The 144,179-nt window shown below is 39.6% G+C and overlaps 4 protein-coding genes across 9 annotated transcripts in view; 1 reads left to right on the top strand and 3 right to left on the bottom strand.

Moving 5' to 3' along the window:
- Nucleotides 1-14,183: 14,183 nt before the first annotated feature.
- igsf9a (immunoglobulin superfamily, member 9a) lies at nucleotides 14,184-71,679 on the bottom strand. Of its 5 annotated transcripts, XM_079658748.1 has the most exons (21): nucleotides 71,414-71,679; nucleotides 62,013-62,107; nucleotides 61,674-61,883; nucleotides 50,614-50,760; nucleotides 47,831-47,979; nucleotides 46,898-47,009; nucleotides 42,929-43,070; nucleotides 34,010-34,155; nucleotides 33,243-33,385; nucleotides 30,175-30,315; nucleotides 29,645-29,761; nucleotides 27,872-28,022; nucleotides 27,072-27,183; nucleotides 24,692-24,885; nucleotides 22,155-22,363; nucleotides 21,478-21,562; nucleotides 20,208-20,378; nucleotides 19,784-19,820; nucleotides 17,274-19,475; nucleotides 16,730-16,803; nucleotides 14,184-15,872 (listed from the first exon to the last, which is right to left on the bottom strand). In XM_079658748.1, the coding sequence occupies exons 2-21, from the start codon at nucleotides 62,071-62,073 to the stop codon at nucleotides 15,736-15,738; spliced, it is 4,740 nt and encodes a 1,579-aa protein (XP_079514874.1). In that variant the 5' UTR covers nucleotides 62,074-62,107; nucleotides 71,414-71,679; the 3' UTR covers nucleotides 14,184-15,735. The 5 variants fall into 5 exon arrangements, with proteins under 5 accessions (XP_079514874.1, XP_079514875.1, XP_079514877.1 ...); XM_079658749.1 differs by lacking the exons at nucleotides 42,929-43,070; nucleotides 46,898-47,009; nucleotides 47,831-47,979; ... (2 more) ...; nucleotides 62,013-62,107; nucleotides 71,414-71,679 and adding exons at nucleotides 35,413-35,475; nucleotides 35,666-35,684; XM_079658751.1 differs by lacking the exons at nucleotides 42,929-43,070; nucleotides 46,898-47,009; nucleotides 47,831-47,979; ... (2 more) ...; nucleotides 62,013-62,107; nucleotides 71,414-71,679 and adding an exon at nucleotides 36,307-36,383.
- Nucleotides 71,680-72,493: 814 nt separating this feature from the next.
- On the bottom strand, nucleotides 72,494-81,602 carry tmem230a (transmembrane protein 230a). The gene is made up of 4 exons (XM_079658962.1): nucleotides 81,456-81,602; nucleotides 76,995-77,091; nucleotides 76,504-76,626; nucleotides 72,494-73,288 (listed from the first exon to the last, which is right to left on the bottom strand). Exons 2-4 carry the CDS (start codon nucleotides 77,073-77,075, stop codon nucleotides 73,148-73,150), a joined length of 345 nt encoding a protein of 114 aa, XP_079515088.1. The 5' UTR covers nucleotides 77,076-77,091; nucleotides 81,456-81,602; the 3' UTR covers nucleotides 72,494-73,147.
- Nucleotides 81,603-92,597: 10,995 nt separating this feature from the next.
- adra1ab (adrenoceptor alpha 1Ab) lies at nucleotides 92,598-106,796 on the top strand. The gene is made up of 3 exons (XM_079657325.1): nucleotides 92,598-92,748; nucleotides 98,153-99,441; nucleotides 104,436-106,796. Exons 2-3 carry the CDS (start codon nucleotides 98,526-98,528, stop codon nucleotides 104,903-104,905), a joined length of 1,386 nt encoding a protein of 461 aa, XP_079513451.1. The 5' UTR covers nucleotides 92,598-92,748; nucleotides 98,153-98,525; the 3' UTR covers nucleotides 104,906-106,796.
- An 8,428-nt stretch (nucleotides 106,797-115,224) lies between these two features.
- dpysl2b (dihydropyrimidinase like 2b) overlaps nucleotides 115,225-144,179 on the bottom strand; it is a 31,815-nt gene continuing 2,860 nt past the window's right edge. Inside the window, exons 1-14 of one of the 2 annotated variants that reach the window (XM_079658003.1) lie at nucleotides 143,977-144,179; nucleotides 135,280-135,368; nucleotides 134,462-134,646; nucleotides 129,456-129,620; nucleotides 129,320-129,381; nucleotides 127,700-127,780; nucleotides 127,005-127,073; nucleotides 125,411-125,531; nucleotides 124,722-124,878; nucleotides 124,502-124,643; nucleotides 123,331-123,501; nucleotides 121,188-121,367; nucleotides 120,848-121,013; nucleotides 115,225-119,004 (exon numbers count right to left, since the gene is read on the bottom strand). The exon at nucleotides 143,977-144,179 is cut by the window's right edge and continues 119 nt beyond it. In XM_079658003.1, the coding sequence (XP_079514129.1) occupies nucleotides 118,913-119,004; nucleotides 120,848-121,013; nucleotides 121,188-121,367; nucleotides 123,331-123,501; nucleotides 124,502-124,643; nucleotides 124,722-124,878; nucleotides 125,411-125,531; nucleotides 127,005-127,073; nucleotides 127,700-127,780; nucleotides 129,320-129,381; nucleotides 129,456-129,620; nucleotides 134,462-134,646; nucleotides 135,280-135,368; nucleotides 143,977-144,018 (1,722 nt within the window). In that variant the 5' untranslated portion in view covers nucleotides 144,019-144,179 and the 3' untranslated portion in view covers nucleotides 115,225-118,912. The remainder of the gene's footprint in view (nucleotides 119,005-120,847; nucleotides 121,014-121,187; nucleotides 121,368-123,330; nucleotides 123,502-124,501; nucleotides 124,644-124,721; nucleotides 124,879-125,410; nucleotides 125,532-127,004; nucleotides 127,074-127,699; nucleotides 127,781-129,319; nucleotides 129,382-129,455; nucleotides 129,621-134,461; nucleotides 134,647-135,279; nucleotides 135,369-143,976) is intronic. The other variant, XM_079658002.1, reaches the window with a different exon arrangement.

Genomic DNA, 144,179 nt, shown 5'->3' on the forward strand with positions numbered 1-144,179 from the left:
TATTCTATGTACTTGAAATATTAAAACTAACTTGTTGAATGTTTGTGTAACAAAACTGTTAATGGGATGGGTTGGGGGTTGTAATATCCTTTGTAAAAGTATGTAATACCTCTATATGCATCACAAATGACCATAACAAGCGTCCATGGACTTCTTAGCTTCTGAAGTGTGAGTTTAATAGTGTGTCGCATCTCCCGCTGAGATGCTTGCTGTTTCTGCGTTGCCTCGCTGACACACTTCTGGAGATGCTAACTAACAGAACATGGCGTTGAGAACAATTGACAACCTCATGACGCAGTGTACCAATTACAGTCAATGTAGCGCCCTCGGTACCGTGGACTGACTCGGCCACTGCTGAGGCACATGGTGTCTGAACATCTCTGTGATGCCTTGAAATAATTTGTTCCACTTTGTAGCCTACTCGCGCAGTGGGTGTTCTTTAACGAGGTCTCTTTTTATGTTTATTACACAATGAAACACACACTGCCTGAAATATCTTCACAAACCACATAGTTCGGTTGTTGTTTAATGACGTGTTGAACCATACAAGGCCACGACAATACGACATTGTTGAAAGCATTGGTTAAAGAGGACATATTGTGTTCATTTTCAGGTTCATATTTGAATTTATGCTTTACTTTGACATGTTTATGCTTTAATATTCAAAAAAAAATCTAGAATATTTTTCTCATACTGCTTGTGATGCAGTAGCTCTTTTCACCCTCTGTCTGAAACCATAGCCCAGTCTGCTCTGATTGGTCAAAAAGTATACGCCCCTTAGCCTATCAGTACAATGTATTGGAGAGCTAGCCAATAGAAGCACAAGTGTAACATAGTGATGTCATTTACGGAAATAAATAAAAGAATCCAATGCAGGTGTTTTAGGTGGGAGGGGTGGGGGAGTATGTGGGACATAAAACTATATAACACACTACAGGAAAGGTAAAACCCAAAAAGCATAATAGCGCCTCTTTAAGCATCAACCTGGTTAAAAAAAATCCTGGAATGTAATGGCGAGATGTGAAAGTAGACGTTTATGATTATTTTTGTATTCGACTCCCAAAGGTGGCATAATGTGCTTTCCTTCTCACTAATCTAATTCTCCTTTTGTTTGGGCATGTTTAGACTTTGGCGTCCTGTGATTGGTGTTAAGTTTAGCCTCCCCTTTCACTTTTGAATTTCTATTGCCTTTTTCCCCCCCAACTGCAACATTACATAAAGGCGCACAATGATCATTTCCAGTCCAGTGCAGATTCTCTGGCATGTTTTCACTGCACAGATGATGTAACTGTGCATTGTTTTAGAGTGTAGAAGTATGAGTGGAATTTCTAAGCAATACACCGAGTCTCAATATTGGGGTCAGCATTTTACAATATGACATGACGGTTTTACCATCAGTTAAATAAAAAATCTAGTTCATGAATATTTGAAGCTTTTAAGGAATGTATGCACTTACAGTCAGCTCATACTCGATCCAGTCAGAATCAAATTTGCCACAGAGGTTATGTTTTTGGTTCGGTTTGTTTTCTTGCAGGGTAAAATAAAAATGGCTGGACCAATGAATCACGCACGGATACACACATTTTATTCACTTATAGAAGTGATGGTCTGCTTTTCCGAGTGCTCTGATAGTTGTGACTGTGATTACTCAAGGACTTTCTGGAAAAAAGCATTGAAAAAGTCTTATTCCCTTATTTTATTAGAGGTTTTTGGTTTCATCTTGTTTCACCAAACCAAATGAGTTATCTATCCTGTGGTGCCAAATAGATTTTGTCCCTGTTTCAACAACAAGATCAGTGCCAGTCACGGTGCAGATGAGGAAATACTTCGCCTAATTGGGTTTGTACGAACTGTTACATGGACTTGTTTCACTACTCAAATTACCTCTTTATTTACAAAAACAAAAGATGATGTAATCCGAGGTAAGCTTTTACAGCATTCGAAAGCTGGGCTTTGCATCTGCCCGATGTCTTTAACTGTAATGTATTGTGCACTGGCATCTGTTGTCTTTTCCGTCTGGCAGAAGTTATAGACAAGCACAAACGCCCCGGGCATTGTCCAATCCCAGATACTGAGAGTTAGCGGTGATGGACCAACACGAAAGACAGAACGGAAGTACTCAGAAGGGCGAGCAGCTGGAGACGACAGAACATAGCAGACGCTTGCAGAAATCAGAAGAAAAACATCCAGATGTGACCACCGGTGAAGGGTTACACAGTACACTCGATTGCAACCGAGCAAGAAATTAGCTAACAGACAGAAAGGAGGATACTGTACAGTACACCACTGTCCTGGCATGAATAACTCAATAGACTGCAGCACAACAAACTGATTGCAATAACGTTTTTCTTAATCTAATTTGTAGTTTGGCTGACCGCTCGACTCCACTAACCCATTTGTAATCAATGTGACTAATGGAGTAATCTATCTGCCGGAAATAAACACATTCATTGTGTAAAATAGTCTATTGACGGCTGTATTTGGAGGTGAAAACATACTAATCATATTGTAATCAATGCATTTCAGGCTTTAGGCTATGCATCTATGCAAGAAAGTTTCATGGCATTCTGCGATGGGTTTTCATCCCAAAACTGGCATTTACAGTATGAAGGATGACGCAACAGACACGCTGTGCCTTTGTGCGCCACTGCAGGACATTTTGCTTGTTTGGTGAAAGCTCACACTGACAGCACCGCACTGCCACCACTTCTCTGTCACATGTGCTCACGTCGCTTATTTCTGGCATTCTTGTCTTTTAAGTGATTTGTCCAGGAAGAATATGTTGCCGTTCTGCCCATGCCCCGGGCCTTATACAAATGCCATTTCACAACACATTATGGATATCGCACGCAAAGTAAGATTACATGTCAGGGACAATCTCTTCACTCGTGGTTCTCCTCTGCTGTCTGAAGACGTTTTTTTTCGTTTTTTTTTAAGAGAGGAGGGAATCAATCAACAGGTGGTTTATGGAGATTGCTTGAACGTGTGCCGCTGTGCAGCTGCTCTGACTGTAATGGACAGCTGCAGGCAGATTCTCCTGATTGAGGCCAAACTGTCATGAGAGTGACATTCAAACCTGTGACTAAACACTCCAAACTTAAATGAATATTTTCCCTCTGGTAAGTCTTGACACTCAGATAGCAGCACATACTTACACCGTGTACAGATAAGGACATTCAAGACCTACGTTCTTTTTATTTTTACGGCCAGCCTCCCAGAAGACCTGAAGGCAGCAAAAAGCATTCATACTTTAAAGAGCCAACTCTAGACACCATTTTGTAATCTGGTTTATTATATACATGTAATTATTATAATTGTATTATACAAAAAACACCTTAAATTAAATATCAGTCTCAGAGTGTACAGACGTCAAAGGGAGGAGGTTGGTGAATGCTTTCTAGAGACTAAGAGGTGTGTGTGTGTGTGTGCGTGCGCGTGTGCGTGTGTGTGTGTGTGTGTGTGTGTGTGTGTGTGTGTTGATACAAAACACTTGCAGTGATTCGTACCCTTTTGACATCTTAAAGTAATGTTCACGGGTTAATCTTTAATGTGGGTTCAACCAAAGAGTGTTTTCTTTTTCCTCCTGAGACTTTGAAGGCCACAGAAAGGTGAAAGAATCCAGGAAAAAGGAAAAAAAAAAGGCAACATTAAATTTAAGCATGATTTGGTGTGACAGAATGTTTTTGTTCTTTCGGGTTCAAAGCCAAAAGAGCAGAAAAACAGCATCAAGGAATAAACAAGATGGCATAAGAAAATTGTACTTACATCACCAAGTGGACAGAAACACAACTCCCAATGACAGCTGCTAGATGTGTACATAAGTAAACAACAATATCATATCACACAATTAATTATAATTGATGATGTTAGAGTCATTAGATTTGCAGGTGTTTGATCAGCCATGTTGGACACATCAATACTCATTTCCCTAATTTCCCCTCCTCGACTCTACGGTAGTGGCCCGGAAATGGATTTCAGCGCGCCATGTTGAACGACCTCACATTTCTCTAAATGCACTTCGAGGATCGAGCATCGAGGAGGCTCTCTGGAGGAGCTATAATCGAGGATACACTGATGGGTCCTCCTCGGATGTATTTCCGGCAACAATGATGTTTAAAAGAGTTGTGACGCACGGCCGGACTTATCTCAGCCAATGACAGCTCTGCATGCATCCCCTGGATATTATTTTATTTTAACTGCTTTCATCGCGACGCAATGTTTACAGTGAGAACAGCTGTGAGGTCCGTGCAGAAAGCAGGTGTGTATAATATATATCACTCAGTATAAAAGAGGCCTCTCTTTATTTGTATGCTTTAGTTTAGTAGATATCTACAAACAAAGTGTTGATATTTTACTTGGTGTCCTCTGTTTACTTTTACTTGTAAATAAAACGTTTGGCCCTTAAGTTCATTTCCTCATTGAAGCGACCAGAGAGAGGGGGGGATATATCCAGTCTCTGATAGTGTTACGTTATGAGAGTGCTCTCATACTTATTTTAATCTGAAATTGTATATATTTATATAAATATAGGCCTATATATATATAAATATATATGTGTGTGTGTATGTCCGCATCTGTAGCCTGTTATTGTCTCATTATACTTCACTGTCAATGAATTAAAAGTAAATATATATAAGTGGTCATGAACACATCTGTCCATCAGAGTGCTGCTGTGCCTCCTGTCATCATTAATGGACGTCTCTTTAAAATGACTGCTCTGAGGAGAGGATTTCTCATTTCTCTAACTGCCTCCTGCTTCCCCTCCTCTCTCCTCGGTTCCCTTCCTCATCTCCTCTGCTCGCATCTCCTGTGGGCGGGACTAAGACACGAGGATAGGAGTCGAGGAGGGGAACAGAGGAGGGGAATTAGTGAAATGAGAAAGGGCTGTTGGTGCCCTGCATGAGACCAAAAGTCAACGTTGACATATTTATGTAGCAGCTGCTGTCAATCAAGCCTAATCAGCTGATGGATCCCTTCTTTGCATCCAATTGGCCAATTTCATACACTGCACCTTTTCTAGGCTGATTTTGCCTGCCTTGCCTAACGTCCTGAAGCCCTTCCTTTTCAATATGTATTTAATCAAAAATAAATACTTCTGTTTGTTTCACTTTGTCAGTCCTTGCTGCTGTATGCACAAAGAAGGGCTGGCATGTTTGCCCCAAAACAAAGTCATACAAGCCAAACTCTACACTGCAACTACAAATCAAACATTCATTTGGTCCTAGATTCACTTTAACTGCAGTGGCATTTGACAGCTTGCAGCAAAATCCATGCAAAAATAACGCCAAGCAGCCCTTACCAAGCGTCCATATGGGACAAGTAGAGAATAAAAAAAGTTGCGGCTACACCTGTAATGATGTTGGCCTCATTTCCAAATGTAAAAATAAAGAATTTCTTAAACATTTTCCTAACTAGAATGACACATGATCCTTAAACAACAGACAGTGCAAGACACTATTTCCTGAAGGTGGTTAAATGAATAATTATTCACTAATTACTTTTAATTAAACTGACAATTGCAGGCTTATTTTTCTGTAACCATAATGAAATCACAAAAAAACTGTTTCTGTGTGTTATGGGAAATATTTTGATCGACTTTTATTAGTATTAACTACCTTTTTTGTGTAGAGGAGAAACGGCAGCCAATCCTCCTCACTGTTCTTTTGTGTTGTCTGACAGTGCTATAATTAAAAAAGACACTTTGCCAGGTTTCCTCCTGTAATTACTGAGGAAGCGTAGAAATGCCCACTCAACCCCCCTGGTAGTGTCGCTATTCATGAGCAGTTCAATTTCCTAACTTTTTTTTCTCTTTGTCAGAGGGGGGTCCAATGCTTCAAACTCCTAATTTCAAATTGGTGATGTGAAAACAATAGGCTAAATGATCCTTCATAATGTGCTTTTTTTGAAACTTGAGGTACTTGCTGGACCGCGAGCTTCACAGTGATTTCAAAGAGGATTTGTCAGGCACCACGCAAACTGCTCAACACTGCCTGGAGAGTCTTATTGGGTATCACTGTGAGGAAGAAAAAGTCAGTCAACATTTTTAAATGTAGTAATGATGATGGGTATATTTGTAATTCTCCCGAAAGCCATTTTAGTTTCCGAACCATAGAGTCATGTAACATTTAATTATGTAAATGGGTATTGAATGTTATTGCTATGTTTAGGAGCATTATACTTAGTTTTTAATTGGCCTTTTTATTCGTCGTCCAATAAGAAAGCTCCATCTTTAATTTATATGCCAGTTAAAAGGGCTTACCTGCTGACATTAAGCTACTGTGAATTCAGTCGGTTTTCAGTAGTGATCTCTGGTAATCGCACCCTGCCATGATCACAATCCAAATTAGATTGAAGAGATGAAAAAGAAACCGTCTTCAGAGGCGGATAAAAACGAAAATCATAAATCTTTAAAACCTTTCCTGTCAAAGAAATTCACTAAATGAATGGGTAACTTTTTTTTTTATAAATAGTTTGAAAATGAACTTTGCCCAGTCCTCTTCATGCCAATGGGCGCCCACATTTCCCCCAAATAGTTACATTTTCAAAGGGGTTCTGATCAACGAGGTTTATTGATTTTGAAAGCGTTTGTGTATGCAAAACACTGAAAATGGACAAAGGGGAATATCAATCGATTTAGGAAGTTCAAAAAGCAGAGGCTTTGAAAGGTAAAAATGCTTCATGTTTATTCATTAAAACAAAATCCATTGCATAAATTGCTATCCTTCAAAATATGATTGACATAGGAAAAAAAAAAATCATTTTTAAGAGGCAGAGATTTACGTATACATGCAAAACACGCTAATTGCACTGTACATGAAGTCTTTAAATGTTACTCTTACAATGTTGCATTTATATTTGAAATGATGAAAACCCTGATTCAGGGATTGAATATCAGAAGTATACTGTATATATCCAACATATGTTTCAATGGTATGGTTTTACAAGACAAACAATTACACAAAACACTTAAACTCAAAATGTGCTGACACAATCAAAATGTACAAATAAACCAAATTATGACATGGAAAAATGTTTTTTAAAACGTAAGCCAATATTTAAAAACTCACTATCCTTATTCAAACGTAAACAAAAGTACTTCATAATAAGACATCTTGACATACAGTATTTCCCAATCTTAATGAGTTTAGTTTCAGTATATTGCTGTAAACAGTTCTGCAATCTCCATAAATACATTATACAACTTAATGCTTGATTTGATAGAAATCTCATATATATATATTCCAATATTCCTCATAATATAAAATGTACATATATTCCTTCCCTTTTAGTTATTCATCAAAGTCCACACTTCAAATATTTCCATTTCAAGTACATGTAAGTTAATTAAAATGAGTAATTGTTATCAGACATATTAAAAAAATTCAGACACCTTAAAAGTGCTTTGTGATATCATCGTCGTGCACTTTGAGATATTTCAGCTGAAGTACGGGTGCGTTGTCAAGGACATATTATAACAAGTACATCAATTTGGGTGAACACACTTTGTAATCAATGACAGAATAAGAAACACAAGGTTATCACCCTCGGGATAACAAGAACATAGATGTGTCTCAAAGAAAATAAGTCTCTTGGGCAAATGCCTGATTAAATTGGAATAGAGGTTAAGAAAGATTCAGCTGTACTGGTGAACCAATACAAAAGAAAAAAAGTCATTCTTTCCCCTGATGCTATTATTCCACACTCAGCTGGGAGGCTTTCGCTGCAGTAATTAACTTTGCTGACATGTTGTGAATTCTCGTTTCTCAGTGCTGGATGTGCAGATAGACTGATTGAAAAACTCTCATTAAGGTTCCCATCTTTAAATTATCCAACTCCCGCCATATTTCTACGGAAATATAGCTGATAATCACACTAATTTTACACTTGGCAGGAGATAATAGTGGCGGCTTATCGTGGGCAACAAGCGCTAATTACCATGCCCGGAAAAAAGTAAGAAAGAAAATACCTGTTGGAGTACTCAGAAATAATTATGTCGGCAACTTAAATGTAATATAAACACCTCAATGACAGCGGAAAGCAATATGGAAATGTTATATTTGAGCGGTGAATAACTAATTACTGTAGGTGTGAATTTGTTGTTTTGACCCCTCAAGATGTTAAGTTCAATGTACCGTACAATGTTGTTATTTTGTACGGTGGCCGACAGATGCAAAAACAAAAACACAAATGTGCCAAAACACACAAGAAACGTTTTTACCAACATGAAAACCTCATTTACAAAACATTCACCAACTTGACGGAACATGCGCAGCGTTTATGGCTTCTTGCAGGGTTTTTTATTTGCAGTGTTCCATTAATGCGCATGTTCAGTCAAGTTGGTAAATGTTTTCTAAATGCCACACATGGGTTGTCCGGTTGGTAAACATGTTTTCTTATTTGAATGTGATTTGGCACATTGGTGTTCTTATAGTTGCATTTTTTTGAAGCGTTCCTTCCAATAGATATGTTTTGGGCCGTTGTCCTGGTATGCACCTGTCGTCCGCCATATTTTTGCTTGATAAAAATCAAACAAACACATCATTTCTAATATATTAAAATTGTATGTTGGTACCATAAATGGTCCAAAAACACATTTGATATTATATGAAACTGTGAAAATCAGCAAATCCTAATAAATGATATGGCTTTGCTGCTTTTCAATAAATTAACCGAGTAATCGTTACAATTTCTATCACTATTTTGCTTTCTCGCTTTCTGTCGATGAACTTTTGGACTGGTTGAACTTGTGGATTTCTGTGTTTCAACTTAATAATGCACATAATCAGGGAACTCTCTCTCTGTGAATGACATGTCAAAGCAAAGCTTCCACTGAAGAGGAAAAAACATTGTGAACTTTTAATTGCGTTTGCCTTCAGGTATCACGACTGAATGACTTCACCATAATGGAAGTAATTTAAATACAGGGAAAGCTTGACTTGGAAATTTACCTTGAAATCAACATTTTGAATGATATATGTTTTTTGTTGGTCAACAAATGCCATATGGTAAAGAAAGAAAAAAAAAAATTCAAAGTTTAATTTAGTAGTTTTAATTTGGAAAACTATAAAAACTATTATTTTTTCCAAACAGGTGTGTACACTAATTTTGCATCCACTTAATTACTTTTACCAATTAGTATTCAAATTCTTCATCAATTTGCTCCCCGTCTCATTCTTTGATAAATTCCAGGAGTAAAAAGCTAATTAATCTACTGGCTATAGTAAAGGCCAATCAATATCTACACTAAGTCCCTCCTTAGCCTATTGTTTTTTACAGGCAATATGTAAATAAGCAAAATCCAACCACACTCTGCAAGCTTTTTCTTGGGAACTTTTTTCAAAGTCACCGTCTTGATATTTTCATTAAATCAAACCCCTTTTTTCATTTCAATAATAGTCGGATTTTTAAGTGGAAGCTATTTTCCCATTACCTCTCTGATTAACTGGTTCTCATTGTTAGAGGCAAGGCCATTGGAAAAGTCTTCACATCCATTATAATTCAAAAGAAACTATTCATATGCAAGTCACTGTTTTTAATTGTATCGCATTGACAACACGGGGCTATATGGAGATACTGCTAATGCAAACCAAACATTTCATACAATAGCATGATGCTTCAAATTGAAAGCTTTTAATTGGAAAAACCAGGGTTGGCATTTATTGTAAAGCAGCCATAGTTAGAGCAAAGTAATTTAGGTGTTGAAAATAAATCTACAAAAGAAGGCGATAGGTATTTTCAGCCAGCAGCTAATAAGCAGATCTCTTTGCTACAAGGACATGTATTGCACATTTTCAGTTCAACTTGTTCTATTTTTATATGGTGTAACTGCAGAAAATGTCATTTCCACCTGGGATTAAGACATTTTGATTTATTAAGGGACGCCATGAAGTTTATTGTCTGCCTTAGGGTTAGGGTTAGCCCTGTTAACCCTTGTTGGTAACCTCGTTATCATAAAAAACCAGGACTGAAATCTCATAATCCATAGTTTGTCTAATGCATACATTACTCTAATATAGTACTCCATGAGGTAACTGGGAATAAAGGTTTAAAGAAAACAAATTGTCACTTCAAACCATCAGCGCCTGAAACATCTGTGTCAAAGATCAACACAACAAACATCAAAAGCGATATATAGCATCATACCTCCAGACTTATTCGCTTTCTCTATACAAAGCTGAATCGAGCTGTCATTGTGTCACGAAAACCATTCGAAAAGGAATCGAGGGATGAAATGAACGAATAATATCACTTCAAAAACCACCTCTCACTTGCTTGATGGCAGGATTGAGCCAAGAAGAAAGCCTGAATGTCAATTAACACGCCGCTGAAAAATTCACACAATGCACACGTTGCGTTAAAAACAGAAACTGTCAAAGGCAAACTGATTTGTCGTCTGAATGCCACGAGTCTTTGCCTTTGAAATGAGCAGGGCGGCACTCACACAGTCATTACCGCTCTCAGCAAAACTGTACTCTGCCAACACAGAAAGAAGTGTGTGTGTGGGGGGGTGTGTGTGTGTGTGTGTGTGTGTGTGTGTGTGTGTGTGTGTGTGTGTGTGTGTGTGCCGACCCCTCATCTCTGATGCCCAAGTGACATACAAGTCTAAACAAATGGAATGGCAGAGGGTTACCTCCATTACTTCCGATCATGTTCTGTAATCTAGTTTAATTGGAAGCTGATTCAACTATTCCTTGAGCTCTGAAAGGCACAGAGTGTGCTTCAAACTACACATGAATACAAATAAAATGATCATTAATATCTGATAATTACCAATTTCGATACTGCTTACATCAGATATTGTCAAAAGTTGGTGTTTCAGGTAGTTCAGTCTGGCTTGGGAACCGAAGAGTCACCGGTACAAGTCCCAGGACAGACCAAATGTGAAGAATGGGCTGCATGGTACAAATATTTATAAGGGTATAAATGTAGCTGTGTACGGTGCGGTCATCATGAACATGTGTGTGACGAATGAAGAGGAATTCATTAGAATCATCCCCTATCGAATCAGGTCTGGTTTTTGACTAGTGAGAAGAAGACTGTCTATTTTTTTTTTTAGTTACTTCAATAATGTTCACCTGCCACCTCCCAAAGAGTCACCCAGGAACCGACTGAGAGAGTTTCTTTGAGTTCAGAGTCAACCTGACTGAGTGAGAAATAAATTGACGGGAGAGTGTGTCTCTGTGTATTTACGGCGCATTGAGGCTTGGTGCTTGTGAACGACTCAGTGGGTGTGCTTTATGTTCCTGGGTTACTTCACTGAACAAGAGTCTGTTGCTGAGCAGGGGCTCTCACTTTTTCCTCTCTTCAGGGGGGCTTCGCTCAACGAGAGTCAGATTGAACAAGAGAGTAGATGAATGCTGACAGATTTGTCCAAATGCAGGTCACGGTAAAAAAAGAGATCACAACAAGACTCCTACTAAGGATAACGGCCCGTCCACACAGCGGCTTTGGAAAAAGCTTGCCGGCGGGCGTGTCTGAAGCTCGACCAACAACCAATCACATGAATCTCCCTCCCCTGACACATAAGCAGCGGTTTGATTGGCTAGAGCTTGTACTGGCATATTTTTTTGATTGGCTGACGCTTCCACCGAAAGCTTCAGAAGCTTCAAAAGTTGAACATTGCTCAACTTTTGCAGCCTGGAAGAAGCTTCCAACGCCGCTGTGTGAAGACGGGCCGTAAGTGTCAACAACGGTCTTAACAACAATTGCATTCAACAAGTCTGAAAAGGGATTTGCACTGAACGTTTCTCAACAAGAGTCACACTGAAAAAGAGTTTAAGTGAGAATGAGGCTGGCGGGGAAGTCCTCATGAGTTAAACTGGAGTCCAAACAAGATTTGTGCTTCAGAAGAGTCTCGACCAGGGTCTGAACAACGATCACAGATAACTACTTTGAAGGAGTCGCGATGACCGTTTCTCAATAAGAGTTGCGCTGAACAAGAGTATAGTCAAGAGTTTTGCTTTTGAAAGAGTTGTTCTGATCGAATGAGACTAAACAAGGCTTTTGCTCAATGAGTCCTAACAAGAGTCGCATTTCAAGTTTCAATGTGCGCCGCTTAACAGTCTGAACGCTGACAGATGAGTCTAAATAAGAGTTGCACTAACGAAGACTTTTGCTTCACCTCAAATAAGACCTTAGCTGAGCGGTTCCCACGAGGGTCACAGTAAAGACGAGTCTCAAACAACTTACATTTGAATCAGAAAGTTCACATTTCTATCTTTGGTGTTTTTTTTTTATCATTATCATTATTTAATTTTCAACTAATTCGAAGGACACTGCCACCAACTCACTACTTGAAGAAGAAAGGAACACTTTTGAATGTGTAGGAATATTAAAAGTACAATCTGAATAGAGTTCAAAGTTCAAATAAATATTGGTATTTTTCTGTTAAAAAATTGAGGAAATAACCAAATAGTTGTTGAATTTTTAAGAAAAACATGCACTTGCAATCTGATGATTTTAAATTTTTTAAATAACATCGTTGATTTGAATTATTAGTCTCCAGTCTGCAGAATTGCACAGCACATTGACATTAACAGTTACTCAGTCATTATGGTAAGTTGCCAAGGATGAGCAACATATATTTAGACTTTAACATTTATTTTTCTTCAGATAATCATTTGTTTCAAGTTTGAACAGTGGCATCCTGGCATTTACAAATAATTGATTTGCTGCTTGATAATCGTGATAAAAGCATTCTTTATTTAAAGCTAATTCCACTAAATAAGAGAAAAAGCTGGCAGAATAACATTCAGGTTCTTCCCTGATTGATTCCACTATTAAGGTTATCAAACGCAGGCAGAAATATTTATTAAAATAGATATTATATCGAGTTTATGTCAAAATAAAAAAAATTCACACAGTATTTGATGTACTGCAAGCACAATATTTAGATTTGTAGGCAAAAAAGTAGTGCTGACTACAAATCCCCAGAGCATCACATGGTGGTTTGATGATTTACCGAGTACAATATGTGTACAACTGAAAATGAAAATGTCCTAAAGAAGTGAAACATTGATGTGCAGTAAATGTAGCCTCTATGAGTGAATTTCAATTATAGGATGGATACCCCACCATGCATTGGTACGCTGTGGAGCTCTGAGTTAATTATTTGGTTGACTAATGTGAAGGCCTTAAGCTAGAGCAGCAAGCAAAACCCAATTTTCATTTTTCTTTCATTGTTGAACAAGAAAAGGGAGCATGAGCGTGATCCTCTCAGCAGGTTTTGGGCAGTGGTGGCAGGTTTTACACCAGGATAGTTGCTAGTTTCATCCACAGAACTAACAAGAACAGACTGAATCGACATTGGAAAGTAGAGCTTGGTCAGATAAATGGTTTTAAATGCGTTAAATCTTCTGATATCAATATATAATTACATAGCACATATACAGTGTATACCCAATCACACCAGAAATTCATTTGTGCTTCTTACTCTTGAAGAAAGTCTAAGCAGCCTGTTCAGTCAACAATAATCAAACCTGACTCATGGATGTACAAAGATAACTGTTTTCAGTATTGGAGGCTGTCCCTGTTTATTCTGTCAGAGTTGCTCGATGTCGCACAAAGAAAGAAACTGCTTTGTTTAGCCAGATTAGTAACTTCTATTGAGCGATAGAACAAGGGCTCCAGTGTTTCTTAACCTCGCATCCGAATAAAGGGATCTATGCAGTAAATGACTGTGCTGTATAAAGAGAACTGGATACAGGTTTCGAGGCACTATTCATTTCTGCCGAAGTTACTGAGTACGACTCAATGTAAGCCAACAGCAAAAAACATTTTTAGGCCCAATTGGGTGACTGACACAGAAGTTGTATTACAACCATTTGGCCACTATAAAAATGTGTCTTGACAGGAAGTTGATTATGCCGAAGAAAACACAATGATTTAAATATAGGGCTATTTAAATCGTCATTCTGGGAGGTTGATGCACCTTAAATAAAATAGTCTGCTGTTTTACAGACGACAAAGGTTGGTTTACAACTGAACCAATGCTATATGTACAATTGGTTTCAAAGCCTGTCATTAACCATGAATCCAGTTCTCTTTATACTCGTATAAAGAGAACTGGATTCACGAGTATGAGTTGCAATGTGGGTACCCAAAGACCAGTGGCGAACCGTGTCTATTACAACTGGACCTTCTGTAGACACAACCCCCCCCCCCCCCCCAGTTATAATGTCCGTCTTTTCACTGAATTGTCGTCTTTCTACCCAGAGACCCAGAACAAGATCTGACTGGTTGCTTTATTTTCGAACACAAAACCACTGAAATGCGTAGTGCATGGTCCGAGAAGGACAAACAAATCAACGTAACACTGTAATATTACAGATCAACAAAACAGATTCTCATTTTATATACATTTGATTACATTTTATTTATATAATTAAATCGATTTTTTGTTTTATGTGAGTGTTCCAGGGTATTCTCTGAATACCTTGAAGGCCCTGACGGTTCGCCACTGCCAAAGACCAATCATTGTACCCCATTGTTTGCCTGGGGAACTTAATGAAATAATAGAAACTTTAAAATGAATATTAGCCAACTATAATTATCGTTTTTTTTGGGCACTTCCATAATATTTGAAAGAAAGTCAGATATGTTGGAGTAAATCCATTTAACATAATGGTTTCCGCTGAAATTAATTCATTTGGGACTTTTGTTGTTATACAGTAAATAGTGACGTGACTGAGCACTCAAATGTTACTTTCACAATCTGCTTGTAACTCTTAATTCAGCTTTTTGTAATATTACAAGGCAATTTCATTGGAAGTCGATGAAAAAAAAAAAAGTATGTTGAAAAGTCTGGGACGTGTTCACTACCTGGTTCCACTTAGCAGCACCTCAGTTTTCTCCCATGTGTCAATGATAACATTTAGGTGTGTGTGAAACAGGCTGGGGCTCATCGAGTGGATGAATTGGCCTTTTGTAAATGTAAGTCGAAAGAAAAAAAAGCTAATTTCCCTTTCTGTCCATAAAAGAATCAACAAGGACCCTCAAAGTTTACCTCACCTTCTTCAATTACCAAACATAATTAAAGGTCTTGCATCGCTGAACGAAGAGATGCCTGGAGAGAAAAGTAAGGCTTTGATACACACGGTGAAGATTCCAAAATGCAGTTTCTTAAAAAGGCAAAAGTAAGCAGATAATGATCTCTGATGGGAATCCGTATTATCATGAAAGTACCAGTGTAGCAGGATTTCTTATTCTATTTATCTTACTTATTTATTGGCATTTCACGAGCAGCTAATGTTGATCTCAAATGTGATTGATGTCATCAAGAAACGTAATCATCCCCAGCCTGAGTCACTTGATGATAACTGAGACGGTTTGTGTCCCTTGTGTGGCCACTGACTCATCCCTGGATGATGAATGCATATCAAACCACACGAAGAAAAATCGGCACGGCAAGAAGCTTTCACATTGGCAGATTGGCAGACTGTCTCAAAAGAAAATGCCAAGAGCGTGATGGTGGACGGTCACAAAGAAAACTAACTTTTTTTTTTTTGTGTCTCCAATTATTTTTCCTGAGCCGTGTTTTGTTGAAAACCCTTATATTCTGAGTGTGTAACAAAGAAACCAAGCAGAGTAGCCCTCTAAACTGCTTTTGTTGTCCTTTTTTTATGTGAATTCAATTGATTAGACAAAACTTCACTTTCTGCCACAGTTTTTTTCATCATCTCTTGATGGAAAAAGTGAAAGGACACACCAGGTGAGAGGAGCCGTAGGCGGGCGATGTCAGAACAGCACGGTGTCTGGTTCAGATTCAGCGGAGCGACTGCTTTGATGCCCCAGGAGTGCCTTAGTGGAGCAGTGCATTCTGGGAAGGCTACAGAACGTTGCAGGCTTCAGTATCTTCAACGGAGGGAGCAGGTCTGCGGGTAAAGAGAAATGATCTTTGAGTTCTCCTGATGCATCTTGTTAAAGATTTATTTGCTCATGCCTGAACTCCCACAGATTAATACTCTCAGAGGTTAAGGGTTGAATATTCAATACTTGCTTCTGAAATGTTGGTTATCTTGCAAGGTTAATTCAAAAGAGTGAAAACATGTCCGACCTTTGTGGTAATGTATTCTTTAAGCCCAGTTACAAATGTCACATGGATCCGATAAAACATTGCTAAGTGTTTCAGTAATGGCCTGATAAATGTTCTCTCGTATAAGCATGCCACACTACGACTAAAAGCCACATAATTAAAGTCCACTGGTCTTGTATACAAAAATTCAACAAAATCATGGCATTTCGATGGTTAATGGTTGAAGGGATACTTTCGACATACTTTTTGTTCTTGTTAATCAGACACTTTTATGCCTCACGGTACTTTGCCATGGCGTATTTTTAAACTGACACACCTGTACCCGCCGTATTTCCCCCCAAATAAGCTATTTAATTGGATATCTTTCTATTTTTAGATGAGGGACTTGTGCGATGGTATTTACGATGTATCTGTTTAGGCTATCTGGAAAGCAAAGTGCCTTTCTAGCACATTTCATTTCTTAAATCTTCTTCATCCACTAAGAAACATGTCATCCTCTAAGATTAAACGCTAAGGATTTGCCACTAAACTGGAGACACCGTTTAGATGAATAGAGATTAAATCCATATCCATCACCCAGCATATCATTTAGTTTCACTTACAGCATTGATTTATGAAGTAGGTATTTCTCCACCAGCGTTCATACAAAAACATAACCTGCATATTATCGACGAGAAAAAAATCAAAATTCCTCACCCTCGTGGTCTCCAGGCTGAGAGCAGAAATCAGAAGCATCCCACTCATAATTCTCATCAACTGAGGCTTTTCTCCTGGAGAGGTCACAAAACAACACTTAGCATACAAACACAGCTGGGGTGTTTACTGCAGGCATGGATGAACCCTTTAAAACACAGCTTATGAATGGCTCAATAGAACTATAACAGTGTTTACATGCATATCACTTAGTCTGTTCGTTAATTAATAACGTTTGAAATTGTTGTGAAATTCCTTTCATCTTTATTTCTAACATAAATTGACACTTGTTCAACCATAACTTTTATAATTAAATTTGACACTAACAATTCCAACAAAAACGATTAAGTCCATTTCTTTGTAAATCTGTTGAAAATGACCTTGTGTTTGTGAATTGAAACATGAACGCAACAAAGCGCTGTCTTTGTTTCCTTTAAAAAAGAGACTCAACTTGAAAGCTTCATAATAACCACAAGGGACAAATGCAGCGCTACAAGCATTAACCCCCGCATTTACTTCTACGAAACATTCTCATTGTTCTGGATACCTTTTGTTCAGCTCCAGTATGTGACTGTCCTCTGCGTGCCCCCGGCCCTCCTGTATAGTCTCAGGTGAGCTGGGGAGGGTTGGTGAAAGCTGACAGAGGGAAAGACGTCTGTTAGCCGGCTCCATGCTGCCTCGTCCGCTGCTTGCGTAACTGCAGTAGCTTCCTCCTGAGTCTGGCCCACCTTCATAGCCGCCAGCCTCCACTTCCAGTGCCTCTTGATAATTATCAACGGGCGGTAAACATCTGGACGCCTCCTTCCTCGCCTCCAAGGAACCCTCTGTGTCCTTAATGGCCTCCCGGTAGTCCATAGGCCATTTGGCAGGAAATATGGACGCCTCTCTTCTTGGCTCGTAGTGGTGAGGCACGCCTGCTCTGCTCCTTGGAGATAAAGCGTCCTCAGTAGGAGATGACTGGCGGGCAGCTTGGGTAGCAGAAGGAGAATTCGCAGGAGATACGGAGATATTCCTGATCGTAGAGCTCTGGGGTTTCGAGACCAGAGTGTCTGGCCGACAGGAACAGTTCTCTTGGCTGAGAGAGTCTACCCACGCGTCGGGAGTCAGGAACCTGCTCTCTTTATGTCTCCGTGAGTCGAGGCTCTGACTTCGCCTCTTAGAGTCCAAGAGTTTGGAGCGTTGGGCCGCATCTCTCCTTGGTTCTGGGGTTCGCGGAGAAGCCCTGATTGTACCGTCCACAAAAGAAGGACTGCGGCAGGTGGAGCTCTTACTCGCATCTTCGTGCCTACTTCTATGAGTCAGGGAGTGGCCTCTCTGCACGTGAGATGCGATTCTTTCGTGCAGCATGGGCTTTGCAGGCCGCGTCACACACAGTTCCAACTCTGGCTCATCCACACTCATCTCCACACACACTTCTTCACGATCGGGCTCGGGGAATTCTACCTCCGCTTCTGAAGGGTCTGGCACCCCGTCGAGAACCAAATGACATTTTTCTGTATATTTGCTGCGATGGAAAGATGGTGTTGAAAAGCTCCCATGGCTGAGATTGTTCCGTCTCCCTGCCTCAGAGCATGAATCATTCGTTTGCATTTCTAAGACTGTGGATTGTGGTGAATATTCACAGCCCTCGGGTGCTGCCTCAACACTTTCATGTCTCTTGTGCTTTGAGGAGAGAAGGGGGAGAGTTAATCTGCCTGCCTCCTCAGACCAAAGGGGGGCCTGTTTGGTGAAGGGTGGAGCAGCGCGACGGTTTCCGGATTGAAAACAAGAGGGATTCCCGGGGGAAGACGTTCTGAAACAAGTCTGGGTCAGATGAGGAGGAGGAGAGACACGTTGACGGGGGTCCAAATGTACAGAGGATGAAGAGAAAGGGCTCTGTGGCAGAGAAAACCTGTCTTTGCCGCCCTGGGGGTATCTGTGGGGCAAGGTGCTGCTCTTATACTCCCACAGAAGTTCATTACCATCCGCCTCTCTCCCTTCCACATCCGAACACTCCCTCTTCATCTCTCTCATGGAGCCTCTTTCCAGCGTGTACCTCTGGAGCTCCATCTCCAGCTCCTCTCTCTCCTGAGCCAGCTTCAAGCAGCGACTCAAGTTCCCTCTATCGCGCTCGTGCTCCATTTGGAGAACCAGAGAACTGGCGGTGGTCGTTGGCTGACCGAAGCCTTTTCGGATATGCGGGAGAACTGGAAACGTGGGAGTTATTCGTCTTTCTTGATGAGAAATGGTGGCCAAACTACTGCTTGAGCACAAGCTGCTTAAGTCGGGATCGGGGGTATAACGGTGAGGACTAGGAAGGCTCTTGGACATTTCGTACATTTGGTTTGCACGATTGGCTTGTGCTGGTGCAAAAGGCGGGAGGTCAACAGAGAGCACAAACGCTGGCCGCCTCCTGTCTTCCCTCTCCGAGTGCAGCGACAAAGACCGTCGGACTTTAGCTTGGTCGTAACTTCTTCTTTTCTGGTCGTGAAAGTTCCCTGCGTCATTGTCGTACGATAGGAGTGCGAAACGGCCATCTGGACCGCGAGAGATCATCTCGATTGGCGGAGAAACGGGAAAAGAATGTGTCCGAGTCAGGCGGCCTCGGGTGCAGTTGGACTGGAATGGCTTCTGCTGATGATGATTCTCAGAGCTAAAGGAGGAACTGTCAGTCTGCGAGAAGGACGAGGAGGTGGTGGGATACAGGATGTTGGCCGGGAGTAGGCTTTTCTTCAACACACTGTCTGGACTGCCAGTGCCTGAAGTCTTTCTGTGGGAGAGAGAAAGAGGTGGAGGAGGGGTGAAAAGAAATGTTTTTTTGGGAAAAAACGGAGGAGTAAGAGGGAGAGAAATAGCGAGCGAGAAAAATAAGACTGAGAGTGAAAGAGGGGGCGGGAGGGATGTAGACAGAGCGAGACCAAAACAGCAGCAGAAGCAATAGATGACGATGAAGAAGAAAAATATCTGAAAAAGAAAATCACTTAAAGTGGTGGCATTTTCAACATTTTGTTTCTAGGGGAAGCAGAGGGAAAGGTCGATGGGAGACGTTATATAATGAAATGATAAAGGGGTACTTACATTGATGGGGGGCATTTATAAATGGCAGAAGGGGGCTCTGAAAGGGAGGGAGAGGGGTGAGATGACTCATTAAGATGCAACCACACTGACCATGAAGTAAAAACACAATCATTCCTTATAAGAGCACATTAAAGAGGACCGGAGGCCCCGAGGCTTGACCAAAAAGTTAATTACACTCACATTTATCAGCATCTAATGAGAAATTACCCTAATAAGCAAGTAATGTAAATGACATCGATAACTTTTATAACTGGATGGACGAGCCAAAATTCATGCGCTGGGGTTTGATTTATATAATGGATTGAAAGTGCCTTCAATATTTTATTGAATAAATGATGATATTCATGATGCAGTTCATCAAAGTGAGTGTCTGCTGAGTCTCTGGGGCGGGAGGGGGGGGGGGGGGGGGGGGGGGGCGTTTTACCATCCTTCTTCTTTCTGCGCCGGGCGTCCCTCTTGTGGCTGATGAAGCAGGCGGACCCCAGCAGCAAGACGAGTGCCAAACACATGAAGCCCACCCCCCCCAGCACGCCGGCCAGAAGAGGCTCCGGGACGTACTCTAGGAGTTGGGATGTGGCGGGGTAGATCTCCATCCCTGTGGACATTTCATCAAGGATAGTGTTCAAGAAAAAGTCAAAGCAAGCCAAGTGTTACCGTAGTGTCAGCAAATAATGTGAACGAAATACAAACTCATTCAATTAAAGAGCTGTTGATGGCTGTAGTAGTAGTGGATAATAAGACGATACAACTTTGTAAGATGCCAAGATATCATTATTCCCTTTCATCAAATATATTATCTCTTATTTAATAACATTCTATAAAATGTTAATGAAAGCAATAAAGATAAGTTAAAAGTGCAGATATATTTATTGCCATTATAAAATATATATATATATTTAAAAATACATGTATTTAATTTATATTTTTTAATGTTATTAAATTCAATTAATTAAAGAATAAATATGTCAGTATACATGTTTAGGCATCTTAGGTTTTGCTCAAATAAAAAAGAATAAAGTAAATTATCTAACATTGTTAACATAACAAAACTTTACATTGATCCAAATATCATTAATTGATAATCTAGACATTATTTAAATTATTTTTAAGAACATAAATATATTTATATAGTCTTTTTTATCAAATCCTCAACATCAAAAACAAAGAGAAAGAAATTAAACATTGCATTTAGTTTGGCATTTCTAGTTTTAAATTAATCTAATTGCCAATCTACATACATGATAACCATTATCAGCTGATCCTAAATCGACTTGACTGTTATGAATTTTCTCAGTGAGAGTTATGTTAAACAGTAATCAAACCATGTCTCTGATAGCTGAGTTCTCCTCCTGCAGAACCAGTGGGAATTGTAAATGCCTCAGTTTGATATCTCAGTAGCGTATCTAATGAAACATTCATTTCCCATTCACATAAGAAACAGAAAAGACCAGTATATCCCCTCCCTAACTCTATTTAGAAGTTATTAGTGGAGTTATTTCTATCATTCAGGCCTCTAATGGGCAGCGTTCCCCCGGAGGCTTGCTCTAATTTCGGTCCAACGCTGGTAACAAAGGGGGGGAAAATAAAGAAAAAGAGCGACAAGAATTGGAAAAGTAGACAGAGAGGATGATGGGATTGAAACTGAGGGGTGGGGTGAGAATGCGAAGGGGGCAAGGTTTCTTTCGAACACCTACCCATGGTGGAGACATTGACTGATGGACTGGGCTCGCTCAGCAACTCCCCGCGACGAGATAGCAGCCGCAGCTCGTACACGCAGTCCTGACACACACACACACACACACACACACACACACACACACACACACACACACACACACACACACACACACACACACACACACACACACACACACACACACACACACACACACACACACACACACACACACACACACACACACACACACACACACACACACACACACACACACACACACACACACACACACACACACACACACACACACACACACACACACACACACACACACACACACACACACACACACACACACACACACACACACACACACACACACACACACACACACAGTGGGGAGGACAGAGGATGAAACCACACTTTGTCAACACGGGGACTGTGCCTGCAATGCTAATGAAGTTCATTTGAATTTGTGTAGGCCTATATACGAGAGGGGAGAAGAAACGGCAGCGGAGGCATATTGAAAGATGACAGAGAAGTGATGGCTGCCATGTAGTCTGCATAATTGAGTCTACAAAAATAAAAAAGGCATAGATGTACTCTACAGCCTATAAAAACAAATCTCCAAGGCATTCAAAAAGTGGCGTGGACTGATTAGTCTCAGAGGGAGCGGTGCGACCGGCTTGTTACCTTGAGCAGACCCGGAACGACTACCTCGCTAACGTTGGCGTCGATGTCCTCGTCCAAGTAGAACCACTCGCGTTGTTCGATGCGTGATTGGAGGAGGAATCCTGTGATCGGAGGTTGAGGAAGGGACCATCTCAGCACGACACCTGCTGAGCTCTGATTAGCTGTCAGCGACGCGGGGGGCTTCAGTTTGCTTCTCCTCAGCGGAGGATCTGATGCAGGAGAAGAAAAAAAACCTTCAGTTGATCAGCCAGGTATATATATATACACTCGAGCGGGAAAATGTCATTACTGTGGAGGAAATTGCTTCTGCCACAGATGTTCCACCTTGAGAGTGTGAGAGGAGTAGGGTTGGGGCTGATGTTAGTTATTTAGAGTCTGTTATGTGATGTTTGGGCCACAATAACCTCAACATGAATATTTGATAGTAGCCTTTGGTTGAGTATGGCACAGACATGCAAAAAGCCATGTCTCGAACATCGGAACAAAACACTGGTATTTAGCCTCTTTCTGGCTGTTGTAATTGTGGGTCTCAATCATTTAATTTAGTCTCTTCTGTAGTCCCTTTAAAGTGGTGTTGTGTCTCTTGGAAGCCATGTTGTGTCTTTTCGAAGTCGTCTTTTGTCTCTGTTGTGATGTAGTTGTCTTTGTAGTTGTTTTGTGTATTTTTCTAGTTGCTTTGTGTCTCTTTGAAGTGGTTTTGTGTCTCTTTGAAGGCGGGTTCTTTTTTCTGTCTTTTCATATTTTTCATTGGTTTTTGTAGCCGTTTCCATCTCTGTAGTTTTGGTGTGGGCAGTTCTTAGTGGTCTTTTTACGTTTCTTGGGTTGTCATTTTGAGTCTCTTATCTGTCAGAATGTGTCTCTGAGTAATATTTAATTGAATGTCAGAGGGGAGGCGTGACACTTTTGTCTCCTTAGCCTGTGCCAGATAGGCCTGTCATACCATGATACAATCACAAAGGTTGATAAGCTCTAAATAAAGATTACTTATTGTGTTTTATTTTGGGGGTTCCAACAACTATACTTGACAAGATCAGCTCGATTATTTCCAAACTGGCCCTATTCCTTTCTGGAAAAAAATGTTTTTTTTGAGTGGGTTGCATCTTCAAAGTTTTTTCCATGAACTCCCAGGATATAATCTCTCGGTCGGGAAGCACACTTTGTTCCCAGCGGCAAAATTCTTCAAACTTTGGCATCCACTGCCCTGGCAGACTCTGCACAAACATTTCAAACAGCGCAAACATTTGATCACCCCTGGAAGTCTGTCGACATCTGTAAGATCAGAAATAAACCTTTGAAGATACGATCCACTTCAGGATGGCGAATAAAACAGCTACACCAGACATATGAGAGGTTGTATTTGGTCACAGCCCTGGCTTAAAGGCAGTTGCAAACATGGCGTGACAGTGTCAACATGCAAATATATGGCGTGAAAAATGTTGTACCGTGTTCACCATCTTACTTGTTAAGTTAAGCATGTTAGCATGTCTTTACCCCCAGACCTATATGTTCCATGGGTAAGTTACTATTTTCCCTAAGCTCATGGCCTTTTTAAAAATAACTTATATTCTCAGCCATGTTTTCTCCTAAGGCAACATTTTTAATGTACGTTTCAATGGATCACTATTTTGATTTCCCACACCCTCAGCTTTGAGTCTAGTGATGTTATACCCACATTTGTTGCCAAGACCATTTGCTTGACTTTAAGCCTTGATATGTCCACACTTGAGTCAATGCTGTTTGACACTATCCATTTGAATCAACCATCTCTATTCGTCCATTTGTAATTTAAAATGGGAAGACAAACCTAACACATCTCTTACACTAAGGAATATAGGAATGACCCCAGTGCTAGCATATGCTAATGGTCAGGAAACAAAAAGGGACAGCTGAGAGAATTTTGGAAAATTATTTAGTTTTGCAGATGTTTGGTCTTCAGATATTTGAAATGGCCATGATGATGTTGCTGTAAATCATCAACTGTATGTAAATTCGTCCTTAGAGGGATAGGAGTGTCTATACCAAAATGTCATGGCAATCAATTCAATAGCTGTTGGGACATTTCAGTTTGGACCAACAATGCAACATCCCAAAAAATATGTTTAGGTTTTTGTTCGTAATGCTATTTGACCAAATTATGTTAAGATGTCAAGATAACTTAAATTAACCAAAAAGTTGTAATTGCAGAGTGGTAATAATGATCTTTATCTGGGTACAGACACCAGGTTTTATCTTAAATTACAGCACAGGATATTAACCAAGCTTCCTGTTGGCCTTTGGGCAAGTTACTCAGGTATTCAACTTTAATTAGCTACAGTTGATATAATCTGCTGGCAGCGTTTGGCTTTACAACCGGCAAAACTGATGGTCAGCACTGGGTAAAAATGAACAGCCTGAATATTCTGTGGGTTGTTACTAATAACAAGGATAAATATAAGACCTGATAAGAGATGTGTAAACTCAGTGAGCATTTTGCAAATCTGCAACTGTGACCGGCATATAATCCTCGGATTTAGAGGAAACCGCAGAATGATACTGACCCAAGGTCCGCATGGTGGTTATCTCGCTGAACGGTCCTGTTCCCATCTTATTCTGGGAAAGGAGGCTGAACTGGTATTCTGTGGCAGGAGACAGGCCCGTCACTTGCAGACTACTGCCAGAAGACGGGGGCACAGGCACAGAGAACCAGACCTTCTTCCCATCATTAACACTCCTCGCTGAAGTCTGTTTCACCCTGCAAAAAGAGAGAAAAAGTGAGAACAAAAGAGCGGCGGGGAATTCTGGCGGTCTGGTTTTATGAAACATGACAGAAAGTAGGTTTCATTAATCATTCATACTCATCATCAGCTTCAGATTTCAGGGTGAAGACAGCACTGATGTGTCCCTGCTGTTCCACAAAGTGCTGGCAACTCAAATGATGGGGATTTTTATGTTCCTGAGGATTCGGATGTCTCTTTTATACGGAGAAAATGACTTGACCCAGAGGCTAAAATCAAATCTATTCACCTATTTAAACCAGAGGAACTTTAGAAAATTATTAATATCAGTCTGAAAGCTAAAGCTTTTGAAGATGAAGGCTTCTATAGAAGTTCGGTTCTTTTATGAGAAAAAAATAGAAAAGGCTAGAGTGAAACTCAGGTTAACCTGTGGATGATTGACTGGTCATTATTTCATAGGCAATTGATGTTACTGCAGGTTATAGTCATAAAGCAAAGAACGAGGACAAGGATTTGTTCTCACGTGAAATGTGTTGGTGCTTTTTCTCTTCTAGATTAAAAGGTGGGGTAGGTAATTCACTTCAGAAACACTTTTTGTTATATTCCATGGAATGCTCTTCACATCCCGATAGCAATGAATATATTAAATGCTTTGGTAATAAATGCATACAATTTTTTATCAGTGGAAGCCATGTAAAAAGCTAGACAAATTATTTTCACCGGCCCGGCTAAAATAACTGGATGGCCTACCTGCCTGTCAGCCTTCCATCTGTGCACTAACTTATCTCGTGCCCTCATTGGTCATGTGCGCGTTCGTGTGTGTTGGACGAGGGGCTCTGTAAGGAAGTGGCAGATTTCTTCAAATTCTAGCGCACTCGAGCTGGTTTCTCCAAAATTACCGATAATGATGATTAGTCGATATAAGTACATGGTGTATATACTTTCAAAAAACCTCTCCGTTACCATTTTTAGCCTCAATGAGGAAAACTGCCATTGAAATGTCAAAGGGAAAATGCCCACAATATATCTTCTTCACGTTATTACAGTACAGAAAAAGCTCAAGTGTTGTTTTTTTCCATAAAAGGGATTTTTTTTCTTTGCACTTTGACTTTTCTTTCATAATATATGGTATTAACATGTCAGGCTGGCAGAGCGAGAGGAGACTTGAGAGGGATGTTTATACTGATTGGTTGAAATTATATTTATTTCAATACTGAGGCGATGACCCAGTTCTGTCTCAGGGATTAAGATAGCTCATCTTCATCTTCATCTGATGTAGTGCTCCAAGGTTACAATGTGATTAAGATGGGCATTAGGTGAAATGTTGTTTCATCTTCAAATCTACAGTTCAGTGAATCCTCTTCAAAGGAGGCCCTATCATGCTTTTCATGGGTTTTTTTCATTTCCTGTAGTGTTTTATACAGGATGTTATGCATGTAAATGGTCTACAAAGTTTAAAATCCCAAAGTTGTTTCAAGAGTGCGTTTCCCTCCCTCCCTGAAACGCCTCCATTGGACTCCTTCATTGATTTAAATAAACATAGCGACATCACTATGTTACACTCGCAATTCTATTGGCTACCACTACAACATATTATACATGATAGGCTTAGGGGCGGGACATCTCTAAGCAGTTGACCAATCACAACAGTGCCATCCAGCTAACCAATCAGAGCAGACTGGACTCTGTTTTCAGACAGAGGGTGAAAAGAGGTGAATGAAGACCTTTTTGAACATTAAAGTATGTAAACATGTCACAGTAGAGGAACAATATACATATATCAACCTAAAAATGATCATAATAGGACCCTTTTATGGAATTTAAAGACATTATAACTCGACTAAGGACATTTCATTGGTGCATTGGCTGCAGTTTTACATTTATTTCCTGTACATACCATGACCTTGACTCACTTTTCATACAACACTGTCATATCAAAATGTAACCTTCAGAGCTAATAGAATAAGCACGGATTCACATATGTCTTCCGCTTTCTTTTTGTCCCTCAGTCACCTCCTATTGTAGCTAGCATGGCCACTGCATTATGAAACTATGCTCTGCAGCAGCGTTTTTTATTGTAGCTGCCAAGAGGTGATAACGGATAAATGAATTTCTCATCCTCGAGATCAATAGAGTAATAACGGTGCAACCGATGGCTGCCATGGTTACAGCGAGGGAAGAAAGTGGGAGGCTTTACACCCACCAAACTGAAAATGTCTGTGCTGATCCTCCATCAAAGCCTGCCTCCCAGGAAACGTTGGCCTGCCTCACCCCTGGAGAGACGGACAGAGAGGCAGCCGCATGGGGACTGGTGCCTGTAATGGAGGGAACAGTTGAACGTGCCAGCACTTGAAAGCGCTTAAGTTTAGAGCAGGGGTGTCCAAACTAGGGCCCGAGGGCCAAAAGCGGCCTGCGGGACAATATGAATCGGCCCTCAGCAAATGAAAAAAGTATAATGGAATACGGCCCACAAATGAAACTTGAGCTTTTCTTGTATTGTACTTATTAAATATATCTGTAAACATATATTACACAGTAGTGTTCATGTGTTAATAATAAGCCCAATTACATTTGAAAATATGTTCTAACGTATCTAAGTCGATAAGAAAAAAGCCCAATAACTTACATAACAAACTTGAAATATACCCTTCATATTTCCTCATATGATAATCAATCTGGGGCTCCCGTTGTAAGGGATGAGCTGCTAACAAATGAAATGAAACTCTCCGGAGAGCTGGGATGTAGGCGGGTTATTGTTCTTAAATCAGATTCAAGTATCGAGCATAATTTACCTACTTTTGATTGATTTTGCTAACTTATAACTGAACTTATGAGGCAATATACCTCACCTCTAGTGAGTGGCCCGGCCCTTCGAATATGTTTCTGTATGTGGTAAAAAAAAGTTTGGACACCCCTGGTTAGAGGCCGTCTCTAGATAGAGGTTTAAACAGTAATAAAGAAAACAATTTGAAAAAATAACAAAAATGTCCAGTGACCACTAACCGAGGACAAAGACTTGTGTGACAGCTTTCACCGAGGCCACACGGTTTGTGGCGCTGCACTCCCACGCCCCCTGGTGGTCTTTAGTGACGGGCTGCAGCAGCAGAGAACCGTTGCGTTCAATGGCGTAAGATGTGCGACGAACCAAGTCCATCTACAAGAACAGAAAGCATATTTACACATGTAAGAAACTCTATGTCTCACTAAATTCAGTATATAGTATCAAATCAAGCCGATCTCCAAATAAATATGTTTAAGATTAACTGAGTTGCCCATTATGTTTCAAGGGAGACTTATTTCCTCAGAGGAAACGGTTGTAGTTTTAAATACGTCAATAATTAAATAATGATTAAATAAACTCCTTGGTTAAGTTTAGTAAAAGATCATGGTTTGGCTTAACAAGTAGTTTATTTCGTAAGTTAAGTCAATAAGCAAGTCAATGTTGATTTTTTTGTTTCACGCGCGACACGAAACGCAGTCCATGCTCGTGCAAGTGTTCATGGGGATGCTAATAAAGAATAAGAATGTCTTAAGCATGAAAGTCACACAAAATAAAAACAAATGCAACTGAAAAAAACACAATTCATAAAACAGATAGAAGGTTGTTAAAATTCGACATTGTATAGAATAGATGATGCTTTATCCTTATCAAGGTAAATCGAACTTGTTTAATAATGTCGATTCTTCGTCATAATATCCAACTCTAATATATACTGCTATCAGAAAGTATTAACATCTTAAGTAATAAGCGTTTCTCCTTTTTTGTGTTTTTAATAAAACAATAAGTACCTTATCACTAATTTCATTAAGTAAATTACACAGCATGAACAGCCACTTTGTTATACTGTTAATTGATTCTGATCCCATTGTCTGTGAGTCATGAAGTTCAGCTCACTATGTCTGTATTGAGGAAAAGCACTGATTCATTGCCTTGTGAGGCTGCACTAACACAGTGGACAGATGATATTGCAACCACTAGATGGCAGCATTGACAGAATGCTTTGCGTTGGCGTCCGAAGCGTTACAGTGGAATGACAAATTGGCGCAAAATGGCAGTAAAACTGAATATGTAGGCAGGGTATAATAACAAGTGGGATTTAATCAAATCCTAGAGCAGCAGAGGACGGTTGGCGTCCATCCACTCCTCCCTCTAAACATCCTACGTCAAACACGCTCTTTTAACAATTCAACACAGTTTTTGCCATTTGACAAACACTTCCTACTTTATATTGTGTGAGCTACGACGAGCCACTAGCTAACAGTGAAGTTAAGTTTCCCAACTGAGCTCATTGCCCAAACTAACATGTAGAAGGGTCATTCACAGAAATATATTAACATTTTACAAAAAGGAAAGAGACAAGGATTTAGAAAAATACTTAAGACGAATATGAAAATGTTAAACATATATTTGGTATAAACCAAATCAGAACTGAAACAGAAAATTATTCATAAAGATCATAAGATAAGATAAGATAGAACTTTATTGATCCCAATTTGGGAATTGTTGGTGTTGCAGCAACATAAAAAGACAATAAATAAACAAGAAAGTAGAAAATATACATGTTGAATTTAAAAATGAACAACAACAAGATATAAAGCAAGGTATTATATTTACATAAGTATGCGACATACATCAGGAACATTTTTTACTAAGTGCACAATTCTGTAATATTTCAGCCTTACACACTGCATAGAGGATGTCCTTGTCAACATGTGCAGGGCCATAAATAAAGCAGGACTGCTTAATTATTGAATAAACTGCACAGGGTAATTTACCTTGCTCCAGGTCACTTTAATTGTGGGGTCCTGGTTTCCTTGACAGGAGATAAGCAGAGTCCGGCCCACCTCCTCTCTGTACTCCTTCTCTGGGGTGACGCTGAATGATGGGGGGTCCTTTGAATTTCCAGAAAAACATAGAGAATCAAGGAGATTGCAGCAAAAGCAACAATGGGATTTTAAAAGACTGGATTATCGCCTCTTTGGACGAGATTATCTTAATAACAAAAGGATTAGCAGCACAATTAACTCCCCTAATAGTGGGAAACATTGTAGTGAGTGAGTTGACTTCTATTAATGCCAGGGGGGCTCACGTGTCCAAGTAAAAAGGTCAATAAAATGTCGTCAGAGTTAAGTTTTTAATTCTGTGTGACGGGTTCATTTGTGGCTAATTAACATGTGCATACACTGGAGTAAATGGACAGTTTAGCAGAACTAAAAGGACATATTTGGTTGCAGTTTCTGAGCTTGATGCATCACATTAAGAATTTTAAATGTAGTTATTATCCATTGAGTTCGAGCACACTTACTTGTAGTATTACATCCACTGGCTCAGATGCACCCATAGTGCCATAGCTGTTGTATGGGGTGCAGGTGTACACACCTGCTGTGTCGTCATTGACTGTGGTCATGAGCAAAGAGCCCAGTGGTGTCAAGGTCCATCCTGGATACTGAGAGAAATGTAAAAGGCTCACAGCACATAAAAAAGACGAGCTAGCACACACAAACAGACACTTGAATGATACAGTAGTAGCATGAGCAGAGAGCTTAAAGAGCCAAAAGGCAGGAAATCTCGTACGCATGAGCTCCTCAGCTGCGCCTGAAGGATTTACAGAAGAATTCTTGAAATCTGCCGTCCTGAAGTGGTTAAGTACTTAATGCGAAACGGGCAGATTATTTCCAAACTTCTCTTAAATGTTGGATTATATAAAATTAATGAAAACAGCTTTTGATATCTAAAAAACATTAAGGAGATAAAACCGTCTTCTGTTTCTGTAAACAAACACTTTTTTTGGCAAGGGGCATCCATGATTTATTTGAAGTGTTATATAAAAGTGGCATGCTTGTTTTGGCAAGCAACGAACAGGCTTGTATATTGTACTTGCCAGTGTCTTTTTTTACAACTAAAGCATACTCTGCTTTATTTATTTGTTCACTCTACTGGAACTACACTTTAAGAAATCAACATCATGCTGTATCAGAAAAAATCATTAATTTACAAGAAACATTTAGTCAAAAGTAGTGCATTTTTCTCATAGACTTCGATAGAAAAATATGTTTCGTAACCAGCGAAGTTGCCCCCTGCTGGCAATTACAAAGAATGCAGGTTTAAGGCAATCTTGCAATGCCTTCACATACTGAAGTGCTCAAGTACTTAATGCCAAACTGGCCGATTATTTCCAAACTTCGGATTGAAAACTGTACATCATTTATTAATGTTGACACAGCCTTTGCGCAAATGTAACTGAAGTAAATGTAAAAGACTGTTCTAATAAAAAAGAAACCTGTGACATCACACTGTACCATAAACTCACTAAATATATTTTTACTGAGATATCAATTTGAGTGAGAAATAGTGTAATTTTTTCATAGACTTTTGTACAATAACACTTATTTTTGCAACCATTGGAGTCGCCCCCTGCTGGTTATTAGAAATAATGAAGGCTTAAAGCATTACCACAAAAGGCGCTTTCACAGCGGAGTGCTTTTCCCAGGAATAGTTCCGATGGTTCCTGGGATTTTGCATTCACACCAAAAATATCTGGAACTAGAACTTTTTTTCGGGAACTTTTTCCTCCCTTTTCAGTCCCTGCTAGAGAGGTGGTACTTTCCTGAGGAGGTAAAGGTTCCAATTTCTGATTGGCTGAGCGAATTGCAAACCACGCCCCGTAAAACTACGAAAAGTGTTGTGAAGCCGCCATTTTATTTGCTCGCATTAGCACCATTAGCATTAGCCCAGTGCACCAACAGAGAGAGAATAACTTATGGCAACACAACAGAAAACATGGGAGCGGTGGAGATGAGGAGGTGTCGGCGTTCTGGCGATTTGCCGGGACTCCCAGCAGCTTCTACTGAAGCCAGTCCCCAACGCCGGGGACTTCCGCCGAGGACTTCGGGTGGCAGTATACGCCGTGAAGTTGTTTGCGGCCTGCCAGTAAACCCAAAGTAGAAGAAGTGACGTCAGCGGCTTCATTTGCCTAATCCTCCCTCAGGGACTTATTCCGGTGTGAACGCGATCTACTAGAGAGTTCCGGAACTAAAGATTTCCGGGGAACTAAGTTCCGGGAACTATTCCTGGGAAAAGTACTCCGGTGTGAACGCCCCTAATGACTTCATTGCCCAAAAGTGGTACTTAATGCCAAATGGGCAAATCATTTACATCTTCTATTAAATTGTACATCGTCTAAAAAATTCTCAGCTTTTGCAAGATGAGACAAAAGATCAAGTGGTCTTCTGTTCGTATTAAAAGAAAAAAATCTTATGGACATTTCCTTTGAGGTGGATCCCTCCGTTCTTAATATAAATTCTCTGGAGAGCTTTGAAAATCCCTTTTTGATGCATTTGCATTATAAGCCATTACATTTTTTAGTCATTTTTCCCCAATAAGCCGCACCAGAAGGCTCGTGTTGTGCTATGAATGCAAAAGGTTCACTCTCACTTTAATGAAGTCAAAACTGCCATTATCCTTCCCAGAATGAGGCTGTGAGAAAGTATTAGTGTGTGTATGAGAGCTTGTGACATCCAGTGTGGAATTGCAATAATTGGAAGAATAACAGCCTGACTCCTCCCGTGCATCCAGCACTACAGGAATATATCACAATTCCTGTGGCGCAGCTCATCCAACGACATGTCCATCGCAATGACATCAAAGTGTCGAGGTAGGGGGGGGGCAAATGCAGCATGTGGAGGGGAGGGGTGGGTGGTTGGATGGAAAAAAGGGGTTTAAAAGCTGGCACCCTGTGATCATATTTTGAAACAAAAGTATGTTTAAATATGGATTTGCGACCTGAAAGGCTGAGGTTAAAAGATCCTGTGGTGCACTACTGTGGAGTCCCCCAGCCTCTCATCTACAAAGGTTCCTACAGTATACTGTACACATCCATCAGAAGAAGCAGAAGATAGAAGTGGAAGTGGGGGGGAAGAGAAACGTGAGAGCAAGGGGCAGTAAGGAGTTCCTTGAGGATTGCTTCAAAAGCTTTTAAGATTGCACATCCCTGTCCTTTAAGGAATGACTGTCCAATTGAAAGAATATTTCCAATAGTGGACACTGAAAATGTCCGACTTAAAACGAAAAAAATGACTTCGCCCCGCAGTAACAAGAAAAAAGTTGCCCTTCTGCTGGTAAGAAAACTTGAGTTGGCCGATTGTTAGAAAAGCTTTTCATGATGAGCTGCTGACGGCGGCTCATAGATGTCCACAGTCAGCAGCGGGGCCTGACATTTCTCTGCTAAAAGAAGATGAATGGATTCATCCTGTAATGTTTGCAGCATCAGGGATCAATAAACGGAGCGATGTTGACCGGAAAAAAACAAGGGAAAGTAAAGGTCGGTCACTGTTATGGCAGCGCTTCTCAATCCAAAATGATCATTTTTATTACCAAGGACAGGTCGAGTGGTTCTCCATCTTTGGTCCAATCCACACGAAGCAGAGGAGGCTGAGCGGCCGATGGACAGGCAACCGTTCCCTTCATACCTGTCGGGAGGTACGATTTACGGGGCATCGGAAGAGCCTGGGCTGGATCTGAGCAGAGGAAAGACATTTGAATACATCTGTAATTTATACGTACATCGTTTTGTTATGAATTGCTGCTAATTGAGATGACAAAGCTATTTAACACCGTGTTAAAGTGGGCTCAATAAAACAAGTTCTACTCTGGTTAGAAAACTGTTGGAGGAACACTCTGCTTCAGTTTTATCCGCTTTTCAAACCAGGTGTTTAACTTGCTTTAACTTAATGCATTTGAGAAAATAGTTAAAAAAATTGGCTCCTCTGTATATTATCAGAGATGATTCTCACCCAACATATTGCCTCTCAGAGGACATTTCATCTGAAAGGGAGTTAAAAACAACCCTGGACTTTAAATTGTACATTTTAGGTCCCCTCTGCATTTAATTATAGAAATGTATTGCCGTGGCAACAAAGTTAACTCAAGTCTAAGAGCAACTTACCAAGAGCACTACAGGCGAACAAAGGTAGTATATAATTATTAGGTGCAATATATATATATATAAAATCTTTTGCTGAAAAGTACATTTTCGTAATAACCACTTTGGTTGTAAGTGATTTGTTGAGACTCTTGAGAAATAGAAAAGTATTTGATGTATTACGAGGGCTCATGACTGCAGACTACAGACAGAAACGTACGCTTCACGGTGAGGTTGGCGGAGGCGGTGGGGGGGTTCAGCAGGCCATTGCTCGGCATGCAGGTGTAGTTCCCAGAATCCTCAGGGATGAGACTGGAGATGAGCAGAGTCCCGTCTACCATGATCTTCACCCGCGACTTCAGAGACCTTGAGAATAGAAAACAGATGGAAATTCTTCGATATGTAAAAAAAAAACGGCTGCTGGTGAATAACAGCGAGAGGTAATTCAGTTCCTCCACTCCAGTCAAGGCAAACACTCTCGGAGAGCATCAACAGTGTGGGAGTGTGTTTTTTTCTCTTCTTCCTGTGAGTTATTCACCACTGTGTGCAGATGGAGGTTAAGGAAAATTCATTTCATTTCAGTTAGTGGGTAGAAGAGTGCCCACACATTTTATACATTCTTACATTTACAGAGAAACATGGAGTACTGTACCAGGCTGCAACAACTTACTAATGCTGATAATATGTGGGACGCCTCACAGTCACACATTGCGGTACATTACCATACAGGTCAAATGACTCATGTACTTTTACTGACACCGATAATTCCCCACACTACTGTTTTTCTCACTTCACATAACAGCAACCTATTTAATTCCCTTTAGAATATTTGTATATTACCAGTGAAAAAAGGACATATGTTAACGAGTCGCTTGCAATGACAAACAAACCAAAAATGTTCACCAAGAGTTCTAGGCCCTGAGCAGTTTGGTCAATACTGAAATATCTCAACAACCATTACACATACTGACATGGTGTGAATTTGACTGTATTATAACTTTGGTGACTTTCCATCTAGGGCTGCCGTCATGAAGTAAGAGTGACTTGTCTTATAGGGTAGCCAAATATCTACAAAACAAATGACATTAATTATTTGGCTAACTGTGCTAATTAGCAAATGTTAGCGTGTTATATAGCATGCTGACATTAGCATCTAGCTAAAAGCACTATTCTTCCTACAGACTTCAATCCACAGTTATCAGGACTGTCCATTTAACTAAGTAGTCGTCTAACGTTATTAAACTATATCGGGGTTGCATGACTGACTTCAACACTACTAACTACAGGTGGACACGTGTTTGCCGTGAAGACGTTTAAGAGTCTCATTTAGCCACTTGTTAGCAACCAACACTTTTAAGACACGTTAAAGCATCCAGTTCACAAGTAGAGTTTTTACAGATGTAATGTATGTACTAGAACTAAATGTTCAAATGTCTTGTGATTGGTTTGCCACCAACCCTATTTCAGGCATCAAACCAAAAGCCCATTGAAATATTCATTGACTTAGAGACGAGGAACCAGAAGGGCTAAAATGGAAGCTAATTTACTGGTTAAAGGATCAATCCAAAGCCTAAATGATGCTAATAAATCAACTCAATTCAAAAGTTGAAACAGCTAACTCACTGAATTCTGTTTGACGGTTCATGTTGTTTGTTTCCATCATTCATATTTGATCAAATGGAATCCCTGTGTCGTTAAATATACAGAAAAGAAATGAAATATTCAGCGATTATGACAACATAAATTGCTTAATCTTGAACACAGTAATGCCCATTTTTAAACTAGCTTTTATGGTCAGCTATAGCCAGAAAATAAGCCCTTTAAGTCATGACTGTTAACAGTGCTATATTTTCCCTTTACACTGGTGGATCCTTACAGACATCTGATGGCAGCAGGTTCCATCTGCAGTCTCTAACCGCTGTGACGTTTATGCAATGTCAAACCACAATCATGCACAGCAGATCTGCTGGCGGATATTTAAAGCAACCAGCAACAGCCAAAATAATCCCAGAACCCCCTGGTTATGTGAACATCAAGCGTTCCCTTCATAACCTATTCCAAACAGGTTGCACATCAACAGGCCTGTCGGAGATTGCAGCAATTAAAACATTTCCCATGATTCTACAATCAAATGGTGAACAACTTTTCTCTCTAATAATTCACTTTTTCTGGTACTCCACGGCTACAAAATTGCCAAAAAGTGTGTTTGGCAAGCTCTCAAAGAACTTGGCAGCTCCTGATTGCATTCTGGCTGTGATGCTAGGTCAACAAAAATAAGGCCTGTGGTGTCCACTTGTACACACAGAGCAGCAACTGAACATCGATTTGTGGCGGGAGAGAGAAAAAACAACTCTGTGGAGAGAAAGTACTGATATTTGGAGGGACATCTGAAGCATGACTCAGATTATCAAAATCCACAGTCATCAGCACTTGGATACATGTTTGAGAAGAGTGTTACAGACCTGTATATCCTCGACCATATGGACAATATTGTCTATCCTGATGTAACATTATTACCAAACCAGCTTCATCTCCGTCAGCTGATTATTCCAAACATTAATATGCGCGTCCACGGCATATATTGCACAAATGTAGGTATCTAGGAAAGCAAGGTATCCGTTATAAATTGGTTTTCCACAGCAGGAGAAAATGGACATGAGGCGAGAGAGGGCGTGAAATGTGTCAATTGCTCAAGTCTCACGGTTAATGCCTGAGTGCTGGCAGCCCTGTGAAAGAAGCAGGAGGTGTGTGATTTACGGTGAATAATGCACACACTGCAGGTGCTGCTGGGATTGTATTTAATCTGAGCTGTATCTTATTCGATTTCATGAGACAAAGAAGAGAAATGTGATTAATTGAAATTGAATGTGGTTGAAGTTTCGCCATCCTCACCTCTTCCTGGTTATATTTGCATGTTTCTTTTCACTTAAGAAGATTTTACTTAAAGTGGACCTATCATGCTATATTTGAATAATATAGTGTAGGACCATACCTATATACTGTAAGGCATATTTATACTTTTTATTTTTCAAAATACCAAACAGATCATGCATTTTAGCCATTCCTCATTTCGCTCAATTTAACACTGTCTTTGCATGGGCTGATTCTGTGAGAACAGCACCATCTACAGGCCTGGCATATGTACTACAGCGTCTCCAGCACTTTGGAACGGCAATGTCCGTGGCTGTCTCCTCCTGATTGGTGGAGTTGGCCCAATAGCCGTAGCGCCACTTCTGTGACGTCATAGAAGTGTTCAAATCTGGATCAGTCTGTATCAGATCCGTTGCAGCCCCTTTTTAAGAGATTTGGGTATGGAGGAAAATAGAGAGGGTTGTGTTTTCTGACACTTGGTGAGTTCCCTGGAACACCGGGGACACATATTCATGTAGAAAAGACGTACAAAAGTGCATTTTGTATGATAGGTCACTTTTAATTTTCTGTAGATCGACTTATCACGAAATAACAACGGTATAAAATGTCAGGCATGGTCTTTCCTTACGTGTTAAAAAACATAATTTGTTCAACTTTAGGCATAAGCATGAAGTAAATTCCACAAATATTCCCTCTTTCTATGATGATTTACTTTTCATAATAAACTCTTCATGTGCCAAGCTTCAAACACAAACCCCCATGGAACTGAGAAATCCTTATAAAGCTGTGAATAATTGCAGAAAAAAGAAACCGAAAGTAGGTTTGACATTCTCAAAGAGCACCTTACTATTTTTAACATTTAACAAAAGAGCTTTTTATCCCACTAACTCAAAGAAGATAATCAGAATAATCCTTGTGCTGTACTCAGCTGTTAATAGCATTATGCGTCAGCTCCAAAAAGCCTCTCAGAAACTTTTCCCGTTGTCAAAATCAGCTGGAGTATTAATCCGAGTGTAACATGGATGAATTAGTATGTGTGATGGAGAAATGTTCTGGAGGGGAAAGTAATGCAAATGAAGCCCTCCACCTGCTCGACTGACCCGAAACCAGCCACAGCTTTTTAAGAGTGTTCAATTGTCTGGTGGATGAATTCTGAACCGCTCTCCACTCACTCTCGCTGTCACTGAGCACTGCTATTGTCAAACCTCTTCACCAGAGAACATCATTCAGTGCTTCCGCAGTTTCAGGCAAGCTACATCCTTTGCTTTTACAGTAACAAGATGGACGTTAAATATGATGTGTTACGTGCATTTTTTGGCAAATGCTATATCCTGTTGTCTTCATTAAGTCTGCAGTCATTCGTTATTTTGGCCATTTAGGTTTTTATGGGAGAAAATGCTTTGAATGCAGACACCTTCTCCACAATTAAGAGTAGGCATAAGACTTTCCTTCAGAATCAGAAACAGGTTTATTACCAGGTTTATATGAGGAATTTGGCTTGACGTCATGGTTCGTACATACAAATAAAACATGAATTAAAACACAGGTAGGGAACTAGAAAAAATATTAAAAACAATACAAAATATAATAAAAAATATAACAGTATTTACATTGCAATGGAATGGAATGAAAAAAGGAATAAAATATGAATGAAAATCGGCAGTAATAAAAAAGATGATGCTTAAAGTTAGGGCTGGCTATAGGCTTAGATTGCGGCTTTCACCTTTAATAATATTAATACGCTTTATTTGTATAGGACTTTTCAAGCATCGGGTGCAAAGTACTTTAACAAGGTTCACATCACAATTTAAAACACAACCAGAGATTTATATGCGGCAAACAAAACACATGACTTTTATGGTTATTTGGGTGAAAGTTCAGTCAAAAACTATATTATGATCTGTGATGATGAGAGCACTGAGACTGAATCTCACATGTTCAAAAAATTATAATTGGTTTAATATTATTATAAATAAATAAAAGTTATATTTTAGAAATGTAATAAAAAACGGAGTAAGTAAAAAAGCCAAAGGATTTTGCACTTAAAAAGAATAGGAAATGGATTAAAATACAGAATACAATCAGTAAAGTACTTCAGACAACTACAAGTAGAAATTGGAATATTTGTATTTCAGAATTTATGAACTAATTTTCAAGGGCTGCACATTTTTCCCTGGACCTTTGGGGGACCAAGGGGTTTATAATATCCACTTCTGTCTAAATAAAACTAATAATCATTGTGTTTTTGTCTGCTTAGCACGATCCCTTCACATAGGAAACATGTACTCTAGTCAGTCAGCGGCCGTTTCTCAATCTCGACGAAACTGGCTTCCAAGCCAATATTTCAAGGATTCCACGTCATCAAGTGGCGCAGCAGGACCGTTCCAATGTCCAGCATACTTGGAATTCCACCGAGGCCGCGTCCTTGGTTTGGGGGACATTTCGAGGCTGCACATGGGTAGACTTCGCGTCCTTCAAATCCCCACAATGCTTTGCGCACGGACCAATTTCCCTAAATCTGTGGCGGAAAATGTAAGGCGGGGCCTCTCATATAACGCATACCTGCACGCTTGCTAGCTTGTTCCACTCTTCGTTTTCCGAATGCCAGTAAAGATTCTTGCCTAGCTTCTGAAGGAAGTGACTCGGAAGACATGTACTACCAAGCAAGCGTACTCGCGATTGAGAAACGGCCAGTTACAGTATAGTGCAGCGTCCATGTTTTCTACAGTAGCCCAGAAGGGACAGACTAAAGTGAGCAGGGCTGAAAATGAACGCTGGAAATCTGTGCATTAGTGAAAGAGAAGCAGAGCAAATCAAAGCGCTAACGGGGGCTATTTTAATGCGAGGGCAGGGTTATAAGGATAAAATCTGAACATGAAATCAATAAGTCACGCTCTTATAGCTGAATACCACACTTTTGAATAAAAATAAAGTGGAAAAAAGCTCTATGATTTGATGATAAATCCTACCACCACTTTCAAGCAAAAACACTGATAATCACAACATCCATGAAAAGGCAGAAAAGAGAACCTTTTATCATCACGCAGTTATTGTCCCCATCTCTAAAAGGAAATATAATGGAGGAAAAAACCTTACCTCACTACGAAAAAACCACTTTTCTGATCCACTAACAAAACATCTCTTGTTCCAGTTTGTATTGTCGAACACCTCGGATGTGCCTGTAAAAAGTACATCGCTCCACTCGCCCTTTGAATACGCACCACTCCATATATTTGAGTTTTTCACAGAGAGCTTTCTTTGGCAAATCTGTGTTATTTTACTTTTGCTGCCTTTTGTATTGATTTAAGTTCAAGCTAAATATGCATTTTAACAACAAATCCTCTTGCCACATTACCCCCATCCTCAACCAACTGCACTGGCTTCCTGTTCAATCCCAGATCAACTCCAAAAACCTTATGCTCACCAAAAATACCTCCACAACCTGCCCCCCCACCTATCTGGCTGACCTGCTTCAGGAGTGCACCACACCACCATCTTTGAATGTTTAAACAGCATTGTGTCTGGTGTTGTATTATACAACCCATTGCTTAAAACAGCGGTCCCCAACCTTTTTCAACTCAGGGCCCACTTAAGAATCACGGTTTTTTTCACGGCCCACATTCAACCATAAACAATACGGAGGTTAAATAAAGTTCTCAGAGTACTTTTTATTTTAATTAGAAAAGGAGCTGGCTATCAGTAACAAACAGACATTTGTATTACACGGTTTAGTTGAATACTCGATTCTGATTGGTCAATTCAGAACATGTGACACGTTGTTAATCCAGTAGTACAGACCGCTGTCAAGGACTGTATTGACTGTTGCTAAGGAGGATCAAGAAAGAAAAAGGAAAAGAGGTTAATGTTAATGTTTCCACACAAATCCTAATGTTTTGGAAATTATTTGGCGGCCCACTTGCAATGCCTTCAGGGGCCGCGGCCCACAGGTTGGGAACCGCTGGCTTAAGACCAGAGCAGTATGATAAAACCGTGAAGTGAAAGGCATTGCACTTACAAACATAATAGAGTTTGCTAACCGTCCCCTCGCCTCGTCACCATGGGTGCTCAGGCTTTTGGCTAAACTAACTAGAAACCCACCTGTTTAAATTAGCCTTCTCACCATCAAGTGTCTACTTTGTATCCTCCATGATTGCCTATTAGTGTTTTTTTAATCATGTTATGTTGCTTTTAAGAAGAAGAAATTGAGCCTTTATTTATCGCTCGAAATTCAGTTTCCCCTCTTTTTACATCCCTAGTTTAACCACACAGTAGAGGCAGGTTGCACACACATGAATCTGGAGAGGCTGCCAGTCTCTCAGGGAGCAGTTGGGGGTTCAGTACCTTGCTCAAAAGACACCTTGGCAGGGCCCAGGAGGCGAACTTGCACCTCTCCAGCTACCAGCCCACACAGATCATTGCAGCATCTTGAGAGAATCTTTTTTCCCTGAAACTTTCAGAATCTCTTTACACACATGTTGATGTATAAAAGACATGAACAAGTGGATTTTGCATAATAGGTGACCTTTAAGTATTTACTCAATTGTACAGTCTACTTGGGTGTAATGAAAGGCGCCCTTATATTAAATGTATTATTATTATTAAAAGTTTGTTGGCAAACTCAGAGAAAGAAATCATGATTTTCATAAAGAAATGACTTCTTTATACTTTAGGCACAAGGTTTCTATATGTGTATTTCATTATTTAGTTAGAATAAAGATGAAAAACAGATACCTTTTTTGGCCATGTGTCACAAAAGGTTGATTCAGAATGTACCTCACATGTGCCAGACCTCAAGCGAAAACACTTTTCTCCACTTACACTATGTCAGTTTTACCAGGGCATTCAACATTAGTCATCCAATCCTTCAGTGAACCGCACATGACTGCATGTCACACAGGCTTTCGGGAAATGTCGCTTCTTGTTTTTGAACGGTGCGCTGGGTCCCGCTCTCATGTAGCAAGACTCGAACATGGAGGCAGATATTAGTTTCTATTGATGGAGAAGCAGTCTCTTTTATTACAGTGCGGTCCGTGCCATGGTTTTGAAGACCTCATTCAATCACAGCTAAGACGAGTTGGAGAAAGCTGACCTCGAGTGACTTTCTGAAGCAGATCATTTGGAGACCTGTGGTGGAGAACTGAACTCTGGTGTCGATTACAGAGGAGCCATCCAACCTCTGCAGCTTATCCAGAAAGCACATCACCCCTTACTTGACAAAGAAAAAGGATGTATCTTCTACTGATGAACAAAGGTGGGAGATGAACTCAGATCTTATACGTGAGTAATTAGAAGTACCAGAGTGTAGGGCTATGCTGTTACAACTAAAAGTCCTGCATTCAAAATCTTACTCAAGTAAAAGTAAGTACAGTATACTTGAGTAAATGTTCTTAGTTACTTTACACCACTGCTGATGAAGACGCATAGAAAAAGGCTCTTTTGATGAAGCAGACTTTTTTTTTTAAATGTATTTATGAAGACGTTATTATTTCCTATTAACGAAGAAACTAATATTGGCTTCTGGATTATCGAGGAAGGTGATTTTTAGATTCTATTGATATACTTTACTGCAGAAGCAGAATCTTATTTTAAATGTTTCTTATTAACAAAGAAGCAGATTTGACTTTTTAATTGATGAATAATCAGATTGTTGCTTGCATTGATGAAGAAGCAGATGTTAATGTGTGTAGATAATATAGTGGATAACATTGTTTAACTTTGCTGCAGCTAGAAAATAGAGACTTTAGGGCAGGGGTCTCAAACTCAAGGCCCGGGGGCCAAATCCGGCCCGCGACTTCATTTTATGCGGCCCCGCAAGAGCTTGCAAAGAATAAAATACGTTTATTATACGGTTACATGCCATGAGTGCAACCTGTATGCAAATGTGGCCCACGATGAAATTGAGTTTGACACCCCTGCTTTAGGGGAATAAACATATTTTTTAAATCTTCATATTCAGAAAGTTAATGAGACTCATTTTACCGAACGTCCTTTGTTTATTTACAATTTCCACTACCTCTTTTTGTTGATTTCATTTTTCCTCCCTCACTGTGAAACATTTTATTTTTCAAATTTCCACCAAAAGCGCAAAGTGAGATTTGATTTAGATGGAAAAATCAAAGCAGAGCCCGTAGAACTAAGAGAATAAAACAGAAAGCTCACAAAGGTAACGTTTTCCTCCGCCTGCTGAGGGACCTGCATTAAACATCAAAGGGGGGAGATAAAAAAAAAAAGCTGTGTTTCAGGAACAAAGAGTAAAGCGCGCACTCACTCGATGTGATGGACGTTCTCTCCACCTTTCTGCCACACGTAGGTCATGTTGGGGGGGTCGGCCACCGCCTGGCACCGCAGCAATGCATTCTGGGACTTGTTGAGAGAGGTGCTTTGGGGAGGTATGACAATAACAGGCGGACCTGTAGGGAGTCACAAAATATGTGATTACAAACAACAACAAAAAATACAATTAAATACAATTATAGAATGAAAGGAAATTGTGCCAATTAAAAAAAAAATGGAAGCAGAAATACTTTAATTATCAGAGGGGGAATTGAGTTTTTGTAATAGTCGTTCTGTTTTAGAATTATATAAAATATAAAATAAATAAAACTGAATGGGAAAAATAAAGACCTTTTTGAGCATTAAAGCATGGAAACATGTCACAGTAGAGAAACGAAAAAATATCAATATGAACCTGAAATTAGCATAATATGTCCACTTTAATTATATACTCATTGTTAGTCTTTAAAAAAAGCTTTTCACTTCCCTCAAAATCTGCTTTATCATTTCAATTCAGCCGGTGAGTGTGGCAGAAGTCACAAAGAGTGCCCTTCTTTATGTCCTTTAGGCTACACTTTTGCCGATAACGTTACAGCAGTGTTCAAAGTTAACTTTGATTGCGAAATAACATGTTTGTATCAAACAAAATGTTCTGCTTCAATCGTTTCTTTTGAGTGTTTGTCCTTTCAAAAACATGTCCACTGCACTTAAAAACCCTTTGTTTTCTCTCTTGCCAGAAACAAATGGAGACAAGCTCCTGTATTAAAGGGGCGATCTCAGAGCAATCCAACAGCAACATAAATAACATTTAAAATAAAATAAAAAATAACTTTCTTTCTTAGGGTCAAAGTGTCATTAAATATGATGCTAAGGAGCTTCATTCAGAGCTTCATTCAAAAAACATTAAAGGAGCTTTGAATGTAAACAAAATTGTCTTCGGGCAAATCCCAACGTTTAAATCTTACAAAAATAATACATACATAAATCTTAGACTTAAGGAGGATATTATTTTTAGGTTCATATTTGTATTTAGTGCCTCTACTGCGACATGTCTTCATGCTTTAATGTTCTCCCTTTGTCTCCCCCATAGCTCTTATTTTTAATGTGCATTTACTCATACCCTTCAGTATCTTTTAAACGTCCTAAATGCATCAAAGAGGACGCATTGTTTTTCATTTACTGTGGATCTATTAGAGAGTTACTGATAAATAAAAAGATACGTAACATACCGACATGAAAGTGGAATCAAGTGTGAAATATGGCGGAGTTACACATCATAAAACTCTGATCATGATCTACCTCACACGCAGATGATTAGTATTCTCCTCTGCAGTGTGAATGTGATACGACACTCTAAACACATATCAGTTCTTATGAGTTGAAGGGAAAATATTAGAAATGTAAGTTTGAATGTTGGTGCAATACATGAGGATATATATTAAACTGCCCCTATCCGTTTTCAATTATTACATATACAAACTCATCTTTAAACAGTTCCTTTAACGTGTAATTAATATTGTATTCTTTGTATTTTAGTGTGTTTGGAGATTATTTTAACATTCATTTTAACCTGCTTTGTAGAATTATTTATTAATATTATTATTATTAATAACATTATTTATATATTTGTATTTCATTTCTTTTATTATGTGAATATATGTATTTATTATTATTGATTATATATTTTGAGGAAGTACTGAGTTGTTTTACTAAAAATAAATAGTGGAACAATAAAAGCAAATAAATAAATGCTTTATTAAAAGAATGTTTGTGATATACCAGTATTGACAATAACCCTGATACTTAAAAAAAGGAACAAAATAAATATTTATATATCGATTAAATGTTGTATAAAACCATCATACTGCCCTGGTGAATTATCACATCCAAGATAATGATGTATTTAAAATGTGATAGTAGCAAATTAGGCTAATTTAAATATTTGTACACAAAATAGAAGAAAACAGAAGTGGTGAAAATATTTTTGGATTAAAAAATATAAATCTACAATGTTTGTCGAAAATACAGCATTAAAAAAAATATATGATTTGTTTTACCATAAGGAAGTAAAGTACCTCCAATGTAGCATCTAAGAAAATGTATTTAGCTACTTCCCACAATTGGAGTGTAATAGTGAATGCATCACTGCAACAAACACTCATGTTACTGTGAGAAAATGAGCTGGGGATTTGAGTGTTGAGAGTCCTGATTACTGCTTAACAAAAGCAAAGGAGAAAAGCTGTCAAAAAGAACCTTTTCAGAAACAAAATAATTGGAAACATAATAATACCCGATACCCCTGAGACTCCTGCTGTCAAATGTCATGTAATCTCCTAGTAAACTAATCATGAACGCCTGTTAGAAGGTGTTGCCATGCATTAGTTTGGAGGTTACCGAAAGCTTTTAGACTTCATCCAGATCAGCTACTAGTCTCCTGTGATCCATCCATGTGGCACCGGCGCACAAAAACACAGCCAAAGCTTACATAATGTGACTAAGACTGACAGTATTAAAGCGGTATGTGCTCGGGATGATTATTATTTAAGATTCCAGAGACATTAGGCAAAAATAAATTAAAAAAGACAATGTTCCCCCGCGTAGCAGCACCACGCTCCAGACGAGTCCTGGCCCTCCGGAGAAAAAAGACCCCGCAGTAGGTGTAGGTGTAGGAGTACAAAAAAGGAGTCAGGAATAAACAGCACAATGCATTACGTCGTGCTGTGTTGGTGGTGTAATCCTATGATACATAGCAGAACATTTGCATATTCTACATGTATTTGTCCTCATATTGGGCAGTCAATTCCTACATTTCAGGCAAGTCGTCAAAAAACACAAAACTATGGAGTCTACCAAATGAATAAAAAACCGGGCACATTTAAGTCCTGGATTCAAGATAAACAATGTTGTTCTTAAACCTATTACCCATGTAGACACACTTGTGTTTTTTGTTTTTAAAGAATAACTTTTCCCTACAAACTCATGAATGTTGATACCTATACAAGTGCAATTCTATTATTCTTGATAACCCAAAAAACAAGTGACATTCTACATACCTGCCATTTTTATATTGCTCATCTTAAAGCTCATTATTCCTTCACTAATATATGTTTTAAATATATATTTATTTATTTTATAAGGCTGTCCTTCAAACAACTGTTTTAATTCAAGTTTCTCACCAGATACAAGATTACATTTGAATAGTTTATGATAACGATATAATAATCCTTTGCCCAAATCTTATATTTACTGAAAGCTTGAACGAGTCATCATATAACTCAATGAAACCTTGCTGTGTTTACCTTAGCTGCTAGCTTCGGTAGCTAAGCTTACCTCCAGCTACTAACAGCTAACATTTGGTGTCTAGCTCTGCTCTAATTTCAACACATAGTCTTCTGATTTTAAAACATTTTTCATATCAGGAAAAACGAAATTCTCCTAAGTAAGTTCTCTGTTTGTACCATTAGCTAACGACCGGACAAAACGAGTCTTGGGCCTGACAGTGCTAGATTGCTATGGTGCGGCTAAAAATGCTACTGCTATAGCTAGTATGCTAGATGTGTTTTCTTGGGAATCTGTCCCACAGCTCAAGAGAAATGTACATTTTCAATAAAACAGAAACATTTTTAGATATGTAAAAAGAAAAACAATTTTTTTCCCCCTGCAGCAAGCAGCTTCACAAAGTCCTAAAAACCACGTTACATCTCTGAAACTCAGCCTGCAAATTGAACCAAACGCAAAGCTTCATGACGATAAAGCAACTCTCTACATCCCCAATGAAATCCTGTCTCAAATGATGATCTCAATATTATCCACACAGCGCCAGAACATGAGTGAAATTCCGTTTGAGTCGCTGCTAAGAGTCATATGATGCAAGAAGGAGAAAGAGAAACGGATGGCATGCAGCCAATTTAGGCGCACACACACACACAGCCCAGAGACTGAAGGAACAGTCACACACACTGACCTTTGATCTTGACTCTGGTTACGTGGGTCACGTTCCCCTCGGAGTTGGAGGCGTGGCAGGTGTACTCTCCTGCTGACTGTGCGCTCACTGCTGGCAGAGATAAGGCTCCTTCCTGTAAACATCATTATCAGATCAGCTGGGAGGTGCATTGATGCAACTAAAACATATAAATAAACACATAAATGTAACAGACAGTGTACGCACATACAGACAGGTACACACATACTGTACATGTGATACATACTTATGATGGATTAAAAGATGTGGAATGTGTGTAGGATACACTAAGGACTGCACTTTATTGGAACACAACACATTTGTTGAAGAAGTTGCAAGTCCGTTTGCAGAATAAGATTTTAAATGTTTAATTTGAAGGATTAAATCAGTGTTTCTGGTGTAAATGGTTAGTGTTGCCTAGTTAATTCAACTTTTAAGAGCTTTGTCAGTAATTATTTGGAGGAACCCGACTACTAGATTGTGAACCAGACTATGATTTTTTATTTTATTTTTTAATGAGTAATATTGTTTAATCTAGTTCCGTCTCTACCAGATGCAACAATGGGTAACCATGAAAGCATGCACTTTAACACATACTGTATACAACCCTTGTGAAATGAATTTGATGGTATGTAAATACTGTTATTTGTTCATTTTATCTACACATTTGACATTAAATGTAGATGAAATGTAATTTTTCTGAAGCTATAATCCACTGCTCGTTAATGCAAAGAGCAAATCAGACAATCATGTCGGAGTCATTTGATGCATTTAAGGATTTATACATCACGATGATATTCTTAAGATCAATCTAAATCATCAGAATTTGGCTGATTTAAGTGACTTTGAACGTAGCATGGATGTTAGCTTACTGTAGCATTAGAGACACAAAAATGAAATCCAAATTCATCATTAAAGCACAGTTGTATAACATACCTGATCTTCTGTCCTTTGAATGACGCTGCCATCCTTTAACCAGGTGATTGTTGGAGTGGGGTTGCCATTAGCAACACAGGTAAGCGAGAGGGATCTTCCAACCAGAGCTTCCACCACAGGAGGCGGGGCTTCGGCGAAGGTGGGTGGAGCTACGGAGTAAATCATTAAAAGGTTAACGTCAATTCATTTATACAAGGAAAGGAGTTATACAAGTCAATCCCCTTCTGTTTCATTTGTAAAACACAATATTCTCTATGAAAATAAACCTAAATAAGGGCTGGTCGATATGTAAAAACAAATATTACGATATTTCTGATGAAATACCTTCATATCGATATTGCGTTGGGTTGACAATTAGTGCTTTAACAAAATATGTATTAGTTATAAATAGTATAATTGCTGGTAGTTTATGAAAAATTAATCACTTTACTGTAAGCCTTTACAAACTAGAAAAAGGACAGTTAATATCATATAAGAAATCTAAGACGATATCTAGTCTTATATAGCGACTTCGATACAATATCGATATTTTGCCCTACCTTAAAATAGAGGAAAATGTATCAAAATAAAACTCTACAGCAGCCACAAAGCAGCAGCAATAAGAGAAAAAACAGAATATCATACAAAAAGCCCTTTGTCTCCATCCTCAGCATTTTATCAATTCATGTACAGCATGACAGCAGCTCAGCTTCGTTCCTTAAACAGCAGCCGTCTGTGTTCAGTTAACTTCCATCAAGTTCCATTATTATTTCAACCAGTGCCAAAGTCAAAAAGCTGACTTTTAGATGTCCCAACTATAAATGATTTACACTTTGATCTCATCACAGAACACACACAGAGAATTTTCCTTTAAACTCCGACCCTAAACGAACCGCTTGCAGCGATTCTTCTGATTTAAACCTTTGTTGTAACTTTGTATATTAAATAACCAATGGAAAAAGTTTCTTTCTACAAGACTAAGAATCAATTTTCTTTTCTTATCTGGATTACCGGTTGAAATGTTTGTTTTAGTGTCGGAGAGGCCTGGTGACGACCGGCAGACACTCCTGGTCTAAAGAAAATACACTTTTAATTGGGAATGGCTTTTGTTCTTTGAGTATTTTCAGCCCATGGAGGCCTTTGACAATCTCATATATGTTGAGACAAACACTAGGGAAATAAAGAGCATACCTGCGAGGGCTGTCAGTGATGGTGCGTTCAAGGCCTCAGTCATAGTCTATCATATTACACTCGTTTCTAACGGGTAAACACAGGCCATCTCGGTGCAACTGTCTCGCCTCGCTTTGATCTGCAAGCGTGAGCCCCAACTTTGTTCTGTATGTTTGTGGCAAAGGTTTTCCCAAATGAGTATAAACTTCAAAGCACAACAAAATAACGATGCATATTTAGATGTATTATTTAGACCCATCTATAAGTAGGGTGACAACAGGAAAAAAAGCGTGGAGAAAGTCAAAAGTCGCCCAAGTTACCTGATCTGTAAAGAAAGTTAACATTAAAAATAAAAGTTCAGTTTAAACAACGTGTACACAGAGTTCGAGTGGTGCTTTACAGAGTAGTAGACAGGGATGATGGTATAGATGATTTTTAGTAGTTAAATTGGACTATTCTACTAATAAGGCTGAAAAACATCCACATGTATTTGGAACCTTTCAATTTATTGTATTATTTGGCATAGAAATTGACAATTCCTGCAATAACATCATTGTATGGGAAGTGGCAGACTGGAAAATACAGTAGGATCTACAGGAACTTGATAGTTCAAACCTGCTCAGTGCAGCTTTAATGTCAAACTGACATTTGTATAAAAGAATAAATGCACTTTTTATTTATTTGTCTGCAGTGAGAGGCTGACGCTAACGCTAACCCCCCTCCTTTGTACCCTAAGTCACACTTTGTGAGAGCTGCCAATGACTTTTATAATGTTACCACTATATATATATACTCTAATAATACTATTTAAATATGAGACTATGCACTTTAGCCAGTAGCGCACTATAGTAGCTGACATTGCGTCTCATAGTAACATCGGCCCTAAGAAGTCAGTCAAACACTGCCATGGGAAACGCCTCTTTTGAAAAGTGGCACATTATGTACAACACAGAGCTGCATACAGTTTCAAGTATCGTTCGACATAAGAGCCAAACATCTCATATATTACATTTTGACTAGACCAGAGACTGTGTATAAGGCTCTGGTTTCATGCGGTCTAAGGCCAATGTTCCCCTTTTAAATGCAACTTTTGGCATCAAAGATCCGCTCCTGCTGCCATTATGATCCTGGCTCACATTGGATTTGGTTCCAAGTAAGACATGGAAAGAAAGTTGCCACAATAAGAGCAAATTATCAAATGTAATAATTGCAGCTGTTTCTCTGCTGTTGTTATAAATTATGCATTCAGACTTTCTGTGTTTTGATTGGCACACCAGGCGAAGAGCAATCTTATATTTTCAAACTACATATTTTCAAAGCAGGTTTTGTCCTTCTTACTCCCCAGGGAAGTTTTTGTTTTTGCGCTTAGGGTTGTGTCTGTCAGCAGGAAAATGACAAAAACGAATGGCCTCTTTATTTTTTCCAAAACTTAATGGAAGGGTAAAGCATAGGCCATGAAAGAACACATTAAATGTTGGAGTGGATCTGAATCACATGGCTGACACACAGTCATTTTCAGCTATGGAAAAAGGCCTTGCCAGAGGTCTCTCCGAGTGCCATTCTGGTAAGGGTTAGGATCACTGATTTTTCTCCTATGAAGCGAAAGAAAAACAACACAAACACACACCACCCACCGGTTATAGAGAGCCGAGTCCAGGTGCCATTTTGCAGCTCATCCGTGGATTCATCCAGCAAGAGGATACGACACTCGTACAAGCCCTGGTCGCCCAACTGCAGCCCCTCCAGCTTGAGGTCGGTGAAGCGAACCAGAGACACCCGCCCTGCAGAAAGGAAGCACACAGAGACACATTATAAGCCTGCACCTGATGCTGATTTCACCTGTCATTTCACTCCAAGCATTATTGTTCTGGCCCGAAACAGTACATTCACAAACAACACACAACAATAAATCCTGGTTGCCAGGTGAAGGCTTTCCTCGAGCTGGAGCGCGGCTAGTAACACTGGCCCTTTCTCTTTGTTTCCAGTCTGCAGCTCACATCTCTCTGGTGTCCTTCTAGTTTTCACACTTTATCAAACAGATAATTGTGCGGCAACTCAACAGCACGGAACGGCCCAGCTGAAGAGAAACTGTCAATGGAAGTATTATTGAGCTCTCCTCTCAAGGAAACAAGACAACATGAACACAATAAAAACAACTGGAAGTGCCTCAGTGCTGCTGGGATGAGTGTGTGGCGACGGTAATTATTAACCTAGGCTTTTTAGTGGCAGTCGAAAAAGAACCAGGAAGTTGGAGTTAGGCATGTTGGCAGAGATAACACACCTTATTTACTTTTCCGTGCTGCCAAAGGGGGAGTAAATCCACGCGGGAGAAGAGGGGAGGGAGGGGAACAGTGGAGGAAAACACACATCAGCAAACACTCTAGGGATTAAGCATTTCAAATTCCTAGCCTTTGACCCGTGGGAGTTTTATTTTCCCCGCGGTGTGTTTACTCGCTCAGTGCGATATAGGTCAGTACAGCACCTCAGAGGAAAGGTTGCTTTGACGCAGGGAAACGTGATTGGGTGTCATCGGATAAAAAGGAAGGGTGGAGGTGAAGTGAGAGCATGACCCAACAAATGCCGCCCGATGACACGATGCACCACGACAAGGGATTTGAATGTGAGGTAAATTAAGCGTGAGAGGGAAAGAAGAAAGGGAAATGTGTCGATCTGTGTCTCCTAGTTTGTCCTCGGCACGTCAGAGACTGCACAAACAAGTGTGTGAATGCTTTGAGGTTTTAGTGAGTTTTTGGGCGTGTAACTCAACAACTGAAAAGTGTAGGTAATCAAGCTTTGAATGGTTGATGGGAAACAAAAGAGACAAAGACAACAAACAATGAAAAATAATGTCACTGGAAAAATGTATTGTAATACAATGAAAAGTAGATAATAAAATAGGAGGCATAGAAACACATTTCATTATAGAAACGACATTAAAGGTGGAGTTGGTCATTTTGGAGAAACCAGTTCGAGTGCGCTAGAATTTGAAAATACACAGCCGGAACAAATCTGCCACTTCCTTACAGAGCCCCTCCTCCAACACACACGAACGCGCACATGACCAATGAGGGCACGAGATAAGTGTGTGCACAGATGGAAGGCTGACAGGCAGGTAGGCCATCCAGTTACTTTAGCCGGGCCGGCTCAGATGATTGGTCGTGCTTTTTACAGCACCACGGCTTCCACAGATTAATTTTTTTATGGATTTTTTGTCAAATCACTTAAAGGTCCCATGTCATGCTTTTCCGGTTATTACCCGTCCCCTTGTGTGTGATGAAGGTTTTCATGCATGTAAACGGTCTGCAGAGTCAAAACCCTCAAAGTACAGCCTGTAGCGAGTAAAACTCTAACACAGAAAATACCTCCCCAAAACGCCTCGTTAGAGATACGTCACTGTCCATTGATTCTTCCGGGTACCTCATGATGTCAAGAGTTTCCCGGAACCAAATGGACCAATCCGTGGAGCCGTTACGTTACGTCCGCGGAGCCGTTACGTTAAGCCCCCGCTGATTGGTCCAAATTGACCGATCCACGGACTTCCTCACACACACACTCAGTGCAGGCAAGCTCTGCTGATTTCTGCTCCCTGGCTGCAGGCTGATAACAGACAGTTGGGATCGCGGCGAAATTCTCTCTGCGGACCCATTCTCACAGCGTTTATCCACCTTTTTCTTACTCAATATCAAGCCACACTTATTGTTTTTACTTCGGCTGTGACTTTGTGTGTGCTCAGAGTGAGATTGGCTGTGTTTCGCTGTGTATCACTAAACAAGGAAACAACACCTCCACGGAGCTTAGCGCGATTCACAACGTCCCGACCAATCAGAGCACACTGTGCTCACAGGGAGGGTGGGGGCTGGAGCTATTGGAGCTACAACGAGCCGTTAAAGGCAGAGAGTGAAGTTCAGTGAATACACATAGTTTACAGAGATGCTGTATGAGAAACCAATTTGAGTTTGGAAAATTGCACAATATAGATCTATTCTAGTAGACCTCAAAAATGGAATTATGATCAGTGGAAATGGCCATGACATGGGACCTTTAAGATATTCATTGCTATCGGGATGTTAAGAGCATTCCATGGAATATAACAAAAAGTGTTTCTCGAGCCGGTTTCTCAAACATACCTACCCTACCTTTAATTAGAGGCATCAAATGATGAAAAAGAGTATAGGTCTGGGTCAAAATCATATATATAATGCATAGTAACTTAATAAATCATAAAAATATTATAATATGATATACAAATTATTAGAAGTAGTTCTGTTTTTTTATTTTAGATTAAAGAAATAATATAATTTGCAGTAAATATAGATAAATCATTATAAGAATATAATTTCTAATCGATTTTTACATAAAAAAGATAAATAGTTAATATAATATAAAATTAAAATAATAATAATCTCTATTATTATCTATCCTACATTGTTTTGCTGCATTTTGATGTATTTATTTTCAGCCATTTTAGCTTACCACTTTTTTTTTTAAACATCATATGCACTTGCCCAGCTTCAGCGTTCGACTTAACAAATATGTTGTGCCTGCCTTCAGCCAGATACACAGTGGAAAACAAGAGGAGGCTGATTTTGCAGCTTAATGCCAATGTTTTTTGGAATGAAGTGAGTCTGGCCTGATTTATATGCAACACAACTGCTCCGGTGGCCCCTGTAAGAATAGTTTTCATGCTGTTGAGAGTAAAATATCAAAATAAATCATCCCCTTTTGTTGGGAAAATACTGAATGTACTCTTTCAATATCAGAGTAGCACATGATAACGAAGGCCCAACTGTAACTGACATGACAGGATGTATAATTACATGGAAGAGCATCAGGACTGTTTGAGGCATATGATAGCTCTGTGATTAACACGATGATTCAGCCTCTATGGAGATAGACATATGATAAGCATGATCATTTCTGACGTGGGTCTTCTTAGCTAATCTGAACTAAACATTGTATACTGCTTTGAACCGGTATTCCTCCATCTTGTGACGGTGTAACGCCCTCTCTTGTATACAAGCATGTGAAGGACACTGTTCTGGAACTAGTTGAACCAAATGCTCTGTATGGGATGACTCCTTTCTTGCAAGGATAATAAATACATGGATCCTGATATTGAAGCTCTAGCCGGTGACGAGAGATATTTGAACACCTTTGCTTGTCAACTTTCCTACTAGCTTCAAAATGTTCTAAAGCAGTACAAATATCTTAAACCCTTGGTGGTAAAAGGCTAAAACCATTCTTTAGATCATGACACGTGAAACCAAATAAGAGTGAAAATGATACCTACAACAGGTAAAAGCCCCTCCCCTATACCAACATCTCATATTCCCTCCCCTGCACCCCCCCCCTCTCACTGCTTTGTTACTAAACAATACCCTTTATCAATTAAATTCATGAACAAACACACTGACACACCCATATCGATCTCACACACACACACACACACACACACACACACACACAGCATTAATTGCACAATTGTTTCTAACTGTAGACGCACAACCATCAACCCCAGAAGGCGTGTTCCCTCAATACGGTCTCAGGTGACGGGGAAACACGAAACCATTCAGCGCTGTGAGGAAATACAACTCTTTACAAAGGAATAGCATCAGTCTGATTTGAAAGGTTAACAGACTTTACTGGCCTCAGAGGAGATTATTAAATGCGGCAGCTATGTTGGGGAGGAACATAAAGGTGAACATGAAGGCTATGAAGGGGAGGAATTTCATCCAAGTTCATCGATAGTGAATTTAAACACTCGTGTAAAGTTTAAAACAGGACTATGCTCAGTTTGAGGTTCATATTTGTGACTCTACTGGGACTGAACTTTGGGATTTAAGCCTTTGCAGATCCACAAAAACCTATATAACAAACTACAGGCAAGGGAAAACCCCACAAAGCATATTGGGCCTCTTTAAATCGATTGGTCAGTCTATTATTTTTCCTTTTCAATGCATTTTTTCCTTTGCTCCTTTAATGCCATACGAATAAAGGATTTCTAATGCTGACTGACTTATTTAGTTGTTTTGCACCATTACCAAAGACGTGTTAATTCCTGTCCTTGCTTCTTTTATGTCTGTTTAGTTTTTTTAAAGCGCTGCAAATGATGAAGCTAATCAGGCTTTGAACTAGAAAATAACCTTCAAAGTGAAACAAAAGCAACCATTCCTGTGCATACAACAAGTTAGTGGGTTTTTATAAAGCTACCATAGAAATGGTGGAATGAGCTCCCCATTGAAAGGACAGCAGAAAGCTTACACATCTTCGGGCGCAGACTGAAAACTCATCTCTTTCGACTCCACTTCGAGCGATATAATTATTAACAAAGCACTTATATACTAATAAAGGACTGGCTTATCTAAAACCAGTTGAGTAGCACTTGAAATGTGTTAGCTCTATGAAACCTGATGTACTTTAATGAAACCTGATGTACTTTAATTCTATCTATCTATTTCTATAATTCTGTTTTCTTCACGTTTGTATCTTCTTGGTCGAATACACTTATTGTAAGTTGCTTTGGATAAAGCATCAGCTAAATGTAACGTAAAGAAGCAGGCCCTTAAAACCACAAAAGCAGCACGTTTTGTTGCCTCAGTTTTATTCAGAGGGAAGGTTGCTGCACCAGAGGTATTGATTTTGCTTCTCCCAAAATTAATGTGTAACATTTTGGAGACAAAGTTTACAAATGACAAAAGAGTCTTTTAGGGAATCAATGTGGAAAGCATTCGTTTTGGACAGCGCCTCTTTATGAAAAATAATTTAAATTCGATACTGCATTGTGTGACACAGACGTTTATGGCCCTGAGAATGTGATATTCACGGGCGGGGAGCCAACGTCGTCTCTGAGGGATGTCGTCAGCTCTTGGCAAGCGGAGGCATTCAGGTAGCGGTTTAAAAAAAAAAAAAAGAAGCAGATTAAGTTTCACTCCTCGCTTCTTGTTGCTCTATTAAACCCCGCTGTGTGCGATCGAGCTGCCTCCTTGCTACTCTAACAAATATGAGTAATCCCCGGGTAAACCCTCGTGTTTGTCTATGTGGGAAAGGAAGCTGATTAGCATTGTTAACTGTGTGTAATGTGTTCAGATCACACACACTCCTGCTGATTGTGATGGGATGCGCACGGTAGAGCATTGCATTTAGACAGCTGTATTTACTTTTTACGGAGTCAGCAGCTGTATGGGAGCTGAGGGACTTTCTGTCCTGTTCACAGAGCACAGAATAATCCTTTGATCTTTACTGCTCTATTACAACGAATACATTTAAACCCTTTTAGCTCTTAACACCCTCGGGGGAGCAGCTATCTGATGTATCTCACACTTTAGTAGCTGCACACATGGTGAAACACACAGCATATTGATGGATGAGGTCGACTGTAGGAAGTTTGATTTATATTCTCTTAAGGCAGCGGTGTGGATTCACAGAATTGATTACTCTAGAGTCAAAAAAGTCAGAAAAGACTTCCACTCTGACTTTAACACCAATTACTCCTGACTTGGACTTTTGACTTAATACTTAATGTCTTAACTGTATCCCAAATATGACTAAGTATGTTATGGTGTGCCATAAATTACCCTTTATTTACTGATCAACTACCATTAGAAGATATTCATTTATTCGAGTCCAAAGTTAATAGACTGGTGCAGGAATGAGTGCTAAAACCTGGAGATGACTTGTCATTTTACAACTTCCAGTTCCCTCGTCTGAAACATGTTTGTGGTTAGAAGCCTAAAATAAGGCCTGTGGTTAACACAAGCTTAAGAGATTTTCACGTAATGTTCCACGGTATAAAATACATCAGTAAACATCCCACTGGTGAATGTCCAAAGCTTCCATGTGTCATACTAATGGAGGTTGCTAAATAGTGACTATTACAAAGGAATAGCATCAGTCTGATTTGAAAGGTTAACAGACTCTGCTGGCCTTAGAGGAGATTATTAAATGCGGCAGCTATGTTGCTTAAGGCAAGGGGAGGAATTTAATCCAAGTTCATCGATAGTGAATTTAAACACTCGTGTAAAGTTTAAAACAGGACTATGCTCAGTTTGAGGTTCATATTTGTGACTCTAGTGGGACTGAACTTTGGGATTTAAGCCTTTGCAGACCATTGACATCCACAACAACCTATATAACAAACTACAGGAAAGGGAAAACCCCACCAAGCATATTGGGCCTCTTTAAATCGATTGGTCTGTCTATTATTTTTCCTTTTCAATGCATTTTTTCCTTTGCTCCTTTAATACCATACGAATAAAGGATTTCTGATGCGGACTCTTGGATTCAACTTTAACGAGCTTTTGTTTGTTTGTTTTGCACCGTTACCAAAGTTGTGTTAATTCCTGTCCTTGCTTCTTTTATGTCTGTTTTGTTTTGTTAAAGCGCTGCAAATGATGAAGCTAATCTGGCTTTGCTAAATAGTGACTAAATGAAAAGACTTAACCTCATCACACCAAACATTAGCCGCCTTTAGCTTAGTGATGGTGATGCAATGTAGTTTGCTTATAGCCTTACATTAGCCCTTTACTTTCGTGCCATTGCATTTACGCTTCGAAAATGGCAGTGATGTTAATGTGTGGAGACTGTTGAAAAAAACCTTTAGATATAATTGTGTGTTAGCCAGAAATAATGCTTCTTTTCTGCAATTTACTCAAATCCAATCAGGAAATGCCATTGCTTTTTGTCGAGGGAGACTGTGAGATAATAACTAACGGGTCGACGCACAAAAATCAGTGCACCCCCCCATTTTCCAAATCCAGTTTTATAGGCCAATCCAACAGCATCCAATCAGGTTGCAGGAAAATTATGAAGACCTAATGTTAGGTTACTAAGCACCACTTCGAGAATGCTGTTAAATTTGATTAATAGCGCAATTTTGAAACTCAAGGTTTGGGACTTGAAACTTGTTAGTCTCGACTTTGGAATTAAGTGCAAGGACTTAAGACTCATTATGGGTATGGAAATTATTGACCCTATCTTAAGGTGATGAATAAGGAGCAATGGTGGGAGTAAAGCGATTCGCAACTAAACTTGGATTTGAACACCAATGACATTCGACTTAGTTGGAGTTTTTTTACTTGAAAATATTAGATAACTTTGCCCGAGCCAAAAAAACGAAAAGCCCATTATTTAATTAGCGTGCCTCAAATCATTAAATAGACTTATATTTTACTTGAGACTGAACTGACCAGATCAAAATTTGTTAGACCAAAACCAAACACCATCCAATCACCAATCATGTTGCAGTTGAAAACCATGAAAAAGTAACGTTGCATTACTGAGCACCAGTTGGAAAAATTGATACCAAGGATTACACTACATTACATATCATTAAGCAACGCTTTTGTCTAAAGCAACTGACAAAAACTGCAGGAACACTTCGATATCGATATGTTGCCTGCAAGGATTGAGGATCCACCCACTGACCGACTAAAAGGGACACCCTTTGACCCCCAGAGCCACAGATGCTCACAGCCTGGTAAAAGTGCTGACCTAAAACAAACAGTTGTCAGCCAAAAACATTTTGAAGACTTTGAGTATACATTGGTATTAAATTGAAAGAAAATGCACATTATGACTTGGGACTTGCGAGGAAAGACCTATTTGGGCCTTGCAAAACAATGAATTTCTGTTTTAAGGTCACAAACGGCAAAAAAAAAGGTGGGTGCCATATGAACCTTAGCCGGCTGAATCTCTTGGATATCTCAGGTAACCATAAGAATCGCACCTACTAAACAACAGTGGGACTCTGGGTCCAGAACCGTTGAGACACCCGAGAACAGTCATGGCCTGGGGGGGGGGGGGTGAAATCCACACTACTTGATCCCCCTCTAAAGCGTTAGTTTCCCATGCGGCACCTGTTACTCCCCACACCAGCCAGTACCTGTGAGAAATCCCCGAGCTCAGCATCAGAATGGACAAAGCATCTTTTTTCAAACCTTTTTGTATTAGCAGCTTCCTGTTAGTCACCTGAGAGGCATGTGATTAGCAAACCTGTCCTTTTTACAACAAGGCCCTTTATTGTGTTTTATGGTCTAGCGAAGCTTACGAGAAGTGTATTCATGGGCCAAAGGCTAGGCAAATATTTAGGGTTTTTTACCACCAGTATATTGCCTCGCATGTTCTGTAACAAAGAGCCAAAGTAATGAAGTATGACATCAGAGCACGTTGAAGGATTGTCTCCACAGTTAATGACAAAAAGGCTACTGTCTCTTAAGAGCCCGGGCTAGAATTAAAGCCTGCCCCGCTCCCACTCACGATAATTCATCAGCCAAGGTTCACCCTGACTTTATTGCTATGTAAATGTCTGTATCTTATTTCCTGCTGGGGTTGGGCGAAGGAGTGGCATTCGACTCAAATGAGGAATGCTCTTGTTTCAGCCGAAAGCAGGTTCTGATCCTTTGACAAACATATACTTCATTGTAGTGACTACTGTTGTTGACTGTGTGGCACTGCAACCAATGGATCTGTGACATCATAGAGCTTTAGGCTGGCGAAATTCAATACTTTTATTGTCAACAAATCCCTAAACAAAACAAATAATTTATCCAACGTATAGTATATTCCTATCCAACCAAAGCCTCCCATATTTGATTCCCTTGTGCTCAAGAGCTCTATTGTTTTGAACGGGAGAATGCAAATGTAAATAAGAATTTAAGAGGAATACGTTTTGCATGTGAACCTACAGCAGGTGCTGGTGCACTTGTCATTACCATGGACATATGCACCTCTGTTTTATTTCAACTCAATTACACTTAAATCGTCCTGGTGCTGTAAATACTTGGTGGCAAACCAGATGGGTAATAATTCTGTTCGGGGCTTGAGGCCGTGTGTTCATAAAGGAAAGGGAAGTGCAGTGATATGGACAAATGCATTGATTGATTGATTTGATGAGTCGGAAAATCAAAGAATAACACTGGCCTTTTCATTAAATAAGGGCAAACCAGAAAAAGCACAACAGAGCCCCTTTAAATAGGGCTGTATATTGGAGAGGATTTAATATAGAAATATGCAGCATTTGCAGCAACACCTGCTGATTGACATATGGGCCTTTTTCTACTTTTATTTTCCCCTATTGTATGGAGCTTTTAAGTTTTAAAGGAACATTCTCTCAGTCCACACGGTCTGAGAGAACCACAGTCTGTATCAGCTAGTGCCAGCTTTTCATTGAAGCCATACAATGTTGAAAGTGAGTAAAATATTTCAAAACTTCCTCGAATGGGCGCATACTAAATGCCCTTTTTTATCCGTTTATACACATTTCCCTAAACTTCAGCCTGATGTATTTGACATTGTTGGAAACAGACTTTAAATCAAGCTATGTTGATTTGAGCCACGTTTACTGTAGCTTCACAGCATGCATTTTTAATGACTGATGCAACAGCTGTTAATTAGGGTTTATAAGGTTAAATCTCTAATTGTTTCATTGTTATATGAAACAGTGAGTCTCCTAATGACTGTGTTCAACTCGCTGAAAATCAATGGCAAGTGATAGTTAGCTGCTCCCACCTGAATATTAAAAATAATGCATTTATTTCCCTCTTTGAAGTGTTATCATCATGCCTGCTGGGGAAGTTTATTTCTAAAAGTGCATTTTAGTCAAAACCCTACATGGTGCTCCAGCAGAAATTCAAATAGCCTTTGGAAAAGTCAAAAGGTTGAATATCTCTTCAGGCAAGTCTATGGAAAATAAAAAAGACTGATAAAAAGGAAGATCCGAGCCAGCTAGACATGCTCTCCTCTGTCCACACTAGTCCCATTGTGTGTGACTTTAAAGGATAACAGGAGCTACACAAAGGTATTCTTGGTCCATTGAGGATCATTTCCCCCACAGACTGTCTTTGTTCTGGGAGCTGTGGGCAGAAAGTGAACAAAAGATGATGATGCAACGCAAGAGTCTTAACTCCTTTTAAAAAGTAGTTCCCACTGAGGCGGGTTTGAAAGGCCATCAAGGTGTGATACTGAATGTCCTCTGAAAGCCAGTTATATTCTTTCACTAGAACAAATGTGAACTGAAGCATGTCGAAACCATCCTCATTCTATTCATTTTCAACCTTCTCTGGCCTCGAATCACATACATGGTGGCATAAAGGTCTGTTACTTAAGTTACTGTGAGAAACTTAGCACTTTTTTTGTTGTTCAAATATGCATATGGTGGTTTAACATCATGTTGCAGGTGAACAGTAAACAAGACTAAGAGTCAACAGGCTTTCTATTGGCTGTAAGAGACGGTACTCATCTAAATAAGCAATTCAGATTAGCTTAATGCTAATAACAGTAACAATGAAGATGTTAACATTGACATACTTCTTTTCTAGGTTCAGGAACAGATTCTTGTTTAGGTTAAAGAACATTGTTTACATAACTTTGACATAACTTGAAATCCAAAAGGAAAAAGTGTAACATCACAATTGTATTCCCAAATGTCATGAACACTAGCAGTTTGTGCTTGAGCTATGCATCAAAGTACATAACTTGCATCATAATCAGAATTACATGAAGCCATATAATGAAAGCCAGGTAAAAAATAACGAGACATTTGTACATGTAGATCCGGCATGAATATATAGAGAGAGACAAATTATGTGCTTGTTTGGACAATAACAGATACATGTGCTGTAGCAAAGTGAAGAGAAGTGATGAGTTTAACATTACAATGTTCTGTTGGATTACATGTGATCCTTCCCATAGTGCTTACCTTCATATTGTGGATGTAGGCGAGGCGCATAAGATCCAAATTTGATCAGGACGGGGATGTCCAGTCCTTTTCGGACCCACTCCACCACATGCAGGGACGCTGATGGCGCAGTATTCGGCCCTGATGGAGTGAAACTACACTCCAACTCCACCACACCTCCCACCTTTCCAAGGACCTCCGGATTGACGCCTTCAGCGGTCACTGTTCGGTCTATAAGAAGCAAAATGTACACGTTACTTGATTGACATGGACAACAGTGTGTACATTATATGGAAAAGTTTATCTGAAAAGACAGTGGGAGGCTAAATATATTGTTGATCAAACGATGGAGATACTTACGGAATAGGCAAACAAGTGACACCACAGTGAAAGTCTGCAAAGATAATTTTGCTGACCCCATATCTGTCACTCATGCAACCTGCAGCATGTTCAATCTGTTGGCAAAAGAGACACAATTGTCACAATCACATTACTTTCTTGGCTGCATGCAAGATGACAGCCGTCTGTGACAGATTTCTTAAGTAAGAAGGCAAAAGCAGAGCTGCCGCTTCTGTCATATTTGAACAGACAGGAGGAGAAGAGCGTTTAGATTTTAATACAGCTTTCCAATAACTGGAATTCTTCCCATATCATTACACAAATGGGTAGAGCTGCCTGTGCTGCCAGAAAACTCCTGGGCCCTATATCCTTTTTCTGAAAGTAAATGACATAAATGCCACGTAAATCTCCCAAGAGTCACGTGCAGAGCGACATTTAAGTGTTTTATTTAGACCACATCAATGGAGACATTTGGCTGATTCGGCCAGGAGACTCAGCACTCAATGAGGGGGATCAGTTGAGCTGAAGGCAGCGTACGCATTAAAGAGTTCAACTTAATGTCAAGACGCTGCGACCGGTTTATTACGGTCAAAACAAGCCTGGCTTCCATTTTATCACTTGTGTGAACCCGAGTAAGGACACCAACAAGATACTGTTGGTCAGATTTAAGACATACACACACTAAACACAGCCGCTGTTTGAAACAAATGAGTAAATGGCACACATGCTGATGATATGTGTCATATCATGCAGGCCGTTTACATTGGGAAACAATTGCTGCTGGATAAGGTCAGATGTGACAAGAAATTAGCGCTCATATCAGCCCTAAGGCCCAAAGCAGTTCAGCTTGCTAGCTTCAGCTCATATATCATCTCATTACGCTGAGGTAATTACAGTGTGCACATGTAAAGAGCAAAGGTTAACATGTATACACTACCAAAGGCAAACATGAAGAAGTGTGCCAGATAAGAGGCAGAAATTGCCCGCCCCCCCCCGTTCCACATGCGTAGAAAACTGAACATTTATTTTGAGTGTTTGGTCCACATAAAAGTTGATAAAAATGCAGCTACGAATAACAAGTCCCGTGCTTTTTGATACATTAATCAACCCCAACTTCCTCCCAAAGACAACTTCTGCGTACTAACATTTGGAAATTCACTGAGAAGTCAAAAACAAATAGAGAAAATATGCTTCCCTTAAAAGCATAATTGGCTAAATACAACTCCACCTTAAAGCAGAAATTGTGTAACCCTTGATTGCGGTGTTGGGACACTTTAGTTTCTCAATGCAAGGCACAACAGAACGTAGGAAACTGCTAACAGAAAAAAAGAAGCTGATTGTTGGCAGGATCATCACTTTTTGTAAAAAAATAAGTAATACCTTGGTTTCTGTGCTAATTGCGTTAGCATTTTTTCGCTCAGGGCTAATCCAGAGCCTTTGTTATTACCCTTTTGTTTCGTTTAGCTAAACATGGTGAATATTGTCTGAAAGCTGAGTTACTTCCCGTTAAGTGAGTATGACACAAGTTTATTAAATGTTAAGAAGCCCTCAGACGGTGTTTCTTGCAAGATGTTGCATTTTGCCCCCGCCCGCGGGGCCGTGTGGTTTAACTGGTTAAGGCATGAATGACGTCAAACATCAAGTACGACTCAATGGGGTTGTGTACTTTTAGTTGCAGCTCTGTATACGATAGGATTCATGCAGGACTACTGCTTGAATTGGTATAAGGTCATATATTTTTCTCTTGATCCATCTGTCTGTAAGGTTATGTGTTATAACCCTTATACAGCTTTTATCCTGTATAAGGGTCCATTATAAACAACAAGGGTGACTTTAATAGGTTTGTATGATCAAATAATGATGCCAGACTCAGTGACCTGTACACTTCCTGGATAGGAACAGCCAACACACCTTCATCCGACAGTCCCTACGGCTTTTATGGGCCTTTTCATTTCAGGGCCGGGGCAAAGTCTGAAGCGGTGAAAAACAATTACGCAGTCTGTCAACAACTGCATGGCTTGTTCCAACAAACTGCCATGATTCAGCAAACAGCTCCACATCCACTGATTGTCGACAAAATCAAAGTCCCCAATCTGAAGCTTGTCTGCTGAGCGCCCAGACTCCCCTGTCTTCCTGCCCTTCTTGGTTTTATGCAAAACAGCACAACAGAGAGTTCACCCAGAACACATTACATTTGAATCAGGCCTGGGTTGTTTGCCGAGACTGAGCCAGGAAGGCAAAAAGGTAAAGCTCTATAACAACATTATAATTATTGTTTGACATCCCAGCACACAGCAGGGGAGGAGGATGGAGCTACACAATCGCACACATTAAGATGCCTGTTGCCATGACTAGGCAGCGACGACTCGTCCCCGTTTGGCACATAACGAGCAGATTCTCAGCATCTCCTCCCTCTCCATCGACTGCCTCCTGTTAACTCAGAAGAATGGAGATGATAAGGTTTGAATACCCTGTAATGGCATTCATCATTTCTCTAATTAAAGAATAAATAACCAGACACTTATACCGTCTAAATAAAGAAAGCTACAGATAAATACAAATCTTGTTTATGGTTTTATGGCTCTGACAATAACAATTTCTTTATCCTGGCGAAATAGCAATGCAATAAAGTGGAAAAACAGCGATAAAAATATATATTTTGTGGGAACAGAGCAAGCAGGGAAAGTGTGGAAAACGCAGCAAGCAGCAAGATCAGAGCTAAAAAGAAAACCTTGTTAAGCTGCGGGACATTTTCTGTTATTAAATCTGAAACCAAAAAACTCGCAGCGCTGCAAAACAAAGCGGTCTGAACAGGTGGAACGCTCCGCCATGGTTACACAGATGGTCTCTAGACACTTCCTTCCTCTGACATACACAAACACAGTGACAGCGCAGCACTCTGGAAAATGTTTAAAGCTGTAATAAATGAGGCCGTAGCTCAAAGAACAGAGAGGCTGTCTCACACGGATTTATCAGCTGAGAGAAATAGAAATGTCGTTGACAGGCACGCTGTAGAAATTCTGCGTTGTTGCCCTTTAGATCTACAGAAGGAGATAAAATGGGGATCGGCTGATTAGACCCGACTGAGGCACAGTAACAGATTTATCAACACTTCTTATCCCAATGCATTCAAAACAACGATAAAGAGACTCCTATACATTTGGGTCCTGATAAAATTCCATTTATATGGCATTGCCGTGATCCACGTTTGTTTGGGTCTAGGCTCAAAAAGCGTCTTTTATTAGAAAGCTACAGGTTCTGAATCCTTAATGTGAAATGCAGGATATTTGTTTAGTGGGTTAGGATGGTTTCTAGGCTGTTTTATCTGCTAAATTGGACATTAGCCTCTGAACACAGCGAGAGTAAAGAGAACAAGAGGCAAATTCCTAATGTGCTGCAACCTTAAAAAGATACACAAATATACTTAAACGGTGGTGTTCTTATCTTTTAACTGACAAAAACATAATGGCAAACATTCTTTAAATGGTTAAGCACAGAATTAGCTGTAATGTTGAACGTTTATTTAAAAAGGGATATCATCCTTCTCTCCACAAATTATCTCCAAGTCATTCATTCTGGTATCACAAAACCCTAAAAGCAATAAAACCGCTGACAGTTTAGTTGGAATTCAAGGTGTGCTTAGCTAGTAGCGGATAAACACAAATTATATTTGCCAAAACTCAATAGTAGTACCTACAAACATGGACAAATTGGCATGTACTGTATTGACATGTATTTCTTCTCTGTAAACAGTTGTCTGCATATGAAAGAAATATATGTAGGGAATGGGAAAAGGTTTTTGCATTAGACCCGTTTGAAGTTTCCTAATCAATAGATGTCTAACACTTCATTGGACGTTAAACTCATTGATAAGAGTTGATGACTTGCATATAACGTTTACCAGATCACTACAACACACCAGGTATACATCGCACAAGACTCGGATTCAGAAAATGTAACAAAGAAATGCTGAAAAGTATTTACATACATGGAGAAATTTGCATTTATCTGTTTATTCTTTGTCAACAGGTGTCTGCACATGAATGAAGATATCTGTAAGTGAAAGGACAATGCTTGTTTTCCGAGTTGTGAGCAATCATGTTCGACCAGAGGCCTGTACTACGAAGCTGGATTTTCCTAACCTGGATATGTTTGAGTTAGCCGGTTGGCCTAATCCAAAACATACGCGCTCTCGCTAAAAGGTATACGAAGCGGGTTATCAAGTGGATTGCTCAAGCCAGCCGTGTGCTATCTTGTTAGGTGCGTGTTCACATGAAAGGGGTGGTATTTGGAGCATTCGACCAATCACAAACATGGAGAAGTGCACTGACAGCACAGCGTCATACTTCCTGAATGAAAAGTCAACTATAATCTTAGACAAATATGAAGAAGTTAAACTTTAACATCCATGACTTAAACACTTTATCCAAGATAAAAGCCACATTGTTGTACCTGCAAGGTGAATACAGCTGGTAACAGAAAAAGTGTTTGAATTCGTACATTAACAGGTTTATGATATCACTGCCCCGTCTGAGACACGAGTGAATCTGACTTTAATTACATTTGTCTCGAGTGTTTCGTCAACTTAATGTGTTGCTTAAAATAATACTTGTGCATACAGTATGTGACACTGTGAGTGTTGCACGGCCAGATACGGCTCAGCTGACTCAGATAAGGAAATATATGATACATTATGATGTGATATGCCACGGACTGTACTTAATGTTACTCTGATCCGGTTACTTATGTTGTGGCAGATATTTAAGTAAGCTTTCTTAACACTAATGTTATAATAGTCAGATTGCTCTAAAGATGGGAGGTGATATTCTATTAATGTTCACGTTACGTGCTGAACAAGCTGTTTTTAAACTGTTATCGGAGTATAAAATGGCTACTTGTGAAAGTATCAGATTCTTCGCAGAAGTTGTCTCTCCACACACTCCATTATTTGCTAATCTGAGTGCAATCCATGACCAACGAACGGAGAAAGAAGTGAAGGCTAAGATATCCTTTATTCTGGATTTCCGTTTCTGGATATCTGCAGGCAACACCAGAAAACCCAAAACATTGACCATTGCCACCGGACGCTAAATTATCATAATGGACGGATAGCAGATGGGTTCCGATATCGATCTACTCCTGACTTAATTGACGAGTAGATGACTCATCTCATCTTGCATATAATGTAACTTTCCACCCCACAACTACGGGGTGTTCATCGCAGGGGACTTGTGTTCAGAAATATTAAGTAAAACTTCCGGCTTTGTAATGTCTGAAAGCTTGAACTCTTAATTATTGGGCCTCTGAAGGGATGACTTTGTCCCACCAATAAGAAACATATCAACACATCGTCTATAAGGAAATGGAGATATCCCAAACACTTGTGATTGACTTGAAATTTGCTACTCAAGATTTTGAGACCTGATCAAATTCGATTTTGTATTCTGACAAATCATATCACCACAGTCCGACTAGCTCAATTTGTAACACACAGCCTCACTTGCAAAGCTCATTGTATTAACTTTGTTGAGACTATTCATCTTGACATTTACAAAATAACAAACATGTATTTATTCCGTTTCTTCTCAACAGCTCTTGAGTAAGCTGAAATCCTTTGAAAGTTTTGTCAGAGTGCTGATTGCCAGACGCCTCAAACATTTGAAATAAGTGCTGCTCATTGACATTCAACATGCTGTTACCTAGCGATGCAGCAGTAATTGTCAGTGTGATTAGGTTACTTCAAAGATTAGCATTATATTGTTGGTGCACATTGTATTCTTCTATAGCTCTGCACAAGGAAATAAAAGCCAGTTTTCAGACAAGCTTTCTCTCACAAAAGAAAAGGCTCTACGTCACTCAGTTCGATGTGCACTCAAGAGAAAATAGGACTGACTGTAAAAGGTAGATAAAATAAGGAAAATAAAGAGGTTTCCTATGCGTGGGTACTGCATCTCCGCGCTCAGAATACAAACACTCGGTATCTTTTCAATGAATCCGAGAGCAGGCTGGAAAATCCAGATGAAAGCCAGTCGTTTTGATGTTGTAATCTATTCAATACATTTCAGTTGTATACAGAATAGCAATGATGTAGACTAAAGGGTGAAGAAAGAAATAGATGGGGCAAAGTCGCTGTTTTGTAAGTCACAAATTACAATGAAGTCTTGGTTCTAAATTCCGAAGTCCATACAAGATTGTAATAAGTCAAGTTCTGAACCAAACCCATGACCACATGTAATACTGTGAAGCTGACCGTTGAGCGGCCCAACCAAGCCAGGAGGCAGAGGTAGACTGTCCAAGAATACAACCCGGTGTGGGCATTTATTAAGTCATACACATCATTCACAGCCTCAATCCGGCTGAACATGTGCACACCGTCACCAACCACAGGGATTTTGCACCACACGACCAGCCTCCAAACAGCCAGGGCAACAGAGCCTAAATACACACCCACACTAATCAAACCAACAGGACACAGGTGAGGGGGGAGCAATTAGACACAGGTGGGGGGGGGGAGGAGACAACACAGGGCACCAGGTGAACATAATCAGAAGTAACAGAAAGAACGGGAGGGGGAACACTTTTCCAAATAAAAGACATGTGCAATATACAAGGCCCGAAGCCGTCAGTCCAGTGACGAAGCAGACACAAATACAGCAGAAGTTACCTTCGTCACAAATACCCATTTTTCTATTGTTTTTACAGCCTAACGGTGATTATAATATTACAGAGGACATATTATGTTCATTTCAGGTTCATATTTGTATTTTGTTCCTCTACGGAGTCATGTTGTTATGCTTTAATGTTCAAAAAAGGTCTTTATTATTCTCATTATGCCTGTGCATCTGTTTTTTCCTCCTCTGTCTGAAACCAGAGCCCAGTCTGCTCTGACTGGTTAGCTGGCCTGCTCTGTTGTGACTTGGTGAACCACGTATAGATGTCCCGCCCCTTAACCTCATGTACAATGGGTTGGAAACAATAGATAAAAGAAGCACAGTTGTTATATAGTGATGTCATTATGAAACCGAAGTAAACAATGGAGTCCAATGGAGGCGTTTCAGGGGGAGTGTGTGGGAGAGAAACTCTGGAGGGAACTTTGGGATTTTAGCATTTGCACATCATGGACCAAAATCTATACAACACACTGAAGGAAAGGGAAAGGGAGAACCACATAAAGCATAAAAAGGGCCTCTTGAAAATAGTACTGGAGAAAATAAATATTAAAAACAATGTGTTTATAATTTTCCATTAAATTATTAATAATACTTCTGTTTAAATATCTGTTAAATGTTTTGCATAGAGCCATCTGTTTTTTGTTGACAGCAGCAGATTTCTTACACCTCATTCTGATGATGTAAGGCATCATCTGCTGTCTGTCTTTCCCTAAAGAGGTGGCAATTTGATTGGCGGCTGTCAAATTGATTAAAAGCTTCTTCTTCTTTTTTTCACTCTGAATAAAAAAAGAAGACTAGGCTACTATTGAGAAGTCTTTTTTAATGGGAGACCTGACCAAGGTAGGCAGCAGCAAAGTTACAAACAAAAAAACACAAACATTTGAAAATACTTTTAAAAAAAGCATGCGGAACTGACATTTCAAAATAAAAAGGTCAAGTTTTATAACCAGGTAGACCTAAAAACATTGCAGTCTTAAGAAACAAGACTTTCATTCTTTCATTAACGATTTAAAAACATTTAACAAGATACATGAATTGAGTTTTAAGTTGTTCTGCAACATATTCTGCGCCCTTTTTAACCATTTCTGTACGCTATTGAGACTGAAATGATAGAAAATCCAGAGAACGCAAAAAAAGAATATTGCCTGGAGATATTCAGCCAGATAAGAATACTACATCGTATCGGAGCAGACCAAAAATAGCTTTTTATCGAAAAGGTGCAAAAATGACAGAGCCCACGGGTTCCCTGAGCAGGCCATTCTAACCAAGAGTATGACTCACAGTTATGAGTCAGACCATATCTGTTGTCATAAAAATACAAAGCTTTAACAACAACATTTTAAAATGGTGGGTCTTGAGGAGGATTTCAAGTTTTTCAAACTCAAAGTCAATTGAGTCAAATTTATTTCGCATCTAACTCAAAATGAATAATACCCAAATATATTTGTTTACCTTGATGTTTGCTAGCTTTGGCCATATCAATGTTATTAAGACATGATTGAACCAACTTCTGGGCCGTTTATAAAAGTAGGCTACAATAGCAGAAAGTTAACATTGCAGGCACTTAATCCAACATTCTGACAGTTTGGTCCCAGTCATGCAATAGTTTCTCCTTTTACCCTCCAGCAGGCAGGATCAAAAGTAATGCACTTCAACACAGCATGCTAAAACACTGGTATGGGCTTAGAGTGCTTTGCCATTATTAATTTGCATCGACTTCGGTCTGTTTAAGCATCATATTTGAAGTGTTTACTGCATTCATGTAATGCGGGTGGTGTCGATCAAGTTCTTTCCCTTCATAACAACATTAGATTAACCTGGCCTCCCTCTGATGATGTAACCTTTGTGCAAAATGGTTATATTGTTGCGGAAACTGCACCCATCTGGCAACTTGACGGTTGCAATCAAACCAGAATTGGAATTTGAAATGATTTAATGAGCCATGTCTAGGGGAAGTTATGAGAATATTTCTCTCATAATCTGTGAAATTGAGGGACCTCAGTTCAAAGTGAACAGAGTTAGGAGATGACATTTCATATTATGTGTGGCTCTACGTATTGTTAGGTTGCAAGAAATATGGAGAAATAATCAATTATATCCATTCCCTTCCTTGTTACTGAATATAATACAGAAGGAAAGACTTAGAAGACTTAATGTACCATTAAAAGTAATGAATGAAAAAATATGTGTGTCTTTTTTTTGTACATAGCAGGATTGGAAGCTGTGGGTTGTAATGTTGAACTTGTTGCACCCTGAATATTATTTTTAATTAATGAGAGAGCAGAGACCTAGTATTATTATTTTTGAAGCTTCTTGGTAAAACAATTCCAGACATCCAGTTGTTCAGGGTATACAACAAGTCGTTCTAAAAAAGGCTCACACCTCTATCCCAATGAAATGATCCATTCTATAGGGAAATCAAAATCATTGGCCTACAGAAGCCTTACAGATGACTAACACTGACTCACGAATGACTATGTGGGGCTTAAGCTGCTCCTGCTGCTGAGTTGAAGCTCCACAAACCAATTTCACATTTAATTATAATGAAAAGACGCCATAAAAAACTTCATTGCTCACGTTTAAATGCATGCCGTTATTCGGAGGATTTAGAGGATATGTCGCACTCCCCAGTATGGGCTCAGAGCATTAATTTCACATCCTTCTAAAACAGCTGGAAGCCAGAAACACTTTCAGACTCATTAACTGCAGTGGGTGGGGGGGGGGGGGGGTGTTTAATGTAGCTTTTCCTACCTGTAGCTCGGTTTTCGGTGTGCAGCCGCTGTGCAATTTCCATTTAAAAACACATCCTTCGTAAATCGCTTTTAAGTTAACCGTGTGCCCAGGATAGTTCCGTGTGGAGCTCCAGATCACCGTAGTTCTGATTAAAGCGGGGCCAGGTATTTTGTGGTGTTGAAAACGACCTGAAACACGAGCGTTTTCTTTTAAAACCCGCTAGGCAACAGGTGTTCATTTCACGTTCAGGTGACAGTGAAGCATCGACCCACTTTGCTGCTCCCTCCCTGTGAAAGTCCAACCCCACCCCCCTTCCCCTTCAGCTCCACCCCTGCCAACTCTGGCTGGTGCTGTGTTTAAAGGACTCAAACCATTTTAAACGAAAGTTTGCACTTTAAGCCCTCTAACATTCAAGCCAGTGCAGATTTAATATGAGTTTGTTTTTGCAGCAGAGAATGATAAGGCGATTTAATTTGCCCTTAATCCCTTTTTTTTTAAAATTTAAACCAGTTTATTGGTGACCACAAGAGGGTGTCCTTCACCTCGTGTTGGTGGCCAGTCGAAGAAAATAGGAACACTTGTTGGCTGTATGACTCAGAAATATAAGATATTATATTATAATATAAGAAACTGCACTATGTGTGCCCTTCATACTTGTGTGTGGTACTTCATATGTTCTCTTGCATAAAGTGATGTTGTGTTTGGCAATGAGAGGCTGTTCTTTGCAGTTTCTCTCTGAAAAGAAAACCTTTACTCGTGCATGAATAGCTGGTTGGTCTTGAAAACACAATCAAGTTCAAATACTGTCCAATAGATTTAGAAAAGAAGAACATTTGCCACGATTTGTTTGCTTTTCTTACTTTCTAATCCTTTCTTCGTTTTTTTAAATGAAGAAAGTTTATGTTACAAGGAAGGAAGGACTTTCAATATCATTATTTAATTAGTTGAAATCTGTGTTTCAAATAGGCCTTTTAGTTTCTTTGTTACATAACTGTTTTAACATGTTATCTCCATAATTTACCATCACAATCAAATCTCAAAGGACAATCTACATAATTAACTTTCTTGCTTTTAAAATCACAGTAACAAACTTCTAAATAGATTTCACCTTTACTTCATTTTATTTGTTTAAATCAGGCAATGCATGTAAAAATACATCTTTCTTTGATATTCAAAGACAATTGAATATGCACAAACAGCAAGACTTCATACAGAAAGTAATACATTTCAGTTACAAATATAGTGTACCTCGACAAATCTTTGGATAGCACTGCAAATGTGATATTTCAAGGAAAATATCAGCCCGTTTGAGCTTTGCATTAAAATGGTATAGACTACAATTGCAAATAAATACTTGTTTTTATTATATACTATAAGCACAGCAGTGCAACTGTGCAAAGAAAACAAAGCTTCTCTGTCATTCAGGTCATGGACGGTCTAGCAGGAGTAACTTTAAAAAGGCATCTGTGTTTTCTCTCATCTCAACACTTATTTATACATCAGCGACATGTTGCTGTACCGCAACAGGTCCCCTTCTCATTAAGTGTTTGGCTCTTTCTTTATAAAGTTATATAGAAAGCCTCTAAGGTAATTCAAGCATTTGTGTGGAAGATAATACAACACAGAGCTTTAAATAAACAACACAGAATCATAACTAAACATGTGTCTCCTCTCCAGTGATAAATGATTAATACATTCAGAAAGTAAACAGCAGGCAACAGTCTAGGTTATAAAGTATGGCGAGTGTCGGGGTCAGTCGCCAAAATCCGGGATGTCGTCATACGAGTAACCCCTGTAACCCTTTGCGGCGTAGTAGGCGATTCTCAAATGGTAAAATCCAGGAAGGAAAACGAGCACCCCTATGATGATGACAGGAATGGTGCGGTCTGGGTTCTGAAAACATCAAAAAAGAGAAAATATTGAGTTGAGGGTGAGGATAAATTGACATTCTTTGGATTTCAAATCTATTTTAGGTGTGAATCAGACTCATATTGACTCACTCACTCACTCACTCACACATCAATACCCTACTGCTGGAAGAAGCATATCAGATTGATAATGTACTCATCAGGCTTTAACATGCTTATCTCCATGTGTGCCTGCCAGCACCATATAAACAGGCTCTGGATGAAAGGGGTGTGCAGGAGGCACAGACGTGATGACTTCATCTGTCTGAGATCCGGTGTCGTGTAAATCATAAGTCATTTCACATTGAACCACCACCAGGCAAAGACAGGCAATCCTTATCATCGCCGAGTGAAGTGCTTTATTTCCCCACCAGATGGCAGTCTTGTGCACTGAGTAACTGTAACGCCAATACACTGCTGCATGGACCATGCGTCAACTTACTTAGTCTTAAGCACTTTGAGCATCACTTCTCTTTCTGTCATGTACAGTATCTATTGGGCATTTATTTGAGGTGGTGGTGTGAAGTGTTTTGTAGTTTCGTTTTAGGGGCAGTTGGCAGCTACATGTTGTATACAGAGTCTGGGGAACAGTGGGGGTCCAGTGCCTTGCTCAAAGGCACCTTTAAAGTGCCCATGAGATGAACTAGCTCCTCTCCAGGTAAAAGTACACACTCAGTACTTGGTACGTTCAGGGTCTTGAACCAGCGACCCTCCATTTCCCAAGCTAATGCAGCTTTGACTCTCGCTGTGGTTTTTCTGAGCTTCAAACCACATTTCATAGTCTTCATCATCTGATGGAGCCTGCTTAGTTGAACTATCTAAATGAGAATCGAGCAAACTCCATGTACAAATATATATAACTGTGTGGATGGAAAAAGCTCCAGAAAAAAGGTGAAAACAATTAAACCATATTACTTTAAATAGAACCTGCCTACATCCAATATGTCCTTCCTCCATTGCTCGAACATTGAGTAATTTCTGGTATTAGATATGCTTTTTCAACTCGCGTGGGCTAATTGGCAAGTAGACGGCGCAAATACTTTGATGCCGCCCTCATGTCAGATCAAATTCTCCGCAAATACAAATATGCAGACTGGAAAAAGCCTTCACATTAACCTCCTGCTGATTATCAAATATATCATTTGAACAGTTATCTCCCAAATGGAGTCCTTATTTGTGGAAGCAGGACCACAGCGGGGGATCTTCCAAACTTGGCACTCAAAGAGCGAACATATCAAAATCATTAGTTGTAATTCAAATACGCAGTAAACAATCGTTGCCAAATAAGCGCAGCATCAGAAAACTGGCTGCAGGGCAAAAAGATTCCATGATAACGTCTCAATTAAAGCTATTTAAAAACCAGATTAACTCAACGGGAGTTTTAATTACAGCATGTGTTTGCCTCTATAAAAGCTGCGTTGATGTGTAAAAACTGGGCTCACGCCTCAATACTTAGTTTTACCGATTGAGATATTTGTATGCTGTTGCGCCAAGTGTGGGAAACTGTCAAGTACCAAAAGCTGTCTTGTAATGCTTGGCCAGATTAACTGGCTTGTTTACTTATGTTAAGATCAGATATTTTGTGATGTAAAACAAAATGGTGAAAATTTGAAAATGTTAATTCAAGCAACTTTTTTTCTTAAAACTTATGTTTAGATGACTACCATCAATTCTAGAAAAACAAGTACTTTTTCATACATGTCATAAAGTATTGGGACTTAAACCGTACGTGGAGAATGAGCACCGTCCCCAGAATGTGTACACTGGAGGTGTGTTGATTGTTTGAAATCAATTTTAAAGACGTGAGCCATCTGAGACAAATAAATAAATCCCTGAAATAAACCCTCTTTGAGATTTGAATAAAAGTTATGCATCATATTAAATCTGGTAGTTTTCCTTATGTAATCTCTTTTTTTTCAACAACTATTAGTTGTCAGTCTATGCCTCCCTCTTGGCAGTAAGAGGGAGGGTAAAACATATTTTGGTGTGCACTGCGCAGTGAAACTTTTCTTTTGAAAGGCTAAACCCCTTAGCTTAGCTCAGCAGCTCAACATGGGGAAACATTTAGCCTGGCTCAGTCCAAAGCTAACTTTAGATGGATTGCTTGCTTTGGCGATGGCAGCTATATGTTGTCGCCTTTTTCTGGCATTTCTGCTAGGCAAAGCTAACTAGTGCTGTACAAAGCTTCACACTTAAAGGTGGGGTAGGTCATTTTGGAGAAACCAGCTCGAGTACGCTAGAATTTGAAAATACACAACCGGAGAAAATCTGCCACTTCCTTACAGAGCCCCTCCTCCAACACACAGGAACGCGCACATGACCAATGAGGGCACGAGATAAGTGTGTGCACAGATGGAAGGCTGACAGGCAGGTAGGCCATCCAATCATTATAGCCGGGCCGGCTCAGATGATTGGTCGTGCTTTTTACAGCGCTACGGCCACAGATGACATTTATTTATGGATTTTTTGTCAAAGCACTTCAGATATTCATTGCTATCGGGATGTTAAGAGCATTCCATGGAATATAACAAAAAGTGTATCTCGAGCTGGTTTCTCAAACTTACATACCCTACCTTTAAGAGCGTTCCATGGAATATAAAAAAAAGTGTTTCTGAAATAAATTACATACCGCACCTTTAAGTGTACAGACATAAAAGTGGTAGACATGTTCTCATTGAATTGAAACTAATAGAAAAGCGATGAAGCATATCACCCAACATGTCAATTCCTTTCTTGTCAAAAAGCATTCAAGTTGAGCTGAAGACTTCCTTTATCAAACTGCTTTAAGAAATGTTTGGAGACACATTTTGGACATATTAAACAGAATGGTAGAGAAAATATGTTATTTTTTGCATAAAGGAGCAATTTAAAAAGAGATAAATCTTGGGAGCGGGAATTACTCGGAGAACAGACAGTAGGCAGGCGGCTCAGACGGAAACATTTTTGTCAAAAATGGATTTTCAGGAGAACAAGCCTGACAGGGTATTTACTGTCAGTTTTAGGGAACACAAACATTGTGGGAGAATGTGACATGCTTCACAATGAGCCCTTTGGCAACAGACACATTCACTGTATTCAAATGTACATACTGGGGAAGTATTTCAACTACAGTTCAACCCTAGACCCAATATTGTGGTTTGTCAATAGATTAGGGTTATGGTTAGGGTTGGATTATAGATTTCATTAAATTGACTGACTCACCTCCACCTTTATGGTTCCTGACAGAAGAAGAGCCCCGAAGATTATCAATAAGGAGCCAATCATAAACAGGAATATTGCCAGTGCGATTGCCTTGTAGGGGACCTTTGGCGGGCTTTTCTTGAACTGTAAAAGGTTAACAAAAAATAATGATTGGAAACAATAGCAGACAGTGCAGTGCTGCCTCAATATTGAGCTTAAAAGAGTGTATAGCTAATTTAGCAATGAGTATTTTCTGTTTTTTTCAGTTAATAACAAAACAAATTAGCCTGTGTTAATCCCTTGCAAATAAACAGACATAAAATACTTATTAGACTTGTTGTTTTGAAAGCAGCAACCCATATCTCCTCGAGTATAATCAAGCAGGCACATATCCAGGAAGTCATTATTTGGGATTAAGCTCAAATGAATTGGCAGTGGGAATAACAGGTAATAATTCCTAGGCTCCTGAACAACATGAGAGCCGATGTTTGAGAAAGGGAGGAGCCTCTCACCTGTAAATCGATGTAACCGTCGTCATCAGCTGCCAGCCGTGAATACTTGACCTTGTTGTTGGATTGTCCAGCCCCCAACATATTGCTTCATTAGGAACTGTTTGGAAAGAGAGACACACAACATATATCAAGTCAATGAACTTCAATAATTACTTCTTATTTCGTCCGGTATTACACCAAAAATGCTTTCACTTACGCATCTACACTCCGATACAACAGGTGGTGGTATGCAACTTTAAAGATGGTTTGCAAACCGCCAATAAACAAAGAGAAGAAGATAAAACAAGCGCTAACAAACTCATGATGTCACCATTGTGTACCTTTTTCAGTGTCAGTTGCTCTCCGAAAACTTTATAGAAGGAAACATGGTTGCAATTTGAAGTTTTTTTTTATGTAATGAACTAGAACAAAGGGAATATTTGAAGAATGGTTTTTTGTGTTAATAGTAAGTTCCATGTTGGTCAGAACCATGTACTGTTAGCTCATTAATCCTTTTCTAAATACATCTTGGCATTTCTTACATTCAGGTTACAAGTAACAGTTACAGTTAACGGTTACAGGTAACTACAGGTTATGAACTTATTTTGAAAAAAAAAAAGTGCAATAATTGCTCATTTTATTGGTGTCCGACATGAGAAGCAGATCATTAATTATCAACAAAAAATAATGATATATGTATACCATTTATCCCAATTCCTAATAACAAAGCAATCTTTGAGATCTTGAGTGTACTCTTTAACAACATATTGTTCTGCTCATTGATTAGAAATCTGAAGTATGTTAGGCTATAGCTAAGTCAAAACCTATCATGGTAGATAAATGTTTCTTTGTTGATGACATACAGCAGCTTATACTGCCACACAACATTGCTTAAATCAGTTATTTAGAAACAACACACCTTGGAAAAATATGAAAATATTTTTTAGGCGTAATTAGGAGTAGTCTGAGAATGTAAACAATAAACTGACCTTTTTATTCAGCGTCTAACAAAACCTTTCAGCATTTCCGACAAGCGCTTCCACTGTTTGAGCGAGGGCAAAGGTGACTCTTAGTGCGTCTGTTTGGGGATTAATTATTCAAATGAGTTGTTTGCAGCACACCGTCTAAGTGCTCTGGCAAACTTGAGATGTTTCGTGTTTTTCTACAAAACCCAATTTGGACTCAATAAAACAGAATTTCTTGTATTTATTAAACACGTACCAAAAAAAAAACTTTTCAAGATGATCAGAATTGCGTCTGATGCGTCATCCCACAGAAACAGAGAAAGAAACAGGAAAAAGTCGCGCATTGATCTGCTCCAGAGGGACGCAGAGGAGTTTGACTAGATATGATCTGATATCCTCAAGGCTTGGGTTTTGTTGTTGTGCTTGGCTCTGTGAATACTTGCACTTGAGCCCCCCCAGAGGGAGACTTAATCCATGAATACAAACTGTTGTTTCTGCTTGAACAAGAGTTTGGAGGAGCTTACAGAAACCTGCTGTGGTTGTAGCCAGCAGCTGTCACAACAACTCACCACAGAGCCTCTCTGATGAAGAAAGCTGCAGGTTGTTGTGAAGTTACATTTGCTGCGAAGAGGGGATACTGCAGATTTAGCAAAAAAAAGGGAGGAAAGTCTTTACAATACGAGGACAAATTCTGGATGTCGCTAGATTTTCTGGGAAAAATAACTTTGAATGAGAGCTGAAACTTTAGATATGTGGGAATATTCCAGGGCTGCACAATTAATTGGCTTGGGAACCAATGGGTCGCCGCTGGTATATGAGTCCTGACCTGAATGAGGACTGGGAGATGGAGAGGTGCAAGTTCACCTTCTGGGCACTGCCAAGACACCTCTCCAGATAACAGAAAAGTGCATGTGTTTGTATCTACTGTATATATATGTGTTCAGACCTAATGTGTATAGGTCCTGCAGTGCATGCATGTTTATTGTTATTATAATTTAATTTCCCCTTGGGGATGAATAAAGGGTCTTGTTCTTCTCCTTCTTAATCATTATTTTATTGAAATCACAATATGGGCTAGTGCAATATATCCAAATTGCAGAAAGCAAAACTATTGGTTAAGGAGATATATTTAAAAGTATAACAAGTACTTAGTCTATCTTACAGACTAAATACAAATATCTGTGTTTGGTAAAGTGCCTATTAAAAAAAGAGAATCAGACCATGATCATTTTTGATAAACTGTATACAGTGATAGTTTGTATAATGTTCCAAAAATCAAGTTTGACAAAAATCTGTCAAAAATAAAACGCACATGTTTTCCAAATCCTGAGTAAAAATTGGTTATGGGGAATATGTTCAAATATTACAAGTACGTACTGCGGTTCTATAGAGAAGTCCTAGCCTATTCTACAGACTTAATAACAAATGCTGTCTTTGGTAAAGATCCTTTCAAAAAAATAGAATCACACCATGATCATTTTGATATATTTCAATGATAGTTTGAATAATGTTTATCTCGCAAATTGCAATATCAGTCAAAATAATCAAATGTTTTCAAAACGTGAGTAGTCACTACTAGTCAGTCACTACTATTCCTCCGTATTGATTTCAGATGGAGATTTGCGACAGGATTGTTTGCCTGAAAATCAGCATTCTTTCAAAGTCCAGATCTTTGCATTAGCTTTGCATCTGGTGCGGTCAAGGTGACAACAACCTGCCCCTCATCACCATACAGAAAATCACTGTGTCTGCTGTGAAAGCCTTCAGGTTTCTAAGATCCTCTGTCTCCCAGGATTTAAAGTGGGATCCCAATATAGACACCATCAGGAAAAAAAAGGTGAAGCAGAGCGCGTACTTCCTGTGCCAGCTCAGGAATCTGCCTCAGGAGCGACTGATCCAATTTTACAACGCAATTATTCACTCGGTTCTTTGCACATCCATCACTGTGGGGGTTTGATTCAGCCACCAAACAGGATGCAGAACAGGAAGTCATGGCTGCTGCATTCAAACTATTGTTGGATTTATTCACCTCCATAGCCTGAAATCGGGACTGGAAACATCACTGCAGTGCACACCATCGCATCCTGGACACAACCTGTTCCAACTTTTTCACTCAACAAATCAACAGATTTTTCACTACGATGGATACTTCACAGGAACAATGCCTGCTGTGTTCACCCTGTAACACTAACATCCACTATACTTACCTGTACATTATACATTTTATGGTTTAAATAAATATTGTTTTAACATTTAAATAGCACCACTGTAAAAGATACATTTGAACATGTGTATACAATGTCATATCCACCTTCCTTATGTGTAAAGCAACCTGTGGCATGTATCATTCTGTATTTATTCCAGCACCCTTTGCACTATAGCCCTACTATGTATGGATATACACATACATGTACACACACATGTACAATGTGAATGCTTTTATAAATGTAACGTATACTATAATTTGGTATTCTTGATTTAGTTATAGCCTAAAATTGCATACATATACATTACATGGTGTGTTTTTGACTGATATGTTTAGACTAACGTCTTTAAGTGGTTATTACATTGCATTGCATTTCATTTAGCTGACGCTTCTTATCCAAAGCAATTTACAATTACCAATTACAGGGACATTCTCCCTGGAGTAACTAAGGACTAAGTGCCTTACTCAAGGGCACACTAGTGGTGGTGTTCCTGGCGGGATTTGAACTCACAACCTTCCGATCTTCAGCCCACCTCACTATGCATTTGACCACCACTATCCTATATTACATAATGCAGGGACTTTGCATTTCTTCCCCAGATGGTCTACCTTAAAATAAACTTGTTTTAAAAGAGGAACAAACATTGTTTTAGGGGGATGGGGTTTTACTATGGAAAATACTAACTCATTTACTAACTCAGTAATGTTATATTTTAAACCCTGGCTACACTAGTCCTGTCACAATGGGTAACATACATGCATACATGATTGCAACTTTCATTATTATGAATTTCTCAAGATTTTTAGCTTAACACAGTATTTTCTGTTAACGACCTTTGTTATTATAATAAAACTGCAAATATTTAAGGAGTAGGCTAAGTACTACAGTATGTTTTCTTCTTTTACTTTCCTTCTACTGTACCATGCTTGACTGTGTCGTCATATTAAATTGAATAGGAAAAATAAAGTAAACCAAAATAGTTGTGTATCAGTTTGAATTCACAACCCTTCTCCTATTATTATTATCTAGGTTAAATCACGTGGGGCTAATTACTGCCGAGAATAAATAAGTAGCTTATGTGCAATAATAACATTATGTCGCTTAGGCTTGTGTCCAGGAAACTAGTACAAATAAAGTTATTCTCAGCAGTAAACTGAATAGTTAACCTCCGTCGTTTGTTTACGTCTCATAAACACTCCTTCCTAATTAGCTGCAGCATTAGCTTCTTAGAAGTTACGCTATTAAAAGCTAGCCAACATGACTCGTAACATACGCCATTACTTTTTTACAACTCGCCATTCGTCTCTTACCGTCAGTCGAGGTATTATTAGCACCGTGTGTGTGTTTATCTGCAGCAGGAATCTCTTCTAGGGTTCCACATCGTAGTTTGGAAATGCATCCATTGGAAATGTACTTCCTTATTTCCAAGCACTGCGCATGCGCACATTTCCTCTTTCTTGTCCGTTTGAAAATCAGAGGCTCCATTATCAATTCGTCCATTCATACTAATACTAATACTAATAATACTAATACTAATAATACTAGAAATCGTAATAATAATAAAAACAATAATTATACAAATTATAATACTAATAACATATTAATAGTCATCCAATTCCTATTCCTGAGACTTTTACCCATTTACACTTTGCCTAGTTATCTGTCACAAGTGTTTGGAATAAAGAGCAGCCATGGCTTTTTCATAATGGCCTTTGGCAATGACTGAACATCAACAGAATTTAGCCTTTTCCAGCCGAACACGTTTTATTTTCTTACAAGACCCTAAACCTCAGCTCTTAAGTGTTTAATGGGTTGTTTTGTGTCCTTTTTCTTAGAATGACAAGATTTGTTATTAAAAGGTAACTGAAGTATAAGGCATGTTCACCCTCTCATAATTCCAGTCTTGCAGTCCTCGAAAGACCTTCCATCCCTGAGTTTGTCAGTGGTATTTTCATTTTTGTTGCATTTCCATGTAACTCTTATGCATGTGTAGCTATATAGTTTTACTTTGTAAACTCTTTTATCTCCCCTGCTCTTCTCTTTAATCACATTGCGGTCTTTTTGCTGATTGACTCTGCAGCGGTTTGTTTAAGTGGAAAGTAAATGGCCCTGTACTTTCAGAAAAGAGAGCATTTTAGGTCAAGCTTTCTTTAAAGTGGATTGCCTGTGATGATCGTCAGTCACATTATGTGCGTTTAACTGAGATGGAATTTTGAAAGTTGATGCACTTACGATTGTTTTTGTTCCTTAAGGCCCTATAACGCTAATTTCCAGGTTCATATTTGTATTTTGTGCCTCTACTGTGACATGATTACATGTTGGGTTGTGTGGGAGAGAAACTTCCTCTGAAGGGAACATTGGGATTGTTGTCTTTCCGACCATTAACATGCGCACAAATCTATATAACACACAACAGGAAAGGGAAAACCTCAAAAAGCATTATAGGGCTCCTTTCGGCCAGTGGCTGTGATTCCCCAAAAAATACATTTATTTCTTATTTCTATTGGATTTATATTCTTTGCTCTGTGACAAATGTGTGCACATAAAAAAAACATACCTTTCTGTATCTCAACATAAATCATAATTTGGTCTGCATGGAGCCTCCATTATATAATAGCAAGCTAGGTCTTGTCCTAGTAAGTGAATATGCTGTGCAAAAGCATCGAAGTAGTTTATTATTTTGACATATTATCTTGTGTATGAGTCTAAAAGCGCTAATGTCAGCAACACATTTCCATAATCTCCACTGAAAATTGGTTGCTTGTTAGAGAGTCAACTGGGAGTCGTTTAGCTTAGATACAGACATTTATCTTTGAAAGGGCTATAAAAATGTATGTCCCCTGTGTGATAGTATTATATATTATATCATGAGATTATCATTAGCATGCATTAATGTAAAAGCAAGGGGTTTTACTGTTGTACAGTAGTTGTTAAAGCTGGAATAACAACACTGGCATATTGCTTGTTACAACCTAAATATGAGTCGTTTTTTCCACAAGGACAAATCCAAATAAGTCCCACACAACCACATGCACACATTCTGGGAAGCCTCTGGCAGTAATAAGAATAAAAAGCCGATAACTGGTGGGAAAAAACAGTTTAAGCTTGGAGCTTCGCCTGTCTTTCTCTAAAGACTAATGGCAGGGAACCAGGTCCCTTTGCGGAGGACTAACTGTGCTCAAATAGGATCTCATAGCATCATAAATAAGACATCACAGTGAGGACTAGACCTCTTTGATCAGTATGGGATATATAGACAGCCCCCGGCAAGTTAAGTACAAAAAAAACGATCAACCAAGCCGTTATGAGAGAATGAAATACAGCATACATTTAAAATTACTTATCAGCAGCGTTTCTTTCTTTCTTTCTTTTTATATCAAATAAAATAGCGCATCTCCATTCCCTTTCATAACTTAGAAATGTCTGAAAAGTATTTAAGTCAGAACTTACTTTTAAGTTACATAAGTCTAGTCATGAATGTATTTGTATATGTAGTGTATCTATATGGTGGGTCCATTTGCTTAGATCCCAGGCTCCTTCAACAGTGCAACACAATAAAACATAAGTTGCAAACAGGTGAATGTTAAGGATGTTCTTAGTAACTCACAAGTAAAGGCAAAACCCGAAAAAGCTTCTAACCATACAATAATATAATTGATTGATTCATAATAGACATGTATGGGGTGAAAGAACCAGTTTGCTGTTTGCTATTATTCAAACGAGTGTTGCCACCTTAGTATTTGCAGTAATTAATTAATAGGACATTCCTCAAACTGGCTTAGCCAAGTCGCAGCCATTAATTGTATGCCATGGGCCGCTACTCCATTACATTTCCATTTGAGATTTTTCCCCTTCTTGCCCAGACTGTTGATGAATCCACCTTGTGTTTCTGTCCAGCCTACAGGCTTTCTAAGTTAATAAGAAAAAAAGCGCTCATTTCAAATTCCATTTTCCCGTTTCTGAGTGCATTCCATGATTAATTGGACCCATAGTTTATTTTTTCCCAAACAAGTCTCCATGGTATCACGGGCTTCCACCATCCTCCCTAAAGAGCCCTGCCCAGCGCAGGAAATCAAATTAGGATTGACACAATTTCTTTGAACCGACAGCCTCCTGTGTACAAAGGGATGACAAAATCTAGTCGACCATTTGATGGATGTAAGTGCACCACCAGTCTATCGCAAAAAAAATCAAGGTTATACAGTAGGCAAAGGAGGCTGCACAGAGATGTTTGTCAGTTTTCTTGCTCAGTATAGAGAGTTCAAGCTTATCCTGGCTGTGTGGCAGCATGTCAGCACATAACAAAGGTTGCTGAGCATGCTGGGTAAATGGCATGCCAGTTAGAGCCACAAGGACAGGGGATATAAATGGTGTTGTATGAGCACAAGTAGGCTATTAGGTTTAGGTGTTCAGAAACATAAATGACTTTTAAGGCACATACTTCTTAAATGTGAACCTTTTGCACAGGGGCTAGATTCTGTGATTCTGACAGCAAGAATGAGCCCCAAACACAGAAAAGAGTTAGCATTCTAGCACTTCCCTTTACTCCCTCGTCTCGAAATCAATGCATGTTTTAATTCACGAAACAAGGTCTGTGGTTAATACAAGCAAACAATATTTTCACATTTTGTTCTATGAAAAAACGTCAGTTAACACCCCTCTCGTGAACCCCTGAAGCCCCTTTGAGCCATAAAAATGGTGGTTGCTAACGAACGAGCATTAGCCACTGTAAGCTTAGCGGCAGTGACATGAAGACATGTCATTTTGTTGTAGCTCCGTTGAGCAATAGGTGTAGTTGTCTGTTAAAACATGTCCTAAATTGACTTTGTATCCAGTTTCAAGCCACATTATACTGGTCGATTTTTCCTATCAATGTTATCCGGAGAAAACATTTTGTTCGTCAGATATCTGAAGAAGCTTAGCAATCCGAACAGCAGCCAAACAGTGTCAAAGAAACACAGATTGTTTACTTGAAACTGCTTTATTTAGTATTTGTATTGGTTTTGATCACTAAATCTGTTGGTTTTGGATCAGAGGAGGTAAAATCCTCCCTATTGTCTGGATCTTAAATTACCCCAGAGAAACAAGCTTAGCAAACATAAGTGGAAACCCAGCTCACAGCCCCTCCAGGACGTCTTAGTTCTCCATGCAGCGTCAGGAAAATATAGAATTTCGAATGAGGAAGTGCTTTATTCACGTTTGTAGGGGTTTCAATCAGCAGCTCAGTAATAGTTTTGAAGGAGAAGATACCTTTGAGGATCATTTCCTTACCTGTGAAATCCTCCTGAAAGATGTTTTACTTCACAACACCACCAAGATATGTATTTCGGGATTGTTTTAATTGAGAAAAATGTGAAATGAGTTTGGTGTCTTAGGGGGCACCAGAGGTAACAAAACCAAAACAGTGAGCTAAAAGTGGCTAAAAAGCAGGGTTGGGTGCTAATCATCTAAAGGTTTGGCATGAGCGACCCATTCACATTTCATACACTCATTTCATTCAATGCTAAATCATAAATATTCATGAATGCAAGTTTAACAAAAGACTTGTAAACTTCTTGAAGGCGTTTGGCATTGAGATAAAAATAGAAATAGACAATAACCATTCGCTGCAGTTAGCAGTGTCCCTTGCTCCCCTGTGCGGTCAAGCTTTTGGAGTCTGAGTCATAGAAAACGCCTCAGAGCAGATAAGCAAAGGCTCCATATGTGCTTTTCATCCATTGCAGGTAGGATAACATTTTATTTTTTACAGCAACAAGCTGAGCATTCAAACTGAAATCATAAAAACGATTAGATTTGTCCACAAATAGAAACGGCTGTGATATTCTTGCAGCAATTCAAAGGATTTTATTTTGCAGAATGTTGGTTGAAAAACGCTTTACTCGACAGTAAAACATGGTACATTTGCTAGTATGGAAATGAAACGAGAAAGCAAGCAAATCTGCATATTGTGAAGGGGTTATAATAGAATATTCATGTATTTGCTGGAGCTTGAAACAGGCCATTTAGACTAGCCTGGTTGAGAATGCAAGAGACCCAATTAAAAATAAAATGATACAATATCTATGAAGGGTTTTAAAACGTTTGTCATGCTTTGTGGTTGCTCTACACAGAAAATAAATGACTTATTTAAATGTCAAACTTTTAAACAGCTGCTAGATTCTGTGATTTATAAGTAAACATCATCAACTTTACAGCAAGAATGAGTCCTAAAAAAGTATGGTTGGAGTAACCATGGTTAGATTCCTTTGGCTAATACAAACTGACAAGATTCGCACATGTTGTTTTCTATTAAGAAAAAGTCAGTAAACACCCCGCGAGTATTAAAAAAAGTGGATTGCTAACACTTGACTAAATGAGAGTATCAAACGTCATCTCTTCTCATATTAGCCGCCATTAGCCTAGCGGTGGTGACCTGAAGTCATGCACCATCATGTCGCTTGTTTATAGCTTTACTTTTAACTTCTGGCGATTAGATTTAGGATTGAACTATTAGCAAAGCTATTATCCAAACAGTTTTCAATTCGAGGTAGAAAATGCACTGCTTTCTTTAGGGTTGTTCTACAGAAATACGTCATTGCTGCACCACTATATTTCCCTTTAGTTTTACCAACCTGCAAAGTTGGAGGTAGCCATTTTCGTTTAGCTGACTATATTAAAAGTCTAAGGAGCTCTGTCAATACTTTCTGAATGTCTTGTCTCTTTTTCTCATTAATGAAATCATCCCGGATGCTGGTGTTCAGCCAGCCTCGCTCATTCCAGCAGCAAACTGGATGAACAATTAGGAGTACTAATCTCATGAGGGCAAGCCTTTACCTCCCTATGAATAATTTAGCATTTAACAAGCTATAGCTGATAACAATGAAATGCATTTCCCTCTGCCAAGCGGAGGCTGCAGCCGCACGCTTTTGCATTCCCTTCGGCACTGAAAGGAGAGTGTGGGTTTTATCCAAAATGTAATCACTTTGAGATGTCTGATGTCAGCGAATGGGAGAGAACATCAGTTATGAGAGGATGCTCGGAGCACTCCTCTGCAGTAATGGCTCTTTGAGATGCCTGTCTGCCCACAGCGAGGAACCTGACATTAAAAGTGAAGTTCACTTTTAGACTTTATATTTTTTTGTGAAAGGTAACGCCATATAAACAAGAAGGCTACAGACAGGAACTGAATACCACAATCAGAGAATCTGCTACCCAAGGGATGGATGACGATAGATCAATTTCAGGGCAGCAATGTCAACAAAACTTTTATTACATAAGCACCTGTGCGAGTGTCCTTTTTGCAAGGAACAAATCATAGCTTAGAAAACAGCCTTACCTTCAATAATCGCACAGATCCAGGACAGAGAGAGTATAGGGAATAGCAGGAAGAGGAAGAGAGACTTATTATTGAAGTCTAAAGTGCAGTTTGTACTGCAGTGTGTGAGTCATTGTGTTAACACTCAAAAGAACAACTGTCATTTAAGGTCAGGAACACACAACTCCTCATAGTTTACATCTGATAGAACTTTGTAACCTATGACGGCGGCAAGAACAAGAACATTTAGATTCCTAGAGGTTCACACAGAGCAACTTGACACAATCCTTGAAGGGGTGTTTTTATATTTAGTGGCACAGGTTTAGTCATAAGTCAGCATTTCTTAAACAGATGCAGATATTAATACATGACATCATTTAAAAGCTTTTATAAATTGTCTAGGAGGGGTTCTGCAGTAAAAGTTTGCCATGTATGTTTGCAGACATTCAATAAGTCTCAGAACTGTTCTCTAATATATCATGATCTAGAGACATACCATTAGTTAGTCATGGGACTTCACAAATGTGATTTAAATTACAATAATACTAAATATAATGCACTTCAATTACAATTTATTCGGTGCTACTAGCTAACACTAAAGTCAAATATGATACTCCTGGAATTATTCATACCTGCATGAAGGATATAATGTTCAGGTTTTTAATTCATTTTGAAAGGTGTTAATTTAACTGTATGGTTATGCTGGTGGCTGTATGATTCTGTAAAATTATATTAAGTTGTACACATTTCCGATTAATAATACAACATAATAATGAGGGTGGACTACATTTATTTATTTTTTACAATTGTATGTTTCAAAAACAATTTTACACAATGGGCCTTATGTACACTAGCAACATTCTTAAAAAAAAACTTCATAAAATAGGAGAAGTCACCTCCAGATGAGCCGAATGTTCTTAACCATCCAAATGTGCTTTCCCTCCAATGTCGTTATAGATTGGAAACATGTGGGCGATTGTCTTATTTTAACATGGCTACCACCCCCTTAACACTAAAAAAGGGCCATGTGCAAACACTCTGACACATGCGATAGAAATGGAAAAAGGCTGCAGTAGTGAGATTAAGGTTCTGATAAATAAACAAAGTCAGCATGTGATTTTACGGATTGTCAGTACTGGCAGGAAAATCTAAATCATCCAAAAACCAGTATGTAAACCAGTAAGAAGCAAAACACTCAATCTTTCAAAGGTTTTTAAAAATCTTGATTGGGACCAATGGACCTGAAGTTTTTCTTTAGCCAAAAAAACTAATAACTAAAGCATTATAATTACTCTAAAGCAGTGGTTCCCAAGCAACAAAGTATGATGAGCCATACATCTCCCTTGACGTCAGTTTGGTGTGTAACGTTGGGGAGATGTCTGTCTGTCTGTGTCTGTCTCTCTGTCTCTCTGTCTGTCTGTCTGTCTGTCTGTCTGTCTGTCTGTCTGTCTGTCTGTCTGTCTGTCTGTCTGTCTGTCTGTCTGTCTGTCTGTCTGTCTGTCTGTCTGTCTGTCTGTCTGTCTCTCTCTCTCTCTCTCTCTCTCTCTCTCTCTTTCTCTCTCTCTCTCTCTCTCTCTCTCTCTCTCGCATTAGCATAGAAAATGTAATGTTTATACAACTATATACAATGAATTCTACCAATCTCGGTGGGAACCGGGTTGGGGGGGGCTCGAAAATATTTCCAATTACCCAAGGGGGGCCTGACGGAAAAAGGTTGGGAACCACTGCTCTAAAGCCATAATCCAAATTTGACTTTATGATATTTATGCATTTTTGTTCCTCAAGTTGAATAATGTGTGTTTCCTCGAGACGGAAAAACTATTTGTGGACTGTGAAAACAATGTTTTATTTTTCTTATCTTGGTAATAGCGACCTCAACAACCCCACATTTTCTCTTGCCAAAGACAAATCTAAAATATATATATATATACATTTTACAGTATTAACGTTTGATCATTTTGCCATTTATTTTTGCTTTCAATCTAACAGTATGTTTAGATTTGAGGATGAAAGGTTCTTTATCGTGTCGTCATTGATGACATGCTTTCATTCCTGCGTTCACCATCATCACTGACAAATAGTCTTCTCTTGAGAATTCACTGCCATGCTTGCAGCTCTTTGATGCTATATTTAAGACCAGTGGATTCTTTGAGCTAAATGCTAGCGTCACTGACTGCGCTAAGATGCTGAGGTTTTTGCAGGACATGCCTACTATTTTCACTGCAAGTACGTGAGCATGCACTAAACACAAAGTACAGTGAAGGCTGATGGGAATGTAATTTGTTCTACCTGTACTTTTTGTTACTGAATAAAGTATTGGAAGTCAAATTGAATTTTGATCTAATGAAAGGTCAGGGTTTCAGTGAGGTCACTTAAAAAGGACAAATGACAATCTATTCAAGAAAGCGGTTGAAGGGATCAAGCATCAAGGGTTTGTTTGCATGCCAAGTAAACACATTTGAAAGAAATCTTATTTTCACTGCAGCCTTTAAAAGGGAATATAAGTGGAATAACACATTTTGATTTGAAATCATTGAACACAACTCCGGTGTTGCCGCTGTGATTCCCTTCTGATGCTTTAGGGCACATGCTCGTATCGTAGTATTCATATCGCGAGCACTATTTGTTCTGGTCCAGTGGTCTCCAGTCAGTGAAATATATTTGTTTTGCCTTTTCGCTGACGTGCTGTTCATGGTAAACATCCGCACTGGAATTACGTGAGGAAGTTGGGGTCAAACTTGGGAACGGGATGAATTTGCGACAAAACCGGAAAATGTAAATGTGGTCTCTGAAATAATAGAATGCAATGTTTTAAACCACTGCAAAGCCCTGTTTGTGCTTTAAAGTGTATCCGACTTAATGCAGTCAGGAAGAAGCAACGCAATCATAAGCCAGCTCTGTGCTCATGCACAGTGTTTTAAAATACCAGGTAAAGCACCAAATATGCATCTACTAACTGATGTGTTCCTCCCCACACTCTTTGGCAGTGGGGTGTGCAGTAGGCCGATCCATGAGATGAATCTTAATAGGAAGTTTCTTTTCACTGTTCTTGAATAAGCATCAGTTTACTGACTAAAGCCAACGCTCTGAATACCAATGCAAATGTGAATGAGCTTATGTTAATTCCACATATTCTGAACAATAAAACACTTTTTTATACTCAGCCAGGGACAAGTCTAAGGACAATATAAGGGCAGCCCTGAATGAACACTGAATACTGCAATATACACCCATAATGCAGACTAGAACAATCCATACACTAGATCAATACACCCGGCGGCAGCAGACTTATGAGAAAACTCTGCCATTTGAAGATGAATGCATCATCCTGAAATTCAAGACAGGAGGGGAAAAAAAATATCTCAAAGTGAACACCGATGGCAGGGCCCTCAGCGACATCTGAGACACCTGAGGTCGGGTCACGGAGCCGTCGAAGAAGCCTTAAATAACTCAACCTGAAACAATAACCGGAGAGATGGAATAGCCAATTTTTCATCCTTGAGGTATGTGATGAACTGGACACAACCCAACCCCGTTCGGAGTCTGTGTCAGTATGTCTGGTATTCCAATAACAAATAAAGCCAGGCACTGTCAGGGCCGAGCAGTTCCTTTCGGCCCTGTGGAGCAGAGCACATCCTTCATCTTTATACTTAATAAAAGTCCTGAAAATTCTAACTTTGTGTCAACCCCATGTGTACAGCTATTCCAGTTTCATGATGACAACGTGTCTTCATACAGCATATCATGTGAAGAATTCGTAAAATAGAAACACAAACAATCATTGTGCCGAAAGCAAGCTTTTTTGTTAAAAAAATGAAAATAGGTCTATACCAATGTGATCTATACTTCTTCATATGAATAGCTACATTTGGATATTAACTTTACTTGCTTTGTATTTTCTTTGCTTTCTTTTTTAAATGCTCCATAAGCGTTCCGTAAATTGTACCCCGGAAGATATAAGCGTCCTGCTATCCCAGGAAGGGCCAAATGTTTGGCATGGCATAGAAATTAAACATACAAGTTCAATTAATTAATAAAAAAACGTATAGAGATGGAAATAGGCATTCACATTCTGGGAAGTGCTGTTTAATATGTTGTTATAGCTAAGTATACTTTACTTTTTTGTACCTTAACATACGTTATGCGGAGTGTCTATTTGCGCCCAGGGTAAAATAGTCACATGGAAGCTATTTGGCTATTTACACCCTGCCCAGGACGACTGTGTTTAATTTAAGCTTGCACGTCACTTCATTCCGTAAAGCAACTAAACGCCAAATCATTCATACATCCATGCTAAGCATGCGCCGAGTCGTGGCCTAATTCCAAGTGCAACCAAAGATGGTTCAAAGGCAGAACATCTTGTGGTGAAATACAATGTTATTCATGTTTAGATTAACCATGTTCGGCTTTCCACTGTGTTTCATAGAGCTGACTCCTTTCTGTTGACCTATACACGGAAATTTGTTTAGCAATGGGATTTTACCAATGGATTTTCTAATATTGCAGAAAATAAGACCCTTGGTAAACAAATGTTGATAGCACTTACTGTAGGCGTTTTGTTCAAGAGGATATTCCCTTTTTGACACCACTTTTGTGATTGTTGAAGCATAAATAAAAAGCTAACGAAAGGCTATAATTTAACAACAAGGTTGTGGTCGCACCACTGTGCATCGCCTTCACCAACGCTAAGCTAAAGACGGACTCACGTTCAGCGTGATGGCGTTTATTATAGTCTCATTTAAACATATTAGCGACCAGGGTTTTTAATGACACGTTGTTGCTTTAGACATTCAAAAGTTGGGTATTCACTGATGTACTTTGTCATAGTAGAACTAAACGTGAAAATCATTGATAAAAGGCACATTTTCTGGGGCTAGAACTCCTTCCTGCACCATTATATTACTTGATCAAATACTACCCGTCAAAAATTACTTGTAATAACCATCTAAAAACATTTAATAACTTTGCTTAGGTTGTAGCCTTTAAATAGAGTAACAACACTAACAGCTTTGTTAGTTACGGGGTCACTCACATAATGGCTGTGAGGAAAGCCGTTAAATTGAAGAGGCACGAGATGTTGTGGCAGGGGGCGGGGCCTGTGAGGACCATGTCGGGGGGGGGAGTCCAGTGTGACTTTGTCTCCCGCCAGAGTCAGGAGGAAGGCAGGCAAGGAGGCTCTGGAGCTATGTGGTCTCCGAGCTGCCCATGGAGGACACACACAATAACGCATGACTGTTTTCAGAGAAAATTAGCTCACCGTCTCCCCTTTTTTCAACTCGTTGCAGTGAGGTTTGTGCGCTCTGAACAAGGTAAGACTTTTTTTTCTTCCTCACCCCTAATCCCACATCAGACTACTTCCCTGGCTGAGTGACTTCCTATTTCCAGAGAGGATAGTTATGAGTATTTTTAATCAGATGGAGGATGTGTTTTCTTTAATAGGCCACTGATTGACAACATTGCTTTATTTCCAACATCAGGTCGTGATGCTAATTCATGCAGCCTAACATTTAGACATTGCTTAATCCTTGCATTTTATTAAGTATTCAAACAAGCAAAAAGTAATATATTATTTGAATGATATTGTTTTATATGCAAAAACAAAAGGCTTTTTGCCTCTGCAGACTTATTAGGATAGATTATTTTGAGAATCTCCCCTCAACAGGTAGGCCATCTTTATCCAAAAACTTGGTTTATGGGATCTAAATAAACATGTTTTATTAATATTTAAAAATGATAAATGACTGAAGCTGCAGACGCTCGCAGCACAGGAACATTTATTATCATCCTGTCAGACATATAACTGCCATGTGGGGATAAACACTAACAATACAACGTCCTCAGATGGACGGAAGCTTGAGACACTTTAACTGTCCTCTCTTTAGGGAGGTGTGCAAGAGCTCAAGGTTAATAAAACATAATGATTAATGTCATGCAGCTTTTGAATTTCCTCCCCTGGAGAGTACTGTACAGCTTTTTAGAGATACACTTCCAATGAAAAGCCATTCATCATGGAAGTGCTACAGACCTGGCAACAGTGTTTGTGCGAACAAATGATATATGAACTCTGCAGTGGCAACACAATGCACTTTATACTAAGGAGAACTGTGTGTAGGATTTTTTATTACATTTCTTCAATGTGACCTCGAGACAGTTCTGCTAGATGAATATCAAATGCAGAAATTCAACTCATTAGTGGGGATGTGGAGAAGTATTTACGGGATTTTAGGAATACTTGCAACATGTTCTGCTTCCAGCTGTGGCGATTTGCTGCTTTTCTCCGTTTTACATTTGTCATTACATTAAATCACATGTCACTTGTAGGCTTTTATCCAATGCGACTTACATACTCAATACTGTGGGCAATCCCCACAGGAGACATTTTGGGGTGAAGTGTCTTGCCCAGGGACACAACGACATGCTGATTGCAGTGGGATTCGAACTTGCTATCCTCTGATTCCAAGATCAGCGCACTAACTAGCACACTAACCCACTGAGCCACAGCCTCCCGTCATGAATCTATAGGAGGTTTTTTTAACTGATTAAACAAAATTCACAATTTGAAGAAGTATATTTGGAATCTAGGAAATGGTGATGACTATTTCTCACTTTTTTCTGGCTTTTTTTCCTCCTATTTGCAAAAACAACACAGTAGTGGTTTACAACACTAATAAAAAGTGACATGCAGAACTTAACACAAAACCTAACAAAAATAGCATAAACATTTCAACATTTTCAAACGATTCTCGTGATGAAATATAGGAATGACTGTGATTGAATGTATAATTGCCCAATGATTAAGGAAGAATCTGTTAAATATGACATGCACATTTATCTTTATATTTGATTTAAAACCTTTTAATTACTTCCATAGTATTATCGTCCATTTACTTTTATCTCTGGCATTAGCCAACCCATAAATCATTACATAAACCAATACAGTTTTCATGTAACGGATACATGAATCAATAATGAGAATAATTGTAATTTCCAGGCCCGAAGACAGTAATAAATGAGATGTGTCGGAGGAAGCACTGCAGCCTTTATTCTGTCTTTCTGCAGCCTTGATGATGTGATTATTAAATATAATGAAGGTATAGGCCTTTGTGCAACACAATGCAGAGAACATTCAGTATTATGGCAGACACACATGCTGTAAGGAGAACAGGAGCTTCAAAATCTGCTGCATCGACGAACTGTCAGGAAGCTTTGTGCCCATTATTGTGCACATTGCCCTTGTGATGGTAACACTGTCCTCTCTCTCTGTGAACTGCTGTTCTGATTAAATAGGCCCACGCTTATGCTACATTAAGCTTTATATTATGCCCGCTAATATTCTGTCCAGTAAAACAAAACCTAATTGGGATTCCAATATAACATTTAGTCTTGTTTAAATTGTTTAATGGCCACTCTGAGGCTGAGGAGGCTCTAGCACTAAAGTTTCTTCAAGGGCAGAGCAACCATCTTTCCACGAGATCCCACTAATGCAATTCAATGAGCGGTGCACCTTTGGGTTCCAGATGTAAATTGGAGTATAATGAAGTCCACTGAAAGCTTTTGATCAAATATTATGCGCAGGGAATGAGAGATGTATGCAGTCTGACGGTAAGGAAATGCACTTAGGGATGTCAAAAGTGATGGTTTCTCTATAAAAAGCTCTCCGTTCTTTTTTCAAATTGAGTAAAAATGTATTTTCTCAGGGAACAAAGTAAACTTGCTTTGTTCCATAAAAACAATCCAAAACCCAAAGATATTGAAGACACAATTTTAAATAAAGTGAAAAGCAGCACATCGTCAGATTTTTGGCAGAAGGTATGAGCAAATAAAAGATACTGTATGTTATGGTTGATTAATGACTTGAATCCATCAACCATGAATGCTCTTAAGGGACTTATTGATCTGACACATTGACTCTTTGATCCTCTCCCAAAGGACACAGATTAACACGTAAATGGGATTTAAGATGTTTTCTTTTTTTTAATAGATTAACTCTACATGTGTAGGTCTGTGTCGTGACACACAGAAGCTATTGCGTGAACCTTTTTTATCTGCAGCTACATAGAGTATGTGGATAAATGCACAGGCGTATTTTCTGTGTGAGCCACTTTCCTTTTTTGAAAAACATAAATGGCTCGGCATTTTCTCTGATAGGAAGGAAGGAAATGATATGTAAAGAAGCCAGACAACTGATGCAAGGCGGCTGTGAAGGCAGTGAATAATGCCGCAGAATGCAAAGATCATTTAACACACCCCACACCACTTCATCATTCTGTCACAGCGCTGCCATCACCCTGCTACTCCAATACTAATACTATTACATGCAGGACTAAAACAGGAAGCGCAAATACATATAGGAGTTTTAACTTTTTAAAAAGATTAAAGGGATACTTTTCCAACAAAAGGACAATTTACTTGTTATTGTTGTTATTGACTTGTCCTGTGTTGCCTTCAATTCTTCAAGAAAACTAAAAAAAAACTAACATCAAAATCTCTAGTATAATCCAAGTATCATTTGTATGCCCATTATTTCCGAACACACGCATTTTATGAAGTTCGGAAACTGATATAGTGTAGAAGTTGTTTAACATTTGCTTCAATGCATCTAAACGGTTCTAAATCTTTCAAAATTGGACCATTACCAGAAAAGAAAAAAAAATGTCATTAAAGGTGACACAGGGTGAGTAATTGATACAACAATGATTGGTTTGGCGGTATTCCTTAAAGCTAAACTAAGATCAATTCAATGCAGGAGCCAACACAGCACATCAAACTATAGTAAAACTTAATAGCCGCGTTCACACCGCAGTACTTTTCCCACTTTAGTTCCGATATAGTTCCGAAATGTCGCGTTCACACCAAAAAGAGCCGGAACTCAAATTAGTTCATCAGAACTTTTTTTACCCCCTTTCCCGTCCCTGCTAGAGAGCAGGTACTTTCGTGGGAGAAAAAGGTTCCTATTTCTGATTGGCTCGGTGGAATGCAAACCACGCCCCGTAAAACTCCCAAAAAGTTTTGTGAAGCCGCCATTTTATTATCCTTGCATTAGCATTATTATCATTAGCATTAGCCCAGCGCACAAACGCAGAGAGACTAACTTATGGCAACACAAAATAAAACATGGGAGCGGTGGAGATGAGGAGGTGTCGGCGTTCTGGTGACTTACTCGGAAGGCTTCAGTAGAAGCTGCTGGGAGTCCCAGCAGCTTCTACTGAAGTCCCCAACTCCGGGGACTTCCGGCCGGGGACTTCGGGTGGCAGTATACGCCGTGAAGTTGTTTGCGGCCTTCCAGTAAACCCAAAGCAGAAGAAGTGAAGTCAGCGGCTTCATTTGCCTAATCCTTCCCCAGGAACTTATTCCGGTGTGAACACGATCTGTACTTAGTTCATAAAGAGTTCTCATGAACCTTTGTGGGAAAAGTACTGCGGTGTGAATGCGCCTAATGTGTTGGTTCGAACATATGAAAGACTTATTTCTCTTGTCACAATAGCCCACAAAAACAGCGGGGCTGTGTTTTCAATGGGGGTTTTCCATTTTACACCGGCACTTCACCGCACCATGAAATCTCATTACATTCAAAAAGGCCATCCGAGTATCACATACGTTTAACCATCCTGCAGAAACCATCTGAGATATGCATTCAGCGCCTGTTTGAATTCCATTTCCCCTCAGGCTACTGATGCTGGAAATCGCGGCATCAAGTGTTTGTTTGGATGGATTTTCGTTCCGCCTCATGGTGAGATGAAGCCTTTCATCTTGCAGAAACACGTGACAAGCTTTATCGCAGCTTCTTCTACATTCTTCTTCCTCTAGCCGCTGTTTATCTCAGTCAGTGACATCCCAGCTCTCCAACACGTACACGGAGAGTGCCACTGAGTGGGACTATCAGCAGGCCAGAGCCTTCCCCTCGGTAATATAGAGCCCACCTCAAGGTTCAATTCCTGGCCTGTCATCCACCGTTGAGTAAGAGCCCAGCTTGCAATCACAAGACCTTCAAGGAAGCCATCTCGGGCCCCGTCTGAACGTCTGCTCTTAAAACATTTTTTGTAATCTCTGCTTTCATTTATTACCCGCATGGCTGGCTGGTTCTCTTATAATACCACGGATGATTTTCTTTATTCCCCCGTGGATCGTAATTGCCGCTGTGGTGTCCTTGTCTTTATCTCCTGTTGTTGTTGTTGTTTTTGATTATGTCTCCTTTTTTTATGTTTTCTATTATAATACCCGCCCTACCCCACTGCTCACCGGCTCTATTAAATAGATAATCGATATGCCTGGTTAATTGAAAAGTTAAACACAAATCAGGTATGAGTAATGGGATGTTTTTACTTTTAGCTTGCAGAGTCAAAAAGACAAGGTGGCTGCAATGTTTTCTGGGTGAAAAGGAAATCGTGACTGCCACTTAGTTTATTCAAGCAGAATACTACATTTCCTCTAATGCAACGAGGGAAGAATAGACGGACTGTTTCCTCTGAAAAGAGACTATTAAAAGATATGTTTACTCTTTAATCATATCCGAGTGCTGTATAATTACTTTTTTTCCATTTACCTTTAATGTCTTACATTCTATGTGTGAAGTTTTGATTAGTTCCCGCACTGATGAATAAATACCAGCTCTTAAAAGGGTGATGAGCCTGGTGTGGGTATTAAAATAATCATTGGGTAACTAATGTTTTGTTAACTATACTTATTTGTTATCTCTTTTCTTGTTTCTAAAAGGTTTGCTTCAAGAAAGCCTTTCAGCATGACAGAACATGACATTCCAAATCCATCAGTGGCCGCCTCTGAGAAATTGAATATTTGTCATTTCCATTAGACTGTACTTTAATTCTGGACACAATTAGACAACCCATGGCAGTGTCCCTCTCTCTGACTTTCTGCCAAGGAACTCTGTGATTGGTGGATCGTTGTCAAGTGTCACCTCATTTACTTATGAACTGGAAGAGCAGGTTATGCGGCAGGGAGGCTTTCATCCTCTGCATCAGGAGGAGCAGAAAAAGGGATGTAGCTGTACTAATTAGAGTAACAGATGTGTCATGAGTGTTATCACTCTTCAAGGCATTTAGAAACGTGATGCACCCAACAGTTTACAATGGACCCCGCTGAGAACTCCAGTGTTTTTCCTGCAGCAGATCGATGTCCCAACTGCAGCTCGTCCTCCCATCATGAAGTGGAAGTAGCCAAGATGGTGGTTCTGGGGATGGTTCTGTTGGTGTTCATCGTGTTTGGGGTCCTTGGCAACATCCTTGTCATCCTGTCGGTGTTGTTCCACCACCACTGGCGCTCTGTGACGCACTACTTTATCGCCAATCTGGCCGCCGCAGACCTGCTGCTGAGCTCGGCTGTGATGCCCTTCTCTGCCACCTCGGAGGCTCTTGGAAGATGGGTGTTTGGCCGCTTCTTCTGCAGCGTCTGGGCCGCTCTGGACGTCCTCTGCTGCACCGCCTCCATCCTCAGCCTCTGTGTGATCTCCATCGACCGCTACCTGGCAGTTAGCTATCCTCTGCGCTACCCTGCCATCGCTACAGGTCGGCGAGGCCTGACCGCGGTGGCTGCTCTCTGGGTTCTCTCTGCGGCTATATCTGTGGGCCCTCTGTTCGGCTGGAAGGAACCGGAGCCAGAAGACGAGACAGTGTGCCGGATCACGGAGGAACCCGTCTATGCTTTGTTCTCGGCGCTAGGATCTTTCTACATCCCTTTGGCCATCATCCTGGCCATGTACTGCCGTGTGTACACTGTGGCAAAGAGAAAGAACGCAACCCTCCGGAAGAGCGGTACGGGAGAAGGGGTTGAGGCAGAAGGGGTGACGCTGAGGATTCACAGAGGGAACGCTGCTCAGACTGAGAAGCAAGAGGAAAACAAAGGGACCGTGGCACGCAAACGCACCACCTTTTCCCTGCCGAAGATGCTTAGGTTCTCAAGAGAAGAGAAGGCAGCCAAGACTCTTGGCATCGTTGTCGGGTGTTTCATTCTGTGCTGGCTTCCTTTTTTCCTGGTCTTACCCATCGGTAGGTACCTCTTAACCTGGGATTATGTCATTAATGAACTGTGACTTAGTCTTAAATAACCTTTTTCCCCCAGGACTAAAGGCTATGATGACAAGTCAACACTGACGTCAAACACATGGGACTAGATTAATGTGCAATATGTGACAATTCTATTTTGAGAACTAAATGGTAGTGTAAAAGAAGACTAAGACAATAAGAGAATAGCTTACAAAATGTAAACTACACCAACATGCTTTTGCCTGAAATGTGACATTACCTGTCTTATTATATTCAAGTCACAAAGTGAAGATTCTTCTAAAAAATATACATCTTTTAAAAACAAAGTAGGTCATTTAACAACTTTTCCTTTATCAAACTATAGTTTGTCTGCAGTTATTACAACTTTTCGTTATTGAATTACAACACCAGCAATTCATTTTACAATCTTCACTAACTGCTGAGGAAGTATATAATTCTCTTAAGATGCTAAATAATCCACTTTGTTAACCATCTAGTCACTAACAATGTCTTTCCTGATACTGAACAGGTCCCTAACTTTGCATGTTATCCGTCGATTGAATTATGGTTATCAGATGTTATTGGGGGTCAGATTTGATGGCCTTTCGAAACCAATTGGCTCAGTACTGTATGCTGTTATTTCTTGGTAAGCTAGATAACTGCAGGGAGGTGCAAAATTGTTAGGCGGAGACTGCTTAGTGTTTACGTCAGGAGCAAAGGATTACAATTAGTGACACTGACTTGTTGCAAGTGAGGTACGTAAGTATTTAAAAAAAAAAAAAACTCACCTCACTCAACAAAAAAACATATTTACCTCGACACGTTTCTAAATGCGATCAATCATTCATCTTCTTCTAAAAGTAACAACCTGGGTTTTTGTTTTAATTCACAATTTTAAAAACGTTTTACATTTGTGACTGTTTGACATTATATGCAAAGACGCCATTTGGCCATTGATCAGTCTGAAGCACCACAAGAGTGATAACAGCCATTGCCATTTAATGAGCTGTTAAAACAGGTGAGCAAGACATTTTAGTGCTTTTTTAGTGAAAACAGATTCCTGTATCTAAAACAGCAACATGAGAGCGTTGAAAGGGAAGACTGGAGAGTAGAGTCATTTCTTTAATGTTGTTTAGCCAAAGCAGATTTGATCAATCAGCTGATCAATCTCTGCAGGTGTATTACTATGAAAAACTCCTATCACATTGTCAACATGTGCACTGTAATTGGAATCTCAATCATGTTCATTATAACAAAATAAAAGAGCTTAGTCGACAGTCGCACATTTACCTACTCATTTTGTAAGACACATCAACAAAACAGACAATTTGATTATTGGAAACAAATCTGTTTTAATTGTAATAATACACAACAAAACCCTACTGCATGGTTATAGAAGAGTAGTGGGTGTGGATTCAGGTGCTACAAAGATGAAGCTACCAGAGAGGACATTTAAAAAGCGGCTTTTCTTTAGGATGAATGTACCTACACAAAAATATGCAAATATGGATAAAGTCTCATTGGCTGTTCCAGATGGATAGAATAAGATTTGAGGATTTTGGATATACTTTAAACAACATCATTGTCAAACAACCTTCTGGGTTTTTGGAAGGACTGCATTTTTCAGAAAAACAAGTCTTTATGGTAGCTCATTGACTTGAATGCAAGGAGAATGTAATCAGTAAGAAAAATGGAAACTAACTTGTTGGAAAAGAGAAAATTAGAATATTTGATTTGCTGCATGTGTCTGCAAATGGAAATAAGGTATTTTCTGAATATAAATGGTATTTAAATGTTTCAGACATGAATTGAGTCCATAATGAGGGCTTTGATGATTTATTGTAGAGGCCTGCTTTATTCTGTTAATTTCAATTCAGCAGAAGCAACACAGGACAGAAATGAACTAATTAAGGATTAGTCCACCATTGTATCAAAACTCCATGTCGGAGCTTTGGTTGCCAATACCAAGAGCTCAGGGAAAGGTAAATGTCTACTAAGCTCGATATTCTTAACTTTATCATCTATAAATTACACCTACATGTTGTCAGACTCTTTCAAAGAAGGCGATAACAGCGATGTTATCATAAATGTAAGAGAGGCTAGAAACCGACCATTGTAAAAACTAATCTTGAATCTTAATTGTTTCTGAAATAACTCTTACGGCTAGCCTGCGATAAGTGATTGTCAGTGTGGACCTGTGTGTATTTAAAGGGTAATAGTCTGTCAGCAGTTACCGCCCAGGTCGCAGATGGTGAGATTATTTCTGAAATGTGTGTTTTGTTCGTGTTACACAAACTGTAATCGCATTGAACATGATGGAGGAGATGTAGACAAGTGATATACATTACCTTTTATCCTTGATTTGTGAATATTCATAAGTGAATGTATTAAAGGCCAAATACGGAATCCAACTGTAAACAAAAGGGATACTCTGCCAAAAACGGGGATGTATTGTCTGTAGGAAATGTATTAAAATGTCTGAACACAATAACTATATTTAAGTAATAATGGTTTTGACTTAACTTTCATGGCTATTTACTCCAGTAGTGCTAAAACATGTAAATAAAAACTTTAAACAGAAGCTCTTTTGAAATGTCACAATAGGAAAAACACAGGTGTAAATAATAAAATGAATGATGGCTGAATATAGCTGCTGTGTTGATGGGTCCTAGTATTGTGTTTACTGGCCACACTGTGATGGCTTACTCTGGCCCTCGAATAGCACTGCCATAATTAGCTATGATTAATTTTATTAAAAGAAACACCTGTGCTTTCCCATGACAAGTCAACACGTCTGCTGTGAGAAGAGGTGTTTTAATTAGTTATCCGTTTGACAGAACGTTTATCAGTTGCGACAATTTTCTGCTTTTCACTATGATATACAATTGAATAATCCCAAGTTTTGGTCTGTTGGTTGGACAAATTTAGCAATTTAAAGATGTTCCCTGGTATTCTAGGAAACAAATGGGATTTTTTTCATTATTTTCAGACTGTTTATTGACAAAACAAACAAAAATGCCAACCTTGTGGTGGCGCTATACGAAATGTCAGGGGATTATGAAGTGTCAGTATCCTTCCCCATGGGACCATGACTAACAACAACAAGTTTTCATGGCAATCCATCCAAATGTTTTCAAGCTATTTCAGTCTGACCCAAAGTGGCACGCTGACCAACTGACTATTTGAGTGACAGATGATCTTACATACCAACATTGTGTCGATGGCTAAAAATATAGCCTGAGCCATTTTAATGTAGATCTATCAGCATCCCACCAATGGCTTGGCATTGTAGCCATTGCGATACAAAAGCTGTTGAGTCATTTGTATCATATTTCTTGATAGGTTTTGCACCATGAACACAACCTCAGGCAAGGCCTTGCTACTTCCCCGCTGTCCCTCGACACTACTGCATGAATTTCTTTACAAGGGACATCAAGAAATTAAATTACAAGCAACCAAATAGACCAAATAAAACACCACAATGGGGCCGAATGGGCTTCTACTGTGAGATGAAATGGAATGAAACAAACTGTAGCCCCCTCCTATGAAAGCTATTATAGATTACAAGCACCAGGCTTAATGGGCTGTAATGCTAGGAGGCATCCTCAGTCACCCTGTAGTCTCCCAAGGCAGCCAGTCATCGGAGAATAGTTATGCATTTCAATTGAGACAGACCTTCATGGCTCATAGCACAGTGAGCATTCAAGCTTTGAGGCAATGATGGTCTGAGATTCCCAGACGGCTGTTGAGGAAAACAATACTGAATCTTTCATTATTCCTCCGGAGCACTTCAGAAAGAAAGCCTGTTTTGTGCTGAAGCACTATAGTGACCGCCAGGAATGCTTTTCAGCCACCGTAACAACGCTGGCATTACAGTATGCATACCAAATTCAGAAAAAAATGTGATGTGTGCTGTGCAATGGCACCATATAGGCACTGTGAAGCATTATGCAAGTAAGCGTAGCTTTTGGACATTGGTTTATGCAAGTTAACCCAAAGGTATTGAGCTTATTCTTGTAAATGTAAAAAAGAAAAAATGTTATTGTCTTTAACTGTAAAACTGTCTGAAACTGTGCTGTTACCATTCTTGAGCCAGGACTCTCTTGAAAAAGATATTTTTAATCTCAATGAGACCTATCCTGGTTAAATAAAGGTAAAATAAATCAAATAAAAATAAATGTGCTCAGTTTTTCCAACTACAAAATGGTGAACAAAAAACGACTACTATTTTTGGGCTAATGTCATGTTGAATCAGGTAAAGGCAAAACACAAACTGCTGCCACACAGTTAGAAACACGCCAAGCTAAATGAACATTGATTATTGAACGATTTCTCTTAATTAGAACCAAGAGACCCAAATCATGAAAAACCGTATATGTCTAAAAGTACACCTCAGTCGCCATACTGCGTGTTATGAAGATATGCCAAAGGAAAAGGGTAAATGTAGACTTTCAGGAAGGCAGGTGCAGATTCCATGTTTCGGTTAAAGAAGTTTCAAAGAAAAAACACAGGGCAAGAAAGAGAAATCAAATGTGGACGAACTGGACAGGAATTAATAGTACTGAGAGGCTGATGAGGTAATGACATGCAGGCGAGGGGGGGGGGGGGAATCCATGGCAACTGCAGTGCTGATTTAGGAGGTGGGAACAGGTGTGTAGATGGGTAGGGCAATGGGGAAAGGTGGGTAAGTCTAAGGGCATCTGTTGGATGGATGGAAATGAATTGCCTATCAGCGCAAAACAATAGTAAATGTTCTTGAGTGTGAGATTTTGAAAAATAATTAACCCTTAGGAGCCTGTTTGTACAAGGGGAAAAGGAAATATGTCTGGAAAGAAGTGAACGACGGACAATTTACATTCTGTGCTAGTTGTTGAGCTTAAATGGAGGTATTGACTGCCCAAGTGCATATTAGGGTTAGGGTTAATCTTGAAGAATAGTGGTGTATTAGTGTGTTTACTTCCTTATTTGATTCGTGTCTCTTTATTTGCTTACTCTAGGATCCATCTTCCCGTCCTATAAGCCTTCTGAAACCATCTTTAAGATCACCTTCTGGCTTGGCTACCTGAACAGCTGCCTTAACCCCATCATCTACCCCTGCTTCAGCCGGGAGTTCAAGAAAGCTTTCCAAAACGTGCTCCGTGGTCGCTGCCTTCGAACTGGGGCGCCTGCGGTCAAACCACAAGGACACGTCGCCCCCCACTCCTCCAGTCCACACCACCCGTCCCGCAACTCTGATGTCTCGTGCCAAGACCGCGTCAATGCTTCCTCGTGGGGCTGCTGCAAGGCGCTGTCGACCTCCTCGTCATCAGTCGCTGGTCCGGATCAAAGCGCGCAAATCCAGAGTAAGAGTCTCCTGAAGGCGTGGTGTTTCTCAGCGAGCCGAACGCCGGTGCCCCAGAACCCCTGCAGTCACAGATCGGCCAAGGTCTTACGCCTTTCTCTCAGTGTGGCAGGAGAAGCTGTTTGATTGGCCCGCTGATGCAATGCCGGGATCTTTGGGAATTCAATATTTGGTTTGCCTTCCGGAAAAACTTCTGTACAACTTTTGCATGTATATTCAAATTTCTCAGAGACATAGAGGGCAGGACTAGGTCATAATGTGACATACCTCAAGCACTGGTAGACGATAACTGTTGCCTTAAGACCTTATGTGTCAAAGGAAATAGGATTTTAGAAAGTGAATGAAAACATGTTTTGTACAGATTCATCAACAGCATTCTGCCCTCATAGTGCTCTCAAGTGTCAACACGGGATCAAACCAACAAGAAGACTGGAGAAAGACTTACAGCAAGATACTTTTGGAAAAAAACATTTCATAATTTCTGCACTTGCCATTGTACAATAACTGTAGAGACATTTCTTTAAACTTTAGTGGTATTTATTCAGAATGCACAGAAGTCCTTAATGACCAGATACTCATGAATCATGGCATTCACTGACAGCTCTTAAAAGGTGTAATCTGGTGAAAGGTTGTGTGTATTATATATGTGTCCTTTGTGTTTCTAAAGGGACAAAACACCTGCAGGATTAGATGTAATAATACCTGTCAAAGAAAAGAAAAAAACGTATGAATCGTCGGACTGAAGAGAAACAGGAGTAGATCTTTGAGTGTGGTATGAATAACGGTTTGCAGAAGCAACAAAAGCCCTTCGTTGTACCCCTCTGAAGCTTTCAATGTTCTTTTTTTGTTGCGGTTGTATCAAAGTGTGTTGAATCAACTTTTTATGTTTGACATCTTAGCTTGTGGTGTTGTTGAATAAATGAAGAGGTGTCAGATAGTTTTCTCTGGATCTTTGAGTACTGGTTTCCTGCCCGTGCAGTTTCGTTTTCCTCAGGCAAACATATTGTATTTCTTTAACTGACATCTGTATTTGAGCTGACAGACAGCCCTGACTATTATCAACTTAGCTGTCATGACTAACGTGTAAACAAACAATTATCTACTTACAGGCATCCAGGAGACACAGAGCATCTTTTAATTGCTAGCAATTCCTGGAGGGAATTAACAGGCTCCTTAACTGCTCAATTTTTACAGTCAGTTTAATAATTAAAAATACAGTTTATTTATAGAGCACCTAATATAAGGGATAGCTCAAGGTGTTTAGGAAAATATAAATGCAAAATTAAAACGTCAATTAGCCAATAAAAGACAATAGATGATCAGCTTTAAATGTTTATTAGGCTGATTTTCTGGTTCATATTTGTATTTTGTGACATACTGTACTAGCAAGACAGGGCAAGTTTATTTATCACCTTTCAACACAAGGCAATTCAAGGTGCTTTACAAAAATGAAAGACATTCAGACAAAGGCATTTAAAACAAAAGACAATAAAAGAAAGATTAAAAGAAAAAATAGCATCTTTTTTTCCCCCTCTGTCTGAAACCAGAGGCCAGTCTTCTCTGATTGGTTAGCTGGCTGGGTCTGTTTTGATTGGTCAATCGCTTAGAGATGTCCCGCCCCCTAGCCTATCATGGTCAATGTGTTCGAGTGCCAGCCAATAATATCATGAGTGTTACATGTGATGTCACTATGTTACTAGAAATAAAGGAGTCATATGGAGGTGTGTCTGGCAGGGTGTGGGAGAGAAACTCCCTCTTTGGGATTGTAGCCATTGCAGACCATTTACACACTACAGAAAAGGGAAAGCCCCAAAAAGCATAAAAGGGTCTTTAAGTTAAAAAAAGAAAGCCATAGTGAATAATACAAATTTGAATATTTGTTTAGTGAAATATAAGCATTATGTTTTTTCAGCTTTCATTTATATATATCTATATATTTATATAGCTGAATTGTTCACATAGCCTGCATCTGTAATTGTCCTTAGTAGATTATAATATTGGGGCATGATTTCATAGATTTAAAACGAAATATAAAAAACACAGTTTAAAAAGGTCAAAATAATATGTCTGTAGCATTGCACGATGGTGGGTTTTTAATCATTACAGGTAGACGCATACAGACTCTTACTTTTTAAATCGTGGCATTTTAGCTTCCAAGGCTTAAATAAATGTCCATTTGTTGCATCTTAATGAAGCGACATTGCTGTGAGGTTGTTGGTATTCAGTTCACATCATGAAAACGGTAATTGGCTTTGAATAATTTACTGCTGCAATAGAAGCTACAAAGATGTATAAATGTAACCTTCAATAAAAGTGAGGAATACCCACATAGACTTTCAAAAAGCTATTGAAAAGATAGTTTTCATTGCCAAGGATTTTACTGCATTATACCTTATGAAAGCTTCTTGTCTGCCCACCCACGCCGTCTTTATTGAAAAGTAAGTATTTATATTAATTAGCAAGCCCACCATATCCCACAATTCCACAAACAAACATTGTGTGGTCCAGTGTCGAGATAACGGCAGCATTTAATTAAGAAACATGACATTGATGAATAGTTTCAAAACATGTTCCGGTTGTCTGATCCTTTTGTAAGAAGTTGTCAAACGTTTCTTCTTATCTATTATCCTTTGTTGTTCTTAGCTGGTGTGCTCGGATTAAAAGACATTTTTCTACCTTCAGACATAACAGGGATGAATAGCTGAATAGGCTTATCTGGGAAGTGCAGGGTGGTGAAAGGGTTTTTAGAAGACAAACTGTTTGTTTTTATTTTTACAGTCACCTAAGGTAAGGACACAATAAAAAGTGACATTTAATTTGCGTTGTCGTGCTAAAAAAAAAGGGGGTATTATGTTGTTGTTCTGGGGGATCAAGTATGTTTAAAGTCTGCATACCCCACACTTTATGTTTTCATGACTGTCAAAGAAAAATATAACAGCAGCTCTCGTTGTGTGCGATTATACCGCCAGGGACTCGATGTTACGCCGCGTTAGGCAACAAGTAGCTGAAGGCGATGTGTTGACTTTTCACTAGAGGGGCATGACTGAATGCAATGAATGTAATATATAAGTAAATACAATGACATTTACCGCTATGGCTTAAAAAAACATTATCCACACATTATCTCCGTCTGAGAGAACGAACATAAAACGTATTTGCATCTCCAGGGACAGCTTTCTCATGTTTGAATGTCAAACCCACTTACATATTCTATAATTTTTTCAGTTTTGTTCAAATTCACAGCAGACACTGCCTTTCTCCTTGAAAGCTAATGGTGCATAACACAATGTTATGGCTACAGGGACACTGGTATTCAGATGACTAATTTATATGAAAATACAAACACTACTCTCTGAAAACACTCAACTACAGGTACGTTTTTTTTTTTTTTCCGTTTTCTATTTATTTTTCATGGCTCTGTTGATTAAGTTATATTGATAAACTTTTTTTTTTTTTTTTTTTAAATGTTTTTGGTTTCGTCAGTGTGGCCATGTGCGGGTGGTGGGAGGGAGGGGGCAGTGTAGTGAGTGTACTGTGATATTACAATATATGAAATGGCATCGATTATTGTACACTATAATGAAATAAAAAGACTTGTAAAAAAAAAAAAAAAAACTACAGGTAAATCAAGCATTCATAATAAAAAAACATTGATTTTCCATTTAAAATGCTACCCGTCAATCTTTTACTATGAGGTTCATTACAGCTGCATCAATGTGTATGTTGCATGTTACTACTACTTTAATTGTAACTTCTTTATGTATGTGGAAGTTTAATCTACAGCAATGCATTATATTTTTGTAGTTTTGTCACTGTCCTGTAAGAACCAGATATCTCTGGTTAAGAGGCTTTCCCTCTAATGTAGTGCTTTATATAAAGGTGCATGTGAATGGTCTCCAAAGGCTGAACAAAGTTCACGCCACAGGGAGTATCTCTCCCACACACCTGCCTGAAACACCTCCTTGTAGTCCTTTGTTTACTTCCATAACTTAGTGATATAACACCCATGTAGGCCTTTTCAGGCTCACATCTAGATTAGCCTGTGCCAAAAGTGTTGCATCCTCGCCAAAAGTGGCCCAATACTGTTCACATCCAGATTAGCCAGTGCTGACTGTGCCGTATGTTTACCAAAAGTGGCCCAGATATGTCTTAAGATAACCGGGCCAAATTTGCTGCATCAGTTGTGGGCCACTTCAGGCTCATATCAAGATTTGCCGATACCAATTGTGCTGCATCCTTACCACAAGTGGCCCACGTGTGTGTTTTTAATATTTGGGCCATATTTTTCAGGTAAAATTTGGGCCACTTTAGGCTCACACTCTGATTAGCCCGTGCTGACTGTGCCTTGCATTTGCCAAAAGTGGTCAACATTTCTTGTCACGTATTTGGGCCATATTTGCCATGTCATATGTAGGCCACTTTAGATTCACATCCGGATTACTGTGCTGCATCTTTGCCTAAACTGGCCCAGATATGTTTTAAGATAACTGGGCCACATTTGCTTCATCATATATCGGCCACTTTTGGTTTACACCCAGATTAGCCTTTGTCCATTCTGCCACATCTTTGCCAAAGGTGGCCCACAGTTGTTTCGTGATATTTGGGCCATATTCACCATTTCCCATATGGGCCACTTTAGGGTGACATCCAGATACACATTGCAGGAGCACTGCATCTATGCCAAAAAAGGCCCACATTTGCTTTGGGATATGTGGGCCATATTTGCTATTTTACACGTGGGCCACTTTATGCACACATCCATTTGGTCCGTGCCAGAAGAAGGCGAGCAGTGCCGCATCATTGACTGAAGTGGGCCACATCCGCCTGCTATCTGGGATGCTTCTCTTGGATAGCACTCCAAAACATTGTACATGTCAGGCTAAGCGTGTGGACATCTTTAGGAAATGTACCAATCACAAGAGAGCCAGCCAGTTCACCAATCAAAGAAGGCTGGGTTCCGGTTCAGACAGAGGTGAGCAGCAGCACAGGTAAGAGGACCATTTTGAACATTAAAACATGTAAACATGCAAGAGTAAAAAGCACAACATGCCAATATGAACCTGAAATTAGCATATTTCCATATATTATTTATGGGAATGAATGCATCTGATTTCCCATAAATAATATATGGGAAATTCCACTCTCATTTTCAAAAAAGCAGCACAAGAGTCAAACAGTGCTGCAGCAGCTGTCATATTAAGGCAAACAGTGCTATGATAAATGGCCTCAGGCGGCCATTACTGGAAAGACAAGCGTGTGCAGTTTAATTTAGCAAAGTGATGTTTCATTACGAAACGGCGATCATGATTAATAACAATGTAGAGCAGCGAGATGACAAGAATCAAGCTGTGTCGGGAAGTCAAAGGAGCCTCATTATTTGCAATGAGTTGTGCATCAAGCTGAAAGACTTCCACAAAACTTCCGACAATCTTTTCTCGAGTTTGGGACTGAGCATAAGTTCTACATTTTATTGATACTCTCAGAAATGTTCCCAACAGTAACTCGTAAGAAATGTAAGAAAGTAACCGCACCAAATCCTTCAACTCCTGGTTAATGAATGTCATGTGCAAAAATTATTCATATTGCAAGTATCTGCAGTGATGTCTGTGCAAATGTGCTAAAAGTAAGTAGCATTTTTGCAAAGGCATTTCATGGTATTAATTTTTAAAGTTTACGCCAGAATTCCACACTATGTTGTTTACTGTCTGTGTCGTTTGGAGGTGACAGTTTCTTTTTTAATAGCAGAAGTTCAATTGAACAGAGTAGTCTATTTTATGGTTCCTGATTTATCATTGAAAGTGCTTCTGAAAGTTTGGGTCCAAGTCATATTTCTTTTGAACTGTCTCCCAATTATATACTCAGTTGGATGGATTGGACAGCAGTTAGAATAGTAAAAGGACAACATTTCTCTTTTCCTGAAACATTATCAGTCCTATAATGCCCTTCCACCTTGGGCAGCAATAAGAGTTGAAAGGCGTCCCAGCCATGGATACTGATTGCAATAGCATTCATCAATACTATTTAATCAACTACTTCCTTTAGTACATTGTCATGTTGTATACTGTGAACAACTGCACAGTGTGTGAATTTGAACTGTATAGCATTGTCTCAAATCGCCCCACAACTGCTGAGCCCTCAACAGAATTGATGATTGTTGCGGTTAGCTAACTAGCTAGCTAGCAACGTTATCGTTTGCGGTACCAAATCACTACAGACATCTCTATTAACCTGAACAAATTCAAGATGTTTTTTTTTCCACCCTAGTACTATATGTAATAGCTAAAATCCCTTTTGTATAACTTGTATTCTTTGAGTGCTGAGTTCAGCGCAGAAACTCCTTTAACGTAGCCAAGATGGCCGTGTCTGAGTGTGAGAAGTGTCCTGCTTTCAACACTCGACTTTTTGACCTATAGGTGCACTCAGAAAAACAGAAGTAAGCAAACTGAGACACAGTAAACAACTGATGTAATGTCAAGTGGACATTTACAGTGAAGTCACCAAAGATAACTGGAAGAGTACTTCGAAAACCGCCGGACCTCTGCCAGACGAGTCCACATCCCCCAGAACAACAACAACAAAAAGACACCTCGCTGAAGCCGGTTAAATCAAATAAATAACATAATAATTTACTCAAGGAATGCTACATAGGGGTTTTCACTAATTGTCCCTGAGAGACAGATTATGTGCATCTTGCAGAGTTTTGTTATTCTAAACTCAAAGTACTCCTAGCTTTTCCAGACCTGAGGGGGGGGGGTCTCATCAGGCACAATAGGTGAATGACCTGTGTGGGTGGGAAGGTCCTTGCAGATCTTTTAAAAAAGAACACATCCTGCAGCTGTTGCATTGTTAGTGAAGCAGAAGTTGTATCTGCAGGTCCAGGGTCAGTGCCATACAGTGACTGAACACAAAAACAACTTTTCTGGAAAATGCATAAACAGCTTTTAGATTGCATTTCCATTAAATAACATAAAAATACTTTTTCAATGGAAGTTTGAAAAAATGTATGCTCTGGTGTGTACTATAGCTACAATTTGTCTTCTGGCAGCAACAAGCACAAGTCTTGTTTGAACTGTTTTTTTAAAAAGCCATAGGCTACTCAGCTTGAAAAGGTCAGTGCACTCTTCCGGTCAGTGTTCACATGTAGTCTGAAGGTGCACACAAAATCAGGACGCTTGTAAGTGTTACGGTTAAATAAACACAGTGTTGACGGTATGTTTTTTCACAATTTGGGAATAAAGTTTGAGTCGACCTTGCAATTGTGCAAAAGTATTAAATCTGAATGCATCTTTCATTCCTCAGTTAGCAGAACAAAGACATCGCAGAAGAGGCATAAACTATACGCAATTTAAACAGGATCAGGGCCAACAGACTGATAACGTTAAGGAGAGTGTGGGAGGCTTAGATTGAAGTGCAGAAACTCTAACTCTGTTATCAGGTATTTAAAAGCTTAACTTTGACTTTGATTCCTCAATGTATTCAAAATCAGAAAATCCCAAACTAATTAGGAGCACTAACACCGCAAAGAGGTTTGTTTGACCCACAGTGCCCCGCAAAGTCAAAGCGCAGTAATTGACTTCACAGTTTGTTTATTTTTTTTGACAAAATTAGCTTCTGTACTGTAAGGACACATTTAATTTAAGAGCGTTTAACCCGTCCTTACAGTTCAGCATCCTCTTAATCTCCTTATTAATAGCGTTGATTTTTATGTCCTGCTGTTCAGTTCAGTATGTTTTTGATCCTTCTTTTTTTATTTGTTAGAGTTATGAACATTTTTGCGTTTTCTGCACCGAACCTTAAAACAATGTTATTTCCTGTTCTTTGTTGTTGCGTGCAGTCTCCCGCTTTCATTGTTGGGGTTGTAACTTCTGTAATTGGAAACAGAGTAACAAAATACATTTTATATTAGGATGTTAATCTTTTTTAATCACTGGCATTTAGATTAGTAACTGTAAGTTTTACATAGTTTTTCTTGGTAACTGTAATTGATGAGTTACATGTATTTTTGATTTAATTACGTAACTCTGTTTCATGTAATTTGTTACTTTAAAGCAATGTTTTTGCATGTGTATCCGAACAGTTAGTCCTCTGTTAGTCTATCTGGTTTAGACCTTAAAAATTGAAGCCAGTTGAGGCCCTTATATCTTCCTGAAGTCAAACATGTAATAATAATAATAATAATACATTTTCATTCTATAGCGCTTTTCTTGAACCCAAAGACGCTTTACATTTGGGAGGGAGGATAGAAAGACGCTTTACGCTTCACATGTGTAGCCACAGCTGAATCTGACTTAAAGCCGTCCATGTGATAATGAATAGTTGCCTTGGGATGATAGAAACGTTGAATGTGGAGAAGTGGGAATATAAAATGGATGGGTGGAGGCTATTGACATGAAGGTGAGATGATGGAAAAAGTGAATATGGAAAAAAGCTTTGCAATGGATCCTACTGTGTCAATGTGACATAAACAGCCACTAGAGGGCTGTGTGCGACACTGAGCTCCTTTGGCAATAGGTAATACACAGTCTATGGTAATACACATAGTATGTGTCACAAAAACACATGATTAACAACAAAATAAAGCATATTTAATCATTGTATGGATGACAAATGATGCTGATCTCTCCAAAGGAAATTACATGTGAACTTGAGAACGATTTTTGTTTTTTTATTTTGGCTGCAGGCCGGATTCGAACCCTGGCCTCTACAGTGAGTACTCACCATTGGAACAAGACTTTGGCCTTTAACCACTTTCCTTTGAACACTGCAAGACAGGATAAAACCCAAAAAGAAAAAAGAGAAGCCGAAAGAGAAAACATAAATTATACTTTTCATTTGAATCTCAAACAGTCCATTCATCCAGTGTATATATTGTCTAACTCTCCTCTGAGGAAGGCCCATGAAAGAGCCTCTGAAGTACAATAATCCTTTAAGGTTGGGAAGTGTTTCAATTCATGACAGAGCAGGAACCTAGCGGGGGATTTTGACTTTAACGCTCATGGGAGCAGGCCTGGCAGGTTAATAGTTGCTAACCACTTATCCCACACTTTAACTCAGGCAAATTTGGCATTGATCCAACATGAGTATTACTGTAATTGTAAGTGCAGCAGAAGATGTGTCATCTAACAACTGATGGCATTTTTCATTCATTAGAAGTATGAAAAGGAAATCCCTCCTCCAGACAGTGGCAGAAAAAGCAGGAAGTGGTGAGTGAACAAGATGGCATTACTGCCCTCTAGTGTACAAACACTGAATGCTTCCTCCTGGTACTGATTCACTCACTGCAGTAAGCTGTCATAAACTGTGATTTACCACCCAGTTTCAGTGTTTTTAAAGCTACATTTGCAAACTGGTGGTTAAAACTGGCAACTTGTTGGGACCTGGTTGTCTTGTCCAGCTGGCATTCATCATTACGATAATAATATTTTGCAATTAATGAGTGTGTTGCGAACTAGAATCCTAAACATTGTTTGTTGTATCATACCAGATGGTTAGATGTAGATGCTGCTCTCACACAGTTTCTCTTCTGATGTTTGGAGGTATATCAATCAAGAACTCAGATTCCAGTTTTATCAGCTGTCATCCCTCTCTGGTTTATGTGGTTGCCATGGTCACACTACAAGCCGCAGTTAGAGGTGGCAGCTAACTGTTAGCAGGCCTTTTGCTTTGCCTATATTGAGGATTTTTCAAACAAAAGACAAAAGTACAAAAGTATGATTTCACACAAAGTAAATTCAACATTGTTTCAAGAATACTAAGGCTTCAAGCTGCACTGTTCATCTGCTACATATTCTTCCTATCATGATTGTTTCTACCCTGAGGCAAGTAAGAAAACAAATTCTGTTAATCTGGCCAAACCTTTTTTTTTTTACCTATTCTTCAGTGATAAACAAAGGAAATAAAAGTGTTTAGATCAAACTTAGAAAATGGATCACCAGAAGACAAATGCTTCTCACTGGCCTCTCAGGGCTTCCGTACAGCTCAGATCGAGAGCTTTGTGTTTGTATGTTTATAGATCGTCCAAAACATCTGAATTCTACACTAAATTACATTTAGACGTACTAGTTTACATGGGAACAGCACATCCAGGGGCCAAAAACACTGTCGTTCCATTGTTTTGCCTCTCCTTATATGATCTATAAAACCTAACAAAAAAACTATCTTAAAAAGTGACAGATTATGCTTATGGTAGTAATAATAATAATAATAATATTGGGAGGGATGAAACCCTCTTTAATGGTCACATGCACATGCAGAGCAGCACACACAGTAAAATGTGTTCTCAGCTTTTAACCCATCCAGGAGTCTAGTGGGCAGATATTGTACAGCGCCTGGGGACTGTACTCTTGAACCCTAGTAGGCCTACTCTTGAAATGGACTTTGTAAGTATATTTCATGAGTTTTACATGGAGCTTTTTATGTCGGAAACATAAGAAACAGAGACTGAATTCCCTTTTTCTCATTTTTTTTATTGTTTGTTGTCCATCTTGTTTTGTTTTTTACATCACCATCCATGGGATTTGACTCTTTTTCCATACTGAGCAAGCATCCCAGAAACCCCACAGCCACCAAGACAAATACCATCACACAGTTTCACTTTCACAAGGGGTGGGCGACTTACAGAGGGGGGCGAGGGGGTTTGGGGGCAAGAAGGTGTTCAACAGCATCAACAAAGGAAGCTCCTCTCAGCCTGCAGCACGTTGCGTACATACATATCACTCGTATACAATTAGCATAATATGGCATAGAAAAGCATTCCAGCCGACAGAGCGTTAAAAGGAGTATAAGTGTGTGTTTTAGTGTGTGTACGTTTGGGGAGGCATGGGACACGGGGAGTGGGTGCCGGTGTTGACGGATGTATTTTTTAAAAGCCAATTCTCCAGGCAAGGGTGCTGCATCACAGCAACTGATGTTTAGTGGTGTGTGTTTCGTCTACAGTCTGTAGTGCTTTTATTTCTAACCGATTCCTTTTTAAGCAGCAGGGGATTCAAAGCAACTCAGTAGGCCTACAGGATTATGTCGAAATGGTGCAGAACTGTCACAGAATAATAATAATAAAAAGCTGTGTGTGTGTGTGTGGGCGCAAAGCTGTTTCTAATAGCGCCAGGTCAGCACTGGTTGCGAATGGCAACCTCCGACCTGACAAGCGTTGCCATGACAAACAAAAAAACAGAACCCTGCAGGAGTGGAGGGGTCTGTCGCCCCGGCAACAGCCAGAAACATTAAAAGAGCCAAAAAGGGAGGGAAGCAGGGAGGCGGATAAAGACTAACTGAAAGGAAGGAGTGACGCGGAAAATACAAAAATACAAGCAGCATGCAATAACTCTCTCAAGAGCTACGTTTGCTGCCAGATTGTATTTGTGTGCTGGACTTCGCCTCCTAAATCTCCACCCACATACTCTACCGCCTAAAGCAGCAGAGAGAAATAGTGTAGATTAATGTGAAACTCGCTGGTCGGGGTCAAATTCCCCACTCCTGACTGACTAACATCTTGTTGTGTGATGAGTAAGTTGCCGTGGAAATTAAGTTTCCATTTCCCGTTCCTATCTTTTCACATATTTGAATGCTTTCATTCCCCCTGCTGTGGATTCTTTAAATACATATACACCATGCGTAACACTGAAAGACTTTGTCTTCTATACGTTTCCAGTTAGATCAGAGGGAAAGTTAAAAAAGTGTATGAAAGCAGACAGACGTGGTGTATATCTAGCCTACAGTATGTATGCATGTGTGTGATTCAGGGTTCAGTAAAGCTAACGCAAGCTCTTAGGGGCTGCTATAGCGACAAGTAGCTCTTCACCACCCTGTTGACTAAAATTAAGTCGGTGATAGTAGTATAGAGTTAAAGTAACTGGGGCCTCATTACAGAAAAATATCCTAGCTGCTTGTCCTATCTTAAGTAAGTTTCAAACATATGAATGTATCTTACTATCACACTGGAGAAGCTTAATTCATGGCCATGTCCCATCTTTTTTCGGATCTAATATCTTGTCTTAAGAAATCATAATACCTGTACATTGGATTCTGCCTGAATCTTTGATTAAAATGTACTCAAGACGGATCATCCACAATATCAACTGCTCTCCCTTGTCATCGGCATTGTCTATCTAGCTCTTGTTCTATCACTGTCATCAGCTAGCTAGGGAGAGCTAGCTAGCGTACTATCATGGAGGGAAAAAAGAGACACGTTTTCCTAATAAATAAGTGTCATCATAAGGTTGGTTGGAGTGGCCTTTCATGCATCATATTTGATCCGTTCCCTGCTTTCATTGTCATACAGACAGCAGTGCTGTTCATTTACATGTAGGACAGAGTATGCCATCCTAACTTAGTAGGCTATAGTTCTGAAAGTAAATACTACAATTCAGGTTTGTATTTGTAATCCCTATAAGTAGTTAGGAAACATGTTTCTTGCATGTCATCCTAAACCGAGATGAGATTCTGTAAAGAGGCCCCTGATCCCTTTGTGAGCCTGTCACTCCGTGTTGAGTCATGGGGGGAAAAAAGCCTGCAGAGAGAAGGTGACTGGAGGCCAAGACTTCGTTGACACAAGAACTAACACAGGAAATCAGTTGCTTGGCTTAATGAAAACCAGATCACGTAAAAAATAAAACATCAAGTCCACAACAGTAAGCAGTGCTTTACAGGAGCCTGCTGTGCGTGTCCCATTCCTCGCACATTAACACTGCACAAAAGTACATTAGCTCATGTCTACTTTCAAGCATAAATCAATAGTGCTCAGCCCTTAGGCACCTAGTTACAGAATGACACTAAAAAGCAGTTTGACAACAAGTTAAAAACTCTAAAACATTTCAAGATATCGAGCATTTTTCGACTTTTCAGGGGCTCTACCGGTAGGATAGGCCCTATGAAAGCACAAACTCTGGCACCCTTGAATCGGTTTATCCTGGCTATTTTACCAGGATTATCAGTACAACTTCTGTGGGTTCAGGCACATAAAGAGTAGAAAAGAAAAAGGGATTTGGATGAGTATAAAACAGTCACATTTGGAGGAGGAGAAACATTCTGTATGTAAATGCACTGGTTGGTGAAGGGACAGTTAACGGGCTGACTGACAGCTGTCTATCAAAACCGTTATAATTACAGGAAACAAACTGGGGAATTTGTAGCAGTGAATGGCACCTTTCCCGCACCTCTAAGAGTTATCTAATAGGACGGCATTAAGAGACAATAAGGCAAGGAAAGGTTTGAAGTGACAGCGAGTACAACTTTCTCTTTCCTCCCTAAATCTTTCCTACAATTCTCCCACTTAACAATGGCCTAACGCTTAAAAAAACCGAGGCATAAAGCTCTATTTACTACCTGCCCAAGCTCCTTCTCCTAACACTCACAAGCTCTAAGGCAGCTGCCAAATATGGAATATGGTTTTTTACTTATTTAGCTTAGCAAAAGGGAAACATGAGATGAGAGCCAGTGCAGCCAGAGTCTATAACCCAAATCAAATATTTGTTTAACCTCAAGGCCGACCTCGTGGCTAATAATCAATTGGAAATGGATCGCAGCAGTGTGTGATGGATGGCGGTGCACTGGAAAGGGAAGCAATTCAAATGCAACACAGTACAAACCACAGATACTCTGTTCTTGCCTCCTGAATAAACTGTAAGACAATTTCAATCATCCAGCTTGACCTATTAAAGGGAAGCTAAGCTAGCTTTGTACAAATGCTCCATTTAAACTACTCCCCAAATGAAAAGAAACACAATGGACATCCTGCATGAAAATGTTCCTCTTCTCTTAATTCAGTCCCACTTGACCCCCCTAATAAACAACAAAAAAAACATTAAAAGAATACAATGGCAGGGAGAAAAGTACGGTATAAAAAAACAAAATAATGCAGTCAAAAGTGCTCAAATAAGGAGTATTTCATTTTTTCATCATATGAGGCAGAATTTTTTTTTCTTCCTTCTTTTTCTAACTGTGTCCTCTAGGATCCGGTTTTGGGGAGGGGGAGGAGGGTACGTGGTAAAGGAGGAGGGGAAAGATGGAGGCTGACGGATGGACCGGTGCTGGGAAGGGTTTGGTTCCCGGTGTCGTGATTTTTCTCGACCCCTCAGCTCCTGTCGGCCGACCCGTCCTCCGGTCTTTGTTTCCTCCTAAGTGGCCGAGGGCGGACCCCTAACCCAGGCTGGTGATGTTGGCCCTGCCGCCAGGGGGGGCCAAGGTGCGCTGGGTGTTCCGGCGAGGAATGTTGTCGTCCATCTGAGCGCCTGTGAGATCAAGAGGAAAGATGGGTATTCAAAGTTGTGTTTTTACTTGGTTGTTTAAAGGTCTCCTATCATACTGTTTTTCATCGATATATTATAGGTCTCAGATATATACAAAACATGTCTCTGAAGAGTTTGGCTCGAAATACCAAACAGATCAGGGGGGGGGGGGGGGGGGTTACCTTGGTTGGTGATTGGCTAATGGTTACACAAGCCCAAAAAATTGTTATGACATCATAAAGTGTCCAAAATCTGATCAGCTCATTTTCAGACAGGTTTTTATATAAATGGATCAGGACAAAAAGTGAGAGAATCTTTTTTCCTGAAACTTTCAGAATCTCTTTACACAGAGGGGACACATGGTTATGTATAAAAAAAAACACATAAGTGGACTTAGCATAATAGGTGACCTTTAAAATTGAATGTGGGGAATTCCATACATTTCACAACTAGTTCACTGGACTTGGTCAAACCTACGGAAGCCCTAAGGGGCATTTTAATTAATAAATAGCATCTCTTTTTTGTTATTTCTTTTCTCCAGGATAACCTTCTCAAGTGTTTTTATTTAATTCTATGAAGTAAGGTAGTAATGTGCTTTATCAGGTGATATTTTTTTGTCAGGATCACTTTTAGAGCAATCATAACCGGTTTACTTACATGTGAATCCAGGTTAATTTCTCCATACACCTTTATTAATAGGTAATATTTACCTGCATGTATGCATGTAACAAAGTTTAATATAAACCTACAGAATTTAAAACATGGTGTGTATATTTTTTTGCATCTGTTTTTTAACTCAAAAAAAGGAGAGAAAAATGATTTAGGTCAGACATAGAATAAGGATCAGGGATATCATAAGTGGTGGGGAAATGTATTCCATGCATTGATTCACTTCTGCACTTCTGTGTTTAACTAAACTAATGTCTATCAGAAATCAGTACTTTTTTTTATCCTGCGAGAAACTTGCTCCATTTGAAAATAAATACAAAATATATTGAAAATATTTATATGAACACAGGAAGGGAGATGTTTATGTGCAATATTTAAACGAACGTAAGAGGTACATTGTCGATTAAAAGATAAAATAATAGGAAATTGAATAAATATTGTTCAAACTGAAATGCGCTTATTTAATTACAACATGTATTTTACAATATACACTAGTGTTTGAGTACTGATAAGGTATGATTGCTGAATTGCACCGCCAAGCAGGCAGGGTCAGGGGGAAAAAAGTGATGGAAATTAGCTGGAGTTCAATAATGTGATTGCAGAGTTTACCTTAGCTGAACTCTTTATGGATTTCATGTAACCATGCCATGAGAGAATCCAATAGTTTGCAGTGACTCAGATGGATTGGATTTGGTTCAATATTCTCTCTCCTGAATGCTGGTGTGGTGGAATGCTTTACGTTTCCATGTGCAAAGAATAGATGCTGAATGGTGTCCTTAGCTCACTTCATAGATGTTCATGGTACCAATAAGCAGCACTATTCAAAAGTACAGTAGTGCACTTGTTCTAATGCTGGGGATATCAGGCTGTGTAGTGTAATCATTTTACGACTGTAGGTAGATGAGTGCAAAATAGAAGTTTGTTATTTCCTTTTGTCTTTTCAATTGAACCAACATAACAGACATTAATTGCAAACTGTGGTAATTAGCAATGTATTTAAAGAGTTTAAAGCAAAAAGCCCAAAACTATTTTTGTCGGTGGGGGGGTTATATTATAAGCAAATAACTTAGAATATTCAAGATAACAGTGGATAAATGTAGATCAAAGTGGTAGATTGATTGAAAAAAATAATTTAAAAAATCATTCATTCACAATAAATTAGCTGATCAGAACTGACCGGAGAGGCTGAACCCAGACTGGTGCAGGTTACGGACGGGCTGGCTGGGCTGCTTGGCCGGCGAATTCTTGGCGGAGGAGGCAGGGGTCATGGTTTTGGGGGTGACGGACACCTCGCAGACTGGGCCATCATACAGACCTCTGGGTACACCCCTCAGCTCAGCAAGCTGGATGCAAAAAAGGACACAACATTCATGGCAGTGAGAATAAACAAGAAATATCTCTAAAAAGCTGCTTCATCCCCCAAAGTCCTAAAAATGATTAATCCTTAGAAATTGCTGGGTGTGGAGTTTTGCCTCCTATCTAACTCTAGTTTATGTTAGAGAAAACTAGTATGTTACCCTGCTGCGAGCCTTTATCCTCTTGTAGACGTAGTCGGGGAAAGGCTTGCGGGCCACGAAGCGTCCCGAGCCTTCGATGGTGTGGAGGTTCCCTTCCTCCAACACGATCTTCCCCTGGCTGATCACCACCAGAGGCCCGCCGCGCACCTCCGTGCCCTCAAAGATGTTGTACTCCACAGTCTGCAGAGAAGGGAAAACATAGATAGAGTGTGCGAAAATGAAGTGTGAACATCTCAGTATAACACATTTCATACACAAAGACAGGTCAGTACAAAATCAATCCACTATCCTTGACATTAGTTTTTGATGAAAGTGGGTAAATTCAGTTTGTGTGGGTTTGTTGTTATCTAAAGTACGCCTTTATGATTTCAGTCTCCAAATGATAACTGGATGCTGGGTTCATGTGGTGCTGGAATAATCGGAAAAATTAGTTTAGTAGAAATGTCACATGTATCCCCCTAAAGTTGGAACAATAACCCAAAAAGCCATATGGTATTAGGTTGTAAGTTATCCAAAAAAGTAAGAAAATAGTATTGGCAATAACCCTGTTACAAGTAATCTTCTATTGAATTTAGGTAAATCATTTTTATCCCAGCTGCTTCTACTTCAAACTACTAATGAAGATAGATCCTCACAGAAACACATTTTAAGCTGATTCATCTCCAGCTGATTTCCCATCATCATCATAAAGATTTAACATCGGGCTGTATCTGGGAAAGTTGCCGCTTTCATTCACAGCTTTATCCAAAAATCTCCCTCAGACTTCCTCTGGAAACTTGCCACAGAAATATTGATGCACTTTCCAGCCTGTGTGTTCACAGATGATGCACGCCACCGTTCAACATTGGCAGAATGTCGATGGATTACAGAGCACTTGTGAAAGGAGCTTAACTGATTTAACTCGAACAGAGATGAAAGCGATTCGCTAGGCAAAAATAAAAGGCCTGATGTGGTAAACAGACCTCAGTTCTCAGACCAGAGGGGGAAGAGGAAGGAGATGGTCCTGTGAGGGGTTTGGCTGTTTGGCTGTGTGTGGACAGGGAGGGAGGGGAGGTTGCTGTGTGACGAATTTGGACGCTGTATGAATGCTACTGGAGCTGAGGTCATGGCAAGCTGGTGGAGTCTGAGAGCCTGAAATGAGATCACCAGAAGGCTGGGCTATCCTGTGACACACACACACACACACTTAAAATGAGCAGTTTCTCCCTTGAACATTGGTCGATTTTCTGACCAAGCGGAACCAAAAGAAATTAAAGAACATGGGCTTAAGCAAACTGAGTCCAAGGACATACACAGTAATAGTCTCTGTGACACACACACACACACACACACACACACACACACACACACACACACACACACACACACACACACACACACACACACACACACACACACACACACACACACACACACACACACACACACACACACACACACACACACACACACACACACACACACACACACACACACACACACACACACACACACACACACACACACACACACACACACACACACACACACACACATCCGCCTGCTAACAATCAGAAACGATGTGTTCAAGTTCCCTGGCAGATCTTAAGGATGACATCACTCCCTTGACGCTGTGTGAGGCCCACACCCCGTTCAACGGTCAGACGTGGATACAACCAAAAGTGCACAAATAAATCAGTGGCTCTGATGTTAGCTGGATTCTAATAATAAATCAAATATTTTTTAAAAGTATTTATTTATTTTGAAACTAAATAAATGTTTTTGTACGAATCAAGGATGTATATCATTGACAATCACTAACCTGCTTGGTAATTTTTAAACTTTTGGAGTTACGTTTCCATCAAAAGTATTCATATATGTATTGCACCTTGTGGATAAGTCAAAATGAGTTGCATTATTTTCAGCTACTCACTCATTTTTAGGGCTATTGCTGCCTGAATGTAAAACACCAGTAACCTGAAAAGCATTTAAAAGAATCCACTATTTTGAGAATGTCAAAATGTCTGACTCTGGATTTATCAAAAAAAAAGCCCTGTGGGCAGAAACCACATAACAAACACACACGTGGCTTCAATATTTGACGTCAGGTGGCCTCAGCATGTGTAAATATTATTAGTCATGAAACTCTGAGAGAGGCTGGTACCGAGTTGTGGGTCTTGGCAGAGATGATCTTGGTGACGTCGGGGTCCCACAGCACCAGGTCGGCGTCTGAGCCCACGGCGATGCGGCCCTTGCGGGGGTACATGTTGAAGATCTTGGCTGCGTTGGTGCTGGTCACCGACACAAACTGGTTCTCGTCCATCTTACCCGTCACCTGGAATCAATCAGAACTGGGAGTGAGAACAGAATAGGAACCACTGTCCCACTTTCATTTAGTCCTGTCAGATCTGATCTACTCCGTGCCATAACTTTTTTCACATGTTTATTCAATCATTCTTGCTCAGTACTTCAGTTACAGTCATTTGCTTATGTGTGTTATGATGGATATGCATTTTTTTGTGTGCATGGTTGTTGCGATGTTTTCCCCTCTTGCCTGTGTCATGCTGCCGGTGCATGTGTGTTGTCAAATTGCTCTACTGTTAGAATTTAATAAAAGGCGAAATGCTAATGAGTTAGACAACATGCAAATGTAAATAGCATGACTACATCTTTCTGGTTATTTTAAATCCAATCATTTGATTTTGCAAAAGATGAACTATTTGATTGGTTTGATATTGTCGTTACATATATGGTATGGTATCTATATTTCTTGCTCCTTTTTTGCATGTTGTGTATTTGCATTTTTCTGCATATTTTTTACAAGAAGATTAGGCAACACAAATATTTTTGTTATACCATTTGTAGAATTACATTTCAGAGATGCTGGGTGAAATTTGTTCCAGACGATGCAGACATTTCTTAAAATTCCAGAGCCCTTTAAAGTCCAAAAATCAACATTTAATGAAATTCACAACATGCATTTGAAAAAACAGATAGACTGCTTGAACCAATATTTGTTGTTGTTTAGCCTTTCAAAAACAATATTGTTTAGTGTGGTCAATCAATGTACTGCTTTCATGCTTGCTGCTTAAAAAAGGAGGCAATTATGACTTGTAGGAATTAAAGAAAGCTGAAAAAATGTATTTGATTGGATGATTAGCTTTATTTAAATTGAGGATTTTGTTCAACAATTGTGATGACATGATAAAATATGACGGCAAATGTTCAAAGCTTGATTCAAAAACCTCAATAAAAGCTTCAGATATTTTTTTGAACAGCATTAGAAACAGCCCTACTATGGGCTTCATTTTAAAAAATTGTATAAAAATACATACCACACACTTGTCCCAGATGATAGACATCCTCTCCTCAGTACCATTGACGCCTTCAGGGATCAAGCTGAAGTCGTCTTTGCCCACGGCACGCTGGGCCGTGTTAAAGGGACAGTGCGCACTTCCTGTCACCTGCAGGTCACCACTGAAAGAGAAAGTTAAGTTGTCACACAAAGTACAATTTGTCATTAGGATAGTTCTCCCTGTTTGGATCCTCCCTCACCAGGACAGCAGGGAGTTGAGATAGTCTGGTGTGGTGGGGTCGGGGCTCAGGGGGGGGGAGGTGACGTAGGCCGCTGCCTTGGCCCAGTTCTTGCTCCAGTAGTGAGAGCCGTCTGATCCCAGGCTCGCAGTGATTGGCTCTCCGTAGACCACAGTGCCTGCAATAACAATCCCAAATGTAACACCAGTTACTACACTCCTAAAATGTGTGAGTGTCTGTTTTGATGTCTCTGTTTGGCAGATACACCGCATGAATACACTTTAAATTCAAGTTATTTCAGGAGTTCCTAGTCCAAAACCTAAGATTGAATAGTGGAAACCCACAAATTAAGTGTTTATGTGAGTGTTAGTGGGGTAGATTGAGGATTTGTTTTATCTCTTTGGTTTCTAGGTTTGGAAAAGAGACATTAATAGGCTATTTTGATTTTTTTTTCTTTTTAGGTATGGTTGTTTGAGACACCCATGCTGCGGGATGGGTATGGAACCAAAATACACATAAAAAAATGCATCTTATACGTTTTTCTTACATGAACTTTTCTTAATTTAGCATACCAAATGTGATATTTAGGTGACTTTCTTTTCGACTATAACACAAACAAGGTAGGTATCTTCTGAAATCTGATCTATCCCATTTAAATGGTGACATATTGCAGGAAATGATGGATTTGATTTGTGTATTTTGAGTCTCACCCTTCTTCCTGGCCTGGGCGATGACATCAGCAGCGCTCTTGCTCATCACCTTGGTAATGTAGAGAGGGCAGTTGGTCTGATTGGCCACCGTCACAGAGCGGTTCACAGCCTCCGCCTCCACCTGCACAAGAGAGGGGACAACAGAAAGTGGAGGGATGATATTAGTTTGATATTCCACTTGCATACTTTTTTATTCAATACTGACCATCTGACATCTCCATCATTTCCCTACAAATATTACCTCCACAGCTCTTACGGTTTCCCCAGTCCTATGGAAAATTCATCAATTCCAACTTTAAAACATTCGGGTTGTTTTGAACAATACTTCAGACTTTCTTAAGAATTAAACACAAGACCAATACACAGATAAAGTGTCGATCAAAGTGAGTTGAAAAACTGGCCAACATGAACTTCGTAAACAGCCTTTGGACAGCATTCTTAAGAGAGTAGATCCAGAATTATGTTGAAAATGTAATCATTTTGGGTAGACATTAGCTATGTGCCGAGAGATTAAAAAGAAAGAAAATGAACACCACTCTCATCTGTACACCATTTATGAAACAGCTGGTTAGCCTAGCCTAGCTTAACGACTGAAAACAGCTAAAGGAAGGGACTGAGAGTTCATCATTTTGACTTGTTCCACGTGATGATAAAGGGGATAATATGTTATGTAGTCCATTGAGCTTTGGACAGAGTCATGCTAGCTGTCCCCCCCAACTCCAATCTTTGTGCTAAGCTAAGCTAACTAGCTCCTGACAGGATCTTTATATTCATGGTAATGACACGGCAAGAAAGCTTTAAAATCAGATTTTCATCCATAGCAACAAAAACAAGCTAAAACACTTAAGAGAATCCTGGCAATTTATTTTGACAAGTGAGATGGCAGGATGGTGATATTTCTGTGACACACTAACAAAGTGTTCCAAGAAGTAAGAACACTCTTCTTTTGGATCATACTGTATAATATATTTTTGGTGGTCTTTTTTGCCCAACCACCAACGTTGCTAATAACAGTATTATTAAATCCGTAAAATAACAGCTTGGATTACAATCAAGATTTGATTAACCTAAGCAGGAATGGCTCAGTCATGGCAACTTCCTGTAGGGTGGTGAGAAACCCTTTATTACTTTACTTAAGTGAAAGCATGTTATATCAACAGAGGACAATACATGCAATTTATTTTATTTGAAGAAGACGGACAGTTCAATCATTAAACCCAGCTGCCATAAGTCACACTTCATATTTCAATCACTACTTTGTTCCACCGTCTGAATGTTCATGGGTAACAACCATGATGCATGGCAAGGATGTGCTCTTAACTGTAACGCCTCTGCGCTCCCAACAGGAATTTTCAAGTTAAATATATGGAGGTGGATATGAAGCGGATGTTTACGTTTTTGCCAAGGCAGCGAGAAACCCATGCGTCAGTGTAAAACTGTCAAACAACGTAAGGCCAACAGCTGGGAAGCTTGGAGAGGTCAAATACCCTTCGAAGCGGGGAAAGGACTCAAGAGATTAATTGATTTCTCACTTCCCAAAGTCACACCAGATTGAGGTGGGTGGTCAGTGTCCACAGAGCTGAACCTGTCTTACCTCCTCAGGGCGGCTCAGCACGTGTCCCTCAGGCCCAGTGATCCCCTGCTCCAGGATCTTCTGCTGCTCCTAAACACAAACAAACAAATCAGCCTGGAAACGGGAGATATTGAGTCCTGTCGATGTGCATGCATCAACACTTAAAGCCTGAGACTCCATTGGTTGACTTAATGCCATGATGTAATCATGTCTAGATCAATTCATCAGGAAGTGAAAAGGCGCCGAAGTAATTTTTTCATAATCGCCAAACAGTGGTGCTACCGCTGTGTTAATCTCATGACATCATAGGGCCCAAAAATACTTTCCCCCCCCATTGATTAACATTGGGAAAGAGACGTCTGTATATAAGCAGATAACTTGTTCACAGCTAATCCAACTACCCAGTTCAACACTCGAATAGCCCTTAGGGTTGGGTCCTTGTGAGATGTGAAATGCACTGAAAGCAGAATCAAGACTTATTTTTTCCTCTTTATTCATTTAACTACAGCTGAGAGCAGAAGTGTTAAGTCAACTAGAGCTTAAAGAAAATAGAGTATGCATGTTTATGGGTCCAAATCAAGGTAGTTTTGTACTTGAGTCAGAGCACTTTGGTTTATTGTGCCACTGAGTAACTTTAACAGAAATCAACACTTAATCCGGTTCTCTTAAAACATCCTTGGTCCAGATCCCGGCTCTTATGAAGTGAAATGTCGTACCTCAGCTACAATGTCTCCATTCTCAGCGTGCACCTGGGCGATGGCTCCCAGATCTCGGATCACACTGAACACCTCGTACACCTGCAGCGAAGAGAGGGAGACACACTTATGATCTGATGCATGAAAGCAACTTGTGGTTGTCAACACACATGTATACAGTCTTCTCTCGACGGTATGTCATCTAGGAGTTTCAAATAGCAACAACCCAATATCATTCATGAAAAGTGAAATATTGACAGATTATATCATTCTTAAAAAAGGGACGCCTTTATTTTGAAGTTCCCATGGCACATATGTTTCACCATTTCTGTGTAAACTCATCCTAAGTATTGATTGACTAGTTGGTGTAGAGAAAGCATATCATATGTTGTTTTGAGGATTGTTTCCCCCATCTTTGTTTCTTTCAAATAACATTTCTATCAGTGTGTTTTCTAAAGAATAAATACAGAATATATTTTTCGTCCTTTAGTGCTGAAGGGGTCTTTGAAAAAACACTTTTCATCTGTTAAACAGGGTTCTGACAATGTTTTTCTTTTTGTTCTTGTCAGTATCATTATCAAAGTGCTTTTCAAGTCATACACACAGGAGAGAAAACTATTTGGATTAAACTTAGAAAAGGGGTTCAGAGGAAAAAGAAAGTCTCACTTGCTTCCCAAAGCTTCGATAGAGTTCTGACAGTTTTTGTTTTTGTTGTGTATTCCTATTTTTATCCATGCTTGGGATGCCGATGTGAGTCTGACATTTGAGGTTTCGAGGGAAAGTATGCTTTCATGGTGAAACGGAAATTCGACACTGATTTCTGCAAAGTATGTTTCTCTCTCTCTCTGATTGTTTATCAAACCCTGCGATAACTTCAGGGACTGTAGGGAAACTGACGAGTTGAGTGAGTCATCACCTCATGACGCTTAACAATAAAGAGTTGCCAGAGTTTGACGCGAGAAAGTAAAACTGATAATCTCTTTTCTCCTCACACAGGTGCAAAAAGAGCGACTCATTACTTTTGTACCGTGAGTCAGAAAGAGACTTGGACAGAGATTTTATTTTTCATTATCCATTCACTCTCCCTGGATAAACACACACACAGTCGGTACGAAATGAAGAGCCAAAATCAAAGCTAATCTCTACATCTGCTTTTTTGACTCATTCCAACAAGACGACATCCCAGCAGACTGACTGAAAACATATTTAAAAAAGATGGTTTGTTCTTCCTGTAATTATTCTGAATGACAGCGACAGTAAACAAGTTATGATTTAGCTGTTTTCTGGTTAATGCAAAAATGCTTCTACAGTCAACAGCACCATCTTTCTTTGTGGATTCCATATGTCATGTTACAATGAGGTCCATTATACTGACTAGAAATGAATATGGATCATATTTGGCTTCATGTGCCGCAGCAGAAAGTCCCATGTTAAAGTCTCAGTTTAATTAGATTAAGTGTAGCCAAAACAGTGTCAATGTGAATGAGCCATAACACGCCAAGCACCAAAATGATGAAATTGTATTCGATTTGTATTCGACCTCTAGTGTAGCATTATTCATATCTAAAAGCCCTGCACCCGAGTGAGAAAATGCATTTAAAGTCTTCTGTTTGTGACAATGAAAAGAGGAGAGGTCCCTACCTGAGAGTCAGATAGCTGGAAAACGTCCTTATAAGCCAGGTAGACCAGAAAAGAGTTGACACCTACAGACACAGGACATCAGTGTGAAAACCACGAAAGGGAAAATAAAAGCAGTGTGAAAGTGTTCGAAGAGTACCGTGGTCCTTCACGAGCGTCTCCATGTCCTCCTGGATGCCCTTGTGCCACTCGGTGATGTCTACGTGCAGCGAGTAGTCGCAGCAGGACTTGCTGTCGGCCCATTCGCGCCACTGCTCGAAGGCCGAGAGGAGGCTGACGCCGGGCTCAGGAAGCACGTGGTCAACTGGACACACACACACACACACACACACACACACACACACACACACACACACACACACACACACACACACACACACACACACACACACACACACACACACACACACACACACACACACACACACACACACACACACACACACACACACACACACACACACACACACACACACACACACACACACACACACACACACACACACACACACACACACACACACACACACATTGAGCCAAACAGATCATGCATTGCAGCATCCCATAATCCCCTCTGTTTCAGCCCTGTTTCAAAAGTGCTGATTCTCTGTCTGTTACTTTAGATGAAAATAAGGAGCCCCTCCCCACGCCCCTCTGAGAGATATGTGGTTAAAAAGAACACAATGGTGCTCTAGGGGGAGATTCAGGTGATAAGGGGGGGGCGTTACCTTGGTTGGTGATTGGCTAATGGTTACACAAGCCAAAAAATCGTTATGACATCATAAAGTGGCCAAAATCTGATCAGCTCATTTTCAGACAGGTTTTTATAGAAATGGATCAGGAGGACACAAAGTGAGAGAATCTTTTTTCCTGAAACTTTCAGAATCTCTTTAAACAGAGGGGACACATGTTTATGTACAAAAGACATGAAAAAGTGGATTTTGCACAATAGATGACCTTTAAGAAATGTAATCATTAAGTGTTGTTAGCCTTATTAGACATCTGTTTTAAAGTTTTTAAAGTTCTGTTTTTATACCACTCCAAGATAAAGGTCCGTGGGAAGAAACAAAAACTGCCCTGGGATTATAAGGTCACCTCTTGCAGATCCCCTTCAGTGTAAACATCTTGTGTCTTGTGTGTCTCAGTGTTTAATGGCGGGTATCTGGTCCATGGGGTGTTTTACAACATGTATGTGTTAGAAAATCGCTCTCTTGTAACTCTTTAAAAAGCTGTATGTCACTCACCAGTGGAGAACTAAACTAACATTGTGTTCATGTACTGCTCACTAATCACTCTCCAGACAGCAACTGAATTTAGGTTGCAATGACACTTCGAACCAAACAGAGACAAATTAAAGTTGACACCTGATGGTCAGATATTTTCCTGATTATTCTCAAATTACCCTCGATATTAATCCTCAAGGATTACCAGATCCATGACTCCTGTCTTTACAAACCATAATCTGCTCCATCTGCTCATGGTTTCCACCACACAGAGAACAACTATATGATCTCAAGATGCTATTTTTGAAGAAGCTACTTTTCAGTGAATGTAATGGCTCCCATCTGCTGATGTGTGGTCCTTCAGTAGGCCTGGAAACTATGTGCTTTTAGAAATCCCAAATATTTGTACCCAATTTCACTGTCAACCTGTCAAATTAATTACTTACTACTTTAGTCTGTAACACTTCAAAAAAGTAGTTCATAGTAAACATCAGAATTTCCAAGACCATGTCTCGACATTTCTAAAGATTGCAGTAGATAAAAGAATGGAAATATATTTAATTTCCTAGCCAATCCTCATGCTAAGCAGCCAGAACCAGTCAGTATTGATCAATCATTTGTAAAAGTGTATTTTCTTTATTAGTAAACGTGTCAGTTAATCATTCCAGAGATAAGTCAAGCTATGTGGTCCCAAGAGCTTCTAGCTTCCTTTTTTTTTAAACTACTTTGAATATATGTTCAGACTGAAGGCTCACATCAGATTTTTGAGTTTAGACGGAAATTTGATTAATTTGAAACCCAAAATCCACATGAGAATGTTTTCTTAAAACAAAATCTGAAATCACAACATTCATCTGAGCCAGAAAGAAAAGACATCAATTATTTGCATATTTTACAATTCACAACAGTCCTTAAATTAATGATGTGTAATAAACCCTGCTTCAGGAAATACAACCAAATCCTAGCTAAAAAAAGTACAATTTCATCCAAAGAAATGTATTGTACCTGTCCCATTTAAAATGGCTGCAAAAATAAACGGGATGCATTAAAAACATTCTGTCAATATGATAATGAGCTCATGGTTGACCTTGCGGATAAAGAATATTTCCTTTTATGTTTATGCTTCATGTTTCCCAGGCTAATTTAAGAAAACAGTGCTTAATCTTTCACCAAAAGACATTAAATCCAATAGTCACAAGAAAATAAGAGAAAAACGGATCAAAGAAGACAAGAGAGGTTTGAAGTAAAGAGTGTAGAAATGTCAATAGTTAAAGCCTGTGGAGTCCCTGTTTCTTTTTTGTCCAATTATTGTAACATGAAACCTTTTAGAGCATTAAACGATGTAATACTGCACCATAGCAATGTATTCTCCTTCTTATAGCCATGATTGTGCAGTTTTACAGGCGGTGCAGGACTCATTTACTGCAGTGACAAACGAGGCTGCAGAGTATAATGTGACAGGAGGAGGAAACGCCCTGAAACTCCTCGGGGTTCAGAGGAGGGTTAAAGTCTGGACCACACAGAACATCAAGGAGTGTAATCTTAATGTTTGATTTTAAACACATCTGTCCGTCTACATGTTAAACGTTTGTCTCCGTGTCATCTCTCAGAGGACATTTCCAAACGCTCACTTTGACCCTCTTTGTGTTTTTGGTGCAGTCCCGTTCGGCCATGCGTTACGGCCGTGTTGCAGACCTGATCCTGCAGCAGTCAGCGTTTGCGCTCTGAGGTGGCAATGACACACGAGAGCCTGGGAGAGTTTGTTTTACTGAGGGAGGGTTAATTTGCTGAGTCAGCACAGAGGAGGGCCGAGCCTCATTTAAATGTGTTGTCTATACAGTCCTCTGTCCTATTAAAACAACGTACACAGGAACTCAAACCGCTAGTTTGGGTAGTATAGTATATAGACAAAATGTACTGGCAAATCTCCTCATGGAATCAACGTATGTATTCAATGTATACCAAATCTATATAGGCTGGAACACTTTTAAGTCTTAAATAACCTAACAATTGGTCTCAATATTCACATAGTTGCATAAATAAGGATATAAGTATTAAGTAGAAAACCTCAAAGGAAGAATACATGAGCAGGTCACCAGTTTAAACAACTATGCTAGTTAACTCTACACGATAACTAATAACTATGGCATTGTAATATTATTTGTTGTTGTAAAACAGAGCCGAGGGAAGGGGGGTTATATTCGAAGATGAAAACATTCAAGTTTAAAGTTGTCAATTTACAAAAATATATATACACCCTCATAATATAAAGTCGTATATTTGCGAGTTTCCCGGCTTCTTAATTATTGTATCATTTTAGAAACAATGGCCCTATCACAAAACATCATGCAAACTAGATTACAACCCCAAAAGCATGAAGCATAACATTTATGAAGGATATAAATACAGATTGTTTAAATAAACAGTGTCAGGCTGATAGTATCTATGGATCAAAGGGGAAATGAACTGACTTCCTGTCTGAGTGTGAACAGAAGTCAGTCTCAGAGCAGATGGACGGTTTTAAATGTTGGCCCGGTCAATAACAGACCTGGCACCAGTCCTGTTCTCATTTAAATATTTGTAATTAAAGCCAATCAGAGAATCAAGGAGCAGTCAGCCTCGGTGAATCACTCACAGAAAGACTCCAAACAAGCTGATGAAATAACCCTTGACAGAAATTCCTGTGGAAGTACTGATACAGGGTATATGCAGGAATCCTGAAGTCAAATGTAAAACCTTTTAAGACCTCTTTTAAGACCCTTTCCATACATTTGAAGACCTCATCGCCACTTTGAGTTTTAACCAGTTACCTTGGCGACACACTTTACCTCACATTGACTATATACAGTATTGATTGTCCTTCCTCCTTATCTTCCAACCATTTGGACGCAGACTTGCATTTCCCCATAACGATGTTGTTTAGCAACCGGCGTAAACGGACCTTTGCACGCTGTCAAGCAGCGAGCGTGTGATGTCCTGTTCAGATGACGTCAAATCCAACGGGATGCCATCAATAAACTACACAGAATCACACTACACACCTACGCAATGATTACATTCAGGCAGACTGTAGAATACAACCTCTTTGGACAATTTATATACTTATTGGAAACAAGCTACAAAACGTAATATCATGGAAAATGCCGTTTAATACTTTTTATTAGCCTTCATTTTTGCGAAATTGATTTATCAACTTTTAATACTTTTTAAGACCCCGCGTGACACCCTGTGATATAGAAATGTTATATACAGTATTGTTATTTTTTTCCACTTTCACAAAGTTAATAATTGTAACTGACTTCAGTCCTGATTATAACCAAATATTATTCATTTTCAGAACTTTGCTGCCACTGTGTTTTTAAGGGGAACATTCATTTCTTCTGAAGCAAACCTGGTTATTGGGCAAATACATGAGAAAATGTCTCAATCTAGTGGGAAATAGTATTATAAACCTACAATTTTGAAGGCAGGGCTTTGGATTGAAAGCCAGATATAACAGAAAGCTTGTTTTTATGCTGTAATGGCTGTCTGATCCGAAATGGTGGCTTTGATGTGTTTCAATGGGGAATCGTTTGTCCTGAACGCCCTAGCTGTCTGTACTGTTGGCTTTAATGGAACTATTCATATCTTAAACTGCACTGTAACTTTTATTCATGTATTTTTTAAACTCCTTTTAAATGCCATTTTCTTAATGTCTTTCATTTTTGTAAAGCACTTTGAATTGCCTTGTATTGAAAGGTGCTATATAAATAAACTTGCCTTGCCTTGCCTCACACAGTTTAACATAGACTATAAAAGCTGAGATCGTACTCCAAAATAAATAAATAAATCCCACCCATGTCAAGTTGCCGTATGCTTTAAGCATTCCTAGTAAGGCAGAAGGTTTTAATGTTCCATCAGTAGGATCTTTCTGATAACTCACTGATCATGGTGGTTCCTCCGGCCAGAGCGGCCTTGGTCCCCTGGTAGAAGTCATCGGCTGACACCATGCCTCGATCCGGCATCTGGAAGCGCGTGTGCACATCGATGCCGCCCGGCATCAACATGCGGCCGTGGGCGTCGATGGTTTTCACCCCGCCGGGCACGATGAGGTTTTCCCCAATTTGTCTAAAAAGGAAAAGAAACGTCATAAATTTGATTGACACAAATCACAACTTGGACAAGGCTTTGAAATTCTTCACCTGCATTAATAAAAGAAAAATTCACAATAGTAAAGAAATGTAATGTGTATGTATACTGTATGGTGTAATGTGAAGGATATAGACAAAATCTAATTCAGCAATAGGTAAGTTTATTTATATAAATCAATAAAGGACAAATGTAAAAAATGACTGTATTATAGAATATTGAACTCAAGGGTCATTTTTAGGGAAGAGATGGAAACGTGTAAAAAAAAAAAAAAATTACAAAATAATAATTGTTTTTTTAGGATCATTTTTTAAGTGTTTGTTGTCGTAATACACATTTTTGCCACAAGAGGCTGGAGACTACATGTTTCATAGATAAGGGGAACCAATTACTTGGAAAGATTATACTGGCAAAACCTCATCTGATCTTTAGTCATAAACAAAGAAAGGCTATTTAGACCTGACTTATAAAATGCGTCACCAGATTTTATTTTTCTCACTGGCATTTAAGGGCTTCCATAGAACTTTTGAACCACGTCAGACATGTGGAGCAATCATAACGTTTGAATTATGATTGAACTAGGATGCGACTTGAATAAAGCAGTAAACTCACTTGATGACTCCATCCTCCATGTAGATGTCAGCACAGAAGGACTGGTCATCGTTCACGATCTTCCCTCCTTTGATCAGGAGACGATCGCTCTGCAAAACAATTAAGAGGATTAGTTGCTGCACATTTAACTATATTAAATAAATCATGAGTAAAAAATATATGGTTGTGGGAACTTTTTTTGAAAAATATTTGATGGCAGGATGGGGTTTTAAAGAATCCTATAAAAATACACTTATAAAGCCGAGTAACCGATTTGGCTGGATCGGATGCTGGATTAAGTGCATTTGAGGAAAGGCATTAAGGGAAACGTCACATAAAAAGGGATGATTGGTCTCGCAATGAAAAATAAATCGATGAAACCTGCCGGATTTTAGGCAGCAGCCTCCGCTTGGTCTTTTTAGGATGCTTTCTGATAAGGAACACATGGCTTTCAACTGATACTGGGTTTCCCCACACACACACACACACACACACACACACACACACACACACACACACACACACACACACACACACACACACACACACACACACACACACACACACACACACACACACACACACACACACACACACACACACACACACACACACACACACACACACACACACACACACACACACACACACACACACACACACACACACACACACTTTTATCTAATGAATAGATTCAATTGAAATGTTTGCACTTTGTGATGTAACATTTTTTAATTTAATGTTAAGTGGATGGTTACGGAAGTTACAGAATCTGCAAGGGAATTTGTGTCAAGAATATCCTTGTCACAATAATTGTGATTCATGATGTATACAAAAGATAATCCAAATATCCTTAACTCTGAAATAAAACCGAAATCCCTTAATCTATCACTGTTAAGAAACTTTTTTTTTATTTCATCAAAGATAAGAAATACCTTTTTTTAGTGTTAAACAAAAAACATACTCTTAAATAAAGTAATCATAAATCATTTGGTCCTCCTGCCTAAATAACTCAAATGAAAAATGTAAATTCCTTACATGACCATTCCTGTATTTTAATTTCTCTAGCATAGCTCCAAAGTTTTATCCAATCACTTGAGTAATGAAATGTACCACCATTCACTTATTGTTAATGTTATCTAATTTGATAGTTACATTATTGTGATTTATTATTGAACAGATTAATTTAAATCTAGATGAAAAGTGTTGGTGCTTTTGTTCAGAGAGCTTCCACAGCATCACTGCTTTAATTTCCTAATTCCAGCTCTGCTTGAGAAACAAAGTGAGGGATAAAGTATTCACTGTGGCAACAATGAAGACAGGAGCCATCACCCCCCCTCACTCACCCCCCCCCCTCCCTCCCTCCTCATGTGTTCGAGCTGTCACATGAGAGAGCCAATCAGAGCGCAGACTGTGTAATCAATCTTCCGTGCCTTTTGCTGTGCCACTTGTGTCTGTGTGGGAGAGGAGGGTGCATGTTCTGCCACCTCCACAGCCTCCCACCAGGAGCCCCTCACCCCCCCTCGTTCCTCCCTGTAGTCACCCCCTCAGCTCGGGGTCTCCTCTGTCCACAAAGGGAGTGGCAGCTCTGGTCACAAGGCGCTCAGCGTCCCCGACTAACAACGGCTGCTCTGTTCCTGCTGCTCGCTGAAAGCCTGGCGAGCAGCGAGGGCCCCGGACACAACTGCTGCTGCTGAGGCCCCCTGTCAGCGCCCCACCCTGCATCACACACACACACACACACACACACACACACACACACACACACACACACACACACACACACACACACACACACACACACACACACACACACACACACACACACACACACACACACACACACACACACACACACACACACACACACACACACACACACACACACACACACACACACACACACACACACACACACACACACACACACACACACACACCCAAGGATGAATGGACTGCATTTCTACAGCGCTTTTCCAGTTTTTCCACCCGATAAAAAGCTTTAGGAATACAAGTCAGCATTCAGCCAATAACAACCCCTTATAGACTGTACTTTATAAATACAGAGGCTGCCATACAAGGGGCCATGTGCTCAAGGACACTTGCATTGACAAACATTTAGACACCATTGACCATGCCATCGGAAGCAATTTGGGGTTGAATTGACTTGTTTGACTTTCATGGGCAGAGGATCGAACCAATGACCTTCCGATTTGTGGATGACCACTTTACCTCCAGAGCCAATGCCACCCCACTTCACGCTCGTAGACTTCCCCCCAAAACCGACACTGTCTTCATTGACAAGTACTGTTTTGGCAGTCATTTAAAAAAGGAAAATGTCGATAAACAAAATGCATCTTTTCTCATTTTATTTTGTTCTTAATGTAGCAACCAGACATCCACATGGATAGCATTCATGTCTAATACAGTCATATCCTCTTTACTATTAGAGGAAAAAACTCTTCTTAAACTTCTTTGGAGGCTACACACTCATTACTTACAATGAGGGAGGAACACACACACACACACACACACACACACACACACACACACACACACACACACACACACACACACACACACACACACACACACACACACACACACACACACACACACACACACACACACACACACACACACACACACACACACACACACACACACACACACACACACACACACACACACACACACACACACACACACACACACACTTCAGCAGGTCTGGAAAATGCTTTGCAGTTGTCATCTGAAGGTGTGGCGAGCTTTGACAGCACTGATGCGACTAATGTAAATAGAGCATGTGGTAATCTTCGATCTATGCGCTGATGGAGCGCCTGGCCTCGCTCCAAACCAGCGCTGGACAGCTTCCACACCGACAACGGCTCTGAAATATGCCGTTACATCATATGCCTCATCCTGACAGTCATTATCACATTACTGACGGAAGTTCGCCAAGAGGCTTTGGTTCTCGAGTCTGACACTCAAACAGACCCAAAGCTGCGGGAGTCGAGATTGAGAGGCTAAATGATCTTTTCAGAAACAATTACTCATTATTGATGTATCAAAAAAGGCTAGTGTTTGTTACTCTGTGCACAAAAGGCAGATGGTTTGAGGAGTCCTAATAAAAAGGGGTTTTTTCTCTTAAAGGCTTCACGTTTTTAAGCTGCGGAACATTAAAAAAGATGGGAAATTAGCAGAACAATCGCCTGCCCTGAATACCGTTTGCATAATCCTCTGATTGTTTTGGAGCGTCTGATTGTACTGGCTCGGAGCCAAACATGACAGCGACCTTTCCTTCATGGGAACCTCTCACCGGCTCACAAACAGGATGTGGACAAAGCTCAATGGACTCACTGTTGCTGAACTGCTGCGTTTTCATTCCACACTACAATACGTAACCGTCCTGCTAACATAAATGTCACCAGGGGTAGTGTACAATGTTTATTCATTGATTTTTAAATATTGGCAATGACTTTGTTTAACCCCACATCTGGTTCTGCAACACAGGGGGCACTTGACTCAACAAAGATTGACTTGTTTAATGTGGAAACAATAAGGTGCGCTCACATTGAAAATAATGATCCAAACATTCAGGTGACCCATTACATACTGTATAACCATGTGACCTATTACTAATGTGAACATATTGATTATATTATTTAAATAGGTCACTCTAATGCTGCAAAGAATACACATAATAGACTGCTGATAATGGACTCTGGGAACATTGATTAATCCTCTATTACAGATCAATCTGTTGTATCATGTGACTCATGTTACAACACATACATATTTTGTATAAACAAAGTCGTACAGATAAAAACTTAAACGCCTCCGAGGAGATTTATTAAATCAGAACGAAATCCATATGCACACTATGAACAATTCCTGCTAGTGTCAGACGTATCCCGGCAACGTGGTGTGTTGTGTACAAATGGAAAATATCCTGGGAACATTTGAGCAGTCAGGTGGAGCGCGCTGCCAGGTCAGACATTCAGCAGCGTGATTTATGAGGCCTGGATTATTTGAAATTGAGTCTGCTACCAAAATGATATCCACGCATGTTCAGACAACTGCTTCGAAAACACATGTTCACTTTTTTATTGTTTTTTTAATTTAAAACGGAAGACGGGCTCTTACAGAATAACCAGCCCAACAGGTACGAAACTAACTCCCAGAGGATAAATGTGTAACTTAACACCTTGGTTTGCAAAATACAGCAGACTTCTGAACGGTGGTTAATGTGTGTGTTCATTCACCTGATATTGTGAGATTTGGATAGATACAATATAAGTCCAAGACGCACATATTCACTTTGATACAATATTAAATCAGAGAGGGCAGCAAATCCAAATATTACATGTGGGAAACTGTTTTTTCTGACTTTAAAGAGGCCCTATTTTGCTTTTTGGGATGTTCCCTTTCATGTAGTTTTATCATATAGGTTTTCGTGCATGTACATGGTCGGCAAAGGCTAAAATCCCTGTGTTGCGAGGGAGCTTCTCTTCCACACACCTGAAACACCTTGATCGGACTCCTTTGTTTAATTCTGTAACATAGTGACATCACTACGTAACACGATGCACTTCTTTTGGCTAACGCTTCAACACATTGTAAGTGATAGGCTAAGGGGCGGGACATCTCTAAGGGATCAAAACAGAGCCGGCCAGCTAACCAATCAGAGCAGACTAGGCTCTGGTTTCAGACAGAGGGTGAAAAGAGGTGCTGCAGCACAAACATGCAGTATGAGAAAAATAAAGAGCTTTTTGAACGTTAAGCATGGAGACATGTCACAGTAGAGACACTAAATACATATAAGAACCTGAAAATAAGCATAATAAGGCCTTTTTATCAAATGAAATCCCACTTTAATTATCTCTTAAACATCCATGCCTTCTTCAATGTAAGAATTCCCTTAAATACTTCCCTTAAATTCTCTATGTCACCATTACATTAATTATCCTTTCAACTAAACAGAAAAAATAAATCTCATAAATGATTTCTTTGAACTATGAAGAATCCTCTCATTGACCTCTTTCTGCGGTTTCTTGAGGATGTGTTGGAGCTTGAGGCTCTGTTACAGAATTCGCCTTTGTTCTGCCAATAAATAAAAAATGAACCTTTCTGTACACACTTGGCTCTCTATGAATGAGAGCTTTAGGGTCATTTTGAGCTAGAAAAAGCACAACCGAGGTGCAGCGTGATCAGAAAGCGCCGCGGGCTGCTGTGCGCCGAGAGATAACAGCGTGAACACACACCCCACTCCACTCGGGAAAACTACAGCGTGGTATACTCGCAGTCTGCCTAATGATCCTTCATCCTCTGGGGATTGTAGTCTCAGACTTTAATCCAGGACAGTCTTAATATAGCCTAACGCTATTTTTACCTACCTTTAAAACATTAGCTTTGTTTCTAACTTTGCTTTTGTCTGTGTTTATATCCTTCACTGTCGAGGACGCATGGTTCTTGTTTGGGTCGAGAATCATTTTGAGCTCATCCCAAGAGCAGAAATGACCAGCAAATGAACAAGCAACTTAATAATCGTTTCGGTTTTTGTTTTTCAAAAATGCTTCAATATGGTAATGTCCAGAAACTAATGGTTATTCCTTAATCTGTTAAATATTTCCCCAAATAAGTGTGCAGTTTTTATGGCTTTGAAATGGGAAAAGTAGAGCTGAATTGTTAAGATATGAAAAAAATAGTAGGCAACTTGTTTGGTCATTTAATAATTATTTCAGATATTCTTTTCATTAAGAAATAATAAAACAATTCCAAGATTCTCTGACTTCTGCCTCTAAAATGAGAGTCTGCTCTGATTGGTTAGCTTGCCGCTTCTGTTGTGATTGGTCAACCGCTTAGAGACCTCCCGCCCTTAGCCTAGGACGTACAATGAGTTGGAGGGGGGTGATAAACTCTTTGGAATGTTATCCTTTGCAGACCATTGACGTGCACAAAAACCTTTAGAACAGGTAAGGGAAAACCCCAAAAAGCATAATATAGGGTCTCTTTAAAACTACAACATTTGATTTGCAGCCCTTGTTAGATAAAAATTCTCCTTTTTCTACACCTTTTAACTCCGTTCTGGTTTAGCTGTCTGAGATTTTGAGAACAGGCATGAGGTACACCCAGGTGGTGAACTTGTGGAGGTTCATTCATATTTGATGAGATCTGCATTAAGTCGACCCTGCCTGTGCAGCTGACCGGACTCCATCTGTCCCACAGCAACCAGTCCGTCTACTGTTATACAGTCACTCCGCCCTAATGACTGGGGATGGATGAAACATTCAGATGACGATGTTAACTGTAATTGTGATTGGAAGACAGACAGAGTTCCTTTGTGTGACTGCAGCCTTTCCTGTTCAGCTCTTATTCAATTTAACCTCATCGTTTCCTCTCTAGCATCTGTTTAGTTTAATAATGTCATCCACTCTTCATGGTGACGCCAATTCAGCGAAGGAACACATTCTTACTGAGGAATAGCTGGAAAAAATGAAATCCAAGTCATTAAGAGACTCTACTAATGCAACACTCCATTTTTAAGAACATATACTTTTAAATTCTGTCCCTGACCCCCTTTTTCTTCCACACACTGTTGTTCAGGAATAGGCAGTGGATCCATTTAGATCTGGCCTAATCACTGTTGGAGATACAACCGTTGCTAATCCTCTGATCTCCCCTCTCACTGGTGCTGCTGACGCCTTGAGCTCTCTCCTGAGAGGCTGCCCCTTTTCACCGGGGACACACAGCCCAAAATATGTTTCAGATTATAATACAAAAATTATATTTTCAACTGCCTTCATCTTGTAAATAATCAAGCTATCCAAAAAGACAACATGTACCGATTAGTTTTCCCCACTGACAACAAGAAGTTTTTATTGCCATGTTTCATTCATAGCAAAAAAAGAGAACATTAGAAAAGTTGTATTCTTTGCTTGACTAAAAATGACCAACTGATTTCCCATCATAGACTAAGGCTGTAAAATGGAACGCCCAACAAATAAGATAGCTTACTTAGTCAACTAAGGGGGCCATCACTACAGGTAACCACAACACAGCACCCCTCTCTATATAGATCCACACAGGCGCTCACATGACATCAAGTCAAATTCCTAGTATGTGCGAACCTACCTGGCAATAAACCTGTTTCTGATTCCGACATGCATCTTTTCAGAACTATGATCCAAATTGTTCATAAAGGACCCTGTGGTGCCAAAGTCAATGTCACTATAGCTGCACTGTGACATCCACCTGGTGCAGGATGGGTGGAGGTTCAGGCATCTTATACAATACACTATAAACAAGACTGAATGAAGACCTGGGTCCAAACTAGTCAAAAGGCCCGCATCCTTCCGAGCATGCAGCCACCGCCCCAACCACATCATAATATAGTCAATTATATTAAGAGAATTAGAAGGTTTTCCGGAGGCCTTTTAATGTTGACATCATTCAGTCAAAATACACATGTTTCCCTCTTAACTGTAGTGCTTTTCATCAATCTAGATTGTGTGAGTCAGATTGTTGGAGATATTGGACGTATAGAGGTCTGCTTTCTCTCCAATATAATAAGACTAGGTGATACCGTATGGTTTTCCAAGCAACCAAAACAATATTATTATTATTATAATAATAATCCTGACCCAGTTTCTCAAACTAATCCACAGACTTTGTTATAAACCAATTTCACGGGGGACTATTTTCTTTCAAACTAAATACACCCCACCAACCGTATTACTTGACACTATAGCCAACGCTTAGGAAGCCCCCTGAGGACCTCCTGTGTCTCATATTTCTGAATATTAACTACATAATTCCTGTCGTGATGCATCTTCCTATTTACAAAAAGCGTGGTGTCCTATTTGCATCAAGAGGCCCGAACATAAGCCACACATCGTCCTCCATATTGCTTCAGCTCTGCTTGTGCCGAGCCATCTTTGGCAAGTCAACCCAATTACACATACACTCGACTAACATCAGCATGGAGACAGTGACCTCTTTCCTGTATGCATCTTCCTCATTACAGCTGAGAGGAGAAACATGGAAGGAAATAGGACCCACCGTCCCCTCCCCTCCCCTCCCCTCCCTATTCTCTACTTTCCATTGAAGCACCACAACCATCCCTGCAGCTCTGCTACTTAACCAGGGGGAAATAATGTAATAGCAACATGTATGTGGCATTCAGCTTCTTGAAAATGGTAATTTACAAGGATAGCTTGACATAAAGATCCGGGTTTAAGTGGATGCAGGGAAGCATTTTTTGACCCACCAGTTCGTGTGCAGCAGTGATACCTGGGTAACACCACACACAAATAAATGTGAAATCTCAAAGTCATGCATACCATGAGTGGCACCGTGAGTGTAAATCTACTGGAGGAATTCATATTATTACAGATTAAGGATGGATTGTCTGCACTTGTCGCAAAGATGCTATAAAAAAAAAACTTCCACCTTCAGCATATTATTGATTTATGATCCATGCAATCTCAGTGGTGCATGTTTTGAAGTCAAACCGATGTGCAAATTGCATTTAAGGAATACAAAGCTAATGTAGCGGTGATATCCTGCAGCTTGGAGCTCAGGTTTGTCGCGGTGAAGGGAGCACGCCGCACCGGTGACATCCTGCACCCACACCCCGCAGGCCCGCGACGAAATACACAGGACCCCCAGCCGGGTAAACCCTCTGTTTGAAACAACATTAAAGCCCCTAACACTCACTGTGATGCGGGGGATGTTCTTCTTGCCCTGGTATCCAGACATGTTCACCGGTGTTTCGTGTTGCGCTACGCCGCGCCTGATCCGCAATGAATGCGACGGATTACCGCTGCTCGCCGGGTGGAAACGAGGATGACCGTGGAGACAAAAGGGAGGAAGAAGCTCGCTCTGAGGTCACACAAAGAGTCAAAGTTATCTCTCAACTC

This window comes from Notothenia rossii (assembly GCF_949606895.1).
Source record: "Notothenia rossii genome assembly, chromosome: 11".
NCBI classification, from domain to species: domain Eukaryota; kingdom Metazoa; phylum Chordata; class Actinopteri; order Perciformes; family Nototheniidae; genus Notothenia; species Notothenia rossii.

Excerpts from the sequence above, each read along its gene's own strand:
- igsf9a (XM_079658748.1), bottom strand. The coding sequence starts at position 62,073 with ATGGGGTCAGCAAAATTATCTTTGCAGACTTTCACTGTGGTGTCACTT. Across the intron at positions 61,884-62,012 it reads GTCACTTGTTTGCCTATTCC|ACCGAACAGTGACCGCTGAA; the intron begins GTAAGTATCTCC and ends TGCTTCTTATAG. Across the intron at positions 43,071-46,897 it reads AACCAGAGTCAAGATCAAAG|GTCCGCCTGTTATTGTCATA; the intron begins GTCAGTGTGTGT and ends GACTCCCTACAG.
- adra1ab (XM_079657325.1), top strand. The coding sequence starts at position 98,526 with ATGGACCCCGCTGAGAACTCCAGTGTTTTTCCTGCAGCAGATCGATGT. Across the intron at positions 99,442-104,435 it reads TTTCCTGGTCTTACCCATCG|GATCCATCTTCCCGTCCTAT; the intron begins GTAGGTACCTCT and ends TGCTTACTCTAG.
- tmem230a (XM_079658962.1), bottom strand. The coding sequence starts at position 77,075 with ATGTTGGGGGCTGGACAATCCAACAACAAGGTCAAGTATTCACGGCTG. Across the intron at positions 76,627-76,994 it reads ACGGTTACATCGATTTACAG|TTCAAGAAAAGCCCGCCAAA; the intron begins GTGAGAGGCTCC and ends AACCTTTTACAG. Across the intron at positions 73,289-76,503 it reads CAGGAACCATAAAGGTGGAG|AACCCAGACCGCACCATTCC; the intron begins GTGAGTCAGTCA and ends TGATGTTTTCAG.